We start from the raw sequence: 144,179 nt of genomic DNA, 5'->3' as shown, positions 1-144,179 counted from the left end.
GTATTTAATGGAAACCCTGCAGCTGCCACAGACGTACGTATGAGAAAATGCCAACCACTGTTTACGTCATCTAGATATGGTCAACAAATTGGAACAATTTCATTCCAAAATGATGCAAAAGTAGAGAGTTTCTGGTCAGTTAACATTAACCCATAAAGACCCAAACAGCCACCGTCGACCAAAACCATCAACTGTTTAATACCTGTTGATCCCCTAATCCTATAAATACATGTCAATAATTGGTGTAAAATACACTTTGTCATGTTTTCATGGTCATCAGATATGACCCATTTTGATGTTCAGAGGCTCCGTAGTTACCGTGAAAACACCGTCATCTTCTACAACATTGACTCACTAGTAAAACCCATGGAGTTGGATCAATGACAGTGAATGGACACATTTGGTTTATATTCAGTTAATGATAGATTTGACTGAAAAAGTCACTTTTTCTTCAGTTTTCTCTCTTTTTGATATAATAACCCTGTGCTTTGAACTTTAACCCTTTCATGCATGAATCACGAGAACCTTAGTATAGATTTTTTTTTTTCTGGAGTGTTTTTATACCTCCTTAGGCATAAAAAAAAAAGTTGCGATTGAGTTTTTTTTTTTTTTTTTTTCATGGAGTTACAAAAATGTCCATGCATTTAATTTTTTAAGTAAAGAAATATGTAGTAAAACCCAATATCAGAAAGTAAAATGAAAACAATGAAATAAAACATTTTAAGGCTGCTAACTTGAGGTTTTCTCACATTTTAACATACTCTAATGCTAGTTATGACCTCATATAATATGCAAAAAACAACTCTTTTTGTCAAACAAATAACAACTGATTTACACTTAAACATGTTACTGTAGATCAGGTTTATCAAGAATAGCAAAGTTATAGTAATGGTATGAATTGCAGTGTATTATGGGATGCTGCATAAGTGTTGGATCATATGGAACTAAAACAACAAAACCTATGAATATACAAGAGAACAGCTGGAGAAGGACTGTCCACTGTAGTGACCACAATGCATGAAAGGGTTAATGAACATCTTACATGATCATGTAAATTAAATGTAGGAAAATATATGATTTTCACTGAAAAAACACAACATACAGAGGATAATATTACAATAAATGGTAATAAATCACTCAAGGAAGGTTAAATATCAAGAAAATTCATTTGGGAACTGACACAAAAGTAACACTGGGTCCTTACAGGTTAATAAAATGCCCTCACTCACAGACTAAGCCTCCAGAAAAATGAGAAAACAAGAGCAAAACCTGTTATAGTTTGATTGTAACTCACCTAGATTTTATAAAAAGGTGACAAAATTGTAATTCTACCTCATGAGGTCAATATGATTGATGATGGTTTGCCAGATCACCCAGCATTAAGTATTATGTTAAAAAAAACTGTACTACGTTATTGTACAACATTTATGGTCTGTAATGATTAAATTTACTGTATCAATTTATGCTGCTTATTAAGTTGTCTTTTTAGGAATTTCTCTATAATTATTTCAGCATTGAATAAAAAGCGTTATTATTGTCTGTATACATTATCATAGTTAATTACAGCTCTTTCGCCTGAGTCTAACTATGGTTCCTGTTGTGAGTTTATGGTTGGACAGATATTTTAGTGTAACATGTGCTGCTAAGACAAAAATGTGCAGTGTAGTGTCCTGTCATGTTAGTGCTTAATAATGAAGATAAACTGTAGCTGCAGTCACCCCCAGCCCACAGAGACTGAATAACACTACCCACCCAGAAGAAATCAGGGTCATAACTGGAAATATCAGAACCAGTCTGTTCCTGTTCAGATGTATTTCACTGACTCAAACTGCACAGGGTGAGGTTGGAGGGGGAGAAAGAAATCAGTCACGCTGCGTATTGGATGAGTATCACCCCCGCAAAAATGAACCGTTTCCACACATAGCATGTTATTTTAGGAATTAAATCCTGGCTGTTGGTTTCATTCATGTCTGTTGTTGACTGACTTATCAGTTGTGGTTACCAGGTCTGAATGTGGGTGAATGGTGACAGCTACAATGAGTGTGTATGTATGCTGACATATGTGTGTAGTACTGTGCAAAAGTCCTAACTCAACATTAGGTGTGTTGGTTTCGTAAAGTTCTAATGACTACACATTAGAAGCAGTGGTTTCTTCCTACTCCCTTTCAGGCACATTTTCTTTTTTTTTTCGCCTATGTTCTGTATTACATTTGTATCTCAATCTCTGTATTAAGATCCAATATGAATAGATGTGAAGTATGTGCAATAGTAAAAAAAACCAAAACAGCTTCTATAAACCAACGTCATAGTATTTAGTGTAACCTCACTTTGCACTTAACATGCCTTTAACGTTTTTCTTCAAACATGACATTTATTGCGTTAATTTTCTGATGTTTTATACCAATTTTCATTCAGCACATGTCAGACGTTTCTAACTATTTGTGCTGCTTATTGTCATGGGGTCAGGGGTCACACTAAATAGTGGATTTCACCTTTAAAACCCATTTAGTTCAGTTTTTGTGTGTCTTTTGAGGCTGTGCACATATTTCCTGTTTTTCTTGTATGAGAAGAAAAGAGAATGAGAAATAAGTACGTAAGTTCTTAATAATTTCAACCCCGTGAAAACAACAAAGCTAAAGACAGCCTCAGACTTCCTCACAGTCCTCTATATTACATATAATCCAGTGGCAGCTGCTGGTCTTTAAAACAGGGGAAGCTCATCTTACAGCTTTATCATAAAACTTGTTGTATTATAGCAAAGCAATTAAAAACAAGAGTGTGTGGTGATGTCAGCATATCAATTGCCTCTATATACAGTATGTGTCATGTGTTGACGTAAATTGAAACACAATTGACGTTTTTTTTAATCGGCATTTGAAATTTTGCCCATTATAAGAAAATGGGAGGAAAAAAAAGATTTAAAAAATTAATTAAAAATTTGAACTTTGACCTACTTTTCCCAAAATGTACTGACATCTGTTCTGGGTCACTGGCAATCTATAAACCCAATTTGGTATGAATTCAACCAATAGTTTTGCTGCAACAGACATTTCAAATTTTGACGATTATAAGTAAATGAGAAAAAAAAGACTGTAAAAATTCATAAAAAATTTGAACTTTGACCCACTTGTCCCCAAGATATAATGACATCTATTCTGGGTCACTGGCAATGTATAAACCCAATTTGGTATGAATTCAACCAAACGTTTTACTGCTAGAGCGTTAACAAACAAAGAAACAAACAAACCGAACCAAAAACAATACCCCTTGCCTCCCCTTTGGGGGGGCGGGCTACTAAAAGAAATGCTTAATTGAAGCTGTTATGCTTCATCTATACCATAAACCCACAGCAACACACACTTGCAGGTGTATGACTTGACCCTTTCTCTCTTCAGCTGATGTATTCACAGCACTTTGGCAAACGACCTCTCTTCCACTGATGTCCACATGGGACTGAGCTCCAACGTGCTCCGATGCCAGAATGTTTCAACATCACCGTCAGTCAAACAGGTTCAGCCTTTCAGACCAATATCTACTCTTTCGAACAGTTCATCCAATCCAATGTCAAAAGTCCAGTGTCCTGGCCCGCCTACTGACCCATTCACCCCTAGAGATGTCTGTAGGAGGGTTTTGGGTGGGATAATTTTATGCATTTAGCCAATGACCACCATACCACTCAACATAAATAGTGTAGGCTACTGGTACAAGAATGTATCAGCGAATTCGTAACGGAAAGTAAACAATAAACAGCTGACCAGAACAACATTGCCATAAAATTAAGTGCATGCTCGTGCAATTTCAATGTAAATGCAATTCCTATCCTTATTGCAAATTCAACAGTGCAATTCTGCCCATTCATATCTTGAAATGTTAAAGGAAGTTCAGCTTCCCTTGCTGTCTCAAAGCAATCAACTCTGATATAATCATTGTAACATGGTCATTTTTTATGTTCTCTACAAAATAGTAATGAGTATTTCAATATCCTTGATCGACCACCCTGTCTGACCAAAACCTTGTCAAAACGTTCCATCAAAGTAGAATTTCAACAGTATGAAAATAGATCCAAGAAGAAGTACAAAGTGTGTCTTGTTTAATTTCAGATCACTTGAACTTCAATCTGCTGAACAGTAATTATAGAACTTTGCTCACTGATGCCAAGCCTTGAAGTTCATCATCAAAGTATTAAAAAATACAAGCTGACTTACCATTTCTGAAATTAACAAAACATCATCCAGACTTCAAAAATATTACAGTCTATTAACCCATAAAGACCCAAACAAGCAAAGGCGATCAAATCCCTCTACTGATCTAAACTGTTTAACACCTGTTGGTCTACTAATCCTATCAATACAGGGTGGGGAAGCAAAATTTACAATGAACATTTAGTTGTTTTTTCTCAGCAGGCACTACGTCAATTGTTTTGAAACCAAACATATATATTGATGTCATAATCATACCTAACACTATTATCCATACCTTTTCAGAAACTTTTGCCCATATGAGTTATCAGGAAAGCAAACGTCAAAGAGTGTGTGATTTGCTGAATGCACTCGTCACACCAAAGGAGATTTCAAAAATAGTTGGAGTGTTCATAAAGACTGTTTATAATGTAAAGAAGAGAATGACTATGAGCAAAACTATTACGAGAAAGTCTGGGAGATACTATTAAAGAAGAATGGGAGAAGTTGTCACCCGAATATTTGAGGAACACTTGCGCAAGTTTCAGGAAGCATGTGAAGGCAGTTATTGAGAAAGAAGGAGGACACATAGAATAAAAACATTTTCTATTATGTAAATTTTCTTGTGGCAAATAAATTCTCATGACTTTCAAAAAACTAACTGGTCATACACTGTCTTTCAATCCCTGCCTCAAAATATTGCAAATTTTGCTTCCCCACCCTGTACATGTAAATAATTGGTGTAAAATACAGTTTGTCATCTTTTCATGGTCATCAGATATGACCCATTTGGACGTTCAGAGGCTCCATAGTTACCGTGGAAACACCGCCATCTTCCACAACATTGAGTCACCAGTAAAACCCATGGAGTTGGATCAAAGACAGTGGATGGAGACACTTGGTTTATGTTCAGTTAATGACATATTTTACAGAAAAAGTGACTTTTTCTTCACTTTTCTCAGTCTTTTTATATAATAACCCTCAACTTTAATCTGAGCTTTCATTAACATTACATGATCAGTAAATTCAATATAAGAAAATACATGATTTTTACTTTGCAAATGCAAAATATAGAGCATAATATTAGAATGAATGGTGATAAATCACTTAAGAAAGATTAAGAATAGAGAACAATTCATTTGGGAACTGCCACAAAAGTAGCCCTGGGTCTTTATGGGTTAAGTTCTGGGTGTTGTAAAACTAAGAATGCTGCAAAAACCTTGATGTGGACGTCATATATATTTTCTTCTGACCTTAAACATGCGGCCTACTGAAACACAAGGCTGAAGTCACTCTTACGTGCCACAAATTGCTAACCAGGAAAAAACTGTCTCTGACCTTTAGTTTTAAAGCCATTTCAGAGAAAACAATCTTCTGGGAAATAAAGTGCTCTGAGGGTACGAACTATTCAGCTAAACCAATTAGTGTGAGTGTTGGGAAACTGCTGAAGCCCCCTCGGCCTCTGGGGTTAACATACAGTATTCTCTCTACAATTTGAGTACATAGTGATTAACCCTTAACCTCTCTGCACATTATCCCATTTTAGAAATGACCGCACCTTCGAAGACAGTCTCTTTGAAATCAATGGGTTGTATATCATTTCTCTGACAATGTTTTTCTTTTTTAATCAATTGCAAAACAGTTATTTTTCACAAAACAGATGAACTTGGCTTCATTTTGCACACATAGCAGTGATCTTAATCTTGTGCAAATGTGCCATATTCAAAATTTATCAAAGTGTTGCGCCACAAATATCCTACAGAAAACTGCTTCAGAGACCCTGTGATAAAATTTGTTCTGGGCAAAAAATCTATGACCAGGAGTGATTTTGCAATTAATTTTGTTTCCTCTGTGTATTCATTCTGCCTCTTTCCCCATTGAGAAAATGTTTTAGGTCCATATTAATGATTAAATATGATTTTGCTGTTTCATCCATCCTGCAATTCTTACAAATTACATGTATGACGTCCTTCTTCCTGTGTGTTTTCCATTACCTTTTTCCTGTTATACTTCCCCTACAGTTTTGTGTAAGTAAGACCTAACCATTTTAGTTTTAGCATGACACAATATGACCATATCATCACTACATATTGTATTTTTTGTCATCTTACTAATGACTACACAGCCTATGTTATAAGCAATCAATAACTTTTGTTGCTAAAATATAAAAAAGACTTAAATATTGTGTCTGTGTAGGTTCTCATTTGCCCAGGTCATCATTCTTCTCGGTAGTTCTCAGTTCAACTGGACTGGTTTAGTTCTTTTTGAAAATGTTTCATCTCTCATCCAAGAGACTTCTTCAGTTCTGAAGTTCTGAATACTCTGCATATTCACAAGTGCAAGTGTTCAGTTCTGAAGTTCTGAAGAAGTTTCTTGGATGAGAGACGAAACATTTTTAAAAAGAGCTAAACCAGTCCAGCTGAACCGAGAACTACCAAGAAAAACTTAAAAATTGTGAAAAACAGCCAAAAACATGAAGACAAGTGCTCCTTTTTTGTTTCAACACTAAGTTTGCAGTATTTTGCTTGAAAATGATGCATGTGAGTGATGACCCCAACACTTGAATATGTCATGGTGCACTCCTGCATTGCCACTGACCCCTCCCTCAGACCTATAAGGACTATCACCTGCTGGCACCGCACGTGGAGCAGATCTCCATCAGGGCCCCATATAAGGGGCTCCTCTGCTCCATTGTGGTCCCAGATCACTGCTGCTACTGCTCCACAGAACACCACAGTCATCCATAGACTCACCCAGACTCTGATTTCACTCCTTGCTGTCATAACCCAGACATTGTCATCATCACCCTGATTCCTGCCACAGCACTGCGGACTGCCATTTTCAATCCCAGGTTTTCTGTTTCCCTCGTCACGTTTATTTTCTATTTAACCCATAAAGACCCAAACAGCCACTGGCGACCAAAACTGATCTAAAATGCTTAATACCTGTTGATCCACTAATCCTATCAATATGTAAATAACTGTTGTAAAATGCAACTTGTAACCTTTTCATGGTCATCAGATATGACACATTTAGACGTTCAGAGGCTCCGTAGTGAATGTGAAAATACTGTCATCTTCCAGAACATTGATTCACCAGTAAAACCCATGGAGTTTGATAAATGACAGGTGATGGACACACTTGGTTTATGGTCAGTTAATGATATATTTGCTGAAAAGTCACTTTTACTTAAGTTACCTGTTTTGAAACAAAAACTTTTACATTTAATCTGAGCTTTTATGAACATCTACATGATCTGTGATTGATATGATTTTCACTCAAAAAGCAGTGGATAATACAACAATAAATGGTGATAAATCACTTGGGAAAGGTTAAACAGAGAGAAAAAAAAACATTTGAGAACTCCAATGAAAGTCGCACTGGGTCTTTCTGGATTATTAAACACCTTTACTCCTTTCAGCGCAGTGCGTTTGAGTCAGTCCAGTCTCTCAGATCTAAATAGATAAAATTCATGGCTTCGTTTTGCACACAATAAACAGAAGAGTTGCAGCCAATGCAATAATTTGACTACATTTTCCAACTGAATTCTTTGCTTTAATCATAAAATCTCATCATACGTCTTTCTAAATTATCTACGTCTTTTAATATTGCACTTCTATGTCTGTAACTGTAGTAGTTACTTTAATATTCTCATTTTAAATCAGTCAAGACTTATAAGTGCATTGATTAGAAGATCAAAATGCATGACCGACATCTCCACTACAGGGGAATCTTGTGTCCATTCTTTGTTCTTCTTTTGGGTAATTAGTTAGTTTCAGTGCGGTGGAGAACAGATGAATAATAAAATACAGACTTTAATGTTCCTTAAATGCTTCACCAGGAACTGTCTTAGTCCGAACCACTGCATATTCACAAGTGAAAGTGTCTTGTTAAAGTATGAAAGTAGAACACTTGTATTTTAAAACTGCTATTTTTTACCCGAACAATGAATATTAATGACGTCTCTGAGACAGCAACGGGACTCCAAAGTGCAACCGTTAAAGCAAAAATCTGTCAAGGGCGACAAAACTTCTTCAGTGGTCACATCGGTGAGCCTGATATTTCACAGCTCGGTCTCTGTGAGTAGGTGAGGTTTTTTTACCTGCTCATTTTGACCTTGATATTCTTCACTGCTGAATCTGAATAGAGGAAGTAAGAAAGTAAACCATGTACAACACCTTGACCTCCTCTATCACAACCTTAAAGGGGTAATATTTTCCTAAACCCACTTTTATTAGTCTTAGACACATTTATTTGTGTATTTGGACCCTAATTGTTCAAAAATTTTGAATTTGAACCCTCCAGGTGCTGCAAAGCTATCTTTATATTCATTTTGGCAAAAATCGAGTGGATTTCTACAACCTGTTTTACTTCCTGCTTAATTTGTTATGTTTTATAACTAGTTACATCAGGACATTTGCAGATATAAGGTCGAGACTTCCACCGAACATTTCTCCGAGTACGACATAACTGTTTGTCAGCAGCAGCGGTTGTAGTCCATACTGAAAATATGTCCGAACTTCCAGCTGATTACCTAAAATGTTCAGTTGTTGGTTGTATTAACGAACACAAGTCACTGAACGGTACAGAGCAGCACAGCCAACAACCTGAAGGGGGTGGGGTCATGTGCATTTAAAGGGCCAGCGCTCCAAATGACTTTTCTGGTGTCATTACTCAGAAATAGGGTTGAAAATGAGGGCCTGTGGAGTTGAATTAATGAAGAATTCAGACCCAAGCATAGCATTTACACTGTATGTAGACCACAGGGAAATGTTTTAAAATGCATAATTCCATTTTTAAAAAAAAGCAAAATATTACTCCTTTAAAAGAATACTGATTTCCAATGAACAGAACTGAGACGCCTAATCCTGATACATCATGATCAGAGAGACTGCCTAAAATGACTCTGATCCAAGGCCGAGTGCATACAAGAAGGCAAACTGCATTTCACAAAGAACGGCCTCTCCCATTTCTGTGGCTTAACGGTGATAAAACGGTCAACATTATGTACCACATTTACTTCAAAGAGCGCAGCTAAAGTATGGCTGGGAGAAAAGCTTCTGCTGTAACAACATCCACTTGTTGGTTTGACATGTTAAAAAAATAGGATGTTTTCAATAGAGCTGCAACCTGAAAGAATCTAATAGTGTGTCAACAGAAACATCTCACTATTTGATTTTGTTTGGGGTTTTTTTGTGCATTACATTAGTGTTTCCCGCTACAACCCAATTCATATATATATATATATATATATATATATATATATATATATATATATATATATATATATATATATATATATATATATATATATCATGACAAGAAGCAAATTTGTGCGTAAATGATATTTAATACCTGCCATTTCACAATATTACAAGGCTTATAATGTGTCATTTAGAAGATACACACTGGCCGGCAAAAAAAAAACACGAAAATGTCACACACGATATTTTGTTGATATGCCTTTATCTTTGCTTACCAGACCCTCTCAGACTGAGAGCATCATCAGTACCTTAAATGGCCATTTTTAAAAAATTTCAATCATTTTTGAGATACTTATTTACTCATGTTTTAAAAAAGTAAAATAAAGAAAAGCTGTGTTCCTCAGCTTTACAGTGATATTGTGTAGCTCTTATTTGGACATATAGAGCATATGTGCTTAGATCCTAACATTGTGCATCACTGATTCATCATAATTTCTGATGAATGGCACCAATTTGCTTCAGAAAGGTAGCAAATTAGAGCAGGAAGTAATTTACTTGGAAGTCTAAAACATCAACATTCAATTTTCTAAATAAGACAAAGAAACTTGCAATAGGTTAGATTTCATCTGAGTTACTTGAGTTTGTTAAGGAAAAACAGACATTTTAACATTATTATTAATTTTAATGAAAAGTGGGACTTAAAATAAACAGGATGGAATAAAAGTAATCCTTATTCACCTGGATCTGATAGATACTATAGAAAGACTTTAGAAAAACAAGCCCAGGTCACGGACCACTACAACTTGACTATATTCTCATAAAATTACGGGTTTTATCCTAATATTTTACAACTTTATTCTCATAGTGACAGGTGTTTTTATTTTCTTATGTGGCCCTAATACACCGTTGTAACACAGAGAATTATAACTAGTCATAAACGTGTGTGGAACATGGCAAATTGTCGATATGTGGTGGTGTTAACTGATGAAAGAAGCTGAAATGTTAAAATAAATGACTATTTATCATCCTGCGCAGTGAGGCAAGAGATGAGCCCCAAGCAGGTGTCAAATGGTCTTGCAGATGTCCTACACTGAGCTCAAAGCGGGCAGAAACTTCCTGTCAAGCTGAACGCCTCCGAGTCCAAACCCATGTAATGAAAAGGTAGCACCCGCAGACTCTAATTGGCCCCTGATAGCCCACTGTGACTGTCTGTTTGGGTTCAGTACTGCAACTCTAAATCTTTACTCTAAACTCTAAAGAAAGTGAGACTGATCTAATTGTTTGCCTTTGTTGATTAATGTAATGTTTGTCCCTCCAGACAAAACACATAAGAATACCCAGCTTTGATTAATAATAATTTTTGTGTGACATAGTTTTTACCATAAAAAATTCAGTGAGCTCAGGAACAACAAAGAAGCTGCACAGTCTCTTATTTGTACTTTGAATGGAAATACTATGTTAAGGGGACTGATCTGTTACATGTTTCTTCCATTTTATCTTGAAGAAAATAGTATATATAAAAAAAGATATAGGCCATCTAAATCTGAAATATGAAGAAATTCCTGAATACAATCATCCCACTGTGGCTACTATTGCTATGGCACATATTCTCTTGCCTGAATCACTTGTGTTATGTCTCACCAGTTTCAGAATAAATTCGACATTTTATTTTAGTGGTAAGATGATACTGAATAAAGTTTATGACTTCACCTTTTCCGTCTGAAATGTAGCATATTTGATGTCTGAGCTTTGCTGGTAAAGGTGCCATGGTTACTGGGCTTATCAGGTTGGAGCAGGTTTCTTAGAAGCAGCTGTGTTCGCCAGATCAATTTAGAGGACCAACCAACCTCTGGGCTGGAAATAGAAATGAGTAAATTCCCCTCTCTCTCTCTCAAATACTCCCTCTATACATCCTAATATATGTAACTATATACATGACTGCCTGCTGCCATTTTGCTGACAAAGACACAGAGGAGCGGCTAATGAAACACTTCATGTGTTTGGGTACATGGTGGGCTCATTTAATTCCAGTAAATGTAAATATTATTACAAAAGCAATTTTTCACAAGGGTACTCGAGAGCAGCCACAAAACTGATGATTCAAATGGCTTTGACACCCAATTACTGTGCAAGAAAACTGTCCGTTTTATATTTGTCTATTAGACAGATTTTTATGTGTGTACAGAACTATTGCTGATGAACATGGATGAGGTTGTCCGTTTATATTTTTCATTGTTCCTGTATTTTAATATATTGTTTTAATACATCTGCTTACCCTTCACAGTGTAATGGGTGGGCTGCTGCAGTCAGGAGAATAATCTGCTTAAGACAGGCCATACCGAAGGGCCGAAAGGGTACTGTTTATCCTGTTATCCATTTGTAAGCATCCACTAATTAGTTTATCATTATTAATATTCTTAATGTAGTCAATCCACCCATGAGCAATAACCAAAACTTTACAAGAAACACAGATTTTTTTTTAGTTTTTTTGCTTCTGAAACATAGGCCCATTATACTTCTTATATATTCACCTTAGCAGAGGTATTTGCATAATGTTGCATAATCTAACACAAATAATTGTGTACACATCATTTTCCACCGTATGAGATATATTGGTATGTTACACTATGAGTGACATCATCCTTCATAGCAATGCATTCAACTTCTACTGGTTCCTAAAGATGAACAATTGAAATGCTATTGAAATGTCATCATGTGCATGTACTTAACTGCAAAAGGCTGCAATTAAAAGACTGAGATTGAAAGACTTAGGACGAATATTTACAACTAGCACGTTGACCCCTGGGGAACCATGGGTCATATTAATACAGATATTTAGGGAAAAAAGTTAGTAAATGCGTTGTTCCTGTTTTTAACTTCATTTCCCGTCATGCAGCGTGGTACTGTGCTTCTGGTCAACCGAGCTATGTGACTGTAAGGCTATTATATTTCCAAAATGACTAATATCTTCCAAAATATTGGTCCTATCAACTGGCCGAGATATTTAATGTGGAGATGGGACTATTTCTCAACTGTAAGTACCAAATTGGCCAGTTAAAAATGTCTCAATTTGTCAGAACCGTGCACATACACACACACACACACACACACACACACACACACACACACACACACACACACACACACTCTGAGACCTTCCAGTATTATGATATAGATTGTTTGTGTGCAATCTGCTCAATATCTAATAAGGAAATAGCCAGTCAGCTTCTGTTTGATGTTGAACTTATGTATTGTATGGTCACATGACTATCCAGATTGTAGATCAGGCGACCTGGCCAGCAATGAACAACTTCTGCTATTTGCTGATATTTTGGTTTCACTGACACTGACAATTTATTAAATTATTTATGTAAAATGATCTGTGTGAAGTTTTATGTAAATAAAGTTTATATGTGTGTAAGACCTAGCAACTGTTAGACTTACACTATACAAGTGTCATCAAATGAACAGGAATAAGCCATTAATATTATCATTATTTTATTATTACTCAAGGCGAGTAATTACTATTTTATGCCACTTTAAACCAATCATAACTTATTGATCTTATAACCTTTGCAACCTGAAGATGTTATAAAAAGTGGAAAATAACGACTGTTTTACATACATGTCACATACAACAGTTATAAATTAACAAACATATTCTTCAGTTATAAATATAATATTGTTCACTGCATATTTACAATATATGCTCAGGTACAAAGTCTGTGAAGTCAGTGATTCAATATGTGCCAAAAAGAACAGACTGTTACGTGACCCATAAACGAATCATTACACTAAACCAATGTCAAATAATTCCAAATGGCAAACACACTTATGACTGCTGAATAAATATTTAGAAAGTGGATTGAAGTATAGTTCCTCCAGATGGACTGGTGTCAAAACATCTACAAGTGCAGAGCAAATAGCAAACAGCAGAGGCACATAATTCTGCACACAATACTGCAGTAACGCTGGAGAAATTATTGACACAGCTGCTCCGGAAGGTTAGAAATTAAAATATTGGCTCAAGGAACAAGTAAAATAACACTTTTTAGCCTGCTGACACTGGTTTCACCCAGATGGCTTCAATGTTAAAAACACTAACAGAATGTTAACAGGAGTAAAGGAGGAGTTTGTACATTTTAGGCCTGATTAAATAACTATATTTTACTGAAACTCACATTATGTGCAACCTTCTGTACTTACAGTTTTGGCCCATCACAACTATGCATGAGTATATTTATTATTCTATTAAACCGATATATGTAGAATAGTCGATTAATGCTGAGATCATCATTAACATATACCCTACATCTAACCAAAATAACAATAATAACAACATTTGAAATAGAATTCACTTAAAATATGCAAGAAAGCACCATAAACAATTGTTCTATGTCTCTATAAAGTACAATACCCACCCCAAATAAACATGAGTCGACTCTCAAAAAAAAAAAAAAGAAGTCCACTATTCTCACAGTTTGGACTAATTATTTGTGCACATCTTTACTCACAATAATTACAGAACAGTACATACTGTACAGAAATCTTGTTTTTGTAGGGATGTAATGAGGATACATATTTATTTCTCATTTTCCTTTCTTTTCTTCACATATGACAAGAAGATACAAGGCATATGTGCACAGCGTTAAAAGACACAGAAAAGACTGAACTAAATGGGTTCTAAAGGTTAATGTCAGTAGTAAGTTTGACCCCTGACCCCATGACAAGAAGCAGCACAGTCAGAAAAATCTGACATGTGTTGAATGAAACCTGGTATAAAACATCAGGAAATTAATGTTGTAAATCTCATATTGTCTGAACAAAAGGGTTAATGCTGTACATTCGTCCCATATTTCCACATTATATCTTAATACAGAGACAATGCATGTGTGTGATCATTAGAACGTTACTAAACCAACAAACCTAATGTTGGTCTAAAACTTTCGCACTAGTGTAATTGAATGTATTTGCATACTTGTATGGTATGATAACGGATGAAACCAGCTGGATCAAAGTAATAGGAATGTCATATTTTATCAGTTATAACAAAATATCAGCATCAGCAGAAATGAGAGCCACAGTCCTGCCCCGTCCTGCTGTGCCCAATGGGACCTGATTTCAGAAAAAATAAAGATTGCGTTGCAGTCAATGACAAAAGACAAATGCTATCCTTACCACATGTAATGTTAGTCAATTTAAAAGATAATTTTGTGGTAAAATTGTTAAACTATCAGAATCTGAATGAAAACACACCAATGTAAAGGCTACAAACCAGAAAGTTGCAGAGATGTGAGATGTTTCTGCAGCTTTAACATGACCAGACCGTAGTGATTTTCATCGGTTTTACTACTTTTTCCCCCTGATATGCTAAGCCATTTTGGTATCACATACGATGAGAGATACAGTCTATTGAGCTAAAAGTTACATGTTTGTTCAAGATCTTTACCACAAATTATGACATTCCTGGCTCATAAAATTATCTTTTGAATATTAGAAAAACATATGCGTAAATGGTGAGGGACAAATTTTTATTTTGTTAGTTTTAAAATTTGGACCACTGTCCATATTTTCTCTAGAGTTTGGTTCCATGGGCCACGTAAGGGGTGGGATCTCAGCTCTCTGGCTCAAATGGTGTCAAATAGCTGAAATCTGCTGATATTACTGACACTGTAGAACAATAAGGGCTGGAAAAAAAAAAACAACAAAAAAAAAAACAAATAAATGCAGAATTTCCTAGATGTTTTTATTGGTAGTTTAATTAAATGTAGTTTAATTGGAGTTTGATGTTTGGTTATTCATTTTCTAAAATAACTGTCCATATTTTTTTCATAATATTGTCTGATTAATTGACTCTCTGCTTTTTCTACTCCCAATATTACCATATTAGCCTTTAAAAATCCACTCAGTCACTTCTAGTCACTACTTCCAAATTTAGGATTTAACTAACACATCATCTCATTGCACCCCCTTCAGCCTCAGTTGTTTTAACTTCTATTGATGCCTGTCATTATCATCAATCAATTAGTGTGTTTCAGTAATAGCCTTTGTATATTTGGTGGAAGTTAATTACGTCAAATCTGTCTTGCGCGAGGCAAACTGGGATATAAACTCTAAGGCTTATACTGCACTAGTGGCAAAAAATGTTCACAAAATGACAGATCATTAATACAATTACTGCAGACAATTATATTTTGATAATATTTACAACCCTATAGCAGGGCGGCAATACATTACTGTTGTCATGTAACATTTGACCCTCCTGAATGGCCAGGCATTTTGAGCAAAAAGGGGTAACATAAGTGATGATGCCGAGGAAAAAAATGCCCTTATCAAACCTCCCCAGTCACATTAATGGCATCTGGAGAGGCTTATGTGCACGGGTGTCACTTCTAGTGATGGTTGGGTCATTACTCTGCTTGGCTTCAATTCTCAGTCATCCCAAAGAGCCAATTATTCCCAGGTTTGACAGATCACTGAGATTGTAAAATACTACGCTGCCTCTTATTCTGCTTGGTAGGGTATTTCTATTTTGAGCGTCAACACCCTCAGGTATTAATTCTAATGGCAATGGCCTGAACACCAGGGGGAACAAAGTCACTGAAAATTTGATCCACAAACTAAATTGATGTTGCAGCTTGGATAACCCCTTGGAGGGCTGGTGGACTAAATGGTAGTGTTTTATGGAAACAATAAAGGCCACTTAAAGGAGATTTATGATAACACACACAGTCGACAGCAGAGAAGATATAATATAAAGTTTAAATGGTAGGAAAATAAAAACAACAGGCTATTCTTGAAAAGTGCCATACAAGTGCTAACGCTAATGCAGTTTTAATCTGTAAGGAGGAACGGCTGCAGCCTGTGAGGATGATGTGCCACACCGCCGTAGGATTGACCTGAGGGACCTTCTTTAGCCTCACATAACCACGCCTGAAGGCTGCGAGGCCAGGTTACACCTCAAACCAGATGACAACATTAATCTGGCCACAACAAACCCTCCCCTCCATCTGGCAGGATAGTCGAGCAACAGGAGAAAGGAGCGAGGATGCCTCTCACTCCTCAATGAATACTAATCTCTCATCGCTGCCCTGATAAAATCCTGCTGCCACACAGACACACAGATACTGTCCCTTCACGACCACCGCGCTTTTTCATCATCAGCCATTTTAGAAGTAAGTGATCACCAGTAGAGCTTGGCTGCAAACCAATCCAAACCTTTGACACCACAGGAAAAAAATCCTATTTCCTTAAAAAAAAAAAAAAAAAAAAAAAAAAAGAAAGGAAAAAACAGGACTATAATTTTCTACAGCCTTAGTGCAAAACTCATCCGCTGCCACCACACAGCCCATTTCCTACCTGCACTACAAAGTCAAAAGAATAAAGGTTTTACAGACCAGCGGTTTTCATGCATTTTACCCTTGAAAATCAATCTTCCTCTTAGGATAAAAGCAGTTAAAATGCTGATGACTGATGTTTTTTATCCTTATACAGCTTGAAACAAAAGTGTGCTTGCATTTACAATTTGACACCACTTTTCAGTTTTCAACTGTGATGAATTGCAGAAATGCTCTAAACATTAATTTCAGTACGTTACGAATTGTTTCCCAGGGGCTGAACAGTAAGATTAATAGGATTTCTTTGTCTGAAACCTTGGTATGAAGGTGTTTTTTAGTGACTCAAATGCCACTGGAGACCTCAAGTCTTACAAAGGTGGCGGTGTTTATCTTTGTAGGCCCCATCTCTGAAGTTCACTGACTGGTGTCAACCAGAGCAAAGGTTCATTTAAAGAAGGAATGTACCTCATTACAGTGTGCCATTTTCCCAGTGTGCACCTGGTCTAAATCATCACGACCCTCGCCTACGCCTAGGGCACACTCCTCTGAGATGCATCATTTATGGGCTACAATCATCGAGGAAACCTGCGGCTTGTACGGATGCATCTGCCTCATTTGGATGTCCTTCCTATGCAGAAGCTCTGTAAGGTAGTGGATGCGTAACATAACACTGAGGTTAAACCAAAGAGTGAAGTGACAATCTAATTGGCAGAGTGGGAAGACTGAGAAGACAACAGCAAAAGTCCAGATTGTCTCATCTTTCCGGTGGCTGTGGACTGGTTACTAGTGGCCACATCATTAGCAGCATGAAGATGGAGTCTGAATGCAGCGGTGATGGAGATGCTACTTGGCAGGAGGGGCTGTGGCTTTACCGCTCAGTAAATCAGCAGTTCTTCGTGATGATTCAGTGCTCTGAGTCATTCGGTTTCAATACGTTAAATTGCATCCGGGCCCGTCACAATCAGTACATTACATCACAGCATTGCACTTATTTCAGGTTAACCTAAATAATTCTGCATTATTGTTATAATCATCTACATTTACCTGTAAAAACAGCTACATGAAACTAACACAAGCCTTAAGCCCATAACTACCCATAACTGGCAGTCCTTTAATGACTCAACACACCCTGTTCTTCAAGTTAAAGCACTTAACTATCAGTAACGTCATCATCTATATTATTGTCATTGCTCCGTATATTCATTCACTCATGTTTTCTATGAAACCTGTGCTGTGCAACCTGGCCTTTGGGACACTGTTTTTGGTTGCAGTTTAACTGGAATTAAGTATAAGCCCTGTCCACACTCATTTTTCTCTTCATTTGGGGCTCTTGTCCACATGTAAATGGTCACAAAAAATGCGTTCCAGACTGAGTATTTTTAAAATGTCTGGTTTGTGTGTATCTGTGTGGAGGGAAAATGGAGAGGTTTGAAAACAAAGGCGTCACACCCCATTTTATAATATGTATTCTTGTTTTGTGTATGACCCTGCACCTGAAACATCGAATCCAGGTGAATAAATCAGTGTGTGACCTGCAGTAGATCAGCACAGATACCTCTGGGAGACTGGCTTTATGGTTGAAACCATGTAAATGTAAAGACCCCAAGTCAACACTTGCAGTAACTTGAGTTTATAACTTGACTTGTTGCGGTTCACTTTCATGATAGATTAAAGCCTCTGCATCTGTTATGTCCAGTATCATCCACAGTGTTAAGTCCAACAGAAACAATGGTTTGTTCAGTTAACAGTCCTTTTTGTGGCGTGGGTAGTCAGAGACATCTTGTTAAACAAAAGAAGAAAATATCTGTTCAGAAAAATATCTGTGGGCATTAGTGATTCAAGATGAATTCAGTATATCTGATTCTCTATTTTAAAACAGCATATGACTTTCATCACAATTTTTTTTTCAAATTTGTAAAACCCCAGTGATAGCCTAATTATCACTAATCCATTAGTCTTTCCGTGATTACACTCCCGAATCACCTGGAAGATGACTCCATCATAAACGCAGTCCGCTTGTTTATATAACAAACCGAAACATCATCTGGGCCTTTTCAGAAATTTTGTCGCAAAGTGCAGTGGAATGGCGACCGAGCGAAAGCGGTCTCTCACGGATTCAGCAAAAAAAGGAGCCAGATCACTACAACGTAAAATTATACAGTCCACCAGGGTTGTTTTAAAGAATGATTAAAGTTGGTGGATAGAGGTAAAGGCCACATTTGGGTTCAGCACTAACAAAGAGACACCAAAATTGCTGCTGTGTGGAATTCCCATTCCCATAATGCACTTCGCGACAAAATTTCCGAAAAGGCCATTTCAGTTTGTTATGTAAACAAGCGGACTGTGTTTATGATGGCGTCATCTTCGAGGTTGTTCACTGTGAGGGAAGTGATTCAGGTGCGTAAGCACGGAAAGACTAATGGATTAGTGATAATAAGGATATCACTGGGGTTTTACAAATTAAAAAAAAAAAATGCGATGAAAGTCATACGCTGCTTTAAATTCACCCTGTGGGATAAAACGCTCTTAAATATTTCTGATTGACATTCTTAATTACTCAATCAAACTGATTTACTGAGCCTCTAAAAGACATACTTTCACTGCTGGGACTTAAATCACCCAAGGTTTACTCTAAGTTTCATTTTCTGCAGCTACATTCAATCATCTGCATCTTTTAAGTTTTAAAAGTAGTTCAGTTAAATAACTCCCTTCTTGACAATCACAATCGTGCCAATCATCGACACCTACCACGCTGTATTTTCCACTTGTCACATCTGTCACTATATTTGAAGAGAAGAGCTCATTTTAAGCATTTCATATTTGTACAGGTTATTAACAACCTATCATTAAGCATCTGATTACCACTGCATAAAACATGAATATCTGATCAGATAAGAAGAATTCATCCTCAAGGGGTTTGTTGAAGAGCTTCACATAAGGACAAGTTTTTGTTTTTTTTAAATAGATGATTGGCAGGCCTAGTTTCAGTTTTGCTTCTGGTCTTTTTTACAGATCAGTACCCACACCAGCTGAAGTTTGCTACAGATAAGGCATACAGTTAACGGCACTGTACTTTTAAGTTTGCTCTAAGAGAAAAAAACATGCTGGCAGCTGCATGGTTGTGGAGGGTCACTGCTGCTGCAAGAAGGATGAAAAACCAGCCCCTGTATGTCTGTGATGATTAAGGAATCTGGACTCTGGTTCATTTTTATTTTCATGTCAGATGTATACATGTTGAATCCTGGGAGAATAAAAACAGTACATCTATCTACAGTGGAATGGGTTGAAATTTGGTCGACATGACATTCTACAAATTATCTACTATAGTCACACATATAATTATGAAGAGTAATATAATTGTCTATTCTTGTTACCTTTAAGCCTCGACTCTAGTACAAGTCTAATAAAAAGTTCAATTACACACATATACCTAATGAGGAGAAGACATTAACTGACAGAGAATTGTGAAACATATAAAATTAATTATATATACATTTTTTTTCATTTTCTTAATGAAAACTGAACATGACCGATATTAAATGACTTAAACCCCATCAGTGAAATATTCAGCCTCTGAAACCACAAGGCCAGAACCACACCCTGAACTACCAGCCCCTGACTTCATAAAACCAGAACCAGACCCTGAACCGGCAGCCTCTGAAACCACAAGACCAGAACCAGATGCACTGTGTTTACAGAAGTAAATATGGAGGCATCTCATCTCAGCATGTTGTTACTGTCACCTGGAGGCATTGTGACCACTTTGCTTTGTGTGTTTGCGTGCGTGCGTGTTTGTTTGTTTGTTAGCAAGATAACTCAAAAAGTTATGGATGGATTTTCATGAAATTTTCAGGAAATGTTGATACTGGCACAAGGGAGAAACGATTAAATTTTGGTGGTGATCGGGGGTGGTGGTGGTGGTGGCAGATCTGTCTTGGCGGAGGTCTGCGCTCTCCAAGTGCTTTTCTTGTTGTTGTTGTTTTTCCCACCACTCCTCCTCCTGGGATGCAGAATTGTGACGTTTGTTACATTTAAATGACATAAAGGTCGAATAAATGCAACCTGGCCATTCAGACTGATATCTCACTGCAAAATATCAGACACGTATTGGATTTAGGACCACATATGAAAGTGGCCTAGGTTGGATTTTTAAAAAATCTGATTTGTGCTGTTTAAACTGTCTTCAACAGATTGGATACAGGTCACATATGGGCAAAAAAATCAGATTTGGGCCACATGTGCCTGCAGTCTGAACATAACCTTAATTACCCTGGTAATGAAGACACTGTGTCTGTCTGATACTGTAGAAAATCATGAATACGTCAATAGTAAAATTAAGTAATTTGACATTTTAATACAAACAACAGGTTGCAAACATGCTCTGGTCTCTCATCTAGTCTTATAAGTTAATTTTGGTTCAATTTGTAAAAAAAAATTATTAAGGACATGTTAAAATAAAAGGGAAAAATCCGATGGTGACCCATGCACCATGCACTATGGATACAGTACAACTCATTATGCTAAATATACTTGTGCATGCATTTATGCGAATTGCAAATTAGCATAATTAAAAGCCCAGTACACAATATAAGGCTACATGTCCTGCCCCATGTGTCAGGAAGTAAAAAGAAGTTCACTTTGCTGGTCTTTAAGTCATGAAATCCAAAATCAGCAAATGACAAAGTAAAAAATGAAGCAGTGTCACTTAGTGTTATATGACCTGAAGCGATCAGAAAATATGAATATAAGGTTACAGCGTCAGTGACATGACATCAGAGCGGCGCTGACGTGACAGAAGTCAAGAGGAAGCAGTCATAAAAAAAGATCCGACTGAAACAAAAAGCTTTGTGACCAACATGAAGGGGGTTAAAGAAACATGAGAGCAATGAATATTAGCCTATAGCTTACAGTACGTGATGGAAGTGATCCTAGATACCTCTATTTGACCTCTATTTATTCCTATGAGTAAGCTGAAATATGCCTGTAAAGATGATTAAAATCTCAAAGTACAGGGATCATCATAGTCAGTACCTAAGCAATTCCTAATACCTATGTTCTTCTTGAGCAACAGCTTTGAAATTGATGATCAGTTTAAGTCCAAATTCTCTTAATCAAGCTTTTTTATATATGAATATTTTCTGAATAAACAGATTACCTTCAGCTTGTGGATAAAACAAGACATTTGAAGGCATCATGTTGGGTTTTGAAAATACAACAATTGACATTTTTCATTATTTTAAAGAGCAAACAATTAAAAGATTAATTGATAAATCAATAAATGATGCTTCTCTGGTTTACATGAACTGTTTTAGTTCCATTGTACTCAGAGAGGCTTTACTCACTTGAAAAACACAACAAAACTGTGGCACCTGAAATGACCTGAAATAATAAAACAACCTTCAGATTCCCTAATTTTTTTATGATACCCTAATGTCCCCCTGTGTAAAGTAACGTTGCAGGTTCTTCTTTGACCAAATGTGTGTTTCCAAGGATGTAATATGAATCTCATCCAAGAACAAGGGCGTGTTCTCTGCCCTGCGCAGCCCTGTATTATTTAGTGTTTACTATTGTTTCTTATAACATGTACAATTCATGTTGCGATCCTACAGACAAGTGCACAACATCAGCTCCACACAAAATCCACCCCTAAAAATAAAGAGGAGGGTTGTAATGGTGCCTTCATGAAGCTGTAGAAATGAGTTTTGGTCTTTGTTTCTGATGCATTTCAATTAAACTGCTGTAATAATGAACCAAAACCGAGGCTAATACAGTCAAGGTGGCTGTTTGTGAGTTCTAAGAGCTACAATAAATGAATAAAGGTAAAAGAAATGGATATGTCAGACTGTGAGTTTTCTGCTTTAATGGTGAAATCGTTCCTCACTCCTAAAAACACTCATGGTTGAGGAAGATTAAAGCGAAGTATGTGCTGTTGATGCAGATCATTAAAGCAGGGAAGCAAACATCAAAGTGATCCGTTCAGAAAGCAAAATGCTAATAGGTATGTGAACATATTAGACACAGTATTTTTAACATTGCTTTCTTCTAAGATGAGGAAACTTTCAGTGGTCAGCAGAACACTAACTACTGTAACACCCATCCATTAACCAATTTGATGACTGAAAAAAAACCAAACTATTTCATGCAACAATGCAAGTTTTTGTGAGTTGCGTCTCTGCAAATGTTAAGGTTTGATGTTTTGTTTTTTCAGTGAACTAAATATAGGGTTTTAGATTGCTCTTGTGTCAGAAAGACAATTTGGGCTGAAGGACTGGGTCAATCTGACCACAAGATCAGATCTAAGGACTATGAATGTAAATTAGCATTTTCACTATCACAAAATCTGATGTTATTCAATACAGACGTTCATTAATGTGCACTGTCCCTACCAAATAAACTGATAAATAAATTGTATAGTCTTAATCTGTATGATTGCTTTTTGCTGCTTTGGTTTCACTAGAGCTCCAACAGCACGCTGACTGGAATCATTTTAAACTGAACTTCACATTATTATTATTTTTAAGAATAACCTTTATTATTTGTCAGTATGTATTGTACATGCAACATACACTGAAACTGACCCTCTGCCTTTAGCCCATCACTAGCTGAACATGCAGGAACCCACCGCACACTGGGGACTAGGAACAGTGCGCTACCATGTCAGGCAACTGGGGAGCAAGTGTTAAGTGACTTGCTCAAGGGCACATCAACCAACAATTTCTCTGTGGTATTGAACCGGCGACCCTTCTGTCACAAGCCACTTCTCCACCCTTCTAGGCCACAGCTGCCCTCAAAAAACAGGGCATGTCATAAAATGAATAACCCACTTTTTCTTGTTCTATTGTACTTTCTTGTAAATCAGTCTGTACTTTGTACTGCTGTGACTGTGTATGCATTTTGTACCATTTGCATGTTCTCTTTTATGTATTTTAAAAGCCCCACAAATTAGCCTTGTAAATCAATTCTTTGGTCTGTGGCAATACTATATACTGCATACAGTAGTTCTCCCTATGCAAATACACAAAATAAATACAATATAAACCAAAATCTATTCATGCAGAAAACAATTTATGCACAATTTTGGATAAACATTATTGTAATACTGATAATATATACATTAAGTACCAGTCAGCATGTTCCCATACATGCATCTGCCTCAGTGTTTCCACTAATTACCTCGACTAACTCATTTTTCTCAGTGGAGTTTTCTAAAGAATCAAGTTTTCACTGTAACTTCAACCTAAAACATCTTTGTAAATTCAGCTCAATTCAACTCGGACCCACAGCTGACAGACTTATGAAAATTCCTCATCATTATTTCCTCGAGAGCAGCAAAACATCACGTTATCCAAACTCTGCAAGTTAATGCAAACTATACCCTAACACTTCAGAGCAGAGCGACGATAAAGTGTCTTTACAAATGGACAGAAATACACTCATTAGCCAAGTAACCTGTGCTAGTGACAGTACCAGTGTGGTAGTGTGACATCTATGTACACCATTCTCTATAAAATACCATAATTATACTGATAAACAGGCCAATTAAAAATGAATATCAGCTGAAAAGGAAAGTTTTGGCAGCACTGATCCTTTTTTTCTGACACAATCTATTCGTTCCCTCTGAAAAGTAGATCACGATCAAAAACATTGATATCACCTAGACTTATGTCAGCATTTTATCAAACACCCCTTAACCCCTTATTTTGTTGGAGGTGAATTCAACATCGGATATGAGATGAGGGGAAAAAAGAAAAAAAGAAAAAACTGCATATCATGTTCATGTTTCTATGAATGTGACTATAACAGCCTTAATGTTAAATTAACCTCAAAGAACACGATGAAAATATCATCATGGTAATCTTATCCCCATTCAAATGACTTAAAATACTGAATGATATTGACAGAATACAGTGTTCGATGGTTTTAAATAATGAACAAACTCCATTTTCAATAAAAAACTGCATTATTTGCATTTTATGCAATCAGATTTTAGGTCAAATTAAATATGGTATTGCATTACACACATACAAAACCTAAACATTGACAGAATACAGTGTTTGATGAATTTAAATAATGAAAAAACTTTATTTTTCATTAAAAATTGCATTAGTTGCATTTTATGCGGTCAGATTTTAGGTATAATTATATATGATATTGCATTATACAAATCCAAAACCTAAACATTGACAGAATACACTGTTTGATGGCTGTGAATAATGAACAAACTGTGTTTCAATAAAAATTTGCAGTATTTGCACTTCATGCAGTCAGATTTTAGATCAAATTACACATGATATTGCATTATACACATACAGAACCTAAAAAAAACAGCTTCCTTTTTAACTAAAATATAACTTAGGGATTAACCGACCATCTATTGATCTCAGAGATGCTTAGATCTATGGTTCAAAGCAGTGACAAAATAAATAACCTTAAGTTACAGCTTCACTCATCTGACTTAAACATGACGGTTTTTGCTCTACAACAGCAACAGAGAGAGACTTTAATAAACATGTACTGTGACTGAGTGTGAAAATATGTGCTGTGTCACTGTTAATGCAATCTCACATCCATCAAACTCAATACGCTGTGATGGATTTGATCACCTGCCTCAGAGTCACATTAGCTCAATGAGTCGGCACGCAGCGCTCCGATCAACACCTGTCAGCCTCAACTACTGTAAATGTCACTGAAAATCAGCACGAGCAAACACTGACGACTTGATGTGCCGATACACCGCTTTCAGTCTCAAGTCAAACACACAGCAGCTGCGAGTAGGAACATAAAAAATACGCTGTCTCCTTTATTGTGTAGCCAATTAATTTGACCTAGTTCTGTATGAGAGAAACCTTTCGTTAACACTGGCTCGCTCTGCCTCCAATCAGCGTCTCTACCCTCCACGGGGGTCTTCTGTATGCTCGGTCCACGCAGAATAGGCTGTGGTCAATTAGGCTCCCTCATCCAACGCCCACACCAAGGTATGTGTCAGCCTAACAAACGCAATTGAGCATGAAACTGGTGACAGTTCACCAGTTTGAGCCAGCCGAGACAAAGAAAGCTCAATGAAGGGAAGACACATAGCGGCTTGTTTTCTCAGCAGTTGTTGTTGCTGGTGACAGGAAAGAATGATGGCTAACATACATTTTGACTGATTTTTACCTAATTAGAAGAAAGAGAAGCTCAGTCATTTGGGGAAAAGACTGCAGTAGACAATGTACGTTTTTTAAGATGCCAGCTTTGAGAACACAAATGCTGCACACTATTGAGACTGAAGTGTCCTAATATTGTACAGTAAACTATGCAATTGTACTTTTCATTAATGCAGAAAAAAGAAAACTAGCTACTGAGGAAAACCAGATAATTGCAGACCCAAGAGGTAAGCTGAAGACGCACAGTATCTGTATTCATTCATTACCGTCAGAGAGGAGAAGTTGCAGAAGTAACCACTGGTTTCTTGTATAAATAATTAGATTTCAATGTGTGCTTTGCAAAACCACAAAGTCATTAAAAAAAGATACCTGTGTTATAAGAATACTTTTCCAGACTGAGATGAAAAATATTCTGTCTGGTCATTTCAACATGCCACCTATTTCCCTGTTACTTTCTCTTGATTTGTCTTGGTTACGACCTGCTGGCAGCGTAACCACAATGTAATCCCTATTCATATTTATATGTTATATAAAACAGAAATGCATCATAAAGGTGTGGCATTCCTATTGCAAGCTGAGTGACCTATGTGATCATACTGTAATTAGATAGATTTAACTTTAATGTTTAACTTTAATGTCAACTTGTAACAAGATCTTATATCATGCTGGATTTATTTGATTTATTTTTCACAGGGATCCTTCAAATTGGGTTAGTAAAAAGTAACAATAGTCCTCACCTAACATTTGCCTTATGCTTTACGTTATGGGTTTGTAATATGGATGTCACTACCACAGGTCACCAGGTACTAGGGATGGGAATTGAGAACCAGTTCTTTTTGAGAACTGGTTCCCAGTAGCTCAGTTCCTTGGAATCGTTTTCCTGCCTGCTTGATGATTCTGCTTATCGATTCTGCCTTCGTTGCCACAGGTACGCTGCATTGTTTTGGTTTAGAACGTAGCCAACCTGGCGTCAAGGCAGAAATGCTCCTAAGTACGGCTATATTTCACGTGAAAAGATGACACCAGGGCCACTTGTAACACTTGCAAAGCTTCCATTTCTACAAAGGGGGGGAAACACCTCCAATATGCTCAAACATTTGTCCATACAGCATGTAATTCATTTGCAGGAATGTCACGTGTTTGATGTGGTATTTAGTGATGCTTGTGAATCTAGCAGCAGAGCAAACACCAGGGCATCATCTGGGCCCGGTTCTAGGAGGAGGCAACAAACGTCCTGCCCCCTCAAATAAAAGTTTCCAAAGTTATGGAAAAGGAAAATGAGGTGCACAATAGCGGGAGACACAGAGAAATTAGCAAAGCATCTTAAGTTTCACTTTCACTTTGTATGGTCATATTCTGTGACACCCCCCCCCCCCCAAACCATGCTGCCGCCATCTGTTGTTATTATTTGTGTATACTGTATATGTTATATTTTCTGAGCTAAGATGGAAATATAAAAGACACTTAATGCAAATAATCCCCTCACCCAATGAGAATTGATAAGAGAACTGATAAGGAATCGGATCAAGAAGCAAAATCAATAATGGAATCGGAATTGTTAAATTCTCATCAGTTTGCATCCCTACCAGGTACTGAGTTTATTTCAGTCCATTTGTAGTCATACTTTAGGTAATGTCTAGACTTTTGTATTCAAGTGTAGTTTGCAGACCCACTCTAACATGTTGTTTTGCTGCTGAAGAAGAAATAATGATGAAGAATAACCTTAAGTCCAGTGGGTCTGAATTATGCCACTGTGACAACAAGCTCTTCTTAAAATGTACTTTCACCAGAGGGCATCAACATTTTTTATTCATTATGAATCTCCAACGGTACAAATTAGGCTTCCACAAGCTACACAATTAATGCAAACACTACAGACATATTGTATTAACATAAAATTGTTGACTAGTGTTTACTTTATCAGGATTTGTCAGGATATTATAATAATGTTGGTCCAAAATCATGTAAAAATGCAGAGTTTCTAGTCCAATAACAACAAAAAGCCATCACACAAAATAAGCCTCTAGACACCAGAAGAAACTCATTTGATTATTCTGTACCTGTATTTTAAGAGGTGAGAAATCTGTGATTCAGATTGAGTATCATGATTCTCCTTCAAAAGACCTATACAGGATCTTTTGACCAGATTCCTGTGTCTTAAATGTGACTTTACATGTTAAACCAACCTTAGAAAAGTTACATTCAGACACTACTGGATAATCAAGTTTACTTCTCTATATAACTCTAAAAGAGCTGGCGAACATCATCTAAACATATTTAATAACTTTTGAATGATTAATCCTATTAATACATGTAAATAATTCAGGTAAAATGCAGTTTCTCAGCTTGTCATTGTCATCAGATATGATCCATTTGGACGTTCAGAGGCTCCGTAGTGAATATGGAAACACTGTCATCTTCTGAAACATTGATTTACCAGTAAAACCCATGTAGTTTGACAGATGACAGTGGTTGTAGACACTTGTTTTTATGTTCAATTAATGATATATTTCGCTGAAAAAGTCATTTTTTTCTTGAGTTTCATCTGTTTTGATATAGTAACTTTTGAATTTACTTAAAGCTTTTATGAATATCTACATGATCAGTTGATTAAATATAGGAAAATATCAGATTTTTACAGAAAAATACAATGATATTATGATGACAAATCACTTAGGAAAGTTTAAATGTAGAGAAACATTCATTTGGAATGTCTAAACAGGTTAAACAGTAAGCAGTATTCTGGCAGTATGCTTTGTTTACTCATCATGTACAGTGGTATTCTTGTCTCTGACTTTGAGTACTACTTGATATCTTCCAGATCTCTGGATAACTGAGACTCTTTATTGCCACACGTTGGTAGCTGCCGAGACCAGCCGAAGGGAAGCTTTTACGCTGATGGTTAATTCTCATGCAGCACCCTGCCGGGAACGCCGTTTGTTCCAATGCCTGACCACGACCGTCTAATTTCTTGTTTAGTTAATCATGCGATACATAATCAGAATTACCCTAAGCTCTGTGAGTTATTCTGTGAAAAGGGATATAGCTGGCTCACAAACATCAGCTTACACCAGCGCCAAGTGGCTCCCGTCTCATTACAAACCAGCCATCAGTGAACACAATCGGCTGAGGACATGACAATATTTTAATAGCCTGGCCAAACAGAAAGGCATTTTACAAGAGGGGCTGTCACTGACACGCTAACCTTAGCCAAGTCACCTTGTCACTGTCCTCAGGCCTATTTGAGTAATCACACTGCAATCAGCTGCCAGTGTGTGTTTTAGCATGGGAATACTGGGAAGTAATAAAACCATGCTAGTTTCAGCTGTCAAACTATTCTTGAAAATGTCCGGCTTCTACAATAAATCATCTTGTGTCAAATCATGAAATGACGCCTGCAGGCAGCAGATTTATTTTACCATTTAGTGGCCAATTAGTTACATGTCTTTTCATGTAGAGCCAACACGGCACCCTGTTTCCTCAATAACAACTGCTGAGTCTGTTTTGCTCATTTGAAGGCACGTAAGACAGACAGACGATGGTTTAGCGGCGCTGTTTCCTGATTCACTAATTCTTGAGTTGTTGACAGGCATGAATGGTTTTTGACAGGCTTGGCTGCTGTCAGAAATGTAAAGAGAAAATCCATTGAGATACTGACAAATACGTCTGATCATCAACAAGGCTTGTTTGTTGTTGATGTGCAAACTGAATACATGCATTTGTCTAATGTAGATGAACAGACAGTCAAACCAAAGTGAGTAACGACTAGAAATCTATACAAAAAAAATGTTTTTTTTGTTACGTGTTCTCGCCATACAACTCCTAAGTAACTTTCACAGATAGGTTTGTAGATGAATCTAATGTTCCTTTTTTGTGTTCCTCTTCAGCGAATCCTCAGTTTGAACCAAATAAATCTTGACATAAAGACACAAGCTGTAACAATCTCTGATTTCCACACCGGAGGAAAGCCAACATCTGGTAAGGAATGATGCAGCAGCACAGTTGACAGTTACAAGATTGGCCAAGTCCAACAAGCCTTAAGGGATTTCTAAGAGTGGAGTCACAGAGGTACCAAACACAGTGCATGTTGATAAAAACAAAGAAAATTAATAGTATTGAATGCTTGTGTCAGTATTTCTATATACCTCTTTTTTGTAGGACTCATACATTGACAAAAACCTTATAGCATTCAGTGAAATATTTAAGACGTGCACTTTTATTTAAAACATCCTGCTGTCAGCTGAGTATATAATTCATTTTTTGTCACCATGTTTGACCCCTATAACCATCCAGGAGCAGGATAGTTATGATTAAACTTCCTACTTGACCCTTGTCCTAAATATGACAGCTGGGATTTCCTGGGCAGAATGTTAAAACCAAAGCCCGCTCTTTCAGGTAGACAAGAGCTTTTACGTTATTTTTAACCTCACAGGGGACAATAACCTTCAAAAAGAAAGCAAAAAGCAACAACATTTGACTTCCTTGAAAATCATTTCAGAGCATTCAACCATGCAACAACATTATGCCCTCTTAAGATGAGAGGAGTGCTCAGTGCTTAAAAGGGGACCTCTGGTTAAAACACAAGCAGCAGCCACAGTGGAGTTCACAGCAATAAAAATTACATATTCCATGTCAGTATGTTTGTTTCAATTGTTTGTTTGTTTTTTCACCCTGAGAACTGCTTTTCTGAGTCCATAAGCTAAATTTTGGCATATGAATTTCAAACAAGCATCTTAAGACTGCTTATAACTATTTAAGTCCATGTTTTTAACGCATTTACTGATTAAAAGTGGATCAAAATGCATCTTATGTTAAAGGTCATACATTTACAGTCAATAGTTCTTGATAGTTCAATTCTGAATTCGCTCTATGACACTTTAAAAAGGAATATTAGAATTAACACTCAAAAGTGGAGTTTAATAACGTTGAATGCAGCCTTATCAATGAAAAAGATCATACTAATTAAACTAAAAACAAATGCATGGTTGTCATTTACTAGAGCTCCATGTAAACACCTGCACTCTGAGTAGCGCGCGGCTTAATCCCGCAGAGTAGATTAATTATCTTACCTTGAATAATCCATATTAACATCAGTATGGCTCGAAGTGTCTTTATCTCCATGGCGCAACATCCACCGTCTGCTCCAGCAGGATGCACCGACAGCAGCTTCAAAGTTAACACCAAACACTCCCAAACTGCTGCTGCTGCCACTTCTCCACCTGCTTAATTGTCTTCAGGTAGCAATTAACTGCGCGCGACGGAAACCACGGCTACAAACGCAGCTCTGTCTCCTCTTCCCATCCCGTGGAGAAACTGCGGCTGACATCTCAGAGTGCACCGGGCTGGCTCCGCTCCACTTTTACTTTAAACACATTTTACTGAGCATTCAAGGCGTCTTTGGTTGTTTTCTTCTGCGCACCACAACCAGCTTTCCTCGCGCTTCCCGTCTGTAGTTGACTGTGTCGCGCCTCGTCCCGCGCGCGCACGCATCTGAAGGAGCTTATTTCACCTGCCTGAGCTGCTCCGTGACGCCCCCTGGCACCGGAGCAGCTCAGCCTCCCTCTGCAACAGCAGCATCACTACACAAACACAGCTCATCAGGCAGCCCGGCCGGCGCCTCACAGACCGGCAAACCGTGTCTGCACACTTGACTTATTTTGCGCCCTTTTATCATCTGTAACACATGCATCATTGAAATAAGCAGATCTTGGTTGGTACTGAACTGGAGCATCATATGTTTTTGTCCAAATTCTCTCTGATAAGTTTTGACAACTTACCAAGACAGAATGCAACACTGGTGGTAACACAACAGACACACACACATTCACACAAAGTTATACATCATTAAAATGCCTTTGCAGCAGAGCTTGGCTACCACTTAACTGGAACAATGTGTTGTTTGTTTGTTTGTTTTCTTATAAACACATGCATCATTTAACCCTCCGGTATTCGGGTGCGCCTTTTAAGCACACTTTGCACTTCGTTTTTAAAAAACAAAACAAAACAAAAACTTAATATAATTTTTCACAATTTAAATAAGGTTAGCATTCAAAAGTTGTTCATTTTTGCATGATCTTTCAAATTCTGGTCACCAACTAAAATGTGCACATTGTAAACAAAAGAAAATTACAAGACTAGCATCTGTCCTCCAATTGGGCCTAAAATGCACTATTTCTTCCATTTGATATGTATGATTAGGGCTGACCTTGATTTACAAAAATAAAATCAAATTAGAGCAGAAAAATAAATCAATATATATATTTAATTGTTTGATTTATAGGTTTGCCTTTTTGGCACACTTGGTGACAGATGCTAGTATTTTTTAACATTTGACCTAGCGCCAAAAATAATAATGCAAATTAACCAATGTTGCTGTTAATCACTGGCATATGCCAGGCTGCAAAAATCAAATAATATGTGATCCACTTTTTATGTAGTATATTGAAAAAATAATTTTTTTGTGTTTTTTGCATCCAAAAAAATTGGTTTGTTTACATTACAAACACGGCATTTAAAGGGTTAAAAAATGTGACAATCATTGAGTATTTGGTATTTTTATTCACAGCTCAAGTTGATGAAATAGAAAAAAAGTGTAAAAGAATTAAAAACAAACTGTATGAAAATTTTTCTGACATTATTCCACAAGTGTGCCAAAAAAGCACACTTGGTGCTTAGTAAGGGACTTGCTGGATGGGATACCGGAGAGTTAAATAAATGTATTTGCAGCAGATCTAGGCTACTACTTGACTGGTCTCCAAATTTTTATTTACTAATTTTTGACTTAACTTAGAGAAATGCAAACATGAAACAAAACAAATGCAACAATTTATTTATTTTGCTTTTTTGCTAGTGTTTTTTAAGGGTGTTTTTGTATGCAACTGAGCTATTGTGACCATTTCCTTTGTAGATCAATAAAGTTTGTCTGAGTCCATAAGTCTAACTATGGTGGCAACACAGTAGTTGCACATAAATTCACCCATAGATACACATGCACCACTGAAATGGATGTATTTACAGCACACGTAAGTTGAGTAGAGTAGTATGGAGGTTTGTTTCCAAATTCTTTACTGATTTTTGATATCACGTAGAGAAATGCACATATAAAACAAAACAAGTGTTCTTTCAAGGGTGTTTTGTATGCAACTGGGCAATTGTGACCAAGTCATTTCCCTTGTAGATCAAAAAATGTTTGTCTAACTCTAACAATGGTGGCAACACAGTAGACTGGTTGCACGTAAATTCAACCCTAGAAACACATGTACCATTGAAATGGATGCATTTACAGCAGACCCAGGCAATAACTTGAGTAGAGTAGTATGAAGGTTTGTTTCCAAATTCTATTTACTGATTTTTTACATCAAATAGAGAAATGCAAATACAAAAATCAAATGCAATACTGGTTGTGACACAGTAGACTGGTTGTACATAAATTCACGGATAGAAACACATGCACCACTGAAATCTGCAGCAAATCTATGCTAATATTTGACTGAAGCAATATGCAGCCCCCCCCCCCCCCCCCCCCCAAAAAAAACAAAAAAAACTGTTTACTGATTTGTGACTCCTTAATACAAAAATGGAAAAACATGCACCAGTGGTGGTAACACAACAGGCTGGTTACACACAAATTCACCATATGCATCATTAAAATACTAGCCTTTGCAGTAGACCTTCACTGGAACATTATGAAGCTTGCTTTTTTTCTTTTTTCTTTTCCAAATTGTAATTATTAATTTTTGACAGATGGATAGAATAAAAAAAGAAGGAGCATGCAACACTGGTGGAAACACAACAGATGATCTCCACATAAATTTACTCCTAATTGCACATGCTCCATTGAAATAGATCCATTTTTCAGTAAACCTTGACTACCACTTGACTAGAGCATCAAGGAATGTTTTTTCAGGATTCTCTGTGCTGATTTTTGACATAAAAGGAAGAACTGCAAAAACAAAAAAGGAACACAAAACCGGTGGTAACACAGTAAGTGGTTATTCACCCATAGAAACACACAAACCATTAAAATAAAAACATTTGCAGCAAACCTTGGCTGCCACTACTACTTGGCTATTTAGCAGTTTGAGATTCTGCCGAATGAAAAGTGCTTTATAAATGCAGTTTATCATTATTCTTATTCTCATTCTTATTCTTATTCTTATTCTTATTCTTATTCTTATTCTTATTCTTATTCTTATTCTTATTCTTATTCTTATTCTTATTCTTATTATTACTCAACTGGAGCATTATGAAGCTTTTTTCCTAATTATGCTGAAGGATTTTTGAAATAAGGTAGAGAAATGCAAAAGCTAAAAATGGTGTTAGCACAACAGACTGGCTGTATATAAATTCCCATGCACCACTGAAATGAAAGTATTTACAGCAGACCTAGGCTACTACTCACCTGGGGTATTATGCAGCTTTTTTATATTTAATAATTTTTAATGTAAGGTAGAGAAATACAAATATAAAAGAGGATTGTAACAGTGGTGGAAACACAACCACACTTTTATATATAAAATGTCAAGAGATAACTTTTTTGTGATCTGGCGCTATATAAATAAAATTTGATTGATTGAGTGATTTAATTGGTTTTCCCCTGTAAGTCGCTTTGGAAAAAAGCGTCTGCCAAATGCGTAAACATAAACATAAACATAAACAACAGATAAGCTACACATAAACTGATTCATAATTACACATGTTCTATTGAAATAGACACATGTTTATTAACCCATAAAGACCCAAACAGCCACTGACAATCGAAACATCATCTGATCAAAACTGTTAAATACCTGTTAATCTGCTAATCCTGTCAATACATGTAAATAATTGCTGTAAAATACGTACACACATACATGCAATTCATCTTTTCATGGTCATCAGATATGACCCATTTGGACGTTCAGAGGCTCCATAGTGAACATGGAAACAGCGTCATCTTCTACAACATTGATTCACCAGTAAAACCCATGGAGTTGGATCAATGACAATGGATGGACACATTGGGTTTATGTTCAGTTATTGATAAATTTGACTGAAAAAGTCACTATTTCTTCAGTTTTCACAACTTAAATTTGAGAACATTTACGTGATCAGTAAATTAAATGGAGGAAAATAGCTGATTTTCGCTGAAAAAGAGCAAAATACAGAGTAATATATGGCAATAAATGTTAATAAATCATTTAAGAAAGGTTAAATTGATTTGGGGATAATCACAAAAATAGCACTGGGTCTTTATGGGTTAAACCTTGGCTACTAGTCAACTGGGGCATTAACAAATTTTTTTCCAGATTCTCTTTCCTGGTTTTGGTCATGAGGTAGAGAGAGAGAAAAAAAAAAATTGGAACACAATACTGGTAGTAACACAAAAAACTGTCTGTACAGAATTTCATCCATTGATATGCATTCATCATTGAAATAATACATTTGCAGCAGACCTTTATGGAGGTTTTTTTTCTCCACATTGTCTTTACTTACTTTTTAATATAATGTAGATAAATGCAGAACAGTATTTTTCTGGTGGTAGCACAAGCTACATCTTATAAGGTTTGATGCATTACACTGTGGCACATTTAGGACTTTAACAGCTTATTCTAATTTCCAAAACAGACAGACTAACCACATCCTCTGAAATAGTCCCTTCCAGTTCAACACGGTGAATCTAATTTTATTGATACACATTTTTCCACCACATTTATTTTACAGCTGCATTTACTTAGCAGATTAAAGATAGTGATTCTTTCCACTTGAAACATCTACACTTCGATTAGTAAAAGTGGGGCATAAGTTAAGAATAGATAAAAGATAAAATTACCATTACCTCATACAATTCAGACATTAAAATTCTTACATGTATTGTAGTCTCTTGATTCCTTTACCAAACACGAATACTTTAAAGAGAATTGTAAAGCCTGTTTAACTCAGATTAGAAGTGAGAGCAGCTTCAAAAGGAAATTAACAACAGCCATTATTCAGAAAGAAATCAGTTTAGGCATATAATAATGGAAAGTGATTAAATATGAACTAATATAATTGTATCAAGTATAAATTACTTATTGTGATGAAGAGAATGTTGTTAGGCTTGTGTTAATGTGATACTAAATGTATGTTGTATCAATTCAAAATAAAAATAAAAAAAAGTTCACTATCAAGTTAGTTTATTTATTATTGGTTGTTGCCAAAAATTAAATGTTTGACTGTCTTTCTTTGAACTTAATAATGTTTTTTTTTTCTTTTTTTGCGTGTGGACTGCAAGAAGAATAATTGTTACTGTGGTAATTACTGAAGGGATCATGAGAAAATAAATAAAATGCATGATGAATAAAACATTAAATCGGGACTACATAATGTATATACCTGTTTCTTTTCCCTTGGCTGCTGTACTTTGACTACAGATCTGCTAACTCTAGCCTTTTTGCAATAAAAACTACATATGCAGCATATAAAAACAGATTTTTTTTGTTGGCATAAAGTTGCAATAATTTATTTTTGGCCATATTTACATTTATAGATTGTACAAGTCAACTAGCAAACAGCTGATGATATAGGCTGTGCATAGAGCAAAATTATACATAGCATGAGTCGTCTTTCTGTCTTTTATTGATCAGGAACTTCTCTTTTGTCTCCGATTTGCAGACGTTGAGAAAAATACATATCATATCAGGTTGTTCGGCTGTTTAATGTCTCCAAATGCATTGTCTGTCTTTGGTTTGGTTTGGAGCAGGTGTTTCATGAAAAGAGTAAAAAAGTAAAATAAAATTCTGTTAATTAACTGTGCCAGTTCTTAAATTATACCAAATGGTGAACAGATGAATGGTAAACAGTCTGTTCAAGGGAACAGAGGTTGTTTATTTCCATTTATTCATTTTTTTCCCTAATGTATGTATGCCTTCAGCTCTGCCAAATTATAGTTTAAACACCTTCAATTACTGTAAAATATTATCCACCTTCTTACTCTGTTATTATGGCAAAAGGGTGAATAAACCATCCCTACTTCTACAAACAAAAACAACCAGCTGTTAACAAATAACACACTAGAAAGGCCTGTAATTGGTTATTCACTCTGGAATCTCTCTTACTGTAAAAACAAACACTTTATTCAACCCTGATATACACTTAAGTCTATATAACTGTAAAGTCAGCTCAATTATCTTTCAGTATTTGATATATTACAAAGTCTAATTCGGAGAGAATCAAGTGCACAGGTTGAAGTCTCACAGGAAAACACAACCACTTATACAAGAGAACAAGAGCTGCTCTGGGATTTTACATTGTAATGTAAGTCTGAGGTTCCGTCTCAGCTCACAATAAATGGGTCGTCAGGTGAAATATTAATGCAGGTGGGTCGATGTGTTGTATTTTTAATGAAATATAATGGATTTATTACATGATATTAAGCTTCACATGTTTTCTTGGAACATAGGCCTTACATCAGTAAGAGGTTCACAATTAAACGCATGATGCTGTGTTTCATTCAGCCGCCTCCTTTGTGATCCGAGCAGCCTGTGTATGCTGTTTGGCTTTGTTTTTTATCTGCTTCAATAGAGTTACAGTCTGACAGGCAGTTACACCACTTACTTATTTATGTTGTCCTCATATTGTGCTTCTTGCTGTCCCCTGTCTTCTTCGATTGTTGTCTGATTTAAAGGTTATATCTGGCTGCATTTCCACTGAAAGCACTGGGCCGGAGCTGCCTTTTTTCAATCATAAGCAAGAATTTGTAACAGTTTGACAATCTTTTTGACAAGAAATATGTTAAAGGTGATAAAAGTTGTCATGCTTTTTGTGTATATTTTAGTGGATGTGGCAAGAAATGAGTAAATCTCAAACATTTGTACATTAGAAAATTCAATATCAGTGCGACCAGCATGTGTGAATAATTGATTGCTTGCACCAAGTGTGAAAGAAGTGCTGATATGAAACTGCACAGCTAGCATGTTCAGGGTTTTTGACCCTGTTTCCTCCTCAATAAGTTGCATTTTCCAAAGGCAAGGTAGATTTTTAGAAATTAATTCAGCAAAAAAAATAAATAAATAAAAAAAATAAAATGTTGAAGGCCAGTTCACCACCTGCGCCTCTGTGCGGCACACACACACATGAAAAACGACCACACAAAGCACTGACAAGGACAAACTCTAATCTTCACTGGAATTTTACTTGAGATAATTCTTTTCTTTTGGTAGGTTTCCTCAGTATCTTCTTGGCTTGTGTCAGTTTCCGTGGCTATCTGTATGAATGAAAACACTCCCCAGAGGATCGTGAATATGTCTTTGTTGAAGCTGGCCAAGATGCTGTTATCTGGTCTGCAGATAGAAGATGAGTTCAGCCTTGATGGTTCACTACTAAGTTGCATGAATGGCCGTCTTTGTGTTGACCATTTCCTCCTTGTTTCACTCCTTCTACTACATTTTACAGTGACACAAAATGATGGATTACTATTATTTCCACTAATGCAAAGATTCCAGGCAGTGTCTTTTCATGCATGCTGAATCCTTTGTGCCATCTAGTGGTGTGCACCTGAAGCACTGCTCTAGAATTCAGGCTTTTACACATCCCCTTTACTGAAGCTGCTTTTTAAAATTATTATTATTATTTCAAGGGTTATAAGGGTGGGGGCTGTTGCACAAGGTGGGCAACAGCAAAACAGCATGGCTAGGTCAGCAGTCGCTTACAGTCCTAAAACAGATTGACAGACGATCATTCACACTCATGTTTGTACCTGTGGGGGTTTTTAGTGTCAGCACGTGACCTGCATGTCTTTGTAGTCAAGGAAACACCCAGAGGAGGCCCATGTGAGAACGTGGTCACAACAGACTTTCACCTCTTGGAGAAAGGAATCATCACTATCACTGTTTTGACAAATTTGAGCTTAATTCTAAAAAATAAAGTCCCTATGTGTTCCATGGGATGGGATATGTTTTGAGGCCCACGGTGGAAATTGTGATATCAGTTAAGCAAAGCAGGTGTTTATACTATTAAGGACAATGTACATGTTTTTCACTTTTGTACTCAGGAGACTGGACATGCTCATATCTGGTGAAATTATTAACGCTTCAACCATAGTTTTAACCCTTTAGGCCCTGATGTGTCTGTGGTGAGCGTTCTGAATGTATGATTTGTTTAAATATTCATAAAAAATTCAACTGTTTGCTCAATAGGAAAAAATTCATAGCGTGCTGATAGAATACACACGGTTCCTTCCATAGATATCTGAGCATGCTCAGTGCACCCCCTGCTGCCTGTGTAATGGGGGCAAAACACAGAGCAGTGAGTGAGACCAACTCACGATAAAAATTAGACCATTTGGGCTTTTTTATTTTTTAACAGCATTTTATTTGTCATTTTGTGTTTTACTGTTGATTCATTGAAAAAAAAATCTAAATCTTACAAAGTGCATTTTTCTCATTTCTGGTCAAAATATCTCATCACACTTAAAATAAGACATAATCACCTGAAGAGTAAATTTTCAGAGCAATATAAGAACTTATTTTTAGACAATAGAGCTTGAAAATCTTATTTCAAGAAATCTCACCAAGATAATTTTCACTTGTTCCATTGGCAGATTTTTTTTGTTGTTGCTTGAATTAAGCAAAAATAATCTTGAATTAAGCAGAAAATCTGCCAATGGAACAAGTGAAAATTATCTTGGTAAGATTTCTTGAAATAAGATTTTCAAGATCTAATGTCTAAAAATAAGCTCTTATATCTCACTTAAAAGTTCTTCTTTAGGTGATTATGTCTTATTTTAAGTGTGATGAGATGTTTTGACTAGAAATGAGAAAAATACACTTGGTAAGATTTTGATTTTTTTCAGTGTTAACTGTTTTTGCAGTGTTGTGGTGATTCTCCTTTATGTGTTTTACTGTGTTTTTACCGAGTTTTGACTGTGTAAGTGCTTTTTGGAGTTCAAACAGGTGCCAAAAAGCAGCTCGACTGATTTAGAAAAAAAGAGCCCAAAACCAAAACTACTGGGCCAAGTATCTGCACATTTGTGTGTATGGATGTAAATCCTGCACACAATGTGTATGCAGTAAACATGTAACTGTATGACAATGTGCTCTGATAAAAACATTTGAAAGACAAAACTACTGGGCCAAAATTCAAATACTTGTTGTTGTTCAGTGTGTTCCAGTTCACAGATAATGTTCAACATCCTAAATCTCTTACTGATGTACATTCTGAGTGTCTAATTTAGTAAAAACCTGTCAAACTTCAATTCCTCTCTTTGGCTTTTTCTGTTATTCCACCCTGTTCTGACCCTAAAACACACAGTAAATCAAAACCACTGAAGAGAAGGAACACAAACACACACTCACAGCAGCACGTTTATCTGAAATAATGTCTTAGGGGTTAAAGGGGTAAACCTGCCTGGCCTCAACAGTGTCTCAATAAACAAATATTGAGCACGCAAACAGCTGAGACATACATTGGACATATTTTTTGCTTCATTTCGATACGGATAGAGAAAGGGGATGACATGCTGTGGAGGATCAAGACCAGATTCAACCCTTACCGTTACGGCACGGACTCAAAACCTTAAACGTGGCATGTGGTCTACAGGATGAAAAACATATTGCAGATATTTCCAAATATGTCAGGTTGACTCTCATGCAATTCTGTGTGAAATGTCGCACAAAACCAGCATAACATTTCAGTCTGATGTTACAGCACAGCTTCAGCATAAATACATTTCTGCAATTGTATAGCAAACATCTGAGGGATGAAGGAAGCAAACACAGAACATGAAAAGTTTTCCATGATCACAAATACATTTAAAGGTTTTTTTTTTTTAAAGGAAAGTAAAGAAAAATGAGTGCTACTATAAAATTGGGTCCATTTTGGTACCTGGCACTTTGCCAGCTTTTTTAAACCCAATAATAAAAGAGAAATTTAGACCCCCCCCCCCCCCCCCCTGATGTACCTAGTGATGACCTCAAATAAATGCAAAAAATTATACTCTTGCTCTGAGCCATCCCAAAATTAATTAACTTTTAACAAAACATTGGGGCCAAAAATAGCATCAAAATTGGGGCATGAAAAGCTACCAAGGTGTCAGTGCATTTGATCTGGAAAACAAGGCTGTAAATGGTCTTATATAGTGCTATAACTAAAGACACTATGTTCAATTTGATGATCCTAGTGGTTTTTCTAATCCAGACATGTAGGTTGTTCCATGAATCTCGGTCTCATTCCAGGTTTTGTATGTAACCCATCGTGTCCACTTGCGTTACATGCAGAACCTGCCCATTTAAACACATATATATTGTGAATGATTTTGCAACAGCGCTCATTTTTGTGAAACACTCTACCTTACATAATTAGTTCAATTTGCAAATTGTACCTGTGAGAGAATAAAAACATATTTTAAAAAATATAGTAGCGCGTAATTTTCGTGTCCTTTTGACTGTGTTACATGCAGATTTTTGTTTTAAATATAATGTAAAATTATATAAAATGTGTTTTATCTGAAAAAGAGTTTCTCTTTTATCTCAGTAAGTATTTATCTTTAAAATAGACCCAAAGTGCTTCCAAACTTGCTTCATAACATTAGTCTAGATCTGGTTTGAATTTTTAGCCCATCTGTCCTGTTTTTGGGACCAGTTTCATAGAAGAACCCAAATATAAATAAAATAAAATAAAATAAAATAAAATAAAATGAAATAAAAGCAACACTTAGGAGCTAAATTAAACTAATAATCACATAAACAAGTGCTGTCATTGTTGCTATCTTCAGTACATTTTAAGCTTCACAACAATAAAACAACATCACAGCAAATATATCATGGAAAGAGATGTCAGCAGCCACACAAAATCAAATTACAGCTTACAGTCACTGATAAACGATTGCGTCTTCTTTCACCATCTGTGTTGCTGACTTGGTCTGTTGTGCTCTGGCATGTACAGTATGTTTCTATGCTTAGTTAGTTTGTTGATATGAACAGTTGCTGATAAGGAAGCTGGTGTTCACTGATAAGTGCTTTTCTGACAAACAATCCTGGCATTTTTAAAAGCACAGAAAGATAATGGAAATACGTGTTTGAATGATGACATTTGAGGAAATGGCATTAAAATCCACCTACACTGTGTCTCAGCAGTATTGCGTTGGTGACCTCTTCAGTAAAACACACACACTAAGCCTGTCCTTCACTAAAATAGAAGTGACACTTTGAGTTTATCTGCCATGTGAAAACTTTGACGCCTACTCACATAAAAATAAGAGGCATAAAAGTAACAGGAAAATTGGCAAGATTAGGAGCTAACAGACATTTGCAAACAACATCCCTGTTTGTATTTTCCAAATGCCAAACAAATAAGAGGTTGAATCATTTTTATCCTCAGTGAAGAACACTGGAATGGTTTCAAATGGAGCTGGTATTGTGTTGCTCTGATTCATTCTGTAAAAGCCTTTTTTCTTGTGCACAGGAACATTGGTACTTATGGATGACAGCAGTTTGAAGAATTCTCCCCATGAAATCAGAGCTATTCGTTTGCTCTGGACATTGACTGCTTCCTTCCTACATTTCCATTAAAAATTTAGGAGTCACACTGACACGCTCATATTGTGCAGGAGGGACAACAGCAGCGCGGTGACAGTCGGGCCAGTGAATAATCTTAGAGGCGGTGTGTGAGACTGGATGCCTGCCACATGTTTGGTGATATGAGCCCTCTGTGTAATGGGCCTTCTGTCATTTATCACTCTTTACCGTCATTACAGAGGAGATTAGATTTGGACGAGCATAAGGAATATGAGAATGACCTTGTCTGGGTTCGAGCATCAAAGATTTTTTATTTCAGGAAGAGATAATGTAATTGTGCTTGTACTGCAGAATAACACATATACTCTATTACAATGTAAGTTTAAATCTTGGCGTGGTGACATTACAAAAACTAAACCAACACACTGTAATGTGACTCAGCAAGACCATGTTGTGAATGTGCATCATCTGCATTATGCGTCTCTCCAAAAGTGGAAAACAGTAGTAATTCTGATTTACTCTTAATTGCCAATTTGCTTCACACTAGCATTGCATCTGTCTTACACAGTGCCAGTGGTATTGGACTAGACCGCTATATTTGAGCTCAGCATGATACAGAGCCTGAAACACAACCTTTTTTTTTTTTTTTTTTTTTTGTAAATGTCTATTTTCATTCATCTGAGACTCACGGTTGGGAAGTGGAGTCGAAGCCGTTAAAGGAACAAAATGTTTCCTTCTAGAGAGACTTGAACCAAATTAGGGTTTAGAATTGGAAAGGCGGCGAAAAGAAGCACGAATAGCAACTCAAAAGACGGCGAATTTCAACTGAGCCTTGTAAGTACCATTGTATATCTCAACAAGGCTGTTCCTCCTTTTCTTTTCTAACTGAAAACAGCATGAGGGGGGTATTCAGACTTGCTCTCTTTTGATGGATTTCGTTCAAAAGACGGTGACATCAAGCTGGGAGAGAAAATGCATATTTGTCCATAAACACATTGCATGTTCACGCTTATTTATTACACCGCACAGAACAAAGATATTTCTCCAGTAACTCTTTTTTTTTTAACCTGAGCTGTATTTATGTGGATTTTTTCCCTCTTTTGATAGCTACACATGACACACAAAAATGAACGTTACTGCAAAAGCTGTGCAAAACTGATTGTGTTTATGACTAAAAAATGCAAACAGCCTCAAACAATACTTATACATATGTAAATAGTGCTGATGTTACACCAGCATATACGTCTCCCTGGCTTTGTTATTAAGATATATGGCCAAAAAAAGAGACATTTTAATCATTTGGTGACACATTAAGTAATTTTTTAAAGAAATGAAAATGTCAAAAAAGTCTCTGAGCCCAGCTTGTGAGTGCAGTGGCCAACTCACCAACCAAAGAGCAATTTAAAGTCTGTATTAGTGCTGACATTTCTGCTGACTTGTGCAGTGCTGATCTCTTCATGGCGAGATGCGCAGTTATGATTATAAACCAGCAGAGGACTCCCCTGAGCTTCTGCTGGTGTCAGCCACTGCTCTGACCGAGGTGTTCAATCTAAGATGATTTATTTTCACTCCGTCATTCATTTTGCTGTCCTGGCCTATTTTTTACCCTTATCTCCAAGAATTATTGATCTGTAGAAATGCTTACCTGCATGTGGTAAATCAGGTGGTGTTTAACCTCTTCACATCTGCATCTAAGTACATAAATTCTCACTTCATTTAATGCACAACATGACTGGTATTTCCATCAGGCAACGATGAACCAGAAGCAAAGCTGGAGGCCTATGAGGTAATGCTGCAGAATAGATAAATGGGCTCTCAAGCATAAGAGGCAATTACAAGTGATATTTGTAGTGAGCGATCAGTTGCCCAATCTGTGGAGACTGAGACGTCCATTTTTGATTTCTCCAAACAGAGATTGGAGATCAAATACTGTTTACCACCAAAATAGAGAATTAAACAACAAACCACATACATTACATATTTCATATACATTAAAAACTGAACATACAGCTGCTTTTTGAACATTTTCATTGTGGAAATTACACAGTGACTCACCAATGGTTTGACAATGACAGATACTATTACAACTGTTACATGACGGAAATGAGTGACTGCTTGATGAATGACTTTAGTCATTAAAAATTCTGTGTATGCATGCGTAAATGGCTTAAATGATAATTTACCAAGTCAGATTTGACTTCAGCTCCATCTGCATGTGGCAGCTTCTCCAGAATCAGGGGGGAAAGAGAACACTTTTGAGTAACAGCACTGTCACATCATTTCAGAGAGAATGTTTTATTTATTACACACTGTGTGTACTGTAAGCTGCTGAACACAAGCTCATTTTATCAGTTTATTAGCTGCAGCAGGAGTAAGGGCTCCTCCAGGGCTCTTCTGGCTCTGCAGTAGCCTACAAACAACTGTTCGACGACATGTCACTGCCATTTAAGACCATGATAAAGAGGGGCCACACGGCTATATGTTACTCCCCCTGCTGGTGAGATTAGAATTAAAAGTATCTACATCTAGCTATGATATTAGCTGCCTACCTTTGCAATGTAAATGAGTTGCTGTTGGCTAAAGTGCTGCTGTGACACTCAGGCTATAAATAAACTCTAGAGCCCTCGTGGCTATCTCAAGGTCCTATGCACTTGTTGTCTCTCACACATGCAAACACATACACTGCAGGGAAACAAAAGCTCTAATCCTGTGACCAATGAAATGTGCTGACGAGGTGTCTTTGCAGGTCAACAGCTAAGACCCTAAACCATGTAAAAAGATATAACAGGAGCTCAGCTGAGGCAATTAGTGACAGCAGACAAGGATCCAAGTGCATTATTATGCATGTACGAGGAAGAGTGTCAGCTTTTATCAGTGCCCTGGTTGCTGGTTTGCAGATTTGTGGCAGTTTGTGTCTTGCAATTATTACCCCTGTACGGTGAAAGTGAAACAATATGGAGTTTGTCATAATGAGTCGGTGACAGACGATGATCAGAGACACATAAGGTCAGAGCTGAGGGGGGCAACAGCTGAAGCTCACATTCTTCACCGCAGTCAGACAGGCTGCCACATCCCACCATCTGTACCTCCCAGTTCTCTGAACACACACAGACACACACAGTAAACAGAAAAAGACTAGCCCCATAGTGTCATCTTAAATCCTGTTTAATCAGACACATATAAACAAAACGAGAATAAAGAAAGAAATGAATAATTCAGCCGCAGTGTGTACTTGGAGCTGCAGAGGAGTTCATAATTCCAAGATGCTTTACAAATTATGATCAGTGAATGCATCTGGAGACTGGACAAACACACAAAAAGTCACAAAACTATGACAATGTTAGCTCCTATGGTAGAAAAAGTAACATATTTGACTTTCTGGAAGGAAGATTGACTATCACAATGCTCTATTGATTGAAATGATTTCCTTATTGATACTTTATCAGTTTTTGTAACATTATAAATACATTCACAAACATAACTGATGTTTTCCACCACACAAAATCCAATGAGACTGATGACTCCTTTGAACTTTAAATCAGTCCACTTCTCTCAGATATAAGACTGCAGCCGCTTTATCTGTTGAGATGCCTCTATTTTATGCCTATTTAGCCTTTGTGGCCCTTAATAAGGTCCACACTTCCACGAAAGCTGAGATTGAAGCCATTATGGGCCCCCTCTTTGTCCTCCACCCTACAACAGACATCTGGACTTCTCTTCTGTCGCCCAATTTCCAGTCCCATTGAGCGGGGACAAAGGAGAGCAGGCGTCCGACCGTCTAAAAGTCACTCTCCATCATGTTGGCTTCTCACAGCCTGACATGGAGACAATGGGCTGGAGTAAGAAGAAGCAACGGCACTGAGGAACCGGTCTGGTCACTACTGGAGGAGGGGAATGAGCAGAACAGAGCTCCAACCCCCGAGGGAGCTGTGTGTGTCCACAGCTCTCCAAGTGGAGGCCGGGTCAGGCACCGGAGGCTCCAGCAAGGCCAGATTGTGGAGCTTTGAGAAGGGAAGTGGGTGCGAAACAACAGCTGCTTAATAAATCAACACACAATCAGAGAAAGAGTGGAGGCTCAACAGCAGGAAAGCAATGATACGGAGTGCTGAGGCGTAGGACGACTGTTGTCACCCTCCGCTAGTGACAGCAGCGATGATGACGATGATGGCGATGAAACTTATAAAATGATTGTGGCTATGGTTGGAGTGTCATCGATTTTCTGCAGTGCAATAACATAAACAGTGTGTCTATCAGTGTCACATCAACTGTTTTTAAATCATCAAGACTAGCAATATTGTCTCAGAGGGTTTTGTTCAACAATGATTTCCATATTAATAAGAAATACCTCAATAAATTATAAAAAATCCACACCTTTCTGTGTTTCAGTGTTTGGTGATGTATTTCTACCTTAATGATTTGATTGTGTTATACTTGATTTCCTTAATTTTGAGATAGTCAGATGTTTTTAGTTGCTTTTTAATACATTGTTGCTCATAAAGTTGGAGTAGTTTTGTTTTCAGACATATTTCTCTTTTTAATTTCTACTCATAAAGATTAATATTCACCTTTGTCCAAATGCAATCATCACATTTTGAGTTTCAGTTACATTTTATCTAACAAGAATAAGTAACATTATCACAGTCATTCCATTAGAAGAGGTAAAATATCTTCCCTCATCCAATGTTCTGGGAAACAATGTACTTATTGAAAACTGAATGAAATGATTCCATTTTCAATAAGTACAATTAACTCCAAATAAACGTTGTCTCAGAAGACTGTGTTCAACAAATTCTTCTATAAACATAAGAAATACCTCAATAAATTGTAAAAAATCCACACCTTTCTGTGTTTTAGTGTTTAGTGATGTATTTCTACCTTAATGATTTGATTGTGTTATACTTGATTTCCTTAATTTTGTGATAGTGAGATGTTTTTAGTTGCTTTTTAATACATTGTTGTTCATAAAGTTGGAGTAGTTTTGTTTTCAGACACATTCTTCTTTTTAATTTCTACTTATACACATTAATATTCACCTTTGTCCATGTGCAGTGATCACATTTTGAGTTTCAGTTACATTTTATCTATCAAGAATAAGTAACATTATCAGTCATTCCATTAGAAGAGGTAAAATATCTTCCCTCATCCAATGTTCTGGGGAAAAATGTACTTACTGAAAATGGAATGAAATGATTCCATTTTCAATAAGTACAACAAACTCCAAATAAATGTTGTCTCAGAGGACTGTGTTCAACAAATTCTTCTATAAACATAAGAAATACCTCAATGAATTGTGTAAAAATGCACATCTTTCTGTGTTTTAGTGTTTAGTGCTGCATTACTTCCTTAATGATTTGATTGTGTTATACTTAATTTCCTTAATTTAGCAAGAGTAAGTGGTTTTTCAGTTTCTATTTAATGCACTGTTGTTCATAAAGTTGGAATAGTTTTATTTTCAGACACATTCCTCTCTTTAATTTCTATTTATACATATTAATATTTACCTTTGACTAAGTGCAATGATCACATTTTGAGTTCAAGGTATGTTTTATCTGTCAAGAATAACTAACATCACAATCATTTCAGTAGAAGAGGTAAAAATATCTTTCCATATCCAACTATGGGAAACAATGTACTTATTGAAAATGGGCTGAAAAGAAAAAGAAAAAGAAAAAGAAAAAGAAAAAGAAAAAGAAAAAGAAAAAGGACTGAAATTATTCTATTTTCAAAAAGTACAATTATCCCATAAAGACCCAAACCCTGGCGACCAAAATCATCTACCAATATAAAATGTTTAATAACTTCTGATCCAATAAACCTTTCCATACATGTAAATAACAGGTGTAAAATTCAGTTTGTCATCTTTTCATGGTCATCAGATATGACCCATTTGGACGTTCAGAGGCTCCGTAGTGAATGCGGAAACACAGTCATCTTCTACAACATTGACTCACCAGTAAAACCCATGGAGTTTGATAAATGACAGTGGATGGACACACTTGGTTTATGTTCAATTAATGATATATGTTGTAGAAAAAGTCCCATTTCTTCATTTTTCTCTGTTTCTGATATTATGAAAATTTACTTCAATCTGAGTTTGTATGAACATCTACACGATCAGTAAATCAAATACGGGAAAATACCACATTTTTACTGAAGAAATGCAAAATACAGAGTATAGTATTATAATAAATAATGATAAATCACTTAAGAAAGGTTAAATAGAGAGAAAAATTCATTTTGGAACTACCACAAAGGAGCACAGTGTCTTTATGGGTTAACCCCAAATAAATGTCTGAGGACTGTGTTCAACAAATTCCTCTATAAACATAACAAAAGCTCAAAAAATTGAAGGGGAAAAAAATCACACCTTTCTGTGTTGTAGTGGTTGCTTTAAGATATGAGTTGTGGTAAATATGATAAAACCCCACATTCACAACAACTCAAAACAAGAGGGAGCCAACGTCTTGTTTGGCACTGAAACACTCTCAAGAAAGCCCGGATTAACCATATGGGCAACTGGGTAATTGCCCAGGGGCCCGCGACCTCTGAAGGGCCCTGGGTAGCTCGGGCATAACGAAAATATCTGGTTATCTTTTGCTTATAAATGAAACTGTCCGCTGCCCGGAGCCATTGCACTGCACAGAAACCCTGCTCCTGCTGTCTGTGACCGTGAGCTGAGACCCTCTCCTCATTGGTCAGTCCAAAAAGCGAATCAGCGGTGACGCAAATCAATGTGCGTGCACTGAGCGGGATGTGAGACGTCAAGAACTACGCGACATACGCGACCTACGCGAATCAAAACATTGCAAACATGGAGAAGCAGCTAAGTGGGAGCGCCAAACAAAAATTAAAAAAGGAGAGGGACATTAAAGAAGCTGAAAATGTAAAGAACATGAACAAGTATGGGGTATATTTACATATATTCCTGGAACTTATTCTGTATTTTGCCAGATTATAGGGATCCTGGGGTTGTGATGATGGGGCCCTTGAATATTGTTGCCCAGGGTACAATGAAGTGTTAATCTGGCCCTGCTCTCAAGTCAAAAGTGGACCCATAGATTTTTCATTATCTGACAATTTCAAGTTTATCCACAGACTGAAATAAATAAGGCTGCATCAGCCTTTCCATCTGTATACAAGCCATTAAAGTTGAAGTCCAAAGAATTTACACATGTAAATGTATTTGCAGTTTCATAAATTAATCAGTTCCCAAGTTAAAGGTAGAATCAAATCACAGTAGTAGTAGCTGCAACACTTTCATTTCTTACGCATTCTGCAGGACTGTCTGACTCCATCTAGTTGAATAATTTGAGGTTTTTAATAATACATCCCTTATTGACTGTATTGGTTTTGCAGCAGCACCTAAACCAGATTTATTTAGGATCTTAACTTTAATCTGCAGTCTTGAAACAACAAAACCTTAAACCTTAATGCAGTCACACTTCCTGTTCATACTGAAGCATGTTGGTATTTACATTACCTGTGAGAAGTTTTATTCTTACTCACTTGTTTGCTGTGAATGATATCAGTCTATGAAAGGTCACATTTGAGGATCCTTATATATCTTAACTGAGACTGTGATGGATTAAGACTTAAATAGAAACAATATTTACTGACCAAAATAGACTAAGAAAACCAGCACGCCCAAATTCAGAGAGTTAATTTCAACACTCCTGAATGTTCTATATTGGTTCTTGTAGAGAAATGATATCTTAACACTAATACAAAATTCCAGTGTTAGTCAGACTTTTCAGTTCTAACCAGTGTCAGCTGTTTTCAGCATTAGTGTGTAGTGTCACACATGCACTCTCCCATAGTTCTCATGACTCTACAGGGGTGTTTTTCTATAGTAACACTGTGGATCAAGGCTGAATATAGTGAATACGGGCAAGTAAACCTGTGAAAATGCTAAAAACAAAAAGAAAGACAAGACACTGTTCATTTGCTTCAGTGGAAATGGTATTAATAATATACACCAGAATAATGTATCAGACTAAAACAGAAGCATTAATATAGACGTTCAACATATTCAGATTTGAAACTCAACCTATTTCTGTAGAACAATCTAATTATATGATAATGTGTAATGAAGATGTAAGATTTTGTAATTATCTTATTAATTTTAAAGTGACCGTTTCCTAAGATTTCACATTTCTTGCTTGATTTTTTGACTGTTTTATACTTGATTTTCTTAATTTAGTAATAGTAAGTTGTTTTTAGGTGCCTTTTGATATACTGTTGTCCATAAAGTTGGAATAATTTTGTTTTCAGACACACTCATCTTTTTTATTCCTATTTACAGGAATCACAGTAATCACCTTTGACCAGGTACAATGATCAAGAATAAATCCCATTTTACAATCATTTCATGAGATGAAGTAAAGATATGTTTACCATCTTCATGGGAAACTGCACTTCATTAAGAAGTCACAATTATTGAAGTAACTTCAACTAATTTAAAGCTGCGTATGACTTTCGTCACCAATTTTTCATCAAATCTGTAGCCTAAGTACCACAAATCCAGCAGTCTTTCTGTGATTATGCACCTGAATCACTTCCCTCATGGTGAACAACTTCAAAGTGTACTCCATCATAAACAGTCCATTGTTTACATACCAAACAGAAACAGAAACAGAAACCAAACCATCACTTGGGCCTTTTCAGAATTCCACTCACCCGCAGCCGCAAGAAGCAATGAAGTCGTTTCTGTATTTGTTGCTGCTGCCATACTGCGGCTGCGTGGAATTCCCATTTCTACAATGCACTTTGTGACAAATTTCTGAACATGTCTGAGTGACCTACCGGCTTAGTATGTAAACAAAAGAACTGTTTCTGATGGAGTCAACTTCGAAATTGTTAACCATGAGAGAAGAGATTCCGGTGTATAATCATGGAAAGACTTACAGATTCATGATACTTAGGCTACGACTGGGTTTTTACAGATTTGATGAAAAACTGGTGACAAAACTCATACGCAGGTTTAAAACTAGAGACTTAGTAAAGATAGAAATAACCAGTAAGTTAGTAAATCCAACAATTTTTGACAGCAATTTAATTCACTATTTGATTAAGGAAAGTTTTAATTCTTTTTAAAATGTTAAATTGGCTCAGTAATAACTGTTTAAATAATCCTTTAAAGTAACCAGTGATTGCATGTGACAGTGTAATGGTAGATCCAACTGCCCCCTTAACTGTTGTGTTCTTTAGACTATACAGTAAAAACAAAGCATTGCAATGTCCACAAGCTTCTCAACACATGTAATAAATTGGCCAAAAGTGATAAATAAAAAAGCTTTTATTCTTCTGCTCCACTACATCTTAAAGGCAATTGCTGCAATTTAATTTGAAGCATAAATTGCAGTTGTATTGGAATATTTTCATTTTGCTATAAATACTTTTTAAGAGTTGCACACTTTTGTTGGAGCTCAGGTCTTGGTTTGCATCAGTAACTCTTGGGTTGAGTATATGATTAAATACTTTTGTGGATCTCATGTTGAATCCATTTACATTTGTTCTATCTTGTGAAAACCTCTTGGTACCTGATGTAAAACTGCCTAGATCAGTCACTGACTTCACCCCAGAATAACAAAATAAAGCAGATGCATGCCTCTCCATAAGTTTGTGTCTTGTGTAAATTGGTCACGGTGGTGTAGGTTTCCTTCAGAGCCGTCCACGCACGCACCCGGGGAGAGCGCAGATGTCCCTGTCTCTTTAAAAACACTGACTCCTGGAGGTTGGCGAGGATTTGTTGCGGATAGCTGGGGGTGCGCAGCTCGGCATGTGCAGCGCTTCATATTCGCTCAAACTGACGCCGCAACCTGCAACTGCCCGAACCAGAGCAGAGAGAGCGGAGGGGAAGGAATTCTTTTATTTATGACCGGGCTAAATATAGTTAAACCTCCTTCTTTTTTTGTTTTCAGCAGCAGTAAAGGCGTTTCAGAAAAATAAGTGTGTCTATGTGAGAGAGAGAGAGAGAGAGAGAGGGACCATGAGGGGACCAAGTGATGCTGAGTTTAGTTCTTAGGTTTCTCCGGGGCGGTGCTGCTGCTGCTGCTGCTGCTGCTGCTGCTGCTGAGGATACTGCTGATGCTGACATGGGTTTCTGGGAGTGACAAAGTTTTCCAGGGTCATTTTTTGCGCTTGAACTAATCCAGCTGATGCTCTGTCTATCAACTGCATCAGAGTACCTGGTTTTGGTTCCATCCGCGCACCTTCCAGGACTGGAGGATCGGTAAAGCCTGGTGGATGATCCCACTCTAAGTGGACTGTCAGAGGCTGCAGACTCCAGACGAGAGTGTGGAGATGTACTTTGGAAATTTTCTACTTGTGACTGCCTCATTCGTCGTCATTGCATCAGGTAAATAATTCGCAGAAACGTGCGTAAAACACAGGTCAAGGTGCGTCTTCGCCCTCATCTCTTTCTTCCACTCGCGCGCGCTGATTCACACGCATCAACCCCCCCCCCCCCCCCCCCCCCCCCCCATATGGCGTGACTGCCTCATAGTATATTCCACTTGTCTTATCGTGTTTTCAGTCCCTCCAGATGGATGTAAATGTAGTGTTTAGACGGATTTCAAACGCGCCTCCCTGACAGCTGTAGGAGCTGAACGCATCCGCCCAAACAAAATGAATTAGAAGGAGAAATGTCACACATGCATTCATTTGTAAATACCACTATGAATGCCAAGGAGATGCACGGCTTCTCCCAGCACTGAGGGAGAGAGAGGCTATTAGTCAGCAGCAGAGGTCAGAGCAGTCCGTACTGGAGCAAAAGTGACACCATTTAACTCTCACTTTTAGTTCAGTGGTGAAACTCTAAAGGGACAGTGTCTGACACACAGACTTCACCTGAAATGAAGCTCAAAAAAGGGTCTGAGGATGCACACATCAATAAAAAACACCTTTAAAAGCACTTTTGGGATTGCACTAAAGCAAACACACTGTAAGAAATGTCCTGTAGAATTGACAATGAATACAAGGCAAAAAAGTTTTTTTTTTAATTACTGTAAAAAATTACAATATTGTTCACAGGTTTTTGTGGTTCATAAATTACAGCAATGTATTGTTGTTTTATATTAGAAACAACCATTAATTGTATTTTTTATTTATTTTTTTTGTATTTTGTATTTTTTTTGTTTTAACTGCTCATGTTTAACTGTAGCCGTGCTAATGGCGCTAATGCACACAGCTAGCATTAGCTTAACTTGTTTAACCCTGACCATATTTTCAGGGGAAAAACGACTAAAAAGACATACCCAAAGTAAATGAAGAATTACTCCACAATAATAAGGTTCTTATGGATGTTCTTGGTGTCTATGGACATTTAGAGACCTCACAGAATCTATTCCCATTGTCTAAAATATTGTATCTATTACTATGCCTGAGTAAACTGTAACAAACTAAAAGAGAAATTAGAATTTTTTATCCTTGCCTGCTTTTTCCGGCTGGATTGACGATGATATGCATAAATTAATTGTTCGTGTCGGAGATTTTTAATAGCATATATTTCACCCCACAAAGATTAAAAATCATGTTTGAACATTAAAGTTTGCACTAAAATTCACTTTTGATGTACTTTTATTAACATTAGGGTCTAAACTTTGAGCAAAAGCTGAAAAAAACATCCATTGTCCTGATTTATTATATTTTTATAGCAGATGAATATTAATATAATTTTTTCAGCCTGCGGGCGGGCTGATCAGGCTAATTAACTCAGGGGTGTCAAACTCATGTTAGTTGAGGGACCACATTCAGCTAAATTTGATCTGAAGTGGGCCGGACCAGTAAAATAATAACATAATAATATGTAAATAATGTCAACTCCAAACTTTTCTCTATGTTTTAGAGCGAAAAAAGTAATTTTACATTATGAAAAGGTTTACATCTACAAACTATCCTTTCAAAGGATGTGAATAACATGAACAAATTGAAAAAATAAGTGTAATTTTAACAATATTACGCCTCAGTTTATCATTTCCATATGTACATTATAACTTACAGATCACAGTGGATCTACAAATACACAAAACATTGAGTAACAGGCAGAATATTGTTAAAATTACACTTATTTCTCATAAGAAATTTCAGGTCGTTCATATTTGTTCAGGTTATTCACATTTTTTGCTAAATTATACTTTATTTTAGTGTAAATACATGAAAATATTTACATTTACAGAGAGAAAAATTTGGAGTTGTGAGTATTTATATGTTATTATGATATTTTACTGGTCTTGCCCATTGGAGATTGAATTGGTCTGAATGTGGAACCTGAACTAAAAGGATTGTTAATATTTTAGTGTAATTTTTGCATTTCACAAAGTCATCCCAAGGGCCGGACTGGACCCTTTGGAGGGCCAGATTTGGCCCCTGGGCCGCATGTTTAACACCTGTGGCTTAACTTAACCAGTTTTTCGCTACCTAACATTCGTAAAAATGGTGCATTCTGAGTCCCACACCCCCATATTCCGCATGAAACACAACTAAGATAAATAAAATAATTTGAAATACAGTCACTCGCACAAAGAAAGAAACGTTATTCTTACTAAAATGCTGGTTTTGACATGTCTACATTACACGTTGACTTAAAATAGATGTCTACACGATTATATTGCATGAAGTTACTACTTGAATCTCATTTTAATTTTGTGGGCTAATAATGTCTTATACTTTATTGAGTGGATGGATGTTGGATTTGCTCCCCCGTGTCTGCCTTCATGTCCTCTTTTGCGCTTTCTAATATTAACTGTGTGTAATTGTAATTTGTATGGTTTACAGTCAGGACCAAATGAAAACACAACCATCCTGTACTTTTACGATGTAATACTATGAACAAATGCTTGAAGTTACTGTAAATATTTTTTTTTTTACCCATTATGCATTGCAATATACAGTTACACCTTGTAAATTGTTAGATAAAGAAGCTACAGTAATTTTTCACTGTAGAAATTACAGAATTTTTTTTACACTGTAGATTTTACCAGCTTTAATGTAACCTTTAACACTGCATCAATGAGATGGTATATTTCACTTTTCCTTTAATGTGCACATTTTTTTCCTATCATATCATATAGGTCTGAAGTAATGGATGAGATGTTTACTTGCCCTTTAGAGTAGATGTGACATGTATCAAAGCAAACAATTTAGAAATAGTCACTTTTACAGCCACTAATACAGTGGAAACAACATGTAAATATATATGAATATAAGACTGAATTGTTCTTTCCAGTTGATGTATTGAGCTGCAGACTTGGACATCCTCATGATTAACATGTAAAGACCCAAACAGCCACTGGTGACCAAAATCGTCTACTGATCTAAAAGGTTTAACACCTATTGATCCACTAATCCAATCAATACATGTAAATAAATGGTGTAAAATGCAGTTTGTCATCTCTTCATGGTTGTCAGATATGACCCATTTGGACGTTCAGAGGCTCCGTAGTGAACGTGGAAACACCATCATCTTCTACAACATTGATTCACCAGTAAAACCCATGGAGTTGGATCAATGACAGTGTATTGTTTTACGTTCAGTTATTGATATATTTACTGAAAAAGTCACTTTTTCTTCAGTTTTCTCTGTTTCTGATATAATAACCCTCAACTTTGATCTAAGCTTTTATGGGTATCTAGATGATCAGTGCATTAAATATAGGAAAATACATTATTATGTTGAAAAAATGCAAAACAAGCAGGATAATATTACAATCAATGATGATAAATCACTTAAGAAAGGTTAAATATAGAGAAAGATTCTTTTGGGAACTGCCACAAAAGTGGCACTGGGTCTGTCCACTTGATGATTGTTAAATATTTATTCCCAAGAGATATATCAACATGTTTGTTCACCAGGTGATGAGCATAAGCTTTTTTTTTTTTTTTTTTTTTTTTTTAAATACAAAAATCTGGTTGCTTTGGTGCAGTAATATACACAAGTGCAGTGAAAGTTTCAGACTTTAAAAGTAAAACAATGACTAAATAACACTTTAAAGGTCTGTACACAGCAGGGATGTGATGAATAAACAACAAGCCAAAACTTCCAATGCTCGCCTGTGAATATTTCGCAAGTATTCATACATGCAGGGATGCAAATTTGTGACAGTTGCACAATTTGTTCGGTAAAAGGTCCAAATAGATTCATGCCAGCTAACTCTTCAGCATGACTATGAAGTTGTCCTCCTCTTCTTCACTTGACAAAAGAAGATGAGCCTTGGCCAAATCCACTATGACACCGTTGTTTTCCTGTCAGCTTTATCAGTATCAAACACAAAAGTGAACCGGGCCCATTACTCTGTTGATAGCCTGGTTGTTTTGTGATGCTACTCAGCTCTTTATCATTTTTAATTTATCATTGTAATACAGGGAGGCAAGAGCCAAACCATAAACAGGTCTGCCATTGTTGTTGTGATGTGATGTCAGTCTCACACACTGTGATTGGTACATGATTCTATTCACAGTGTGAAGGACAACAAAAATCAACCTCAATTTGAAAAAGGGATTAAGTTGTTTTTTAGCTGCGTAGTGTTGGTATTACCTGTGAAATTACCCATGACAAAATCAGCAAAGAACAAGTAACATTTTATATATATGGTTTGTTCCTTTGTTTGAATGTTTATTTATCTGACAACCAGTAGAAATAAATGATTTTCAGTGTTTTCATTTGCCAAATTAATAGTATTTTCTTAAAAAAATATGAAGAAATTCAGAAATTGGTGACTTCAATACACTCAGTAAAACTTGGGATATTGTTTTTTACTATTGTGTTACATCCACATTTCTTTTTAGAAGGCTTTAATGGGAAATTGGGAACCATGGACATTAACTGTTATACTTTTGTAAGTGGATTCTTTGTCCATTCGTGCTGTTTACACAACTTGAGCTGCCCAGCTGCCTCTGGTCCACTATCTGATTCCCACTGTACATTTCCAATAAGAGATAGATGTGGATTTCAGACAGGACATTCAAGGACACACGCTGTTGGAACTCATGTAGAATGAGGCCTGGCTTTGTCCTGCTGAAATTACTGTATTTCAGTGAAAAGATGTCAACTTGATGGCAGCAAAAATCCCAATATCTGCCTCCACATGTACAGGTCTGTAGTCTAGATGGTCTTTTTCATCTCTTGGCATTTAGAACCCAATGTCTGATTTTACCAAAAAGAGGTTGAAAAACATGGACTTGACAACAGTACATGGCTCCGCTATCTTTAAGTCCATCTGAGGTGAGGTGGAGTCCAGATAGAAGGTAGAAAAGAGGACTTTTTGTTTAAAAAATCAGCACTTTTTGGGTAAAACTTTCCAAAATTCCACAGGAACCTTTCATCATATTGTAATTCAAGTGGAGTGAGAGGAAACTAGACTTCGGTGCTCTTTCTTGACTGTATTTTCAGAATGTAGAAAAATTAGATCATGACAAGATTTTGGCCAATCATCTTCCATTTGATTGACAGCTGTCACGGCCAATCACAGTTAAGACTATGTTCTACATCTCTACTGCTCAGAATCTGTGGTTTGTCTTAGAAGAAAAATGGTAGCCATGATATTTCTGCTTCACTTTTCCTTTGTGCCATGAACCTGTCAAACAACTTTATACATTTTTTGTGAAAGCTATAGGAGGACGGTGTATAAATTGTTTCCTTTTTCTCCTGATTTAATAAAGATTTAGACAATATTTGTTTCAGGTGTCAATGGGAGCTAGTTCTGTCACATATAAATATTTCATTTTCATTTTAAAAATATTGATGAATGCAGAATTAATTTTGGAACATCTGTACTGAGCAGGGCTATGCAGTAATATCACTTTTGAAAAATTTCTTCCCAATAATATTAAGATTTCAGCATTAAACTAATATCTTTCTGATATACAGACCTGGTAAAACTCATCATTCTACTTATATTTTACAATTTCATGAATGATGCACTTGATTTAATTTTGAATCCTGAGCTCTGTGACATTACAATTCCTTTCTCCGCATGCTGTGCTTCATTTTTATAAATGAGCGCCACCTTTCAATGTTAAAGGCATGTTTCAACACCCACGCCATCTGCCTACATTCATTAAATTGAAGTGGGTCTTTCCACTCATTCCCACCTCTATTACTGCCAATTCCCATAGGGTTATGTGAATTTTCACAACTTTTAACTGGCTTCGTGACCTCTCGGCAACATATTTGGAGATGTTATTTTGCTGTTTTTTTTTTTTTTTTTTATAAATGAAACAGAAATACAACAGCCTGTTGTGTTTAAAGTAAGATATGTTTTGTTTGTGTCGATGTACCAGTCAATACCTTCTCCTCAGCTGGTTCAGAGATACGTGGTGGGGGTTTGGTTTGTGTTTTCTCAAACCTCTGTGTGATTATGAGAGGGGAAAACAACAACAGTGTCAACTCCTGATTGCATTCAATTCATTTCAAACGCAGCGTCTTGCAGACACACACAAATAGCAAACCAAATCCTAATCAATATGCCATAACGTAGCCCCTAATATGCCTCATTGAAATTTCAGTTATCTGTAAGCCGTGTTCAGACTCAGCTGTCGGCGTGATCAGTGTGGAACCAATCGATGCTAAACAACCCTTAGCTGGTGATTTGTGTCCATGCTGTCCTTCCTCTCATTACTTAGTGATGAATATGGCTGTAGGCTGACTAAAGCCTCACACTGTGCCTCTTGATGAAATGACCATGGATGATGAAACCACTGTAGGAGCCGACTAGTCGTCTAATACGCCACATGAGCTGGCAGCCGCTTGAGTCATGTATTCTGGATGCGGATGTCCCACTTCTGGTACAGTTGGTGATGACATCACATACGAGATTAGATGACCGACGAGGACGGATGCCAAACAAAGGCTCAAAAGACCCACAGTAATGCCAGAAGAAAATGAAAACCTGACTTCTGTGCTTGAAATGTAGTCATCTGTGGCACGTTATCACCCTCCCACAGAGATTTCTTGGCAATGTCACAAAAACTCCTCGTATATTTTGGCCTTTTTAAACATGTAAATGAAGTTAAATTGAAAACAGGAGACAGCAACTAGCCCTACAAACAAGCTGCCAGCCTTCTGCTTCGGTGCTGTTTCTAACCTTTTTCCTGCATGTAAACTTAGTCTCAGAGAGCCCGCTGTCTAACAGGTAGACAGTTGCACTTATCAGTAGTTATCAAGCTGTGACTAGAGACAAGTCCAGGTTTGTGTAAATGTCTCACCTCGAGCCTGTCAGTTGCAAAAAAGGCCAAAGATCTGAAGCTTAACAGGCCATTTCCTCTGCTACTCTGTTGTTTTCACACATTAGCGTGATGGCAGTAGACTTCTGCCCCCGGGGAGGATGCAGGGTTAATATTTGTAAATACTAATTAATGAAAGCAGCCTCCTGTTATGTAATGCAACAACTAGGAGCCAAGAAACTCCAAATATAGCCTGAATCAACGGGCTTTTCAAGACATGATCGCCCCTTCAGCTCTTACTCCACTAACTCTGTGTGTTACATGAGGCAGAAATACAGGAGACGCCCTAAGCAAACATGTGGGCGTGTGTCAGACCTTGCAATTAGAACCAATGTGATAACTTGTCTATCAGAGCAGTATGCGATGTAATTGACTTTCATTCAATGGTGCTTGTAAGTGGATTTTTCATTTGCTCTGTGAATATATGGGGGATGTACTTGCAGGTTAGATATAATCCAATCCGTGTTTATAACCCAATCCATACAAGCACACACAATGAGCTCATAATATCCTAAATCTCACTTTATTAATGCTACTGATAAATAGACTAGAATGTAAGTCTAATTTAGCAGATAAGAAATATAAAGGCTGTTATATTAGGTTCACTGTATTTATGCTTGAAAAGCCCCTCAGCCTCTGTATGGACACGTTCATTTGTACACAGACCGGCCTTGGGAGTGTACTAGAGAGTGATAAACTTGTGTGAAGCATCCACACTTTTCTTCCAAAAGTCATCATCATATTGGACGACAGCTCAAGGTTGACTGCCTTTCACTCATATGGATTATCGTGGTTGTCTTTGTTCTCTTTTGCCCTGGCGCTGAGGGTTTGGGAGGTTGGTCGAAGTTTAGATGTGTTCAAAAGGCTTTCATTGATTTATCCTCCCTGATTCAGCTACAGCACAAAAATGACACATGTTTTGTAACTATGATGGGTTTACCAGTGGCTTGCTTTATATTTTAACATTTGTTACAAAGCTCTTGAATCAATACATGTTAAATTAAACTTTGTACCTCCTGTTTAGTTCTATAACACTGCAGCGCTGGGATTGTTAAGTTGATAGGCTCTTGATGGGTTTTATAAAACAGCATGTTAAAAAAATCACTCCTTTTGTGTTTCATATGCTGGCAGGAAAGCACTTAAAACAGTCCAAATTAACCACACTCTGATTCTTAAACCTCCAAATAATACCCTTGTGAAACTCAATACACAGTAAAATGTAGCTATACATCTCATTTTTTGCTGTGAAACAACATACTGTAGATCTCCTCCTGTTTACGACATTTTTTTCTCTAAAACTTCTGTACATGAGTAGTCTGTGTCCTTGTCTACTTGTTCATCCCTTGTAAATGCAAAAGTCATTTCACACCAGAGTGATCCAGATTAATATTTTTCCACAAATCAAGTCACTCTCTAAATTCCCACATGCACTCAGATATCATTGAAGACCAACTACTGGCTCTAATGGGCCGTGTTTATGATCTGACTAAAAACTTTGCTGAAGTCCCCATTATTGCCTGTGATGTTTATGTTTCGATGTCATAAACCAACCTGACAGAGTTTCTCCTGATGAAAGGTGCTTTCAGCCACTGCACCACAATCTTCCTGTCATGAAACAAGCATTACCGTGAAAATATTTTTTTTTCACAAAGAAAATGTGTTGCTGTCTTGCTCAAAGTGGTGGAGACTTTGCACTGATTGCACACTTGTCACAGGAGTGGGTTGTTGCTTGTCACTTTGGCCACCTGAAGCTGTTTTGCTTTCTCCTTTTGACAAAAGCCTTTTCGCTGTAATACATCAGCCCCATTTGGCACTGATTCTGTTATATTACAGCAATAGTTGGAGTAAGTGCCTATTAACCCTCATTAATAATCACCATTTATGAATGAAATAGTCTTGACTGCATCTGAGTAGGTGGAGGTATTTTAATTTTTTTTTAATCATCCATATTATTCAAAGACACACTCCCAAGATAAAACCAGTACACAGGAATTTGCCATGCTGACATACATGCCATTTTTATCCAAATGGATGTGACCAAGATGTCACAATATGTGCTGACACAACAAGGACAAGGACAGCTGGAACTCAAGCACTGGAAAAGGAGTATTATAAACTGAAAGCTTCAACAACAGCAGCAGCTAAAAGTAAGGCTGGATTAAAATAGGCCATGGTTAATGGCATGGGTTTATTGTGTGACTGAAATTATTAAGCGGTTCTCATATTCCTGAGAGTGAAAATGTCTTCTCGCAAAATTACATCAATCAAAAGCAGTCTTGAACATTAAGTCCATACTAATATTTAATACATGTAATTATAAAATGATTAAATACAAACATTATGATTATTATTTCATTTACTGGGAGTAGGAGGTTGTGTCTTTGTAAGGTTATTTTTTATTAAACTGTTTTTGTAACATATTAAAGTTGAGAGTTCAGCTGTCTGCCAGTATTTGTTTTAGTCATAAAATCCAGTTAGGATAGAAGAGGAGTAGAGTTCAGGGTGATATAACTGTATTACATGAGTTGGGAATTGGAGTTGTAGTGCTTTAAAAAGAGGGTTCACCACCAGGACAAGACTGCACTGTAGGGACTTTTTTTTTTTTTAAATGAAAATAGAAAAAACAGTTTTCTTGTGAACAGACCATAGACCATCTAGTTTGTCTCCTTGTGGTGTTGCACCACCTAAAGATGGGATTAAATATAACCTAACAGAAAGTGTACTATTATATGTTTAAGGATTGGACTACAGGGCTATAACATGCAACATTTTGCTCTTCTTCTCCTTTTATGAACAAAAAAATGTGGTGAATTTGGGACTCATTGAAGGTGCTACGGTACATTTTAATAGCTCGATTAGTATTCATCCTCATTCTGCTTTAGTGTTCCGAGCCGTTCTGGTCTGTGACCTTAGGGTGTTCGCTGAGTGCTCACTGATCGCTGTTTAGATGTTTACCTCAGGTTTATAGCATGATAGCAACTCTTTGCTCATGTGGATCAAATCAGTTCATGAAAAGACATAAATCTGCTTACAGCTGAGAGTGAGGATTTATCCCGATAACACAGATTTAAGTATAATGTAACAGCGGCATGTGCAACAACATGTGTGTCATTAGGTGAGTCCTGACTGCTCCTCTTCTCCTCTTTTCAATCATAATGGAGGATTTTCATGTAGTCTAGATTATGTGCTGAAAATAATGCCTCAGACAGACCGGCACAATAATCAGTGGCACAGTGACCATTTCATTTTCTTTCTGTCTTTTTTTTTTGTGTGTGTGTGTGTGACAGGGAGATACCATCTGTTCCGTAGAATCAAACTAAAAGCAGCAGCATTTGAATTATTCATTTTTCTAAATGTAACACATTGTTGGAGACATTTGGTCTTGCTCTAAAAGCTTACTGTAGGTCTTGAAGCAGTGTGCCTTTCCCTCACAGCCAAGGAGAGATAGTAATGGATCCCCAGAGAGAGAACAGGAGAGTTATCTATATCTCTCATCTTTTTTCATTCGCTCAACTTAGGTCTTTCTCCCTTTCAACGTATGTGTCTGCCCGGCTTATACTCAGCTTGAAATCAACAATCGTCCCTGGGAGTTTGATTGACACGACGATTAGCATTTACCATATCATCCAGTCCACACCCAATGGAAAATATTGCAGTACACACCATACGTAGCAAGAGGGATGGTGTTTGTAAAATTTAATCAATATACAGAAAATGACGTGGTCCAAGAGCTTCGCTGTTTCTGTAATTTGTGATGTTTCACCTTGGATTCAGACAGAACCGTGAAAAAGAGATTATTTACTGCATCATATACAGTCAGTATCTACTCCAGGGGCGTCCGACTTATTTTAATTCAGGGGCCACATACGGCCCAATTTCATCTCAAGCTTAACCCATAAAAACCCAAACATTCACCAGTGACCACAACCATCTACTGATGTAAACTGTTTAATACCTAATGATCCACTAATCCTATCAAAACATATACATAATTGGTGTAAAATGCAGTTTGTCATCTTTTCGTGGTCATCAGATATGACCCATTTGGACGTTCAGAGGTTCTGTAGTGAATGTGGAAACACCATCATCTTCTATAATATTGATTCACCAGTAAAATCCATGGAGTTGGATCAGTGACAGTGGATGGAGACACTTGGTTTATGTTCAGTTACTGATATATTTGCTGAAGAAGTCCCTTTTTCTTTAGCTTTCTCTGTTTCTGTAACAATAGCCTTCAGTTTAATCTGAACTTTTATGAACATCTATGTGATCAGTAAAGTATATAAAGGAATATACATGATTTTCACTGAAAAAATTCAAAGTAATGAGGGTAATATTACAATAAATGGTGATAAATCACAGAAGAAAGGCTAAATATGAAGAAAAATTCATTTGGGAACTGCCAAAAAAGTAGTTCTGAGTTAAAAATGGGTTAAAATAATAGCATAATAACCAGTAAATAATGACTGCAAATTTTTCTCTTTGTTTTAGTGCAATAAATAAATAAAATTATGATGGAAATGTTTACATTCACAAATTACTAAAAAAAAGTGAATAACCTGAACATCCACTGACAAACATTTCTTTTGAAAAATGTGTGCAATTTTGATAGTGTTATGCCTCAGGTTTTCATTTTCACATGTGCATTACAACTAATAGATTTTAGTGCGTCTAAGGCACAAAACATTTAGTAACAGGCGTCTGGAACTGAAATATATAGCATTTAACTTCATGATCAATTCAACTGGTCAAGGCTCAGTGTCATGCTTAACTGTAAATATGTTGTTTGTATTGTCGTAAATCCTCCTGTGGGCCACATTTAACCCCTTGGAGGGCTGTGTATGTTTTGTTTTGTTTTTTTTTAAAATACATATCTCTTTTAAATTTTTAACATATTACATATCTTTTCTGACATGAATTGGTAACATTGTGTGGGCCTCCCCTGAGCATAAACCCCCAAAACCATAAGCACGCCCCCCCAGCAATGAAAGTAAATTACAAAAAAATAATTGACAGACAATATAACTAATAGTGACTTGAGTACTTGTCAACATCTATTTTCATATGTCTGATACATAATCAAACATCATTTAAAAAAAAAAGGGGGGGGGGGGGGTATGGTCTCACTTTGTAAGTTATGATGATGATATATTATGTTCACATTTTCAAATACAGTGATACAAGGTTCCACATTTTATACAGGTGTCTGGGATATTAGGGTTGAATTTGTTGAGTTCTATAAGTTCTCATAAGACAGTTATATTGAATCAATTTAAATTTGCTATTAATGGATGTTGTTTGTGCCTGGGAACAAGCTTTCTTCCATTTCTGCTCTGTAATAACTGTTTGGAGGTCTTCTATCTATGTTAATCTTTTATGATTTGAGGACTCTGTAGTCATTTTTACCAATGGCTGTGTATGTTTGATACACCTGATCTACTCTTATACGTACATTCTTTCCTCTGACATGGATTTGCTGCTGTCTGTTCCATCAAAAGCAATTATATGTTGAACGGTAGTTGGTCAGCTAGATGGATAACATCAGTCTTCATCTCCACTTCACAGGATCCCGAGCACGGTTTGAAGACAGTGCACCTCGGATTGTGGAAGACCCGTCTGACTTGATTGTTTCCAAGGGGGAACCTGCCACCCTCAACTGCAAGGCGGAGGGTCGACCCACTCCCACTATAGAGTGGTACAAGGATGGGGAGCGTGTGGAAACCGACAAAGATGACCCCCGGTCTCACCGCATGCTCCTGCCCAGCGGCTCCCTCTTCTTCTTACGCATCGTTCACGGACGACGGAGCAAACCAGATGAGGGCGTCTACACCTGTGTGGCCCGCAACTACTTGGGAGAGGCCATTAGTCGGAATGCTTCACTAGAAGTTGCCAGTAAGGCGCAATGTTATTGATCACAGTGTGTGTCTGAATGTGTGTGTGCCTGCACGATAAGCGTGCAAATGTACAGTACAGTAGATGCTTCACAGTTGTGTCCCAGATCTTTTTGCAGCTGTCTGGCAGCTTTTTGGAGGACCACTGGAGAGTTGGCTGTGCTTAAAAATAATGATATGAAACAACCAGACTCTAGAAACCAACCCTAAATAGATGGTGTTGTGGGTAGAGATAAATTCTGTGATAAGTTACGGCCCGGATTTGGCCCTAAATTTAAACTGTGGTGACAATAAAGTTTGTTTTCCAGCATTAGGTCTTTAATTGCAGCTGAAGAGAGAACATAAACACTTCTGTGGTATTTTTAGATAGATAAGTATTCATTTAACCAATATGTCATATCATTTACAAATATAAATGTGAGAGTTACATAGGTAACAGATACATAATGATGTTGAGCTATATTTCGGTCAATTATTGTGAGGTTTTGGCTGGCATGGTAACATTTTAATTAAGCTCTAAAATAATATTCTCCTGATATTAGAGGCTAGGTGAGATTTATTCAGACGTTAAGGACAAATTCTGTCCGTTGTAGCTGTGGATCCTCATTATGCTTTATGTTATATACTGTCACTTATACTGACCTTATTAATTGGATTAAATATTGTCCATGGCATGAAGGACTCACATTAGTCATCTTAGTTATTGTCATTAATGTCTCCCTGCAGTCAGTTACAATAAATTAGTCACAACAAGCTTCTTAGTGCCATTTATTTTATCAACACTATAAAATGTAATTTGGCCCATTTGTTATGCTAAAATATAATTCTGTGTTACAACAACCGATTACTTGACTTGTTGTGATAAAACAAAAATATGAGTTCATGAAATTTTTAATTCAGCTACTGTAAATTTTTAAATTCAAATAACTGCCCTATGAGTTTGACAGATTAACTAATCTGTGTATGAAAAATAAAGACAGAGATACACATAACAAGGGATATTTCATTGAGACAACATGATGTATGTTAACAGAATGGGTTGTGTCTTTTCACTTGATGTAAAACTTCAAGGCAGCCCTTTCACTAATATTTTTAAGTTGAAACAATTTGTCATACTTTACAGTGAATGAATCGTCTTGTACATCAAGTCTTCAAAAAAAAAAAAAAAAATCATTGTAGCTCAAATCAACACCAAACATTCATTTCCATGTCCTACTTTATATGAGAAAGATCAGAAATAGTGCTGTCAAACGCTTAACATTTTTAATCAGATTAATCACAGGGTTGCTGTGGATTAATTTTGATTAATCATGATTAAATATCATTCATTTTTAATCTATATTAATTGCCTTTCATTTTGCATGAGGAAACAGACTCAAGAAAGAAGGGAATATATATGCGCTTAACGTGTTTATCGCAAACTGGGCGACGTGTTAGCTGAAGTGCTAGCAGAATCCTTGACTAACGTATGATTTGTGTTAATGTGATATTTTAAACTAGAAGTGCTTTGGTGAAAAGAAAACTCCTTCCTGCAGACTGTGCATAATACTTTATGTCGGTCGACTGTTCCGTCTTGTTTTTTTTTTTGTTGTTGTCAAATTTCCCATCCAGAGGGCCAACATGCTGTTTATTGTCTTCCATCTTTATGGGTCGGTTCTGCTGCCTGTCACTACTGGATCAGCTTCCCATTGACACATGAACAACGGTAACTTGGACAAACTGCCTGTGCTGCAGATTGAAATTTTTAATCAGATTAATCATGATGATGGATTAATCTGTGTTAATGCATTAATTTTGACAGCTCTAATCACAAGCAAGTTTATACATTTAAAGGATGAAACAGTGAGTTTTGAGTGGTATTGTTTAACCAGCTCCACAGGAAAAAAATACAGCCAATCATCAACTTGTAAGGACCATGCTGAATGTTTTCAAAGCGAGCGCTGTTGTTGTTGGTGACCTTTGCAAGACCTCTCAGTATAAGCCAGAACACCATCGTGTGTGAGCAGACATGTATTGTATGTGTAGTTTCTTTGTACATTTTGTCTACAGCTGGAGAGTGCAGCATGGAAGTGTGAGCTTTCTCATATCTTGGTAAAAGTGCACTGAAGTAAAAAGCTCCCAGTGGGCACCATGTCTATTATTTTTCCTCTCCGGTTCAGGACACGTGCCATTGTCTTCCTTGCTTTCTAATTGTGCCAATGTGGCTCGGCCCTGGGCTGAACTGCGGCTCTCATTGGCATGTGAAAATGGATTAGTCATTGGGTTGATTAGCGGAAAGAGCATAACAGATTAGCAAGGTCGAATTGTCCTCGTTAAAAAAAACACAAAACAGCAATTTGAGCAGACTCTTATCTCCTACCATATTGAGGCTTCCTTACTGGCAGCATGTACGAGTGCTCATGGCTGGCTGACCTCATCTGTAGCTCATATCCAAAAATAGGGGCAGCTTCCTCAGATATACAGTATATGGGGAACCTTAACGGATAATGCAAATATCCGAGCTGGGAAAAGATATGACGTGTATACTGACATGTTGCCTCTTTTAAAATGTTGATAGTGAAATTTAGCTTTGTATGCAGCTGGAGATTACAGTATAGTCATATCAGTGCAGGGATGATTCACCTGCAGGCACAGAGTGACTAACAGTACTAATAAGTGCCTGTTTTGTTCTAATCTCACTGCCGCCGGCTATTTGGGGCATATGCTAAGACAGCATGGTAGTGGTCTTAGATTCCCCCCTCCCTTCTGCGTGAGGTTGTGCTGACTGTGGGGTAAATAGTGACCCAATTAGCTCTGGCAGAAAGGGAGGGGGTGCAGTGTTAATGAGGGGCCAGTTTTAAGCTGGTGGTCTTGCACAAGTGTGTGTGTGTTCTGTGTTGGTGGCGGCTGTGTGTGAGGCAGGAGTCTGAGGGACAACAGGTGGGAGGGGGAAGTGCCTTAAACTCCCACTGAGCAGTAATTAATACCGATACATCTGTCGGACTGTGGAATAGGGAGCAGGATTGCTGACACCAACTTGATTTTAAACCACATTAATTACACATTTATTGCCTGTGCATGATGCATAATGCATTGTGTATGACTAAGCCATTTTTCTGCAGTGTACTTAAAGATTTACACTTGGCACACTGTGTGTGGATTAGTATCTTAAAGATCATTCAGTGATGACAAATGTCTGGCCTCCAGTGTTGCGTGAATTACTTCCCAAATGCAATATATTACAGATTACTTGCTACTGTTATTTAAAAGTAATACCTTACCTTACAATATTACTGTCTCAGAATTGTAATGTGTTATGTGACTCCTAGACTCTTGGCATAAACAGTGTGTGCGCAGTAGAAACCCCACCCCCCCCAAGGCAAGCTATAATATGAAAAACAACTTGGCTACCATATATTTTTTTTAGAATTTGCACAGATGACAAGATATGTTTTCATGAAATTGTATAGGAACATAATTATGCCAGAAGTTCTGATAAAATAACTAGCTTACTCGTGAAACAATTAAATAATTTGATTGCCAGTATTGGCAATCAAAATATAATTATTTATTTAATGTTCTACTTGTTTTTAACTCGGAATGTTGTGCTTCATACCCGATATGTCGTCTTTGTACTGCTATCATGTTGTGGTTTAGGGCACACAGGGCACATCTGATTACATGAAGTTATCGAGCAGTATGCCTTCGCCGATGCAGAATGACATGTAAAACACTAACAAACTGGCTCCAAATGAGCTGTTCTTGACAATTAACATTATTTTCTTAAATTTGTGTCTGTAAAAATAGAATACATATTTCGAAAATGATAACTGCATCTCCATGTTTGTTTTCATCAACACCCGTTGTCTCTTATTCACCCTGCCCCTGACTTCTCTGTCCAATGGCAGCGCAGTTCGTCACATACATGCTTCTGTTTACAAATTTTGGTTCACTAGCAGAAAGTGCAATGGGAATGCGATCCCACCCAAACATAAAAAAATAAAGTCCGCATTCGATCCAAACTAAATAAACGGACTAAAGGACACCCATAGAAACATTAGCTTACCTTGTCATTGCTGATCACATGCTAACTAGCTTCTTGAAAACAGGGTCAGTGTTGGTAATGAGCATGCGTCCATGTCATCAGTGTACTGTCTTCTGCCATCTTCACTGTGAACAGGAAATAGAACTTTCCTCCTGCATTTCTGATTCCTTAAGGTCTCACAGTCTTGCTGTTTTTTTTTGTTTTTTTTTTCATTTGAGCAGTTAAATTATGGGCGACAAGTGTGTTGTAACGCAAGTGCTATTGAACATGTACCGAGTAAAATATTACTGAAAACTGATTAATAATGCCTTACACTACAGTGTTACAGCAAAAAGTAATCCATTACTGTAATCCATTACTTTTGTAACATGTTACTTCTAACACTGATGGCCTCTCCTCTGAATGTCTGCTATTTGAGTCTACAAATGTACAAACTTCGACGTACAGTTGTTCAGTCCAGTCAGTCTCTATTTGATTAAAATTTGCAATTGAAAAAATGTTTTTTATGCTCAAATGCATTTTGTCACCCCAAGGTTCACAAGTTCTGATTTTTGCGTAGCCGCTGTCGCGCTTCCTTGTAGAGTGCCCCGTAGTAAATAACTTGCTTTGCTCCAAAATGCCAGCAGCAGTCATTATTCTGTTCTCTGCTTTCCTCCTCTTTTACTGGAGCTGCCAGTAACCGGCTGACTTGCCTGCCGTGTTGAAAAACTAGAATAATGAGACAGTGGGAGTGGACTGAAATCTATTCCTTCGTTCTTACAAAGTGTCATTTTTTCAGTGTTGAGAGAGAGAATAACAGTAGTAGTATCTGTTTCAAAGTAATGAATGTGAATGTCAGCCGATCTCAGTGAGGAGACAGTCACATGGTGTGGCAGGATTAGAATAAAGTAGGACAAATAAAAAATAAAACTTGCTTAAAAGGCTTTAGAGCCAGATGTTCGTCTAACTCCTGATGAAGGATTATGAAGGAATCAAAGTTGTAGTTGCAGCTTGTTTCTTGGCTTCCTCCACTCCATGTTCTCTTTTCAGATATACATTATCATCCCAGATGAGTGTGGTTTATACTTGTAGTTTAGCTTTTATCTCTACTAAGAAGCAAATTTGACTCACATCGCTGCAGCTAAGCTTTATTTGAGCTGTCAAGCTTTACTGATAATACCAAATGTGTTGTGATAATACAGTGTCTGTTTTGTAATTGAAATATCATTACATATTCTAAAAATACAGTCATTTATAGCCGAGAGTTTTTCATAAATTCTTTTGTGTCATGAGTCCCTTCTCATTCTCCATCAACAAACTCAGACAATGGATGGATTAAAAGAATCAGTCTTCTCTGGAGAAAAAGCCTCCATTAGTTGTGACAGGGCAGAATCATGGCAATGGGATTAGACCACCTCCCTAACGGGTTTATTGCTCTCTGAAATAAAGGAACAATGCAAACCCATGGGTCGTCTCCAGATCTGAAAACGTGTTCTTCTTCGGTCCTTTAACCTCACTGCATTCCCCTTCTGTCAGTCTTACATACACAAAGGCTGGTAGCTATTCACACATCTGTCTGGCCCACGCTGTCTGCTTCCCACTTTCACTGTCACCTCCTGTTAAACAGAAAAGCTGTCTTTTTTCTCTGTCCTGTCTATCACACTAACCCACCATGTTTCTTTCAACTTGGAAGATATGAAAATGCTCCATGAACTATTAAGTAAGATGCCCCAAGGATGCTTGAATTTGAACCAAGTCATAGTCAATTAACAGAAGAGCAACATCAATGTTACACGTTCATCACTCCGTTACATGCAATGCAAACTGGGAATGCAGTATTCTTGTGATTAATCTCTTTTCCTGTCTGTGTTCATTTTTCCAAAAACATTAACAGATGGCCTTTCTGCAGTCCTAAAGCTGTGCTCTGCTAAACACAATATTATAGAGATAAATTTCACTTAAAAATCAAGTGATGAATATTCTCTGAGAGATTAAATCTCCTAATCTGTATATCCCTGAAATATTAAAGTTATGAAAATGAATGGATGCTCTCGCAATTGTGCCCCCCCCCCAGAAATAATGATGAAAGCGCTTGAAGTCATTTAGCCCTGCTTTGCCATTATTTAAGCTTACAGGAAGTGCCTTAGGGAATAGAAGGATTTGTCTCTGGAGAAGCAGGGTCAGACCTCAGCCGCCCTGCAGTAACCACACTCCCTGTCTGAGCCCAGCACAGATAGCCAGGGCTGGTTAGAAGGGATTATTTGGCAGTGTTATGACGGATAAGTTAGGGACAGTTAGAGCCCCGTCTCTGTGTTTCTAATGAGGCTGGTCGACTCAGTGGTGGGAGCATTGTAACTCACAAACATCCATGAGAATCACAGTTTAGCATGGCAGGCTTTAAAGTCAGAGCAAGGAAGGATCATATTAACTCAAACACAGCTTCAAAGAAGATTTTGGAGCTCATGTTGCACAGTATTTGGGGGTAGTGATGTCAGGAATATCTTCTGCTCTCTGGCATGTGTTTCAACCCTCAAAATGTCCCACTTTCTGAAACTCGGTGCCAGGGGACTGGGTTGCATTGCTAAAGGTGTGTATGTGCATTTCTATTATTGTGTATGTGAGTGTGGGTGTGTGTTCATGTCGTTTAAGGATTAGTTCTCTTCCCACAACTTTTTCACTTCAGTCACCATGGCAGTGAAACAAAGGCCTCCGTCTAACCAGGCCTTACAGTCGGAGCTCTAAAAATAATGCATTGCTTTCAATTAGCCCTTCAGCTCGGTTGGCATTTGAAACAGGCAGCCAAGTGAACAGGGTCAGGGTTATTTGACGAATAGACCTTTGGGAGAAGTGTGAGTGCCTTCACTAGTTGCAGTCCACAAAATTCAGTACTAAAATCCTTCTAGGTTTCTTAATCGTCTTGTTTTAATGAAGATTTTAAGGATATTTAAGGTGTGTAGAAACAGATTTCCAGCTCCCCTCATGCCTGTGAGTGTAGCTTTTCCTCTGCTACATCATTACCTCCAGTGAGATGTATTACAATATTTGACTGTGAATAATAATTAAAATATCGCTGAAGTTTAATGAGAAATTTAATAATTGTTAAAGAGTGAAGATGAATCACACTTTCCTCGATTAAATGTCACGCCTTTAAAAAAAAAAAACGGAGGAATTTGAGCAAGTAAACTTCCACTTCAATTCAGCAAGGCTCTGTTAAAGCAGGCAGGTGCATGATTGATTTCCTTAAATAGCAGAGTAATTTGACGATAAGGGCGGATGAAGTATGGATCGATTCATGTCCTTTTCAGACCTGGGGGAAAACTGTTTGTCACTTCACCAGCTTTTGGAATAATCCACAAATTTTCACAAGGCAATTAATGTAACATTGAACAAGGAATGACATTGACTAGAGGAAATAGCAGTGATAAAGTCATTCATGTGTGGTTTTATTCAGGCCCAGTGGTTCTGAATATTGATGCTTCATTAAAGGCCAGGGCTGCCATGTTGACACAGACATGTCAGACAAACTGGTGGATAATTAATGTGGCATAGATTTAGTTATGTACTCAGAGTAATTGGCTTAGAATGAACTAACTGCTTAGATAAGTCGATTTAAGGTGGATTATCATATTGTCATTAATGACAATATGAGATTACATCAATTGATGAGCACAATGAAAGATGGTTTATTGTTGACTGTAGACTGACACAAAAACAGATGGTCTTTCATTGCTATTGTGTCTGTGAAAGATCACTAAAATATTCATGAAAGTGTAAAAAGAGATTGTATCGATTGATTATTGTGGAATAATACACTTTGGCTGAGAAAACCCTTTAGGCCGTAGCTGCAGGATGTGGTCCGAGATGACAAGCAAAGGCTTTTGTGTGTGTGTGTTCTCGAAAATGTGAGCCTCTCAGTATCTGAGCATGACGTTTCCATCGTACGGGAGGTCTCGTGAGATGGCTCCGGTTCGCAGTTCACACTGAGGCTTTCATCTGTCGATCTCAGCAGAAGATTGGAAGATATAAAAGGTCGCTGCGCCAAACCTCTAATCCTGTCGTCATCTGTGAGGTGACGGCGGTGCAAACTTCAGGGGTGACACAGTTCTTTCTCACTCAGTGTTGTTTTTATTTGAGTTGGAAGTGTACTGCTGGGCTGTACGATGGCGTTTGGAATCAGAGACACAATCCTTTCATTAATGCAGAGGACATTTTCTCTCTCTCACACATAGGTTAAATTATGAATGCGCTTTTATTTGTTTACTCCATGTTGGACTGAGAGATGTGCATTATTCATCTGCTCTGACAGGAGAGACAGCAGAGTAGGACACAGTCTAACAAGGACGTTGTCAGGGATTTGAGCAGTGAAGCACATGCAAAAATAATAATCGACTTTCACTCAATAAGCTTGTTTTCATCCAACCTTTGGCTTAAAAATGGTTCACTCAGGAAAACAACTCTAAACGATCGCAGACAAATTGGTGCTTCTTTTGATTATACAAGTCGTGTGTCTGTGCTGCTGCTCACTCTGTGGTTTCCATTTCCAGACTTTGTTTTAAATGCATCAGAGAGACAGGGCTTCTGAACCTAATTAGATTTCTTTGTGTTTTCTTCTTAGTCCTGAGAGATGATTTCCGGCAGGCCCCGAGTGATGTGGTGGTGGCTGCTGGTGAGCCTGCTGTCCTGGAGTGTGTGCCTCCACGTGGTCACCCTGAACCCACTGTGTCCTGGAAACGCAACAACGTCCGAGTCAGCACTAAGGATGAACGCATCTCTGTGAGTCTGGCTGTAAAAGGGCCAAACAAGTCCAGCTCTGATTTCAACATAAAGAGGTCAAATGCAGCTATTTTAGAATGAAGTTACCATATTTGGTTCCTTGCCCGTAAGTGGCAAAAAAAGTATATATAGAAAATACAAGAAAACTACATGTAAGGTGAAAGGAACATGTATTTTAGAACATTAGAACAACATAAGTGCTGATCCAGACACCTGTCAACATACACATTATTCCTTTGAACATCATTACTACACTCACTGTTCATGCAGAGGTGGACCGTGCAGACCCTGTAGACCAGGGGTCACCAGTCCTGGTCCTCGAGAGCTACTATCCTGCATGTTTTAGATGTATCCCTCTGCCAGCATACCTGAATCAAATGATAAGTCTATCATCAAGCTCTGCAGAGGCCTGATAATGACCCTCAGGTGTGCTGGAAGAGGGAAACATCTAAAACATGCAGGATACCAGCCCTCGAGGACCAGCATTGGTGACCCCTGCTGTAGACCCCATTTAACCTGAGATTGTTGTCTCACTGTCCTCACTGTAACTATTACTATCACTGTTTTGTAACGTATGCAGAAATTACCAAAAATGGTCACTTGCCCGATTAAGGGTTAATTTTGGGGAAATTGTGTGGTAAGTGATGCACAGCTCAAACTCAGTGTTTGCACTTGATATAATTATGCAGGTAAAAGGAAAAAAATGCTTTTACATTTTGCTTAATTTAAAAGCAGAGTTAAATCTATTTTGTAATTTAAAGATAGAGAATGAGGGTACGTTTGTTTTCCTCTCTCCCTTTTCTCATGTGAATAAATGGCTAAAAAGGGTTTGCAATTGGGCAACATTTCTTGTTAATTATTCTTTTCACAACAGGGACTGTAATTTGAAAATGCAATAGTCAGATTCAGTGCTTTTTGTTCAGGATTTATTAATGCACCACTTATTAGAGCAGGAATTTTCACAGGCAACAAGAGGCAGCGATACTCATTTATAATGACAGTACTTTCAGTAATGTGGACCATAATTCAATGCAGGAACCCTGTTTTTATGGATCAGATAGAGTCACTAATTCAGCTGTCATTTTGTCATCCTCTCCACTCATGTGTGTAACTAACAGCTGGACATTGGCATTTCAGTAACAGCTCAGAACAGAAACAAACCACAATAACTATCTATGAGGTGTTGAAAGATTAATTATTCAAAAGGCCAGAACTATTGAAGTGTGTATATATGTATTTTTTTTTTCCTTTGATGACTGGGATGAGAGTCCTCAATAGTATCTGTGTGATGTTTTTATTCAGGTCTAATCTCTGGAGCTGTCACTATGTTGTTTTTCAGATGCGTGGGGGAAAACTGATGATCTCTCATACCAGGAAAAGCGACGCTGGCATGTACGTTTGTGTGGGCACTAATATGGTTGGCGAGAGGGACAGCGATCCTGCAGAGCTCGTGGTGTACGGTGAGTCCCAGAGATCCAAGCAGAAAATGTTTACGCAGCAGCTTCTTGTCCTTTACACTTGAAACTTTATCTCCAATTGCAGAGCGGCCTGTGTTGGTGCGAAGGCCCGTGAACCAGGTCGTCATGGAGGAGGAGACCGTGGACTTCCTGTGTGAGGTCCATGGAGATCCTGCTCCCACTGTGCGATGGAGGCGAGAGGAAGGAGAGCTTCCCCGCGGGAGGTGAGACTAACACAAAACCAACTTGTGATGTGGATGTAGTGTTTTGAAAAGCTGAACTACAGCCATACAAGTCATACAATGGATTATTAACACATGTGACCCAGAAAACATATGGAGAATGATTATTCATTATTTAATGCCTGTCGATCAGTTTATGTGTGTATAAATTAATTAATAGCAAAGTAGATTTATTTGTGGGAAAAATCCCTTTGCATTCATGTCTCTCGCATTTTCAATCAGTACTGAGCACAATGTATATTTAGCTAAGCCTATTAAATAATTCGTTTTCACTTCTAATATTCATAAAAATGAAAAATACATCATTACCATAAATCCTGTCTCCTATATTGTGAAACCATGATTGATATCATATGCAGTATGTAGGCCAGGTTTAGAAGTGCTGTCTGACACTTTACATACATATTATTATTATTATTATTATTATTATTATTATTATTATTATTATTATTATAGATTCAGCTACAGTGACTATAGTAACTATGGTTTATTTATTGATTTTAAACACATTGTAGGTTCTATTCTTTCTGCAGAGCTGCTATTATGTTGCCATTGTATGCTCTCCCATTATTGTGCTGACATTGACACATAGAAAAATAACCTAAATCTTGAGATGATGGAAATATTTTAAGTAACAAAGTAGTGAAAATGATTTTATAGAACAGCAAACACCAAGGTCATTATAACAGATGATAGAGATGCTGTCAGTGCTGGTAGATTATACAGTGTGTCATGGTGAAGGTTTAGTTTCATTTTTGTTGAAAATATAACCTTGTAACAACCAGCACAAACGTACGCAAGAACCCACACTCCAAATGTCTGTGTGAGGATGTCAAGTTTCGTCCCCGAAGTGTTACCGTATATGGTGCACTCTCATACAAGGCAGTGATAAGAAATCTTAAGTGTAAATGTCAGCGCTGAACTGACTGCATTACTGTCTCTTACTGAAACATGCTCAGCAGCACTACAGACTCACCATGAGTTTATTTGTTGAGTTTGAGAACACATAATTGAATGTGATGATGACAATTTCATGCAAATGCTATTTTTTCATGCTTCCAAGAAGGTGTATTATATTCTGTCTTTCATCTCTTTCGATTCCATCTTTTGTGTTTCATTGCTTTTATCTTTTTTTTTTTTTCTCCTGCACAGAAGTCCATTAAGTAAAACAGACTGATTTGCTGTAGGGCTCAAATAGGGAAACAGTATTGTGTTTGTTTTCTGTTCTAAAGTTGTATTTAGTAAAATAGGTCCTTCTTAACTACTTATTCAAACTGCTGTTAAAAGATGAAATGCTGCTTTTTCTGAAAGAAAAAAAAATCAGCAGAACAATCCTCAGCTGGACTTATATGATCTCATGTTTCCAATCGATTCTCTACTGTTTCAAGACTTTTCCTGAAGCGATTCACTGTATTTGAGGAAGATAAGGCACATTGTTCCACTTGTTTCAAGATAATGTCACTTGATTGGAAAAAAAAATTCCTTGCAACAGGCTGACTGACAGGGAGAGAAATTACATTATCTTGTGCCACTGGTAGATTTTCTTTGGCCTGTGTAGATTAGCATGGTTTTTTATGGTTTGGCTCTCCGTTAGATCTTTCATTATCTCTCGTTTTCTCATTTCCAGGTTTGAGATCCGCAACGGCAACAGCCTCCGTTTGTTCCGCGTGAAAGAGCAGGATGAAGGGACATATACCTGCACATCTGAAAACAGCGTGGGCAAGACAGAGGCTTCAGCCATGTTGCAGGTCCACGGTAAGAAACACATCATACATATTGCATTTCAGCTTTTGAGAAATTCAGTGCATGCACAGACACATACTTAGGCATGCATACAAAAAGCTCTGGTACTTAGGACCATGTTCATGCATAAGGTAACATGGCATCACGTGGCAGCAGTTTGCCCCCATTTCCTGCCCAAAAGCTGTGTTTTTATATCAGTGTATCTGTGTGAGTCCTTTCCAGCGGTGCTGCCAGGAGCTTATGCTAAACCGTATGGATTACGCCATTTGACAGATGTTTGGTAGATGTGTGCTTTAACTCACTGCCAGGGAGCAGTCCCAGTATTAATAAGACATGACTCTTTCCCTCTCTCTTCCTGTGTTTTTATCCCCCCCCCCCTTGCTTCGCTGCCTCCTCTTTTTCCTCCCAGTGTGTTTTGTTTAAATAGTCAGAGCAGTCAGATACGACTTCATTCCCAAATGCTTTTATTAGTGTAAATGAGTGTTTTTCATTCATTTTTCCCATGTCATCACCAGTTTTGTTTTGTCGCTCAGCGTTTCATCCATCTCATTAATTTTCCATCTCTTTCCATCATGTTTCAAACCTTATCATCATTCCAGTCGGGCCACGCTGTAAGTTCACTTCCCATGTAATTTTTTTTTTTCCATAAAAAATAAAAGCTATTTGTGTTATTGCTCATTTAGTCTGAAAAAAACCAATGTGCTGTTTTCTCTATGGTCTTCTTAATGGTTTTTAAATCAGTAATCACTGCCTAATGGTGTAGAGAAGCTCTTCCATTAGGTAGAGAGATGTCGACTGCATGACTGTTGCTGCAGTCAGGCATTAAGTAAACCTCAGACACACTGACTTAATGTACGCTAGATTACATTAAGTCTGGTGTCATACCAAACACACATCTGCTATATTGAGGGGAGTGTGTCAGGATAAAGTGAACTAAATCCTTCCTCATTTGTAATCTTAGTAGTTAAAATACAGCTGTAAGACTTTAATTAGAACTACTGTACATGGATGTACTGGTTTTTAGGTAAGAGTATAAACCATGTTACATTAATGACCGTTTTACTTCCATATCATTATCACTTTACTATTAATGCTGCCTATTGTTTTGATGTATTTATTGATTGATTTATTAATGTATTTTGCACATACATAACATTGATCAAAGTCATAATAAAACAGTAAAGCTGCAGGGAGAGGTGGAAAGCCTAAAATGGTTTGTTTTAAAACCTCCATCTTATAAATACATTAACATTCTAGAAGTTATGAGACTTCCATTGTCCATACACATTCAGAATTCATTAAAAATGACAGATAATATATATATATATATATATATATATATATATATATATATATATATATAATATATATATATATATATATATATGTATATGTGTGTGTGTGTGTGTGTGTGTGTGTGTATGTGTGTGTGTATGTATGTGTGTGTGTGTTAATGCAATATCATAATTGATTTCCTTAAATATTTCTTAAAGGATATCTCTGAAGTGCTATTTCCAAGTACATGTGAAAATTGGCTCCACAATTTACACCCTCTATACCTAATACAAAATTGAGCTCTTGATGTGACACATTTAGGCAAATGAAAATGTTGATTTTGACAATGTTTTTAACACTGATGTCAGTTGTTTTAAATCACATGTGTTGTTCCTGTCTTATTATTGCAATTACATGATCCTGGAGAACCTCTAAGAAATATATGAACAAATAGTATTCATTCCAGCTATGTGCTAAGCTAAAAAAAACCCACTTGATATTATTATTCTTACTATGCGAAGCACAGGTTGAGTATTTCAACATATTGAGTTTACAGCAGGATTTCTCATGTTAGTCTGCAGTCTCACACCAAGCCAAGACAGCCCAGGTGAAATTGTTTTTAGATATTTTTTTTAGTCTTCATGTTTTACATTTGTTTTTTACAGGCTGAATTGCACTCTACATTGCTTGTAGACTTACCTTTATGTGGAAAATGTGTTGGAATATCCTAGACAGAAATACAACCCCAGTTCCAAAAAAAAAAAAAAAAAAATGTAGGGAAACTGAAAATTCTAAATAAAAATAGACTGAATGGAATGATTTGTATTTTATTCACAGTAGAACACAGAAAACATAGCAATTGACTGAACTGAGAACATGTACCAACTTATAATGCCAAACGTATCATATTTGATGCATGAGTTTTGAAGCCCTCTACATGATCAGTGTGATATTTTATTTCTTGAAAAACCTGATGTATACAATTAGATACATACAATACACAGATAATCCACCAGGGGGGAAGAATTCATTCATCAGAGGCCTTTCCAGTGACACTATTAGACTGTCATTAATGAGATAGGAGGCAGAACTTTGGCTATTTTGAAAAGAAATTACCAATTTATTAGATATGTTTGTGTTATATTATGTTTTTGTTTGTTGAAAAATAATAACATTTGAGCGCTGAGACCCGATGTATCAAATATGACACAAAACTGAAACTCATACATAGAAATTGATATTTGAAATTATCATTTTTTGGTTGCTCAGAAGGACCAATAGAAGCTCCAGTTTCAAAGAACTGCAATTTTGTGTCAATGATTTTTGGGGGCGGCTGTGGCTCAGGTGGTAGAGCGGGTCGTCCAATAACCGAAGGGTTGGCGGTTTGAATCCCGCTCTGTCCTAGTCAGTCCGTTGTGTCCTTGGGCAAGACACTTCACCCTCCTTGCCTCCAGTGCCACTCACACTGGTGTATAAATGTTTGGTGGTGGTCGAAGGGGCCGTAGGTGCAAAATGGCAGCCACACTTCTGTCAGTCTGTCCCAGGGCAGCTGTGGCTACAAATGTAGTTTACCACCACCAGAGTGTGAATGTGAGAGCGAATGAATAATGGGTCAATAATGTAAAGCGCTTTGGGTGTCTAGAAAGGCGCTATATAAATCCAGTCCATTATTATTATTTGAAATTATTATTTTTTGGTTGCTCAGAAGGACCAATAGAAGCTCCAGTTTCAAAGAACTGCAATTTTGTGTCAATGATTTAATGGTTCAGGCTTTACGGGGTTAAGAAAAGCTAAGGGAATTTGAATTTGATGGAGAAAAAAAAAATGTGACAGGGCCATGTTTACCACTGTGTTGCATTACTTATTCTTTTAACAACAATCTGTAAATGTCTGGAGGCGAGAAGACCAGTTCCTGGAGTTTTGGGAGAGGAATGTTTTTTCCTTTCTTGTTAGATATGGGATACAGTGGGGCCTCTGGATCATGTTCACATATGGCTTCTTCTTTGTATGATAGAGCTTTAACCTGCATTTGTGGAAGATATGGTGAACTTTGTACACAGACAGTCATTTCTGGAAGTGTTCCTGAGCCTGTGCAGTGATTTCCATTTTAGAACCACATTTTAATGCAGTACTACCTGAACACCTGATAGGGATTTATAGCCTTGTCCCCTATGTGCAGGGATTTCTCCAGCCTCTGAGACTCTATTGATTATATTACATACCGTAGGTGATGAGATATCCAAAGTCTTCATAACTTAACGTTGAGGAACATTATTCTGAAATTTTTCCGCAATCTGTACATGCAGTTTGTTGCAGGTGCGTGAACCTATTTTTTTTCTGAGAGACTCCACCTCTCTGAGATGCTCTTTTTTATATAGTAAATCATGTTACTGACCTGTTGTCAGTTAACCTAGGTAGCTGCAAAATGTTCTTCCATATCCTTCCTTTTGGTATCATTTACTTGTATCATTTAATTTTTTGAAGTCTGTTGACGCTTTAAAGCAGCACATTTCACTTCAGACATCTTATGTTTTCTCTGTTCCATTGTGAATAAAATATAGGTTTATGAAATTTGCTAATTATTCCATTATGTGTTTATTTACTTTTTACACAGCTTAACCACTTCTCTAGAGCTGGGATTTATTTTAGTCATAGTATTAGAAGTAGGTTTTCAAATACTAGTATTCCTTGTGTTTATGCTGAAAATTTCTTCCAACCCTCAGGTAATTAACTGAAATAAAATCATACCTTTCAAGAGCATTGTATGAAGATCAGCAGTAAAAATAAAAGTGTATCATTGTGTTGACATCTTGGAGGTTGTTGCTTGGTACCAATTAAGTCTCCACACATAGACTTAAAAATAGCTTCTATGAGACATTTCTCATGACTTTTTTTTACTACTCATTAGACAACATTAAACCCAAGAACAGGTTGCAAGATCACAATAATGCATCCTATTTACATTCTCTTGAGAAAATGATTCCCAAGGAGATCATCAATTATGTAAAACATGGAGAATAAACAGGACTGGTTTGGGATGAACACATCACAAAACCTCAAGAACAAATGCAGCTGTTTCACATAGAAATCATCAAAACATGATGGGAAAAACTGTGAGACATCTTCTGTTTTTGGGAACATAATCTTAGTGAGAACATCATGACATGACACAGATGAGTCAGTCCTCTTGTGCATTGAGCCAAATTTGTGTATGTGTGCAGTGGTCTGTGTGTGTGTGCCTGTGCATATGCAGCACAGGGATGGTTGGAGGGGGGGGGGGGGTTAATCCAGGCAGCAAAAAATTTGGACTCTCCGGAAGTGTGAGCCAATTAGTTCGACTGAGGAGGAAAGCATTGGTCAGTGTAAATTTACAGACAATGTGATGATGTGGCTAATGTAACAATCTGACCCAAGCTGCAAATTGGCAGCTCAGCCTAGACCTTTCCTAAAAATAACCGAGTAAATGTCATCCGAATGGCACTGCCTTGGACTGCCATGATTGTTTTTTTTTTTTTCCAGAGGACACAGAGGTGATGTCTCTCATTAAAGATGAGAGGGAGGCTTGATGAGATATACAGTGTAGTGATAGATCAAAAAGCTCAGAAGGTTAAAGATACAACTCTCACATCCACCTTATTAACCACCATAATTACTGCATTACCGGTCCAGTTACATAAAGGAGCAGATATTAATCACACTGTAACATGAAAAACCCTGTGTTTGACCAGTTTTTGTGGAGAAGTAAGAAATGTAATGGATAGTTTTGTTCCTTTTTCCTCTCAGTACCACCTCAGATTGCCACAAAGCCCCGAGACCAGATTGCTACCCAAGGGAGGAGCATCACCTTCCAATGCGGCACCACAGGAAACCCTCCACCTGCCATCTTCTGGCAGAAAGAGGGCAGCCAGGTAAGAGGCTGGAGCAGAGAACAAAAGATCCTCTTATCCTGAATATTTCAGCAGCAGAAACAACACTGCACTAAATTCCTGTTTATGAAGCCTCTGATCTGTGCACATGAATACATTTGCTCTTCAGAAAGCCATGGGTTATCAGTGGGTTTATTTTAAGAAAAAGGAAGGGGTCTTTCTGTCCAAATCTCCCCTATATTGTATTGTTTATCATATCAATGAAAATTTCGCTCCTTCTTTGTTTCTAAAGTGAGAATAACTCACTGTAGCACAAACAGGTTTTTCAATCATACTTTTCTTGACACTTTTTTTTTTTTGGTTTGCCCACACTCTACGAGACACATTTTCTAAGTGAAATAGGCGAGAGGCGAACAAGTAAGTGCAGCACATTTGCATTTGGCTCAGAGATATGAGTGAAGACAAAGTGTTGGAAGGCATTGCTGTATTGCGTTGGCGAGAAATGTATCTCCTGCTCGCGACCGCAGTGTAAGGGAACAGTGATGGAGGGTGAGATGAGTGAGAGAAAAAGAATCAGAAGAAAAGGAGGGAGAGTTTGAGTCACAGGAAGTACACCAGGTGTGGAAACTGCTTCTTCAGGGCAAACCCGAAGAAAAACACTGCCCTCCTTCCACATTGTACCCAACTATAAATACCCTGTTGCTCAACAGCAGCTGGGATCACTGACTTGAAGATGCAACTAGAGATGTTGTAGAAGCTCATCTGAGCGCAAACAGGAAGTTTGGCCACAGATTTTTTGAATAAGCATCAGTCGGCTGGATGGTTAAGGCATAGTTTTGCTGTTTGTAGAGCTTTTTGCTGTATTTGGGGGATTATCTGTAGCCTTATAACCTTGGTCCCTCCACGGAAGTCTAAGCCTCTTAGAGGAATGAAATGAATGGCTGAATGGGTGTATATGCATCCCTTCCCCCTTGTTCAGATCCGTCTCACTTACAGAAACAGAATTGGAGAACTATGAAACGTCTGTTTGTGGGCATTGTCACAAAAACAACAAAACACTACGCTTCGTCTACATTTGGCCCATTTCATTGGATTTCTACATAAAGTGTTACAGAGTTCAAAGAATTTATCAGCTAACTGATGTCCCTGAAATGGATTATTTTATTGAGCATGAATGCTGAAAATTCCCTGCTTCCAGCTTCTCATATTAAATCATTTGATGTTTGTGTCTGTTTTATATAATAGTAAATTCAACACATTTAAACTGTTAGATAAGCTGTTGGTACCAGTGTGTGTAATGGAATTTTGCCTATTCCATTATTTTCCAGTTACTTATAACAAATAAAAAAGCAAAGAAAATAATTGATAACATACCAGTCATTGTCCGCCATCTGTCTTTGTGTGGTCAGATGTTACTGTTCCCAGGTCAGCCGCCATCACAGTCAGGCCGTTACTCTGTTTCCATGGACGGAGAGCTGACCATCACTGATGTCCACCCTGAGGACTCTGGCTTCTACATCTGCCAGGCCATCAGTGTTGCAGGAAGTGTCCTGACTAAGGCACTGCTGGAGGTGGAGGGAGGTGAGAGTCTCAGACTTCAGTCCATTATGGGGGAGCATTTTTTCCTTTATCCTGTGGCATGAGCTAATGAGCATAAAACATATTAATTACTTAGTAGGTGCGCAACAGTATGGTTCATAAAGACCAATAAAGAATGCAGTTAGAGACCCCATGCTGGATGAGAAATGAGTTTTACACTTAATGTTCTTCCTCAGGCAGCATGTAAGCACCAGATTTAAGCCTTTTCTCTTGTAATGCAGCCTATTGTTTTCTGCCTACTAAGCATCCTCAGTTTTTGCACTTTATGCACCATAAAGGCTGGATTTTCTGTAGGCCCTCATCATATGTTTTCTTTTTCTTCTCTGTAATTAGAAGATGGATGACATCCTTAACATAACTCTCTGCCTCCCCTCCCTCTGTAGGCCCTTCAGGCCGTGTCCCACCGATCATTCGCCAAGGCCCAGCCAATCAGACGGTATCTCAAGGTTCGACAGCACAGCTACACTGCCGTGTAATCGGCGGGCCCTCTGTCAAAATTTCATGGGAGAAGGATGGAGAGACACTTCAGGGAAATAAACCTCGACTGACCTTGATGGAAAATGGCACATTGCAAATAACAGACATAAAGGTGTGTGTGTGTGTTTGTGTGTGTGTCAGCCTTAGGTAAAAGTCATTTATTGCAAAGGGCTTCAAATGATGACTTTTAAAAGGTATTAGCTGTAAGTAGAGAGGAAAAAAACATGCATTTAAAATTACTCAGGCTGCACAGAATACTGTAGACATACCTGTCTGACCTTCTTTTACTTTGTCTGTTGCTCACACTGCAAAGATTTTTTTTTTCTGTTCCATTATAAATTCCATCTTTGTTTATAAAATTAAGGTGAGACTCCGTTTTAAAGACCAATCTCTCTGAGATCTCTCCAGTGCAATTATGTGCTCATGCGGTGTGTAATTGTAATGTTAATGAAGGTTCTTGTTTATAAATGCTAATGTGTTCGGCTTTGATGGAAGAGCAGTCAGGAGCTCCTTTGTGCTATAACCCCACCTGGAGGTCAGCAAGTGCAGCGGGGACGTAGCAGAAGCACCATCGTTTTGGCGATAGATGATTTATCATCTAACTGGATTTTAATTAAATCTCCTGCCAGGACGATGCTTATTTGCCTCCTCTCCCTTCCTCTTTCTCTGGCTGTGCCACACTCAGCAGTGGTGCTCAGCAAACTTGGAGCATTAGGGTTTGGTCCAGTGCACCAGTGAGGCGAGGGAAATCTGCCATGCCAATGTGCTCAATGGAACAGAAGAGATGCATTAGTGTGACATCAAGGGGATGACAAGGGAAAAAAAAGGGGAAATGGAGATGACGAGTGAGGGACTAAAAATATTTACCCTGCCGTTGCCCCTACCCGCTATCAATATTTCAGCAGTAGTTGGAGTCATCTGAAGAAGTTCACCTGCCCACACGCTGCGCTGTCTGTCAGCCAGAGGTCAAAACTGCGGTGGATGATCTCATATGGTCTGATGATAGTTCCAGCAGACTGACTCTCTGCCAGGACAAGACCGGAGTTAACACCCAGACTGCCAGTGAAGTGTGCAGGCATATGCAGTTTATAATGTAAACAGCAGGGCAGGTAGAGTGGTGCAGCGCCTGGTGGTTTGAAGCAATGAGGATCCTGCAGCAGTGTGGCCCAAGGTTATTATTCAGAGTATTTAAATGCATGTATATGTGGGGCTTTTAATAAACAAAGGGGTCAGAGAGCAGATATTACGGTTCTTTATATTAAGCTCACAGCTCGTAGTATTTTATTTCATTGAAAGTGTTTGTCAAATGAGTCACTTGTACTTAATTACCATTTCCTGAATCTGCAATTACTCCAACCTCTATGTAGTGTTGTAGTGTCTTTCAGGTCATGTCTAACTGCTGCAATATTAATGTTCCCGTATGCTCTCGCTGCTCTCATCAACCTTGTTTCAAATGCAGCAAGTTAAAGCCTGGATGAACCCACTGTGCATTTCACACACAGCTGAAAACAGCAGCTGAACATTTGTAAATGGGAATATTTAACATCCAGATGTTATCTTGAGGAAAACAATGAGCTAAAAAGACAGTGAATGTTAGAGTTATGCAAATGTTAAACGCCTTCCTCTGTGGACATTCCTACTTATAACACCATCAGAATCAAATCACAGAAAATTATCAGAAAACAGCACCTGAATATGATACCATATATATGTCCAAAGTCAAAAATACTCATGGGATTTTCCGGTCAAGTGTTCATTTAGCAGAATTTGCCCATTTTTTTCTTAGTATGACACATTAATCTTAATCCTTTGGCAGTTTTTGGATTTTATGCCTCTTAACCCTACTATGATCTACCTGATATGTGTCATTACATCTAGGAAATAATGAATTATGTTTAATCAGATAAGGGAAGAACATCAGATTAATTAAAACCTATCAAATGTGGCAGAGATGGAGTGGAATAATGAACTCATGTATCTCAGCGTATGTAGGACGAATATGCTCTGTAAATTTCAGTCTGTGAATTTTAATCTTCAGTCCTTTGTGCATTAAATATGGCTAGAAGCATCTGTCCTGTTTATTTTCTGGGATGTATTTTAAATGTTGCCTGCTGTTTCTCAGGACTCAGACTCTGGGATGTACACATGCATGGTATCCAGCGCCACAGGGGAGTCGAGTTGGAGTGGGATGTTGACTGTCAGAGGTACTCACGCCAAAAGTCTCCGCACTCTGTCTCTCTGTTACACTTCACACTTTGTCACTCTCATGCTACACCTCAGAACACAACGCCTTTTCAGCTGCAGCCAAATTATTCAGCATTGATTACATTTATGCTCCGGTTGTTTTTGTTTACAGAGGAAGGCATTTCTTCAGTGTCCAGAGTTTCGGAGTTCATCCAGCTTCCAGGGCCGCCGCAGAAACCAGTGGTGACGGAAGTGACCAAAAATACTGTCACTCTCACCTGGCAATCAAACCCCCATGAGGGCGGAGCCGCTGTCACCTCCTACATCATCGAGGCCTTCAGGTAAGCAATAGAAATACATGACAATTAATGACATAGTACATACAATATAGTCAGATTATCTATCTATCTATCTATCTATCTATCTATCTATCTATCTATCTATCTATCTATCTATCTATCTATCTATCTATCTATCTATCTATCTATCTATCTATCTATCTATCTATCTATCTATCTATCTATCTATCTATCTATCTATCTATCTATCTATCTTAGTTTATGCAAATACCATTAATCAACCAACTCATAAATGTCACAGACTAATCCAAATACCAGCATCAATAACATCCATTCATTTGGGTACTTATCTACACTCTGGACATGGCATGGCTTGCATTTACATACACTGTAAAAATAATCCTGTTGTTTTTATGGAAAAAAACTGGCAGCTGTGGTTACCAGAACAATACTGTAAAAAACACATCCAATGGAGTAACATGTAGATTTAACATTTTAAACATGTATATTTAACATTGGATTTAAATGGTAAATGGACTGCACTTATTTAGCACATTTTCTACACCTTCATGGTGTAGCAATTTAGGGTTCAGTGTCTTCCATGGACACTTTAACATATGGACAGCTGGAGCCAGGATTCGAACCACCAACCCTTTGGCTATTGGACTCTACCAACTCTACCAACCCATTAATTTACAAGTTTAAAATGTTACATTGTTAAATGTTTACTTTTTTTTTTTTTTTTAATAACTTTTTTATTTTAAAAAAAAAAAAAAAAAAATCTGGTTTTGTTCACATACTCTTCCTGTAAGAACTACAGCTATATTTGATTTAATCGTTAACTCAAAAATCTTTTCAAACAAACAACTTTGCATTGTATTATCACTTACAGTTTTTTTATGTTGCAATTTTCCAACTTTTTGGTGTTAATTCTACAGTCATTTTTTACAGTGTACATTTACATACATTATATAATTAATTCTCACATTCACTCTAAGATTCACCAATTGGCTTATTATGGTGCATATCTATGGACAATGGGACTTGAGAGGTGCTAACCACAGCACCATTGCACCACCATCAAAATAACATTAGAAAGAAAAATAAAATACATGCAGCTTACACAGATAAGAGCTTCTTAACCCATAAAGACCCAGTATTACTTTCGTGGCAGTTCCAAAATATTTTTATCGCCATTTATTATGATATTATCTATCTTTATTTTGCGTTTTTTTCAGTGAACATCAGGTATTTTCCTATTTAATTTACTGACCATGTAGATGTTCATAAAAGCTCAGATTGAAGATGATGGTTATTACGTCAAAAAGAGAGAAAACTGAAGAAAAAGTGAAAAATACATCATTAACTAAACATAAACCAAGTGTGTCCATCCACTGTCACTGATCCAACCTCATGGGTTTTTGCTGGTGAATCAATGTCACTGAAGATGACGGTGTTTCCATGGTAACTATGAAGCCTCTGAACGTCCAAGTGGGTCATATTTGATGACCATGAAAAGATGACAAACTGCATTTTACACCAATTATTTACATGGCTTGATAGGATTAGTGGATCAACAGATAATAAACATTTTAGATCAGTAGATGGTTTTGGTCATTGGTGGCTGTTTGGGTCTTTATGGGTTAAGCCCAAATGTTGAGGTAAAATATAAGGAAAATAAATGAGACCCTATAAATGTTCAGTAATAGCTCCATAGAGATGGTCCTCGATATTTCAATGAATATTAATGAGCAGATGTGTAACTGTACGGAAGGTGAAAGTCCTTAAACTGTCTTGTGGAATAATTGTGAATGTTGCGAAATTCTGCAGAACATTATGTGTTAAATGAACGTATTTATACATGAACACACAGGTCATATGGTAAATATTCACAGTAAAAACTGATGGAAGTTTGTATTTTCTGAAGAGAGGAACAGGTGGATCATGTTTCTTAGCTAATCATTCCTCCATTTCTTTTCCATTCATTCATTCATTAGAAAACTCTTATTGAGATAAGTGGGACAAATAGCAGGAGATGGTTTTACAATAGATAATATGAGTGTAAATCAAGCTGTAAATTAAAATTCAATCTGCAGGAATGATCAATCAGTGAATGAGTTCTATTTCAGATACCAATTGACTTCACGCGCTTCTTACAAACAAGTTCAATATGATATTTCTAAGTTAATATAATTTACTGCAAGAGACTTATTTTGCTACTTTTATTGATACACTTGATTTTTGTGTTAAGAGTGCATTTAATATAAATTTAAATGTATATATGTGGTAGATTTTTCAAGGCTAAATAACTCTAATACAGTTGTCTAGTACCCAATAATGTAAGCATATATGTTGCTGCTGTAGCTCATGAAGTTTCGACTTGTTGTGCATTCAAATGCTCTTGTGAAAACCTCAGTTGTAAGCAGTGGTTATCTGAGTTACTGTTGCCTCGAACACTTCTGTCCATTCTCCTCTGACCTCTGGCAACAACAGGGAATTTCTGCTCAGTGAATTACCGCTCACTGTATATTTTCTCTTTTCAGACCATTCTCTGTAAAATCTGATGGTGGTTGCGCATGAAAATTCCAGTACATGACTAGTTTCTGAAATACTCACAACACCCCATCTAGCACTAACAATCACAAACACCATGTTCACAGTCACTTAAATCACATTTCTTTCCAGTTCTGATGCTTTGTTTAAGCTTCAGGAGATTGTCTCGCATGCATACATGTATTTAGTTTCTGCCATTAGATATTTGCATTACTGTGCAGTTGTACCTAATAAAGTGGCCAGTGAGTGTGTTTTGGTGATTTTAAGCTGGCAGATAGATTCTAGGTCAAATATTGTTGCATAATCTAACCAGGACGGAAATATTGAGTTTCCCTCTGTGATATGAAAAACTCTTTGTGATGGTAGCAGTTTATTGAGATCAGACACAAAAGTGCTGTCCATCATAATGCAATGAAAAATTGACAAATGAGAAAAAAAAACACACTCAGTATGCATGCAAAAACCAAAAATATACACACTTCTTGACCACTTCTTGGCTTCTTTCCCTATAGACACCCACATCTTTCAAACTCCACACTCCTTACAGTCTTTTCATTGGAACTGGCAGCTACAGCACAAGTCCAAACACTGTAATGATGAAATCTCTCAAGTAATTTTCTCTGACCTGACAAAATTCCAAAGCCAGACATTAAATTTCACTTTTCTACTCATAAAATTGGTGGAAAATCCCTTTAACATTTGGCCGACACTTGTCTTGTCACCTTGCTAGCCCTGGTAGAAACTGACACAGCAACAAAAATAAAGCTTTTTTTTGTAATTTTGTGTGTAGCTTACCGTCTAGTTTCCCTTCCAGCTGGGTTAGGGTTGAACAAAGTCCGCCTCTGCTTGAGTAATATTTATTGGTGCACTTTTCACCGTGGATAAATGTCACACTTTACTAACTTAAGCTATTTTAACTGCACCCGTTCTCTCTGTTACTGTTTTTGTCTGTTGGTATTCCTAAATAATGAATGGCTTCTTCATTTAGAGTCATTATATTTTTGGAGATGACTCATTTCTGCCCAAGGGTGAGACAGTTCCATTAAGTAGACTCCTGAAATGAAACTGTGACACTGCACTCACTGCATCAGTATTTAGACATGGCATCCCGAAGAGAGCCATAACGGTGCTAACAACCAACCAGAGGCTTACATAAGTGAGACAGACAGTGAGTGAGAAAGAGGACAATTATTGCAGTGGTCAGCTGGACAGTTCTGTCTTGTCCTGGGGCAAAGGAAGGGGGGAAAGGGGAGGGGGGGGATGCTGCCACGGTTTGAGAGTCCATTCATTATACAAGTAAGAGAGGGAGTGCAGACCAAGTTAACAGACACACAACACACAAATACACAAAGTCCAGTTGGCTCGATGTAGAAGTGGTAAATTTGCACGCAAGAATGACGATGGAGACATGACTGAAAAACTTACACACGGCTTTGAAAGATTCATTTTCTGTACTGAACACGTAAGAGAAGATTAAATAAAAAACCTGCATTTTTATTTTTTTCCGTTTTCTCGAGTGTAGTGCGTGTAATGCATTTCTTTTTTTGTGTGTAAATAGAGATATCTTCCTCAGAGATTCATGTAAATGAGCAGCTGAAGGTTCACCCAGAAAGACATTTAAAGATGCAGGTTAAAAAAAAAATGAAAAAGAAAACAAAAAAACCACAGGATGACTCAATTTTAAATGGCAGAACTGTATCGCTCATGAACATTTGACGAGAAAAGTGGTGGAGGAGAAAACATTGGTGATAGAAGAACGCTGTTGTCTGCTTGTTGTAATTGCTTTGCCATTTTCTACTCCATGGACTTGAGGAAAATGTTAAATTGTGCTCATACTCTTTCTTAGTTATTGTCCTTGCTGTATTAGCCTGTGTGATTCTCACTGGATCCTTTACAGACCTGTTGCAGTGAAAAGAAAGTGTAGAACTTGTAATTTTTTGGTCGTAAATATAGAACTCATAGATTTTAGTAGCGTAATAGGCCTAATTTTAATGTTTTATTCATATTTACTCATTCATAATTAGCTGTTGAGAGTATGTTGACTGATTTCATTACGTTTTTTGTGTTTTTGACACTGCTTTGACAGTTTTAACTATTGTTTCTGGATATCTGCTTGCTTTCTTGCCAAGAGTTTGGTCATGTTTGCTGCAGTTGGTGTTCCAGCAGCAGCTACTGTGGCTTAGCCTGACACTCAGGATGGAAGCTAACCTGCCAAACACCTCTAAAACTCACTGATTACCACACAATATTAAATTTGTTCTTAAAATAAATGGCTTGTAAAATGTCATTTGTAGATTTTACAGGGGGGTTACAGTACTTGGCCAGAAGCTGAGAGTCTCTGCAGTTGCCTGGCAACAGCAAGACTCAACAGTACCCCCTCCACCACCCACCACTCAACCCCCCAACATACATACACCATCCCCATAAATATTTGTCTGCATTTTGGACAGGCAACAAAATGATATGCATCGTCACCGCTGATATATGCGCTGAAACTGGACGTTATAGTGTCCTCATAAAGAGGATGTTGGCCAACCTCCATTTGACACTGGGACATGTGCCATCCCCAAAACCATTTACTCCAGATGAAATGATCATTCCCATTTGTCTTTAGTTTATGATGGGTGCAGTTAACACACAAATTTATGGAAAAGACACATCATCAGTGTTGGAGACCAAGAGAATATGTATATTAATCCTTAAAGACCTAGAATTGTCTCTAAATGTAGCCTTCCTTAAGTGATTTATCACCATGTGTTACAATATTATCCTCTACTTTTTGCATTAAAATTAAAGTTAAAATTAGGTATTCTTATATTAAATTTACTGATTATGTAGATGTGCATAAAAGCTCAAATAAAACTGAGAAAACTGAAGAAAAAGTGACTTTTTCCGCAAAACATATCATAAACTGAACATTAAAACAAGCACCTACAACCACTGTCTTTTGTCCAATTACGTGGGTTTTATTAGCAAATCAATGCCACAGATCATCATCATATCTGATGCTGCTAAAAAAGTGTGATTTTACCCAAATTATTCCATGTATTGATGGAATAAGTGGTTCAAAAGTTATTATTTTAGATCAGTAGATGCTTTAGGTTAACAGAAGAGGATCATCTTTATTTGCCAAGCATGCAAACACATACAAAGAATTCTTTGCCCGTTGATGTTGGCTCTTTAGTACATGATACATGCAAGATATAATTAAAAAAAAGTAAAATAATAATAAGTAAGTAAAAAATGTGACTTACTGTGGCAGTTATAGTTTAGATGTCAGAACTTAAGTACTTTCTTAAAATCAATAGACATCTTAAGTGTAAATGTTTAGGTAAAATATAAGGAAAATAAATGAGACCCTATAGATGTTCAGTAATAGTTCTGTAGAGATGGTCCTCGATATTTCAGTGAATATAGATGAACAGATGTGTAACTGTATGGAAGGTGAAAGTCCTTAAAGTGTCTTGTGGAATAATTGTGAATGTTCTGAAATTCTGCAGAACATTATGTGTTAAATGAAAAAAAGCTCTGATTAAAGTTAAGGGTTATTATATCAAAAACAGAGAAACCTGAAGAAAAAGTGACTTTATCAGGAAATGTATCATTAACTGAACATAAACCAAGTGTCTCCATCCACTGTCACTTCATGGGTTTTACTGACGAATCAATGTTGTAGAAGATGACGTGTTTCCACGGTAACTATGGCGCCTCTGAACGTCCAAATGGGTCATATCTGATGACCATGAAAAGATGACAAACTGCATTTTACACCAATTATTTACATGGATTGATAGGATTAGTGGATCAACAGGTATTAAACAGTGTACATCCATAGATGCTTTCAGTCGATGGTGGATGTTTGGGTCTTTATGGGTTAAAATGTTTAGATTTTTTTTAGCTCTGTATATTGAATCTAATGTCCCTGATTTAATATCCTCCTGAGACCCAGATATGCTGTTCTGTCCTCTGTAGGGGACAAAAGTTTGACAGTTTACTTAAAAATGCTGTCCACAGCAAAGGGCATTCCATTAAATAAATAATAAATATAAATAATTTAAAAAATGTATCTGCTGCATTATGTAGTTTCTAAACAAGACAATTGTTTAATGTGAAAAAAGCTCAGACTTTCACTTTCCTGGGTCTCAGGAGGATATGAACAGTTTACCAATCCACATATGACAAAGAAGATGGAGCTGTTTGATATCAATGTAAATCTGCATTAATGTCATTAATGTTACATCTTCATCACCCATTTCATGCAAACTAGAAAAGTGTAAAAACTATCCACATTACATTTTAAAAGTAATCCTCAAATAAATGCTTATCATTTCAGATAATGACTTCATTATCTTGCAGTCTTCATGTTCCACAGTTTATGTTATGGTTTCCTCTCTGCAGTCAGTCAGTGGGTAGTACCTGGCAAACAGTAGCAGACCATGTGAAGCAGGAGAGGCACACCGTGGTCGGACTGTTCCCCAACACAGTTTATCTGTTCATCGTCAGAGCAGTCAACTCCTACGGCCTCAGTGACCCCAGTCCAATCTCTGAGCCTGTCAGGACACAGGGTGGGTTACATAACCACAAACCGACACTTTTTGTTATTCATTTCACAACGTGCTGGGACTTGTAATCTTGATTTTAATTTCTTATTTTAGAAAAGCAGATATCAAGTGTACTGCTGAAACACAGATAATGTGCTCCATAATTTAGAAAAACTTGCTTTGCATGTGCAGTCTCAAAACTAATTGCTTTCTCAGTGTGATGCTCTTCTGCCCTGAGCAATGTTAAATTTCATCAAAGAGTTTTTTTCCCTGTTTTTGCTGAATAGCTGCTATTCAGCTGTTTTAAATTAAATTCTTTGTTGTTTCAGATGGGAGTCCTACAGAACAGGGTGTGGACCACAGACAGGTGCAGAGGGAATTGGGAGAGGTGTCTGTCTACCTGCAGAAGCCAGTGGTTCTGTCTCCTAGCAGTGCCAGGATTTCTTGGAGTGTGAGTTAAACACTTGGCTGATGAAAACGTCTCCTTTTCAGAGCTGGCTTTCCGTGTGTGGACACACTAATCTCCGAACATTAACTTCAAATACTCCTCCAAAGCTTACGTGTCACAAACAGATTAGTTTGAAATACAAACACAGCTGGTTCCATCCGTAATTACTGACGTTGATGTGAAACTCTGTATAACTGCTTTTCATTTTTTCCCACTGTTTTTGCAGGTCGCCCGTCAGTCCCGGTATGTTCAGGGCTACCGCATATTTTACCGCACCATCGGCAGCTCCTGGTTGGTCCAGGATGTGGAGGCTACCTCTGACCATAGCACCATCTTAGTAGATCTGCACCCCAACAAAGAGTATGAAGTCAAAATACGGCCATACTTCAATGAGTTACAAGGTCATGACAGCCTCATGGTTTTGCTGCGTACACCTGAGGAGGGTAAGAAGTGCTTCCTAATAAACTATCAATATGGCAGAGTGAGTAATGAAATAAATATTTATGCCACACTTATTACATAAATAGCAAAACTAAATTAAAAATACACGAGATAAATATCAGCAAATTACATAAGTAAGCAAGTGACTGAGATTTAATAAAGTATTAGATTAATGTGATCAACAGAAAAGTAATCAGTCACAGGGAATTGAAAACAACAGAGGTTTTCATAAACGAACAGAGATAATGACATTAGTTGATGAGAGCTGATACATCTTTGTTTTTATAACTGTCTCCAGTTTTAAGTGCAGCTCCACAGGCTGTGTCGGTGGTGCAGCTCGCCAACAGCTCCAGCATCAGTGTGTCTTGGGAGCCTCCGCCGCATAACATCCACAACGACATCATTGGAGAGTACAAGGTGACTCTGCAGCTGTCTGTACACCAAAACACCTGAGTCAAATGAATGTCTGTCAAATCTCCCTGAGAGGCAATTTATGCTTTTTATACTCAGCTAGTCATTAGCGCCAGATTTTTATACAACCATTACTCTTTTTTTTTTTTTTTTTTTTTTTTTTTTACAAATTTCTTGTTTAGATGACACTGGTTTTAATTAACAATTAGTAATTGCCTATTTGTTGCCAGTACATGTGCTGCTGCCAAAAGAGACTCAGTTTTTTCGTCAGATTCTCAGCTGAAGGCTGACTGTCCTTGTCATCTGCTTGTGTTTGTGAAAAAAAAGTGAGAGTTCTGATTGTCTTTCTCTTAGCATAACACTGATTACTAATCATCGAGCAGCTATTCCAGGGAGAAAAAACATCAAAATGGAACATGCAGTTCTATTGTTTTAATTTGTCTTCCCATCTGCGTCTTACATACAGAAAGTAATGAGAACGCTGCACAAGTCTGATCATGCCTGGCAAAATCAAGGATCTCACTTCATCCACTTAAACATCCAATTTACTCAAAACTACACACAATGATTTGTAAAACAATCCAATAGATTACATGAGAAAAGATTCAGCATCAAGTCCATAAAGTGGTTTTAGAGGACCCACGTAAGTTCATTGTAACTCTGAGAGCATTAACTTAGCACAAACATTCAGTGTCAGAAATGAAATGTTAATATATTATAGAAAATACAAGTTATTCGGGAGGTGACTTGAATACTGCTCTTTACTTTTGTCATCAAATTTTACTTTTATGTGTCTCATACAGTTACACAGAATAATGTGTAGATACTGTAATTGCCTCGGGAACCTGCACAGCTCAGTTTTAGTAAATGATTAAAAAACAGTATGTTTTTGAGGGGGATGAGGGTAAAACAATACTTTCAGTCGTACAGTATAATGTGCTTTCTTTTAGATCTTGTAGACATCATTCTCATATAAATTCTTGTTAATATCACTTAGTGTTTTTATAGATTACTGGAATGTTACTGATCATCAAATGCTAAAACACAGAGTTATATAACAAGATATGATATATATACTTTTTTGTGCCTCTTGGAAAACATTTGGGCTCGGTTGTGCTGCACACATACAGTACATTTATTACCATTTGTAAGGCTTCAATAATCAAGTAGAAGCAACAATCAGTACATAAAAACTGACAGTCTATAAATAAAAACGTACAAAGAATGTGTAGCCATCAATAAATCAAACTTACTCTAATTCATAATGCACAAGTACCATGTTACTCAGATATATATCAAATATATATCAAAATAAGATTTCTTTAGTTTTAATACACTTTGATATTTTGTGCTTACAGTGTGATGAATTGAGGTTAATTAGATCTTGATTTATAATGACATATTTCAAAGAAGTGGTAATAATAACACAGATGATAAATGCATCACATGTATGATCCTCCACGGCTCGATACATAGTCTTAAAATAAACGGTAATGGTTAAAGGCACATTACATGCTGTATAATCTTCTCCCTCCTTACATCCAGGAGATGTTTGAATGTAGGAAAAGCCAGTACAGCCTCAGAGGAACTGGCTTTTTTTTAAAAAAAGCTTAAGGCAAGAACAAATAAGAAAAAGGCAGATGTATTTCCGTTAGAGGGGTTAATCTTTGGAATGGCCTGGAAGATCAATTAAAACTGTCGAAAACAATTAAAACGTTTAAAAAGATGTACAAATTAACTATTATTCAAAAATATCGAGCTCAGGATTGACTAAGAAAATACTTGTTTAAAAGACTAGGATCAATATTGGTAGTTGAGATAAGGACATGATTTACCTGAATTAAATTAAATATGTATTCTCTTCTGTTGTATATTTAGCAATGATTACATTGAAAATTTTTTCGTTTGTTTTCATGTGGAAACATTGTGTTAATTGTAAATAGGGTTAGGCAAAATAAGTTTTAACTTCAGCCTAAACCCTTTTGGTCGCATTGTATATAGAACAATGGATATGTTTTGTTTGTTGTTTAAAGTAATTAACGACCGAATAAACCACTACTACTACTACTACGATATGTGATATCTGACTTAAAACTGTCATCACTCACATCTTTGTCTCTTTCATCTCTGCTGCATTTTTATTTGCTGTCATCTACTATTACATAAAGTCTCAGTTCTGAAGAATGATCTTATCTCAGCGTCTATCATTCAACCGCTAACCCTTGTGACGTCCACCAGGTGTGGTGTTTGAGCAGCAGTGTGGATCAGGATGTCCAGATCAACCGGACTGTGGACGGAGCTGTTCTCTCCATCTTGTTGACAGGCCTGTTGCCCGACGTTCACTACACTGTTGTGGTGGCTGCTGTCACCGGCCTGGGTGTGGGTGCTCAAAGCCCACCTGTCAGTCTGCTTCTCAGTGAGTAACTCACACTTGCAGCTACTACAGATAAAGAAGTGCGCTCCCGGCTGAGTTTACCATAAGCAGTTTTTCTGAATGCGAAATGTAGATTGTGCCATGTGAGTGACTTTACTCCGAGGCATCATCAGCACTTATGTTTTGCATGTGACACCAGAGAAGATTATTAGAATGGATGTGAATGCACTTAGCAGAAGAAGTCATAAATAACTTTTTTGGCTGCAGCTGAGGAGGATAGTATGAGGGGAAATGTCTGATTCAGTACATTTCTCTGCTTTTATGACTTCAAAGTACCATCTTGTCAGTTGCGTTGCCAGTTATCTAGACAGGTTGTAGCCCAGAGGAGGTGTGTTGCTTTTTTTTTTTTTTTCCAGATTTGTCTTTTGTCTACTTTACTTTTTACTGCAATCTAAGTGTTTCTATGCTGTTGCACAATCTAAAAAAGTAGATAGAACAGAAACATTTAACAGATTATTACAGCTCTTCATTCTGTCTTTGGTCTATCTCTCATTTCTCGTCCTCTCAGCTTCGCCAGTGGACAAATCTGTGAAGAAAGGTGGCAATTTTAGTTTATCAGAGCAGATCACAAATGTTGTTTGCCAACCAGCCTTCATGGCAGGACTGGGCGTTGCTGCGTGGCTGGTGCTAATGGGCTTTAGTAGCTGGTTGTATTGTCGCCACCACAGAAGGAAGCAGCTGGGACATTATACCACCTCCTTTGCATACACACCAGCAGGTACGTATCGAAGTATTCACTGTAATAAGCTGTACAATGTATACTTAACGCCATTAAAAACCAAACATGTGGTGTAATTTCCAGAAAATGATTTGCTCAGGTGCTTATTTTGTATATGTTGCTCATGAGATGAGTAACATAGTTAATATAACATGTATTTTTTTCATTCCTGATGCACACGACGTCTGCGTTTGGACTAATCCCTTAATGTCAGACATTGAGTCGAATCTCTTGTACAGAGTCACACATGACTGGTGACTTTAGGTGTGGTCAATAGCTTATATAAAGGCTACAAAGATACAACAGAGAGAAAGGGCCATTGGCATGTTATGAGCAGGTCTGAGTAGTGGTGAAGTCGTTCGCTCTCTGCGCTGTCATTGCAGTACAATCAGTCATCTGAGTACCAGATTGGTGCCAGATCAGATTGACTCAGGACAGGATCACAAAACTTGTCAGTTCCACGCGTCGTCGCTGCACTGCTTGTTTGGAACCCAGAGGTGGACACACCCAATACTGAATGATGACACTTTCAATTTCAGAGTACCTGTATTCAGTGACTGAATAAACGTGTTAAGTTGATCACAATTTGTTCACAATTCATTCCCTAATGACCAATGCTTCCCTCTTTAATATGAAGGTAACCACAAACCGATTAACCCTGAAAAGACTGAACTATTAAATCAGTGACAGAAAATTCCAGTTCTTTGAAACTGGAGTCTTTTTTGGTCCTTCTGAACAACCCCAGTTTTTTTTTTCAAATATCAGTTTGCATGTTTGAGTTTCAATTTTGTGCCATATTTGATACATCTGGTCTCAATGCTTAAATATTATTATTTTTGAGCAAACAAAAATGTAATATAACACAAACGTAATTGGTAATTCCTTTTCAAAATTGGCAAAGTTCTGCCTCCTTCCTCATTGGCGACACTTGTAGTGTCACTGGAAAGGCTCTGGTGAACAAATTCCTCCCCCTGGTGGATCATCTGTGTATTGCAGGTATCTAATTGTATACATCAGGTTTTTCAAGAAAAAAATATCACATTGATCATGTAGAGGGCTTCAAAACCCATCTGTCAAATATGATACATTTGGCGTTATAGGGTTAATTTAATATATCTCCAAATATACATATTATTCTGACCTGTGTGTTTTTAATGGCACTAAGTACATAATAAGTACCAAAATAATTTAAATTTTTTAGTTTCTTGTGCATTTTGTTACATCTCTTGCCCTTTAGCTGTGCAGGAACGATGGAGCAAAGCATCCGATTTTTTCAACAAGTGACACTGACAAACTTCTTAATAGACTATTGGGAATATTGTGAGAAGTGATGAATGTTTTTAATTTCAGTTTGGATTTTGCAAAGCGATGAATACACTTTCATTGCGTATTCAGTTAATTAAAATGTATCTATCCCCACTGGGCAGCTCTCATGTCAGGAAAAAAATAAAGATCCTCAGAAGACGCAGTGTAGTATCCTGCATGTAAAGAGTAACCGCTGCATTTATTTCTGAACATGCCCTTTGGCATACAAGCACATAAACACATCAGTTGTTTTCTGACTTTGAGAGATGTTTACGCATATTCATAAATACGCAGAGGACAGCCTCAGGTCAGGATAGACATAGGCAATTTGACTGGCCTATAAATATTTCACTGTGACTATCACTGCTATAGTAATTACTAATCACTACAGATGGCATTATTTCATAGTTCACTACATGGGCTCTGTTAATATCCTGTTATGTATAAATGGCGTAAGCTCGACACACTTCATCTACTGATCGAATTACATCTGCATCGGCTTGTACGTACTGCAGGATGACTTGTGCAGGTCTCTTGTGTGCACTCAATGTATATAGGTCAACAGCGTGTCTTCATAAAGTATCAATTAAAATCTGCACCCCAAACCCCCAAAAGAGGTCACTTAGAACGGAGTTTGTTTCGCTGCAAAATCTTAAACAGCTTTACTCAGTCTGTCTTCAAACAGTCTAAAGACAAATGCATCATCTGTTCTAATTAAACAAGATTTATGACAAAGCAGTAAGCACTTTTTCCTTCTCCAGTTGGCTTTGCTCACAGCGAGGGATCTGGAATCATCAATGGAGGGTAAACTGCAGATTTGATTTCATTAGCATAATTTCCACTATATATATACATATATATATATATATATATATATATATATATATATATATATATATACATATATATATATATGTATATATATATATATATATATATATATATGTATATATATATATATATATATATAAAATAAGTTTTATGTCACAGAACATGAGACCAAAAAAAAAAAATATATATATATATGTATATATATATATATATATATATATATATATATATATATATATATATATATATATATATACACATACATATATATATATATATATATATTTATTTATTTATTTTTGGTCTCATGTTCTGTGACATAAAACTTATTTTTCTCACTTCTGTCTCCAGTCCTGGCATGTTAGGATCAAATATGGGGAACTACCCATGGCTGGCTGACTCCTGGCCTACTCCTAACCTCACCCACAGCAAAGAGTCTGTCAACTGCTGCTCTGGAAAACTGGACTCAGATAGATATTATAACAGTAAGAGCTCACACCATGAAATGACGCAGTTGTAGGTCTCTGGTAATATGGCTGCTATTGTTTATTTAAAATTGTCCTTTGCCCTGGCAGCTGTCGGTATTACAAACTACCCAAACCAGTCAGAGAAGCACAGCATGGCCTCCAACGACAGTCCCATCTACAGCACCATTAACACGGCTGCTGAAGACGACCTGCTGGCGTACTACGACACCTACTCCAGTGCATCCTACACTCAGGGTCCGGACCCCTACAGCAGTAACCCAGTGTTGTCAAACAACGGGCTGGTGGGTTTGGAGCAGGACCTGGACCAGTGGACCATCCGCTCTGGTCAGTCTGGGTCTGAGTACGCAAAGCTCCAGTACACCAAGAAAAGCAACGGTGAGGCTTTACACTCACTGAAATTTGTATTACACATACAGTTGTGCTCATAAGTTTACATACCCTGACAGAATGCGCATGGGACAGTCTTGAATGTTCCAACATGACAATGACCCAAAACACAAGGCCAGGTCGACCTGTCATCGGCTACAGCTGAAAAAAGGGAAGGTGAAGGAGTGGCCATCTCGGTCCACTGACCTTAATATCATTGAGGTACTTTAGGGAGGTCTCAAACATACAGTTCATGCAAGAAAACCCAAAATCTTAAAGGCACTGAAGGTGTTTTGCCAAGAAGAATTGGCAGCTTTACCATCTGAGAAAATAAAGAGCCTCATCTACAACTACCACAAAAGACTTCAAGCTGTCATTGATGTTAAAGGGGTCAATATAGAGGATTAAGAACTAGGGTTTGTAAACTTTGGATCAGGGTCATTTGGATAGTTTCTGTTATTAGTATGATTTAAAAAGAGCAAACACATTTGTTTGATAATAAATGGCTTCACTCAACCACTAACTGTGAGTGAAAGAAAAGTTTTTAATTTTAGGTCATTTAAATATCTGACTTTTTCAGCAAAATATAACATTAACTTAACATGAAACAAGTGTGTCCATCTACTGTCATTTATCAAACTCCATAGGTTTTACTGGTGAATCAATGTTGTACAAGATGATGGTGTTTCCACGATAACTATGGAGTCTCTAAACGTCCAAATGGGTCATATCTGATGAAAATGAAAAGATGACAAATTGCATTTTACACCAGTTATTTACAATTATTAACAAGACTAGTCGACAGGTATTAAACACTTCAGATCAGTAGATGGTTTTGGTCGATGGTGGATGTTTGGGTCTGTATGGGTTAATTAGTACAGTTAAGGCACAATGTGTTACGACATACTGTATATGCTTTCAATGATCATTTTTCTTTACTCATGAAGCTCCAAAATCTACCTCTTCCAACTTGAAATGCAGGATTTTTCTTTAACTTTTTTCATCTGTTTTTTTTTTTTTTTTATGAAAGTTGCATTTTTTATTTGATTTGAGTTTAGTGATTTATTCCAAACATGCAATGAAGTTTTACATAAATAAACAAGCCAACATAAATAATAATACAAATATCAACTAACTCATGTAACTCATTTAATCCCACCCCCTCTCCATAAAATATCATTAATGATATATATATATTCCTCTTCCTTCCTTTTTCCTCTACACTCACTCACTCACTCACACACTCATTCATCCATATACACATGTATCCATACATACGTTTATACATATACCCACAACATACAAGTACACATACACGCATACAAATACACACATAATCTTTACCTATCTTTTTCTTAATTGTGCTGGTGAATAAATAAATAATAAATAACTCAACGAATGAAATATATACACAAAAAACAGTTAACATATGATGACAATTAATAACCCTCATCCCTATATCTTGTGAAAAACATTCTCTTATAAGTTTTATATAGTTTTTATCTTGTGTAAGAGGTTTCAGTAAGCACACATTATGCATTTACATAAAATAAGACAAACTGTTTAATGCATGTTAATGGATATTATATGGTCAAACATTTGATGGTAAAGTTCTGAAGTCAATGCATTAATCTCATGTAAAATATACATTGAGAAATTTTTGGACCAGCATTTTCATTAATGTTTTTTTTAATCAATGCAAATTTCATCCACCCAGTTGATTTTATGTACGTCTTGAAAATCTATAAAACTGATATGAACTGCCGCAAGTTTGTTTAATTAAAAAAAAGCCTAAATAATGCATCATATTGATCATGTGAAATTTAGATAAAGCCAGTGGAAATAGATCTTTAAATAAACAGCCTTGTTGCATCAGTCAGTTCAGTTCAGTTTTATTCTTTGTCTCAAACGGGTAATTTGTTTGCAATTTATTACACAATAGGCACAACATGATACAGACAGACAGGCAGATCTGCACAAGAAGCATAATAAATAGTTCAGTTGTATTCAATAAATATTGGCAGTGCATTAAAAACTGAGTCAGTTCAAATCAAGGTGCAGTTTCAATTAATATAAGATAGATATAAAAAGAGGTAGTGGAATGAGGTGGGGGGTCACTAAATGGACAAGGCTGTCTTCTGATGTGTGCATGTGTCACTGATTGCCTCTGCTCAGACAGATGAGACAGATTTATTTATTAAAATTACATTAAATGCATTCATGTGCTTTCCTTTACACTATAAATCAGAGTGGATCACACTTTGGATATAAAACTGGGTAGAAACTGCAGTAATGATGAACATATGGGGAAGCAGGCCCTGCATGTTAAAGTGCTCATCATGTAGTAATTCTAAGGATCCTTAAAAGGGCTCTTGAAGATGAATCATCAGGTCCTTCAGACATTCACATATATGAGTAAAAGGGGGGGTTCTGAGCCATGCAGATCATTTAAAGTGCAGATAAAAGACTGTGTCCTGTGTCCTTACAGATAAACTGGTTAAGCAGAGGTCCACTGGCTCCTCATCCAAGTCATCTCCTCTCACCTGGGTGGATGTTCTTTCTCTGCCTCTTCCTGCCAATAAAGACAGAGGTCTTACGAGGACAGACCAAGATGAGGAGAAACACAGGTGAGGCTCATTATGGCAACTCTCAGTATTTTTCCAATTACACATCAAAGCTTTTCCTTCCTCCTGCAATTGCGTTGTTTGCTGTCAAATCTTCATTTAGTGAGTTTATTATTAGCAATAATGCCTCTGACTTCACCTAAACGACAGGGAGCGTTAAGCCTGATGCATATCAAACCTGCCCTGTAACTCTGCCAAGGCTGTCAAACAAAACTTGGGTGAAGTTCGGAGTCTGGGGAGTTTTTGAATTAACAACAGTTATGTCTGCAGGCAGTGAATAGATTGAGCTTTGGGGTTACGGAGGGGGCATCTCTTCTAACTAGTACTGACAGATTAGACTGCGGACATAACGGGGTGGGATCTGAGGGCTGTTCTGACTGTGCCGTGTCTTTTGTAATGACATTAGCCACCATCTGACAGTTTGGATTAGTACTTTCCATTTTCAGTGACACGTCCATCATTAAATTAGCTCTGACGGCACTGGAGTGACAACAGAAATCGTGGAGGTGGTTCCTTGAGTTGTTTTTCATCCAGTTCTGAGTTTCCAGGGCATAACTGGAAAGACAGTTGACATTTTTTTCACTGAACTTGACTCAGTTTCTCTGTTTTGTGTTGGATTGGTACATTTTGCATTTTAGCAACATGTGAACTGCAAAAGGTTGCTAGAATTAACACACACATCCTATACAAAAAAAAGAACACAAGATCGGATTACAAGATGGCGGTTTGTGGACGTTAGCAAAAAGGCCGTTAGAGTTGTTGTGTTCTCTGTGGATTTTATTGGTTAATATTTGGCCTCCTGTTGAATTGTTTTACGTCTGAAACGTAATGGCTTTATGAAATAGGCTTTAAAATATTTCATCAGCTTCGTGAAATTTACTCAGATGTGCATGTTTTAATAACATGCGGGTGGAAACAAAGTTAACAGGTCGAGGGTAGGAAAACACTAGACAGGGTGAGGTGATAGCTTCTTAGCAGCCAGCTAGCCTGCTAGCTGCGACTCGGTTAACCATGTCGGACACTCGGCGGCGAGTGAAAGTATATACGCTAAATGAAGACCGTTAGTGGGACAATAGGGGTACCGGACATGTTTCGTCTACATTTGTTGAAAGACTTAAGGGAATATCGCTATTAGTTCGGGCCGAATCGGATGGATCCCTATTATTGGAGTCGAAGATAAGCCCAAATACTGCTTATCAGAAACAGCAAGACACACTGATTGTTTGGTCTGAAGCAGATAATTATGACCTGGCTCTTAGCTTCCAGGAGAAGGCTGGTTGTGATGAAATCTGGGAGAAAATTTGTCAGATGCAAGGGAAGGACCCTGCTGTTGATATAACACAGGACCCAATTGATGAATCTGAGGAGGAACGCTTTGAAGAAATCCCTGAGACAAGCCACCTGGTGGAGCTTCCTCCTTGTGAGCTGAGCCGACTGGAGGAGATTGCTGACTTGGTCACTTCTGTTCTGTCATCACCCACCCGGAGGGAAAAACTTGCCCTTGCCTTGATGAGTGAGGGTTACATCAAGAAGCTTCTGGGTCTTTTCAGAGTATGTGAGGACCTGGATAACAGAGAAGGTCTGCATCATCTCTATGAGATTGTCCGAGGTGTTTTGTTCCTCAATAAGGCAGCTCTGTTTGAGGTGATGTTCTCTGATGACTGTGTCATGGATGTGGTGGGCTTCCTTGAGTATGACCCAGCACTTGTTCAGCCTAAACGCCACAGGGAGTTCTTGACCAAAACGGCAAAGTTTAAGGAGGTGATCCCTATCACGGACTCCTGCTGGAGCTGCGGCAGAAGATACACCAGACCTACCGGGTACAGTACATCCAGGACATCATCCTACCCACACTGTCTGTCTTTGAAGAGAACTTTCTCTCCACGCTGACTTCCTTCATCTTTTTTTAACAAGGTGGAGATTGTCAGTATGTTGCAGGAGGATGAAAAGTTCCTAACTGAAGTCTTTGCACTTCTCACAGATGAAGCTACAGAGGATAGTAAAAGAAGAGAGCTTGTGAATTTTGTGAAGGAGTTCTGTGCTTTCTCACAAACATTGCAGCCACAAAACCGAGATGCTTTCTTTAAAACTCTTGCAAACCTTGGCATCTTACCTGCTCTGGAAATAGTCATGGGAATGGATGATCTGCAGGTGAGAGCAGCAGCAACAGACATCTTCTCTTACCTTGTGGAACTCAGTCCCTCCATGGTGAGGGAGTTTGTCAAGCAAGAGCCACAGCAGACAGATGATGATGTTCTGCTCATAAATGTGGTGATCAAGCAGATGATTTGTGACTCTGACCCAGAATTGGGAGGTGCTGTCCAGTTGATGGGTCTGCTCAGGACACTCATTGACCCTGAAAACATGCTGGCTTCCACCAATAAAACTGAGAAGACTGAATTCCTAAGTTTCTTCAAGTACTGCATGCATGTTCTTACTGCTCCACTGCTGGCCAACACAGCACAGGACAAAACCTCAAAAGATCTGCAGGAAGGATCAGCAAAGATCAACCCAGTCTGTCCAGATAACTGTCCAGATACTCAACCGTATGTTGAACACTGAAATGCATTATCTCCATATATATTTAGGTCACGTACAAGTACAACTGTAAATTTTCCACAAAATATTTTTTAAACTGGTCTGGAATTTTTATTTTTTTTTTTAAAATAAAGCAACAAACATAATGTTAAATGATTCTTTGCAATGTTTTAACCTACAGTCATCAGAACATTTTGTTTGAACAGGAGACTAACCTGTTTTCATCCTCAGTATTGTGCTTGTTTTTAGGCAGAGCTGAAAATTATAGATTTTTTTTTTTTCTTCTGTGTTCTAGCTGCTTTTACTCTGAAATAGTACATTTGATAATGATTCTGGCACTTCTACATCAGTGTCACAGGTGCTACCTTTCTTTTGAACCCAAATTTATTGAGAAACAGTGTGTTTATGAAATATATTCCTTTTATTTTAAAAAAAAGTTGTCAGCTGGTAGGCTGAGAAATGGGTTCAGAGCTGAACAGTTTAAATGACTGCAGTGTTTGGTTAAAACATTCTAACTGAGCCAGACGACCTCCTCCATTAGAGTTTATACATTTGTCAAGTATGACTCACTGATTAAGTGTACATTTGGTGTGAATACAGTTCTGTGATGCACTGCATACAGCCTATTTTAACACATAAAGACAGAGAACTGTTTTTGTTACTTTCCAATTAATTTTTCTCTGCATTAAAGTTCTAATATCCTCCTGAAACCCAGGGAAGTAAAAGTTTTGACTTTTTTTTTTACATTAAAGAATACCTTGATTGGAAACAGCATTGTACTATTTCAGATATTTTTTTTTTATTTTTTTTTTTTACTTTTTCTATGGAATGTCCTTTGCAGTAGAAATAATTTTTCTGGAAAAATATCCAGCAATGTATCAACTGTACTTAAGAAGCAACTTGACTCCTCTCTTGTCAGTCAGTGAAGTAAGTGAAACTAAACTAACTTCAGTAATAAGCAGCACGGTTTCACTCCATGGGGTTTGGGGGATACGTCGTCCACTCATGGCTGTTGTTGCAGGTGAAGTTGCATATTTCTTCACTCATGTTTTCTTTCTGTCATCTTCTATGATGTATTAAAGTCCCATCAATGAGCAAAAGAGAGACATTTTGTTTTGCAAATCCACATATTTTCTGTAAAAACAAGAATGTAGGGAGGACTTGTTTTCCTTAAAAGCTCATCTGCTCTGACAGGCCACCTCCCACTGTGGAGGAATGACACATTAAACCCAGCGAAGACCCATAACTACTGTTAGCTCATGGGTCCTTTGCACTGGCTGGTAATTGGCAGAATCTGGAAAAGAATTTCATAAATATTCAAGAAGGCATTTAATTGCATGCAAACATAGTACTCAGGATGCAAAATGTAATGCAAATTTATTTATACAGCACCACTCAGCAATGCATGTTGTGTTACACTGGCACAGAAATACATAAAATGACTAAATGACAAAATTAAAACTAGCAGCCAAAAACAACATAACAAAAACGTAGAAATTAAAAGTGTAATAAATGAAAGAATTAAAACAGCAGCAAATAATCAGTCACAGAATCCACAGGACTTGTGGGGTCTGGATGGTTTGTAATATACAAACAGCTCAGAGATGCATTGTGGTGCAAAGCATTTTAATGTTCTATCAGCCAATGATAAAGATTTGAAATATATCCTTTGACTCACAAGGACACAGTGGAGTGACTGGAGTACCAATGTAAGGTTCAGTTTACTTTGTTTTGGTGAAGACTGAGGCAGTTTTCTGCACACGCTGCAACTATCTTACTGACTCTGCTGAGATGTGTAAAAATACTGTTACAATAATCTCATCTACTAAAAATAAAGCTATGAGTTTATTTTTCTCTGTTTGTTTGTCTTGTAGAGTAGGAATACCTACAAGATGACTTGTAGGTATTCTTACTCTGTGTCAGATACTGGCCCCAGGCTATAGTGATGTGTAGTCCAAGACAAATCACAGAAACTAAAAAGAACACTCAAGCTGCTGTTGTTTACATCTTTAGTTCTGAGGATGACGATGAGGACTGGTGTCCTCCGCTGCCTGCCAGGACCTACCTGATGGATGCCTCCAGGGAGGAACTCTCCAGCGTGCCCTCCAAACAAGATGAGCTGTCCTACACACCAGCCCTGGTGCCTTCTCCTCAGAGAGACCAGCACAAGGCCAGTGACAGTTCACGGCTTCAGCACTTTGACCTCTTGGCCCGTCACCGCTCCAGCTCCCACGTCTCCCAGTCCAACCCAGATCTGTTTGTCAACACCAAAGCCCGGGATGCCAGTGAGGTGTACCACACCAGCCAGTGGGCAGACAATTTTAATGGGGATAGCCTCAGCAAAGGTCAGTTTGAGCCACACAGTCTCTTCAGTGTAATGCTTTACATCTTTGGAAGTGACTCCCCAAGAGGCAGACCAAGCCACACAGTGTCATTGTTAATTTAGTTTATGATGTTACTTAACAGCAAGTATTTGTGCATGAAAATCATGTTGCATTTATTCAAAGTGCAGCTCAGTATTCCTCAGTTTCCTGAGGATGACATCAGTGTGCTTTCTTGTCAGAACAATCTCCTGTTCCAGCTGCCGAGTTGAGCCCTGCAGTCCAGGCACACAGATCCAGGAGTAAGAAGAAAACCCCTAAGGAAGGGCAGCTCAGGAGAGAGCTCCACGGCCATGCAGGTATGATGCAGCAAATCTTACACAAAGGAACTTCTGTTAAACTTTGAAGGTCTAAAGTGATTTGGGGGATTTAATTGCAAAAGTGGAATATAGTAAGTATATTAATGCTTTAGGGCTATAATGACACAAATGAGCTGTTATGAAAGAAGCGTTCATATGTACACCCATCTTTCTGCAGTAGTTCAGAGTGGACGTCTTCTTGATCTTTATGTTTTATGATAGGTGACATCTAACATTAAGGTGCATTGCTGTTGCCTTTTATGTTAGAGTGTATACTGGATAATTCCATCTCTTCGACTCAAAAAACACAGAAAACCAAAGACCAGCTGTAACGGTATTTTTGCATTTCTCACAGCCACCGTAGGAAGGATGAGGCGAAGTGTATGCAATCTACAACTTCCCTGTTAGATACTGCTAAATACTATCCACTGAACCTTTAATGGGGAAGAGTAAAGCTATTTTTAGCATTGTCTTGAAAAAGTGTGCATTATTTCTGCTCTAATAATATGAAGCAGCATGTGTTTTTGCATTCATTTGTCAAACTAGTAGTGCAGTATTTTTCTGTGTAGTTTGTTAATCAGTAACAATAAATCATGTGCAGAACTCCCCGCTCCACCAGCCCCTCCTCCTGCCGTAGATTCCCTGCAGCTCTTAGCGGACGTTCTAGGCCACAGCCGAACAGAGGGTGACAGGAAAGATGGGAGCGACTCACCCACTCTTCAGAGGAGGGGAGATCATCTTTCACCCCCGAGGAGAGCGCCTCCAAAGTGGTCATCGCAGGGTACGTAGCACGTCCACATCCACATGTCCAGTCTTTTTATGTGTCAGTGAATGGAAAATAGATGATATGTGATTAAAAATGACAACAGCTGGAATTCAAGAGGATATGTATTAATATTGTAATGCTTCATACAAATCCCTTTGAGCTTAGGAAGAACTGCCAGTCAACAGTGCATGCACCCACATATTTTCTTGTTTTAATAATGCGTGCTTTTAGAGGCCGGGGGTCTGTTTTTAGCCTGCCCAATCACTGAGGATATAAATATTAGTTGTAACTTGAAGTGATTTGTTTGTCATCTGCAGATGAGAATGTAATCTCATATGGACAGTCGAGCTTCCTGCCCAAAGTCCAGATGTCAGGCTACGGGTCCCTGGGTGGGGGGGTCTTTGGCCGATCCTCCACCACTGGCCGAAGGAGAGATGAGGTACGCCTAGATGTTCAGTAGATACTACTAGAGTGCTCTCAGAAGATGTTTTGTCAAATTCATTTCGGTAGTTAGCAGAACAGTGTGAGCTGTGTGTCAGCGTGCTTCACACAGTAAATAGCAGATGTTTCCTTTGGGTTTGAAGTAGAAGACAAACAACAAAAAAGTGTCTTCTGACTTGCATCCTCTCAAAAAACACTGTCAGTTTGTGTAATTACTTATTAAAAGCTGTGCCCAAACTCTGCTGTAAACATCCTGTAGGTGTTACGTCTACATGAATAAAAGTCAGGTTAGAAAAAGTGAACAAGCTTTAATAGACTGAGATTTAAATCATTAAAGAGTAGACCTGTTTTCGTCATGAAACACACTTCCTGCAGGCTTAAAAGGCGTCTGTAATGAGTTTGTAGTTTGTTTTATCACAGAGAGTGCAAGCCATAATCAGCTTGAAATCAGGCTGGGTTTTCACAGCAGATAAATAACTGCAAAAGCCACAACTGCAGCATGAACCTCTTTTCTTTTTCTGTTCGTTCTTCATTAGCACTTTGAAGGCTTGTGTTGAAGTGAATATCTGACATCATTATTGCACCAAGTTACAAATGACTTCCTTTGTTAGTACATGTTTCCTGTGCATCATTTAATTTGACAGTAAACTTAGGTGTTGCCTTCAAGGATGTATGAATGTATGTATTTTATTTATTTATTTTACTTTTTTGGTATGTCAATATAGGTGTGTATGTATGCATATGTGAAGATGATAAGTGAGGTTAACTGATCAAAGGGACTTGATTTTTCATATATTCTGCTGATAGGAAGCTAAACGATAGACTGTTGTGTGGAGAAGGGGTGACATTAAAAAAGTTATACTTCCTCCCACTCCTTTTTCGAAAGTGCAAATGAAGTCATACTTTGTTTTCATGTATATGTACAGGTTTTGTTTTTTTGTTTGTTGTTTTTTGTTTTCTTATAATCTGTGTCATTTATAAGGACTATGTCAGATTACTTTGTTTTGTTGCATATTTGAAATAAACTAAAATGCAGTTTTATTCAATGAAAGGTCTATGATCTAAGCTCTGTTACATAATCGTTTCCTTCTTTGAATTTGACCTATATATCCACATGGCCAGTTTTTATTACATTTTTTTCATATATACTGGCTAACGCTCAACAAGAAAACCAGACAGACATGCCAAGAGATATGTTTTGGATCATTCTGTACGATTACATAACCTGCATGTCATGAGTTTGTTTTTAAACTGAAAAATGAGTCAGCACACATACTATTACACAAGATGCATACTGTGTGATAAGAAGTATATCAGCTTAAGAAATGACTCCCCGCTGCTTGTAAAGTCATTTACACCTGTCCCATTGCTCACTGTGTTTGTTTGCTTTCAGAACCTCATGTAGAAGAAGCAGATTACGTGACATGACATCCTCCTCTTTCCTCTTTGCAAACCATCAGTCTGTTTCCATGGCATCTTATGAAAATCTGAAGACTAAAGGGAAGACATCAAGGCTTGCCATCTGCCTTTTCACAAACTACTGCTATTTGTATTGATTTTTTTATTTTAAGTATTTAATCTTTATTTTTGTGTGATTTTGTTTGCCCACCCCTCCATGTATATAGACATATTTGCAATTTTTTTAAAGATGTGATCAGATATATTGCTAAAAACGATTTGGGGGGGATAAAAGTATTGTATTTTTCGGCATAACTATTACATATTGTACAGCAGATTACTGAATGTATCTTCTGTTTAACCTTGACCATGAAGTCATGATGATGTGTTTGAATGACTGCGAAGGACACAAGGCAGGAGCTGTGTTATCAAACCATCAAGTGTGTGTGTGCGTGTGTGTGTGTGTGTGTGTCAGTGCATGTGTAGTGTAGTTTTTATCTTTTATCTGTGTGCGGCTGTGTACTGTGGTATCCCTGTAGATCACCAGTGTGTTAGTTCTGTCAAGATTTTTAAACTGACCAATAAAACAATAAAGTATTTGTTACAAAATGCTTGACTCTGTGTGTGTGTGTGTGTGTTATAGATTGTATAACTACTGTTTTTATAGCCAATATGATTTTCATCTGGAAAATGCATACACAACCTTTTTAGCTCTAGAGATGAAAGCATTTCCTGTACAGCATGAAATGAACTTAATCTGTATTCATGTAATTAAAACGCCTAACCATCTGCTGACACATATATAGCTATTATGTATAATTTGCTGATACTTATACAAAGATATTCCGATTCCAGTATGTTTTCAGAATAATTGTTAAATGGCTTAATAATAGGCGCTGGTCTGAATCTCTCTAATATCTGACAGTATTGAGGTATAAAAGGCTTTCTTCATATTCATTTGCTGCCTGTGTTTGTGTATTGCTGGATGAGCAGCTTTCAGTAGAAGTACTACAGTATTTTGGCAGGGAAGTGGTCTGAAAATACAGAAAGTGAGTTGGACTCAGCTGCTGTTGGCAAATACCCCATGGGTCCCACCAGGCTGGGAGGATAATGGTAATCCGATGCAATTTGAGGGGGTTATGCAATTTAGAAGGGTTCTACAATTTTATGCTTTTAGGTCTGAATCATGGATTAGGGCTCTGTGGTTTATACCCCCCCCACCCTACCCCCAATGCATACAAACAGCTCAGCACAACCAGTCAGTTTGCTGCCACTTCACGTGTCCGTAAATGTACTCCACTGAAACCACTGAATGATCCTCTTTCTACTCTCAACTGCCACCCGTGTTACTTAACATCCACATAATATGATGGTAAAATCATGCGTACGTGTTTCTACTGTACACCAGATGTTGAAATGACCATGTGGTTCAACAGCGGGATGCGAACTGAGGCTCATTACTCTGCCAGGTATCCTTGAGTAGGTAGTATCAGATGACATTGAAACAGCCAGAATGTGCCAAAAAAGAAAAGCTACAACTATTATGAAACTAATTTTAACATGAGTGAACTCACATTTAGAGATGCATTTAATCCTTCATGTTTCATCTGATATTAACAGATAATGAATGACTATAATGTCAAACACACTTGTACTAACATGCTTTAATATGTATTTTCATAGGACAGATTATGATTGCTGACAAATGCTGGGTAATGATATTATAATACAATATAAGATGAGAGAGTTGTGGATGAACTAATTATTATTAAAAAAAAAAAAAAAAGTAAAGTATTTGTCTAGAAAACAGTAATTTCAGGGAAGAAAGATGAACAGATAAACCTCCATTAAAACTTTCCAAAGGGATTTATTACCATTACTATGATATTTTCCCTTGAGTTCTGTGTGATTATCATATCTGAACAGAGAAAGCTAAAGAAAAAGTGACCTTTTCAGCAAAATACATCATTAACTGAACATAAAAAACAAACATCCACACCAATATTGGTCAAACGAAGTGGATTTTATTGATGAGTTAGTGTTACAGAACATGACTGTGTCCTCTGAACATTTAATTAAGACATGTTTAATGCCAGTGAAAAGCTGAAAAACTGTGTTTTACCTGACTTGTTGAAATATATTGATAGGATCAGTGGTTGAAAAGTTATTAATCATTTTCAGTAGATGCTTTTAAAAGCCCATTTAAGAATTCCCCACAGTAAATATTATGACTCTTCTGACACTGAAACAGATGACATTGAAACAGCCAGAATGTGCCAAAAAAGAAAAGCTTCAACTATTATGAAAAAAATGTAATATAATTGAACTCACATGCAATATTTTAAGGAGATATCCATATTTATTGATGCATTTAATCCCCCATGTTTCATCTGATATTAACAGATAATGAATGACTATAATGTCAAACACACTTGTACTAACATGCTTTAATATGTATTTTCATAGGACAGATTATGATTGCTGACAAGTGCTGGGTAATGATATTATAATACATTATAAGATGAGGGAGCTGTGGATGAACTAATTATTAAAAAAAGTAAAGTATTTGTCTAGAAAACACAAATTTCAGGGAAGAAAGATGAACAGATAAACCTCCATTAAAACTTTCCAAAGTGATTTATCATCATTATTATGATATTTTCCTTTGAGTTCTGTGTTTTTATTATATCAGAACAGAGAAAGCTAAAGAAAAAGTGACCTTTTCAGCAAAATACATCATTAACTGAACATAAAAACAAACATCCACACCACTATTGGTCAAACGAAGTGGATTTTATTGATGAGTTAGTGTTACAGAACATGACTGTGTCCTCTGAACATTTAATTAAGACATGTTTAATGCCAGTGAAAAGCTGAAAAACTGTGTTTTACCTGAATTGTTGAAATATATTGATAGGATCAGTGGTTGAAAAGTTATTAATCATTTTCAGTAGATGCTTTTAAAAGCCCATTTAAGAATTCCCCACAGTAAATATTATGACTCTTCTGACACTGAAACAGATGAAACTGAAACAGCCAGAATGTGTCAAAAAAGAAAAGCTTCAACTATTATGAAAAAAAATGTAATATAATTGAACTCACATGCAATATTTTAAGTAGATATCCATATTTATTGATGCATTTAATCCCCCATGTTTCATCTGATATTAACAGATAATGAATGACTATAATGTCAAACACACTTGTACTAACATGCTTTAATATGTATTTTCATAGGACAGATTATGATTGCTGACAAGTGCTGGGTAATGATATTATAATACATTATAAGATGAGGGAGCTGTGGATGAACTAATTATTTTAAAAAACTAAAGTATTTGTCTAGAAAACAGTAATTTCAGGGAAGAAAGATGAACAGATAAACCTCCATTAAAACTTTCCAAAGGGATTTATTACCATTACTATGATATTTTCCCTTGAGTTCTGTGTTTTTATTATATCTGAACAGAGAAAGCTAAAGAAAAAGTGACCTTTTCAGCAAAATACATCATTAACTGAACATGAAAAGAAACATCTACACCTCTATTGGTCAAACTTAGTGGATTTTACTGATGAGTTAGTGTTACAGAACATGACTGTGTCCTCTGAACATTTAATTAAGACATGTTTAATGCCAGTGAAAAGCTGAAAAACTGTGTTTTACCTGAATTGTTGAAATATATTGATAGGATCAGTGGTTGAAAAGTTATTAATCATTTTCAGTGATGCTTTTAAAAGCCCATTTAAGAATTCCGAACAGTAAATATTATGACTCTTCTGACACTGAAACAGATGACATTGAAACAGCCAGACTGTGCCAAAAAAGAAAAGCTTCAACTATTATGAAAACAATTTTAATATAAGAGAACTCACATGCAATATTACAAGTAGATATCCATATTTATTGATGCATTTAATCCCCCATGTTTCATCTGATATTAACAGATAATGAATGACTATAATGTCAAACACACTTGTACTAACATGCTTTAATATGTATTTTCATAGGACAGATTATGATTGCTGACAAGTGCTGGGTAATGATATTATAATACATTATAAGATGAGGGAGTTGTGGATGAACTAATTATTAAAAAAAGTAAAGTATTTATCTAGAAAACACAAATTTCAGGGAAGAAAGCTGAACAGATAAACCTCCATTAAAACTTTCCAAAGTGATTTATCATCATTATTATGATATTTTCCTTTGAGTTCTGTGTTTTTATTATATCAGAACAGAGAAAGCTAAAGAAAAAGTGACCTTTTCAGCAAAATACATCATTAAATGAACATAAAAACAAACATCCACACCACTATTGGTCAAACGAAGTGGATTTTATTGATGAATTAGTGTTGCAGAACTCTGAACATTTCATAAAGACATGTCTGATACCAATGAAAAGCTGAAAACTGTATTTTAACTTGTAATTGTTGGAATGTATTGATAGGATTAGTGGTTGAAAAGTTATTAATCATTTTCAGTAGATGCTTTTAAAAGCCTGTTTAAGAATTCCCACAGTAAATATTACGACTCTTCTGACACTGAAACAAATCCAACAGTACAATCAAGTGACTTGGTTTTTTACTGCAAGACCTAATAAAAGGCGCCATCTAGTGGTAAGAATCCAGCCATGAATCCAGACAATTAACTGTCGCCCACTGGGCCAGAGCTGGCCGGCTGTATTTTGTAGGTCATTATTAATAGTAGAAGAACCCAAAGCTGCAGCGCTCAATTTATTTTACTCAAATGTGACATAATAGTAGAATTAACACAAACAGATGCTTATTTGAAGCTTTCAGTTTTATTTAAAAGTCATTTAATACTCAGTGTGTCAGCTGATTGCTTCACATTGCTATAATTAGGCTGTGATTTCACTGGAAAATAAAACATAATACGCTCTATAAAAACATAAATCACACAGTCAAAGTTAATTTGAAAGCAGAACTTATTATTGGCCTGTCACAGTATCGGCCTGTTTGATAAATGTGGGCACACGGTTGGCTTCAAACAGTGAATACAGCTTTTTTTTTTCAGTAAGATTAACTCCACTGTTAGATATAAAACCTATAGAGTATGACTTTATAACCTCTTCTACTTATGAGCCTGATCATGTGATTATTCTAAAATCTCCACTCCACTTCCACTGTTTCACACACGCCGTAGAAGGTGCAAAAAGGCGTATTTTTCTCCACTTCAACTCCTACTCTCTCCACAAGATGCTACAATACAGATAAATCACTTCTGCTGCAGCCTCTCCACCCAAACTGTACAAAAACCTACAACTCTATTAACCACCCACGTGCCAGCTCATCACGCTCCGCTCTGCCAAGTTTACCATATGCATCTTGTTCTGTAAATTCAGTCTTACATGTGTGTTAGTTCAGAAGTGTGAGTCATTTTTCATCTGCAATTAAATTAACTCACCCAGGCTGGCTGCGTGCTGATAACATGACGAGAAAATGAGACTAAGTGTAATAATAGTGAATTAAAACAACAATTTGTCCTTTTACAGATATTATTAAGGATGAAGATAAATTAAAAGCAGTCTATAGCAGAGGACATCATTATCATTTCAATACATTTCTGGAAAAAAGAGAAATGATTTTATGTAAATTAGCACCTTGAACAACTAGAATTTGTGCACCCAAGCTGATGTAGGTAATTGTGTTTGAGTATTGAAATAACCTGGGATTCATACAAAATAGTGTTGCCAGATGACATATTTATTAAAAAAAAAAAAATCTGAAAAATTATTAATAAAAAAAAAAGTTTACTTGATTTTTTTTTTTTTTTTAATTTGTTGCATGAACTATTTTTCCAGCAATACTATGGGTTTTGCAGGCTGTGAGTGCTCTGTGTGGTTGTGCGGCATTGTGAATTAAAAGCCCTGTGTCATCAGTATTACCGAGATGTGCGCAGCGCTTTAACAGTTTTGTATTTTCAGCAGATTCCCTAAAACACAAAACTCATCCTCTGTGATTGGTTGTGGCTCAGCATGCTCCATTGTTCCATCAGCCCGTTTGTTCGCTTGGTTTCCTACGCACAAACAAAACTTTCCTGCCACTCTGGGCAATATTGGGCTCCTCTGTGCTTTGACAACCCAAATTATTGGAATCTCTGACTTTTTCTGAGGAACAAAAAAGATTAAGGTAAGTCATCAATCACAGAAATGAATAGCTATGTGTAAATATTTGCAAATGTTTGTATTTTATTTGACAAAAAGCATTTTTATCTTGTCCATTTGGTACAAATTTCTTGACTGACCCTTAACCCATAAAGACCCAGTGCTACTTTTGTGGCAGTTCTAACATATTCAACTTTTCTAAAACAAGTGATCACCATTTCTTATAATATTATCCTCTGTATTTTGCATTTTTTCAGTGAAAATCAGCTATTTTCCTATATTTCATTTACTGATCATATAGATTTTTAGAAAAATTCCATGTAAATTCAAAGGTTATTATATCAGAAACAAAGAAAACTGAAGAAAAAGTGACTTTTTCAGCAAAGATATTATTACCTGAACATAAACCAAGTGTCTCCATCCACTGTCACTGATCAAACTCCATGGGTTTTACTGGTGAATGAATGTTGTAGATGATGACAGTGTTTCCACGTTCACGTCCAAATGGGTCATATCTGATGACCATGAAAAGATGACAAACTGCATTTTACACCAGTTATTTACATGGATTGATCAGATGAATGGATCAGCAGGTTTTAAACAGTTTACATCAGTAGGTGGTTTTAGTTGCCAGTGCCTGTTTTGGGTCTTTATGGGTTAAAATCGCTGAGTAAAATTTGGAGGAAACTTTCAATCCAAGGATGTGTTTTTATAAAAGAAGAAATACTTTGATATATTTTTCTAAATGTGCCCATGATATTCTTGGTGTCTTTGAAAAAAAAAATCTCTTGGTGTTTGGTGTTTCAATGTCAACACAACATGTGTTTGTTATAATGGACTCAACCAGTCAGTCTGGCAGCGTTAGAGGGTAATGACCTGTCACACTGAACTGGCTACTTGTCCATCTTGTCTGTTCTCTCTCACTGTTTTGCATAATCACTGATATCCCAACCGTTTCATTTATTTTACTCACATCTGCTGTTGCTCCACACTTTGTCACACTGAGCACTGTTTGTGTTGTAATTGGTAAAGTACAGGCCAGATGTGTTGATACTCTGATTTTGATGTTTTCTCTGTGTCAGTCAGGATGTACAGCTTCATGGGAGGTGGGTTGTTCTGTGCCGGAGTGGGGAACATTCTCCTCATTGTCTCCACGGCAACTGACTACTGGATGCAGTACCGTCACTCGAGCAATTACATGCACCAGGGCCTGTGGCGGTACTGTGTGCCTGGGAAATGCATGACACACACAGACAGCATTGGTAAGAGGACATGATTCACTGTCTTTGGTGTCTTCTGTTACATGCACCGTCTATGGCAGGCAGATGCTCTTTTATTAATATTTATTAGGTTGCAAACAGTCAGCCAGTGATCTCAACAAAACACCTGAGCAACACTCGGATCACTTTCCTTTAGGGGTTTTTTGGTGTTTGGCAAAAAACAACAAATTATAAACCATATTTCACTGCAAAAATCAAAATCTTACCAAGTGTATTTTTCTCATTTCTAGTCAAAATATCTCATCACATTTAAAATAAGACATAATCACCCAAAGAGTAACTTTTCAGGGAGATATAAGAACTTATTTTTAGACAAACTTATTTTTAGAAATCTTACCAAAATAATTTTCACTTGTTCCATTGGCAGATTTTTTTTTGCTTAACTCAAGATTTTTTTTGCTTAATTTAAGCAAAAAAAAAATCCGAGAATGGAATAATTTTCACCTGTTCCATTGGCAGATTTTTTTTTTTTTTTGCTTAATTCAAGATTTTTTTGCTTAATTCAAGCAAAAAAAAATCTGCCAATGGAATAATTTTCACTTGTTCCATTGGCAGATTTTTTTTTGCTTAATTCAAGATTTTCTTTTTGCTTAATTCAAGCAAAAAAAAAAATCTGCCAATGAAACAAGTGAAAATCATCGTGGTAAGATTTCTTGAAATAAGATTTTCAAGATCTATTGTCTAAAAATAAGTTCTTTACATCTCACTGAAAACTTACTCTTTAGGTGATTATGTCGTATTTTAAGCGTGATGAGATATTTTGACTAGAAATGAGAAAAATACACTCGGTAAGATTTTGATTTTTTGCAGTATGTTCATTCTTGAGGAAGTAATTTGTGATTCTGTGTTGAAAATCCATTCCTGAATCTGGCGTAGAAGCTGTTGTCTGAATGAAGAGAACATACCTAGACAGTGCATGACATTATTACAAAAGTGACTCGTCTCCTCTCACCCAAAGCATACTGGGATGCCACCCGGGCCTTCATGATTCTTTCCCTGCTGGCTTGTTTTATCGGCATCGTGATTGGCGTCATGGCCTTTATTCACTACTCCTCCTTCGACGGATTTGACAAGACGTTTGCAGCTGGCATCCTCTTCTTCATTTCCTGTAAGCTTCTCACACACGAGCTTTCCTGATGCATGCGTTATACAGCAGAACACGCTGACAGTATTTGGTGTGTACAGGCTTCTTCGTGTTGCTGGCAATGGCTGTCTACACTGGAGTGACAGTGAACTACTATGGTAAACGCTATGGCAGCTGGCGGTTCTCCTGGTCCTATATAATGGGCTGGGTAGCAGTGGTGCTCACATTCTTCTCAGGTAGGTATTGGAGCTGCAAAACAAGATTTTTATTCCATGTTTTTGTAAAATAATAAAATGCTTATAACTTGTACATTTCCTCTAGGTATCTTCTACATGTGTGCCTACCGAATGCATGAATGCCCAAGAAACTCTAACTCTCGCTGACCTGCCAACCTCTTCAACACACACAAATACAAGCCCTGGTCCATATCACATGGCCTGGAGAAACCAATAACCTTATGAACCTTCCAACCACTTCCTGTTAACCCAAGTATTCCTGAATGAGCAAAATAAATCAGATAAAAAACTATACTTTCTGCCTATATTGTCTTCTTATACTGAAAAAGCTTTACAAAGTTATTATTGCATTGTTACTCTCATAATTAAGAGGCTACTTTAAACCAACGCTGATAAATGTAGTGACAACCATCTAACACAGGGGTCTCAAACATGTGGCCCGGGGGCCAAATGCGGCCTGCCAAAGGTTCCAATCCGGCCTGTAGGATGAATTTGCAAAGTGCAAAAATTCCACAGTCAAGGCTGTCGAAGTCATTTCAGTTCAGGTTCTACATACAGACCAATATGATCTCAAGTAAAATAATACCATAATAACCTACAAAAAATAATGACTCCATATTTTCTTCTCAGTTTGATGTAAAAAAAAAAAAAAAAATTACTCTATGCCTATAAATAATGACAACTTCAATTTTTTGTCTGTTTTAGTGCAAAAAAACCCCATTAAATTATGAAAATATTTACATTTACAAACTATCCTGTGACAATAAAATGTGAATAACCTGAACAAATATGAACAACCTGAAATGTCTAAAGAAAATTAAGCTCAGTTTTAACAATTTTCTGCCTGGTTACTAAGTGTTCAGTGTCTTTGTAGATCCGATCCATAATGCACATGTATGAATGAGAAGTTGAGGCATAATATTGTTAAAATTGCACTTATTTTTCTTAAGAAGTTTCAATTTTTTCAGGTTATTCACATCTTTTTTTGTTTGGATAGTTTAGAAAAGTAAATATTTTCATAATTTTACGGTGGTTTTTGCACTAAAACATAGATAAAAATGCTTTTATTGGTCCAGCCCACTTGAGATCAAATCGGGCTGAATGTGGCCCCTGAAAGATGAATTTGACACCACTGATCTAACACATCACACCACCTGTCACCTCATTACATCAGTTTATAGTTTTTACATGGTTTCTGTAGGTACCAGCAAGTCGAACTGAATGCTTTTTAATGCCACTTGAAACCAATTTAGTGCCCTTGTCCAACTGCAGATACAGTTTTATAAGTAGTTTTATGACCGTTTACCATCAACAGGCTTTAACCAGGCTCTGAATAGTTCCTCCTCTAATCACTTGTTAGCATGTTCTTTTGTTGGAAGCTCCAAGAATAAGTCTGGATTCATCTCGGTCTGATTTTTATAAATTTAATTTGACTTGATCTGATCACAAAGCATTACTTAGTACTAAGGATCCAAACCAAGGAGGAAATGGATACAGACATTCCAACGCACATCACTTTGATAATCCTTGTAAACTGATCTTCAAGCTATGGGCTGATCCTATGGGCTAGGTGGGTTGGGTCAAACAGATGTGATACCTTAGCTCTATTTAACCCTATACTGACAGTGTGTTTACATCTTAACTCCTGTGATTATCAATCCTCTGTGGGAATGTGTATTTAAGCGTGCCTAAGGTAAAACTTAAGTCCTGTGTTGACCAAGATGTGACCCATATTATCCAAAGAACTTTCGCACTAACTAGTGAAACAAAGGAGTCCTATCTTAAAACATTAACTACTAATATATGATTAAACTTAAGATTTCAGCTGCCTAAATTAAAATGAATAAAAATACTTTTCTTCCATCAAGTGTATTTAATCTTTTAATGCCTCTGGACATTTAATGTAATGCTTTTTAATGACAGTTAAGGCCTTAATTTTCATAAAATCTATTTAATGACTTTTAATGCTTTTTAATGACCCGCAGAAACCCTGTTTTACTATAAGCAATAAAAAGAACTGGTAAAAACACTGCTCCAAAATCTCAAACTTTTTATTTTGGCACATTTTGCAAAGAACTGAATAGCAACCATTCCATACTCAGGCTATCTTGAAAATTACATTGTGGTAGAGTAAACATTTAGTTGTTTAAGTCAATGTAGATACCTGGAAAAACCACCACCACCAACAACAAAAAAAGCCATAGTGCAAGCACTGCCTTAAGCCTGGTATATAAAAATTATGCATACAACCCAAAAGTGATGTGTGTGATAAAGTCTGCAAACAATGAATATATTATGATTTCGATCACCCCTCACATCAACCTCAGAAGTAGAAACAAAAACAAGTAGATATAAATGCAAGCGCTGCTGACGTCAAATTTAGTCAACCTCCTCGATTGTGGGTCCAGAGGAGCCTCCTCCTCCTGGGGCAGCACCAGCTCCTGGGAAGCCGCCTGGCATCCCCCCAGGCACCCCCCCTGCACTCTGGTACAGTTTGGAAATGATGGGGTTACACACCTTCTCCAGCTCCTTCTGCTGATGCTCAAACTCATCCTTATCTGCAGACTGAGAAAAGAAATATGGCAAAGTAAAAACTGGCAAGAGGTTAAAATACACTTGCATTTGCCACCAGGCCAGTCCATGCTTTTACTTCATACCTGGTTTCTGTCCAGCCAGCTGATGACTTCATTACACTTGTCGAGGATCTTCTGTTTGTCCTCATCGCTGATCTTGTCTTTCAGCTTCTCGTCCTCCACAGTGGCCTTAATATTGAAGGCATAAGACTCCAGGCTGTTCTTGGTAGCCACCTTTTCTCTCTGTACGTCATCCTCAGCCTTGTACTTCTCTGCTTCCTGGACCATGCGCTCAATGTCCTCCTTGCTCAAGCGCCCTACCAAGAGGAATTACATTTAATTTAATTGGAAAACACAGCTTATCACATACAAATACATGGTATTTGGCAACTCACACAACTGCACAGGTTACCTTTGTCATTTGTGATTGTAATCTTGTTCTCCTTCCCGGTGCTCTTGTCAACAGCTGACACATTCATGATGCCATTGGCATCAATATCAAAGGTCACCTCGATTTGAGGAACACCTCTGGGGGCAGGGGGAATTCCAACAAGCTCGAATTTCCCCAAAAGGTTATTGTCTTTGGTCATGGCCCTTTCTCCCTCATACACCTGTGAAAAAAAAATACCATGTCACCCCACTGATATAAATATTTATAAATTGAGAAATAATTTAATATAGGGTTAAATGTTTTTGTAATTAAAAACAGATCAAAGACAGTAGTCACACCTGAATGAGCACGCCAGGCTGGTTATCAGAGTAGGTGGTGAAGGTCTGGGTCTGCTTAGTGGGGATGGTTGTATTTCTTTTAATGAGAACAGTCATGACTCCTCCAGCGGTTTCGATGCCCAAAGACAAGGGGGTCACGTCGAGCAGCAGCAGGTCCTGCACATTCTCAGATTTGTCACCTGAGAGAATGGCTGCCTGCACAGCTGCAAGACAAACAGGGGGATTTTGAGTGAAAATGAAATGCATATTTACCTTAAATGTCCTTGTCAGTAACTTTTATTACAGAGCTGTATATTACCCTGCTTATTTCACAGGTACTGACTAAATGTATCGATGATTCCACAAATATCTTGTTTTAAAAATAATTGTATTACTTTTGCTAAAAATAGTCAATTCACATATACAGTTATACATTTAATGATATTAGTCTGTTATTCATGGCCATCAGATATCCAATGGTAATAATTCTTATAATGACATCATACCTGCACCATAGGCCACTGCTTCATCAGGGTTAATACTCTTATTGAGGTCTTTTCCATTGAAGAAGTCCTGCAGCAGCTTCTGTATCTTCGGAATGCGAGTGGACCCTCCCACCAAGACGATATCATGGATCTGTCCCTTGTCCATCTTGGCATCACGAAGAGACTTTTCCACAGGCTCCAGGGTTCCACGGAACAGGTCTGCGTTCAGCTCTTCAAACCGGGCCCTTGTGATTGAGGTGTAGAAATCCACGCCCTCATACAAAGAATCGATTTCGATACTTGCCTGAGTGCTGGAAGACAAGGTGCGCTTGGCCCGTTCACAAGCTGTACGCAGACGACGCACTGCCCTCTTGTTGTCACTGATGTCTTTCTTGTACTTGCGCTTGAACTCTGCGATAAAATGGTTGACCATGCGGTTGTCGAAGTCCTCACCACCCAAGTGTGTATCTCCTGCTGTGGACTTCACCTCAAAGATGCCATCTTCAATAGTCAAGATGGAGACATCAAATGTGCCACCGCCCAGATCAAAGATGAGGACGTTTCTTTCAGAGCCAACCTAAGGTTATAAATTAATGTAATAGGTATTTAAGTTAACAACAATATAGGAAAGACACATTAAGTGCACAATCACAAATGTAGCATTTCACATTCAGGACCTGAAAAAAGCATGTTTTAAAAGTCTGGCTATTACTGGGGAGAAAAATACAGAAAACTCTAACAGTTTGGACAAAACTGTAGTCCTATATTATTTTACCTTTTTGTCCAGACCATAAGCTATAGCAGCAGCAGTTGGTTCATTGATGATACGAAGAACATTAAGGCCAGAAATGGTCCCTGCATCTTTAGTGGCCTGGCGCTGGGAGTCATTAAAGTAGGCAGGCACGGTCACAACAGCGTTTGTCACAGTCTGCAAACAGGAAATGATGTTCAGTTGATAACATGTCATTCACTGCATTTCTAAATCATTTCTATAATATCCTTTTAGCATATGAAGTTTCACTAAAGATGACATATTTCTATTTTACTTGATCAATCTGTGCACATCGATATTACGGAATATAAACACTAGTGATATGAAGATCTGTATTTTAAGCACAACAAAAACATTGTATTTCGTATAAATTTAGCATACAGACAGACCTTGCCGAGGTATGCCTCTGCGACCTCCTTCATTTTAAGCAGCACCATAGAGGAGATCTCTTCTGGGTAGAAGGTTTTGGTCTCTCCCTTGTACTCCACTTTCACTTTGGGACGTGAGGCATCATTAATGACTGTAAACGGCCAGTGTTTCATATCTGACTGCACAACACTGTCATCGAACCGCCGCCCAATAAGGCGCTTTGCATCTGAAAAGGAACGAAAGATTAAAAGTAAGCGAAAACATGACAGTTCAGATGTGATTGTACTTTGTCCAGGTGAAGGTTTCATACCAAATACGGTGTTGTTTGGGTTTAGGGCCACCTGATTCTTGGCTGCATCCCCAATCAGTCTCTCAGTGTCAGTGAAGGCAACATAACTGGGTGTGGTCCTGTTTCCCTGATCGTTGGCAATGATCTCAACTTTGCCATGTTGAAACACTCCGACGCAGGAGTAAGTAGTGCCCAGGTCAATGCCAACTGCTGGTGCTTTTGACATGGTTCCTATTACCAGGAAAAGGACAAGTGTAAGTTAATAAATCATAACACACTTAACTGGAAATCTGGGTGTATGACAGAAAAGTTACTTAAATACTCTCTAAGCACTTTAGGTGACTGCTGTCATAAAGGGTAATGAGGCTATTATCAGGCTGCTGAAACAGAAGTAGAAGCAAATGTCTCAGTGAAGTAAAGTCTGCAGCACCTGTTTTTAAGCCTCCCCACTTCCAACAGCTTGGCAACGGCTGCCTCTATTATGGCAACGACAGACAACAGGCCTGCACCCTACGGTACTTCGATAATACTGGGCTACATTTTTTTTTTCTCTTTTTTTTTTTTTAGAATGTATCTACCTCAGATTCTAAAGGCCATAAATATACATACTTCAAAACAAATATCAAAAGTGCTGGTTAGCTGATATTTGCAATGTATATGATAAACTCTTATTACACATGTATATTAGTTTATGTACATTCATACAACAAATTTAGAAATCTTTCCCTAGAAAGACCCTGAAAAGTGAATGTATTATAATGTGCAGACAGTGCTCTGAAGTACAACTTGAAGCTCTGAGACAAACATTTCTTTTGAATAAAACTCATTCTTTCATTTATTTTACATTTTTGCCCCAAGACAGTATCATAGCAACTACAGCCAACCAGCATGTTTGAGTTAATTTATCTTTATTGGTGACTCATACTTGATAAAGTCTCATTACTTTCATTCTGGGGGCAATTTACTTGAAATCCAAGTGTATCTGCCATCTAAACTAAAATGCCATTTAATTTCACGTTAATCTTTTTTTTTTTTTTTTTTTTAACTACTGAACAGCAGTTTTTTTACTGATTAGTCTAAATAAGCGGTTTCAGGTGTTTTTAGATAAAAATGCTGGTTTTCAAAAAATCTAATGAAGTCTAAACTTTAGCATTTATTTGCTATCATATGGCGGCAAGAATTAGCTGCAGAGTCAAAGTAGGCATAAACAACCTTATACTCTGTAAGTGCTCCTACTATTTTGTGCACCAAAGATAAAGAAATAACTTTCAGGTTATTGTCTGATGAAAATAGTGTTTACTCTGAGATTTGATAGGTGTTTCAGAGGTCTAGAAGGAGGCTACATGTCCTTAAGCCAAACATAAAGAGTGTTTTTTTAATTGTAGTTAAAGCAGAGGTGTCAAACATGTTAGTTCAGGTGTCATATGACTAATATGATCTCGAGTGGGTCAGACCAGTAAAATAATAACATAATAAACAATAAATAATATCACCCCCAAACTTTTTATTATGTTTTGGAGTGAAGAAAACAAAATTACATTCCAAAAATATTTACATCTACAAAATATCCTTTAAAAAAACATGAACAACTTAAAATTTCTTTTGAATATTATGCCTCAGCTCATCATTTACACATGTACATTACAACTTACAGATCACAGTGGGTTTACAAAGGCACAAAACATTTAGTAACTGGCAGAATATTATTAAAATTATTTCTCAAGGGATACCAGGTTGTACATATTCAGGTTATTCACATTTATTTGTGAGATGATAGTTTGTTAATGTACATATTTTCATGTAATTTTACTTTTATACTCTAAAACTCTAAAAAAATAGTTTTTTTATGATAGTATTTTACTAGTCTGACCCACTTGAGCTTGAAGTGGACTGTATGTTGCATTTGATGTATGTATGTGGCTGTATGTGGCTAGTTAAAAACCAGACTTAACCCCACAGTTTAGTCTAAGCTGCCCTAGGAGCAATAATGCTGGGGGAAGTACAGTGCACTGAGTCCTATCATCTGTTCCACTACTAGTTAATAATCTACAATACTTAGTTTACTTAGTCTGTTCACCACAATTCACCGTGTCCCTTTTCCCCACTGCCCTCTGGGGGAGTGGCTACTGTTTCAGATGTGGTCACTTAAGGCCCAATGACAACGGGACCTGAGGTGACCCATCTGTGCCCTGTCCTGACGCGTGACCCTGGACCTCCTCCCTTACCCTCACCTATCTGGATGGACCCCCTCACCCCCACCCCACTGCATCCGTACAGACTGGAGTTACATCAGCAAATGGATGTCCGTCAGTCCTGGTCTCATCCACAGACTGTCCATCCTTGGGAGTGGATCTCTCCTTCACTATTTATTACCTCCGCCAAGTGAAACGGTGGAGGTTATGTTTTCATCGGACTTTGTCTGTCTGTTAGCAAGATAACTCAAAAAGTTATGGACAGACTTTCATGAAATTTTCAGGAAATATTGATACTGGAACAAGGAATAAATGGTTAAATTTTGGCCGTCATGGGGGGGGGGTCTGCCTTGGCGGAGATCGGCGCTCTCTGAATGCTTTTCTAGTTTATTTATTTATTTATTTTTAATCAGGGACAGTACATATTAATGAACATCTCCAACAGCTGCAGCTGTAAATATGCCAGATTATAGCAACAGTGCTAATTTCCATCTGTAGTCCTTTAGGCAGGTGACAAGAAAGACTATTGACAAAGGAGGACAACACAACGTTTTTCTCCCCGAGGTTCCTCTTTTTCCCACTGTTTTTTTTTTTTTTTTTAGTTTTTCCTTGCAGAGAAGGAGGGTCTAAGAATGGGGGATACCTGAGACATCGATCCATTTGCTTCACCGACTGTTTACTAACTGATTACTTGACTGTTTGTTTATTTTAATTTAGTTGTGTTTTATTTTGTTTTTAAATTTTTTTTTTTAGCAATTCAACCATTTCTGTAAAGCCCTGAGAGGGGACTTTGCTGCTATATTGGGCTCTATAAATAAAACTGAACTGAACTAAAATAATTTGGACACCCTTGCCTGTTAATATCTTCATTGTCATTTGTGCATGTCTCAGATGTATCATGGGTCATCTTCGGCCCGCAGACCGTATGTTTGACAGCCCTCAGAGTGGCCAGGCCTCCACATATTTGTGCTGCATCATTAGCTTAGCCTTCAGCAGCTCCAGCAGGAGGGCGTGTCCCCTCAGACTTTTGGGCGGCTGAACTTTCTAGAAACATTGCCTTCATTTCCTCGTAACCAGCTTATCGTGAATTTATTTGCATTACGTGACGTTGGTGAATGCTAGCTAACAACTTTAGACACACAGAAGGCTTAACGTTACAGTTCATGATGGACTGTGATGTATTTGCATCTTTAATTCAAACCTGTTGTTCGTCAAAATGTTCTGGCAAATCTTCTAAAGTTGCGAAATTAAACTAGAAGTCAATAAAACCTCAGGCAGTACCAGCCATGTAAAAAAGTCAGGGCCAATGGAGCAATAATAGCAAGTAACATAACTACATTTAGCTTCTTATTGTTATGCTAGTCGATGGAGCAACAGTTAGCTACTCCTCAGAACTAAGTTAGAAGTACTTACCCAGCTGTGTTGACCCTGTGTCTGCGGGACTGTCCGTGGATGTGTGTTTGTCAGGCTGCACTCTGGCGGATTTGACGGCTCTGTGATGCGGCTGTCAGTCACGGAGTGAGTGGGAGCGGCTCCGGCTCTTCCCACCGACCAACATTCCCACTCAGAACTCTCTAGAACACAAGGAGGAGCGACACGCGCCAATGCTGCTGCCCACATACCACCGCTTATCAAAACCATCCAATTGAAAATTCTGTTTGCAGGTTTCCACAGCAGTTGCTACCAAGAAAAGGCAGGAAATGCAATGTGACATGAGAACAAGGAGAGGGATTTAAGTCAGTGGTACAAAAATGGACTCTTCATGTAAATTGAATTTTCAACACATTTTATTTGGCCTATCACAAATTGATAAAATAATTCCAGAAAAAAAAAAGGTTTATTATCAACCTTTTGATTATTTTTGCCAAATTTCACATTCATTGCTCCAAATTTGCACATCAACGTCCAAACATTACTGTTTTCAAAGCCCCCTTTTTTTTTTTTTTTTTTTTTACAATTATGTAGACAATTTGAGGAACAGCATAAATTCTAAAGCAAAAAAAAAAAAAAAAAAAAAAAAAAAGTCAAGTGTATAATCTTTTTTAATTTGTATAATTTCTATTTGTACCTCGAGCAATTTTTATTTTTATTATTTATTTTTTTATTTTTATTTGTTTATTTTCCCCCCTAATGTTTTTACTAACATGTATTTCTATACAGGGTGAAGAAGCAAAATTTACAATGAACATTTAGTTGTTTTTTCTCAGCAGGCACTACGTCAATTGTTTTGAAACCAAACATATATTGATGTCATAATCATACCTAACACTGTTATCCATACCTTTTCAGAAACTTTTGCCCATATGAGTAATCAGGAAAGCAAACGTCAAAGAGTGTGTGATTTGCTGAATGTACTCGTCACACCAAAGGAGATTTCAAAAATAGTTGGAGTGTCCATAAAGACTGTTTATAATGTAAAGAAGAGAATGACTATGAGCAAAACTATTACGAGAAAGTCTGGAAGATACTGTTAAAGAAGAATGGGAGAAGTTGTCACCCAAATATTTGAGGAACACTTGCGCAAGTTTCAGGAAGCGTGTGAAGACAGTTACTGAGAAAGAAGGAGGACACATAGAATAAAAACATTTTCTATTATGTCAATTTTCTTGTGGCAAATAAATTCTCATGACTTTCAATAAACTAATTGGTCATACACTGTCTTTCAATCCCTGCCTCAAAATATTGTAAATTTTGCTTCCCCACCCTGTATATTTGTATATATAGAAAATATTCTGTGAATTATGAAATTTTCTACCCTTGTTTGATGTGTACTATTATGTATATATACTGCTCAATGTTCATTGTTCAAATAAAAAAAAAAAAAAAAGATTTAAGTCAGTGGTGTCGAATTCAGTATAGTTCAGGGGTCACATTCAGCCCAGTTTGATCTGAAGTGGGTCGGACCTATAAAATAATAGTATAATAACCTATAAATATATAAATAACCAATAAACCTATAAATTGAAGAAGCTCTTGTAGACCCAGCTCTTCAGATAACACATCCTGTACTAACACTTTCAAACATTCCATTTTTGAATGTATTATTTTTATTCTGTTGTTTTATTTAGTATTGGTTTATTTATTTATTTTTTTTTCATATCTATATTGTCATTTATTTTTTATTGAGTTGAATTATACAGCTGTTTTGTGTATTTTTAATCTATTCTTGTATTTAATTTTTCCTTATTTTGCTTTCTTATTCTTCTGTATGGCACTGTTTTTAATTGTACAGCTGTTTTATGTCTTTTTAACCTATTCTTGTATTTTATTCTTGTATGTTGTCTTTTTATTCTTCTGTATGTCACTGTTTTTAATTGTACAGGTGTTTTATGTTTTTAATCTATTGTATTTTATTCTTTTATTTTACTTGTACAGCACTTGGTCCACTGTAGTTGTTTCAAAGGGCTTTACAAATAAAGGAGAGAGAGAGAGAGAGAGAGAGAGAGAGAGAGAGAGAGAGAGAGAGAGAGAGAGAGAGAGAGAGAGAGAGAGAGAGAGAGAGAGAGAGCTTAATTGTTAATCTTCCCCCTGTAAGTTGTTTTGGAAAAAAGCATCTGCCAAATGCATAAATGTAAATGTAAATAACAAAACTCCAAATTTTTCTGTTTTTGGTGCATAAAAGTAAAAGTGCAAAAATCTCAGTTTGTTCATGGTTGCTTACATTATTCACATTATTTTGTACATGCAAATATTCTTATCATACAATTAACCTTTTTTTTTTTTATCATATTAACAAAACAAAAATAAAAAAAAAACATTGGACTGGTCATCATTTATAAGTTACACTATTATTTTACTTTTCCACTTCAGATCTCATCAGGCTGTATGTGGCTGGTATGACTTTGACTTGATTTTTGCACTTCCAAATTCATCCTGTGGGCCAGACTGGACCCTTTAGGGGCCAGTTTTGGCCCATGGGCCGCATGTTTGACAGCCTGTAATCTAAACATTGCATTTAATTGACAATATTGTAACTGTGACAATATTTTCATCAACTTATCAGCACGAGTTGCAACTAATTCCAACTGACTTGTCTTTAACATGTCAGAAATCTGTGTGTAAAATAATGAAGTGGGAGGCAATTTCCATCTCTTTCACATCTTACTTCATCAAACAATATTCAAAAACTGAAACATCTGTACATGAGATGCAAATATTCAGTGTTTTTGCTTTGGCACTTTTGACACCCTTAACTGTTAATATCTTCAGTGTAATTTTTGCACCTTACAATTTCTTCCTGTGGGTAGGATTGGACCCTTTGGTGGGCTTTGATTTAAGTGATTGCACTGTAATGTAGTTCCACACTCACAAATACAACCAAAGAAAATCTCTACTTCATGCTGTTTAATCAGCACTTGCTTGTAACACAGTATTTCAGACTGTGCTTTGATACTTTCACTTGTGTAAAGGATCTGAATCCTTTAAAAGTGAATCCAAATCTGTGCAGCCCATGAAAGGAGTCTAGGCTATATTGCAGCCTCTGGGAGAAAGGAAATGCATACTTAACCACACCTAAAAGAAACAACTTAAAACCTGTGAGTTATTTTAGAAGCATCAAGGATACTAAATGTAGGCTAATACCTCTAAAATGCGTGATCTGAGAAATGCCAAATATTCATGTCGTACTATTCAGCGTAGAGTGGATTGGTAAAAAAACAAATGGGTCACAGATCATCAAATTTATCGCTAGGATTGCTTTTCAGCACAAGAGACAGTTTTGCAAGAGGCATATCCTTATATGACCTTAAAAAATGACTCCTCCTATGTTAGTGCCACAACATGTTATATTACTCCTCAGGCGTGGCATGTGCATTTCAAGTCTGAGTCACTGCACAGGATGGTCCGATTACAGTCAATACCTGGTGCTGAAAAGAACCTGTTGTATGGTAAAACTTAACAATTTAATACTTTCAGGGACCTGTATAGGTGTAATAAAAAAAGGAAGGAAGAGATAAGGTCAGATTAAGGTCTAGAGATGTAATTACAGAATGTAAATATCATAGAAATACAGACTGTATATGTAAAAGACAAATGACACGCACCAGTCTGGTGTAGCAGTAATAGTAAACAAAGGCCCCACTCTAATGTATTTTGTTTCTCTGCCTTTAATGTTTAATTTCTCTTTATAGAGGTCTATTTAGAGCCAATGTATTGTGAGTATAAAAGTGCATGAAGGGACAAATCGTAATGAAGGGGTTGAACACTGTGATTTAGGCAACTGTTTGAACCGTCTGTGACTGTCGATTAGGGGCTGGATCTACTAAAAGTTTGCGTGTATAAACATGTAAAATGTACAAACTGATTTTCAAACAGTGCGCACTAAAGGTTGCATCTTTCAAAGGTGCAAAACAGCACATCTGCATCCAGTTAGTACATTTACTGCAATGAATATGTAATATGGGGCGTTTACACACAATGTGCGGGTGCTGGGAAGAGAAAATGTAAATATATTAATTTAGCACACGCAAAATGATATATCAAACCCGAAAGTAATTTTGCTCATAAAAACTGCATCAAAGGGAGGTGCAAATGGTTTGTATACGTAACTGCGCACACATGGCTGTGGTTATTGTCACAAGGAGACATCGAAACGATGAAACAAGACACAGATAAGGCATTTTTCACCCTCGTGTGAACATTTTTGGAATGAATGAGGAAACAGTGATTAAAACATATGGCCTATCCAGCCTTGTCATTTTGGAGGAAGTCAGAGCAGATTTGGAGTCAGTCAGCTGTACCTGCTCCTCAGTGCTGGTCAGAGGCATCTCCTCCACTCTGCCCCCACCTGTTTAATTTGTTGACGTTATATTATACACCAGTTTTTCTTTTGTTCTTCCTCTGATGTCTCTATATCTCCTTTTCACTTCATCCACTGTTTGCATCCTTTTACCAACAGCATTTACTTTTTCACAGACTTTCTCCCATATAGCGTTCCTTTGTGTGATTGTCAGATTTCTTTGCTGTAGATCATTTAAGTGTTTATTTACTTCTTCTACCAACACCTCTAATTCTATAGGGTGGAATCTGGCTTTGTAATTTTGCCTCTCCAAACTCACCACGCTTTAAACCACCAAAAACACACAAACCCTCATTTAAATAGACGTGTCTCCAACACGTTTGCATCTGTTGTCATTTACGTAATCACTCTTAGTAAATCACCCATAAAACGCGGTTCATCCCCACACACAAAATTCTAGATTGCACAGGCAAATTAGTACACACAAATATGAATCTTAGTAGATCCATTCCTTAGAGTAGAAATACAAACGTGAATGAAAACAGTGAATTTCATAAACATTTTCCTATTCACTGTATCCCTAGTTATATAATTTCATTTTCAGTGCACTCCCCAGAGCCTCCTTTATGGATAGTCTACACTTAATAGTGTATGTTATTTAGGTCATCCTACAGAGACACGGCATTTGTTTTGTCACCTAGGAGTTTACTTTTGTGTAAACATCCAAACCTTTTGTTCCTATATAGTCAACATATAGTGACTCACGTTTCCACGGGTCACATTTATACACATGAGAGTGTGATGTATAGTGGTCTGGTATTGTTGTGAAATGTATGGGAAGCAGAGAAAGAAAACACCAAGACAACCATGTGGGTGAAGTGGAAAATATGGAAGAAGTTTTATACTTAGACATATGCAGACCCTCCAAGATCCCTACATTTTACAATGCATGTTCAGGGAAAAATAAATATAATGGACATTAAGCTCTCTGAGTATATCAATGGGGAGATATTTCATTTAAAATGACATTTACAGTGGTTTATGAGTGTACACACACTGTTGTGGATTTAAGTGGGTGCAAAAGTTCAGTCTTTAGCACTGGGAAAAGTATATGAAACACATATAAGCTAAGGCCAACATCAGATTATTAGCTTTCAAAGTTGTTATCAGCATCTCATAGTCTTTCTCTCTTAAAGATGAAAACTTGCATGTTCAATGCTTAAAAACAGCAATGAAACCCACCCTCTTATACATTCACCAGTTTTCATGTGAGTCAAGTATCATATGTATGTACCTGTAAGTAAGTAAGTAAGTAAGTAAGTAAGTAAGTAAGTAAGTAAGTAAGTATACACGTGAGAAAACTGAAAAAACTAAGAGTCAAGTGGTCCTCTGACTTTGGATTTAGTTACATGCTGCCAGTACCTTAATGCTTAAGTCCACTTTGTTTCAAATTCCTCAAGTTTTCAGTGAACCATTCTGAGTTGAATAAACTGATACAAGACCAGTCTGTGATTTAGTTATACTTTCACTGCAAACTTTCGGATCTTTCAGTCAGTTGGTATTTATTGATTATTTGTTGTTGATTATTTAAATGCATTGATTCATAGTTGCTTCCAATGATCTTGTATTTGTATACTGATTTATTTATGTGTGTCACATTGCACTTTGGATGTGGGCTGATGTCTATGGTAAGCTGAAAATGAATTTCCCGCATGGGATAAATAAAGTTTTCTGAATCTGAATCTGAGTCAGTTTGTTGTAGAATCAAGTAGCATTTGATCAAAACTGAATTTCTAAATCTGTGCCAGTAGTTGGTAAACAAACTGTACCATGGTGATACTGTTATTAAATGACATTAGACATACTGTATCTGCATCATGACAGCTCCATTGTGTTCTTTGTCAACGCTACGTACTCTGATACTGATATATCTGTGATAAGAAGAGACCCGACACTTACACTTTTGATGCATTTACGCCAAGCTCACATCATAAATTAATTTACTGACAACACTTTTTTTTCCTCTATTTTCCGGGAACGTTATTATGTAAGTATCAAAACTAGTCCAGTCCCCATATGAACACTAAAACTTGCTCTTATAATTCCTTATGCTCACACAGGCCATGTAAATATTCCTTTATAACTTTGGAAATGAGGGACAAAATCCTGTTTCTGAGCAAAAAAGGTGATATTTTCATCTGATAACATCCGTAAAATTAGACTTCAGAGGTCTAAGTCAAATCAAGAGGATAGTCTACCAATAGTTTAGTAAATTTCCTCTTTGGCTTGCACAGCTGAGTTGTTAGGAAGACATAATAACACGAAACAGGAAACCTGAAAAAAAAAAAAAGACTCATGTCAACTTGATTTATCCACTAAAGCGTCATTGAAGTTTTAAATAGTTTTCAATTCAACACGAGTAAAGTAGAAGGGTACTGGGAGAGCGGAGACCTATGCCAAGGCAAAAAGTCGATAAATTCAACTATGATCTTTTCTCACTTCTAGGTTTCCTGTTGCTATGGTAGCAAAGGTCTCATTACTGGCTGGTTTGTGATTTTCAAAGAACTTATATCTGTAAGAACTGAGAGCTAATATATCATTCCGCTACAACACACACATGCATTAACTTCACACCATTTTAGGCTGAAAACTGCTCATAAAATGTACCATAGGTTTGTCCCTCTTTTCCTGTCTTCATTTTTTAGCCATTGACTTAGGTCAGACTTAAGTCACAATTGTAAGGACTTGAGACTTACTTGATGGTAGACTTAACTTGATTTAGACTTGACAGATAACTTGACAAGTTGTAAAGGAATACTATATCCTGAAGACTTGCACAATCAACACATCTGGACATATGTGGTTTTAAAGTTGAAATGGAGTAAAAATTGTAATATTTGTCTCTGAGATGTAGTGGAGGAGGAGTATAAAGCTCCAAAAAAAAAGAAAATATTTGGGTAAAGTATAAAGCTCTCAAATTAGTGTTCAAATACAGTAAAGCAGTAAAATGACCACTGTCACTATAAATGTTTTAGGCAACACAATCAGTTTATTTTATGTATTACATGTGTTTGGTGCTTACCAGTGTCATGGGATAGGTTTATAATAAGGGTTCACCTTTTCACTGAACATATCTAAGACATGACTCATCCCTTGCTCAACCTGAGCAATGTCTTGAGTTGACTTGTCAGACCTGGCATTTAGCAGACACTCACCTTGATTCTATCTATCTATCTATCTATCTATCTATCTATCTATCTATCTATCTATCTATCTATCTATCTATCTATCTATCTATCTATCTATCTATCTATCTATCTATCTATCTATCTATCTATCTATCTATCTATCTATCTATCTATCTATCTATCTATCTATCTATCCATCCATCCATCCATCCATCCATCCATCCATCCATCCATCCATCTGTCCATCTGTCTATCTGTCTATCTGGTCATAAAGGGTCTCATCCACCAACTTTCATGAAAATCAGTGTGCCACATAAACCTCCTCATTTCAGATAGAAAGATTACATGAACCAAAACCTGCTTCAATGTACACGTCATCCAACGACTGTTTTGCTCAGGACGTTCAACTCTTTGAAGACACATGCTGGACATTAAGCTGTTTTCGAGGCATACTTGGCACATTGTGAATGCATCCTATAATTCCTTCTTTGTTTCCTTATCAGGTGTTCAGGTACAAATTGAGTTCAACTTCATATTCCATTATTGTGAAACCAGAATTCAACAGGTCCACATCCATGTCAAGACACCAGAAATGGAGACTTCAAAGACCAACACTTGTTTGACCTTTTCTTTTTGAAAGACTCAAAATGAACTTGAGCCTTGCTTTGTTTTTTTGAGTGGTGTATCTGTGTTTTTGGTGATAGGTCCTGACCCAAATCTGCCACAGGGCTGTACTCAGTTAGTTTTAGTAATTTCCCAAGGGTGACCACATCGACTGCTTTCGGGTCCAAGTTTTGATGAAATGTGCCTTCAGTAACACTGATGGCATAGCTCGCAGACAAATGCTTATTTAGTGAACAAAGGAGATTAAAACTGGCATTTGACATCTGATACACCTACAGTAATCTATCAGGCACCTTTTTTCAGGCTGTATCCTCCTGGTGTATTGTGGTTCTGTTCTTCTGGGACCTAAGTTACTCAGGAGATCCTTTCGTGTCATGATGCTTTACAAAAGACTCTGGATTTCTCTCAGATAGGTGTGTCTTTTATTCATGGACTGTACAAAACAACACAGTTTTTTTTTTTCTTTTTTTTTTTCTTTTTTTTTTTTACAGTTTATAGCCCAAGGCCATAACAAAAACCAAACCATTATAAAACTTGCATCAGAAGGACAATAATGAGACTAGTCACAAAAAAAAGTTCTCAAATTAGAAACACTGTGATCAGATCACTGATCCACCTCTTTTAATGTAAAATAAAAAAAATCCTTGTTTGTGTGTACATCATGGTCACCAAAGCCATATTGTCCCTGCCCATCTACCAGAACAGGAGGCAATATTGTTCCATTGTGTATGAATTTAGCCAGGCTTTTAAACAATATCTTCCAGAAGTTCTAGATTTAAATTATATCTTACATCAAATAAGTCAGATCAAATGCATAACAGGACATTAAAATCTGTATGTCACTAATAATAAATAGTAATGAAATGAGTGCACACATTTCCAATAAAATGGCCCAAAGTGGCTGAATGAAATGGTGGATTAAAAAAACAAAAGGTCAACAATAGTCAGTTGACGTGGGACTGTGCAAAAAACCTTTTGTCTTTGATAAGTTGTTATTTAAGTCAGAAATGTGTGTGCAATATTAAGGAAAATGTTGATTTCAAAAGGCTCAGGTCATGTTACTCTATTGTATGTGAGACTCTGGCTCACGCCCCTTTAGGGAAAACACATAAATGGAGAGATCTGGTGACCGATAGCAAAAAACAAGATGAAGACAAGTAGGTGAGTCTGTTATCATACATGCTTAAACTTTTAAACTTTTTTTCTTGTAATCCTTAATTTGAGTCAATGTATGTTAAAGGCAGATTGCATATGATTGTTTTGAAAATATTTTAAGCTTTCTTGAAGCCTATTTTTAAAGAAAAGAATGCTACAGAGAGATAATGTTCTTAAACAGGGTATTTCATGCATAGAGCCCTAATTTATCTGCAGACTTTATTACATGATTGACTGTTGAGAAATCCTATATAGTTACAGTCCATCTGTTTCTGAACAAACTCATAATCACACTAATTTTAAAATCAAAATTTCACAAGTAAAACTATCAGTCACGTTCTCTTGACAAAGAAATGTACAATATGCAGTGATAATGAATAGAATAGAATAGAATAGAATAGAATGGTAGAATAGAAGGTCAGCAGCTTTTATTTGTTTAGCAGCAGATTGTTAAAATGCAAAAAGACAGACTGTATATAAAACTATCAGATAAAAACTTTACTGAAAAAAATATATTGAAACATTCTGACAATATACAAAGTAGAAAGAAATACTGAAATATACAACTTTGTACCACAGATAGAAGACAAATAAATAACATATAAAGGATACATACAATGATATATATAATTAATATAATGGTACACATAATGAAGATATACAGTTGTGTTCAAGTCTACTTCTTTTGCCATGGACTTTTTGAAAAGATGCTACTTTGTTTAACGATATCACCTAGAATCATGACAAGGTAGAAACATGATTTTCTTTGTACAGCAGCTCAGTTTGTTGCACAATGGCCGTAAATAACTGTATTGAGCCTAACACCTTTGTGGGATGCTAATTTCTTGATATGCCATCTTTGACGTCAGAGTCTTGGCCATTTTTGAAAAGTCTGCCCTCAAAGGCTTCCATTTGAAAGAACATGTTGAATGCTTTGGATCCCATTGTCCTGCTGTTTCCTTCTAGTTCGACACTCAGAACAATGTGGCTGGTCGTCCTTCTGTATCAGCTTGGCCTAATTGTGAGGATTAAGGCCCAAGCACCAGAATCTTGCACCTCTAGTGTTACAAACAGACCTCCAGGTTTGTCATTGTCTTTAATGTTTCATTTAGTAAATTTTGAGTAATTTATTGCAGTTGAATTTACATTTTACTTTGTTATTTCTCACAGAAAATTCGGACATAACTGTGAGCTGCGGGACTGATCATATGGCCCTGAGCATCTTACTTTGTCCTATATACCAAGCCCTTTACAACGAATCTCTGATGGTCCTCAATAATAAGTACACCAAACCTGAGTGTTTTGGAACTGCTAACTTCAGCGCTGACCCACCAGTATTAAACTTCAGATTTCCCATAAATGAAACTTCTCTTAAGAATTGTGGGACTAGCTTCAAGGTATTGTTACAATGACACTTTAAAGTGGCACAGTGATCTAATTTAATAGTAAAGTATGTTTTGTGACTGCTGAGAAGATAATATGAACACAAAAGTAAAAAGATTTAAAGATTAGGAAGTTTTAAAAATCATATCATTTCTTAATCAAGAGTGATTGAAGTGGTTGGTCATTTTCAACAGATCATAACTGGGATAGGGACTGGACAGTTTGCGGACTTCTCAAATGTCCAGGATGTCAACATTTCGGGCACCGTTACCTCCTCAGACCCCTCTGCGGGTATGATAACCTATCGTCCACAAATTCTGTACAAGTTCTCCTGCCTCTACCCTATGCAGTATCTTCTCAACAACACTCAACTGGGCGTGTGAGTATGTCACCAATACATCTGCAAGCATGATATAATCAGAGTCAGATTAATAATAGTTGAATAAATGTGATAAAAATAAGAATAATAACTAAATATGTTTTTTATTTATTTTCAATAGATCTGGTGTGACTCTAGCCATAAATGACAACAATGGTAGTTTCATCAGTACACTGAGGTTGCTGCTCTACCGAGTAAGACCTGATCTAAATTGGGAATTTGGAAGAAAAATCAACCTGTTCTTAACTCTACTGTTTGTCTTTGTTTCTCTATCTCTTTTAAACAGGATGCAGACTATGACGAAATGCTTCTAGTCCCTGAAAACGGACTTGACTTGAAGACCAAGATTTATGTTGCTGTGGTGGCTACCAATCTAACAAACAAGTAAATAGTTCTGAAAGTTTTCTCTCTTTTGTTGTTTATAACAATAGGCCCTGACCCAAATCTACCCCAGGCCTGTACCTGGCTAATTTTGGTTCAGGTACAAATTTGGTTCAACTTCATATTCCATTATTGTGAAATTGAAATTCAATAGGTCAACATCCACGTCAAGCTACCAGATATACAGACTTCAAAGATCAATACTTGACCTTTTCTTTTTGAAAGACCAAAAATGAACTTGATTCTCGCTTTAATTTTTAAAGGATGCATCTACATTTTTGATGATGGGTTCTGACCCACATCTACCACAGGCCTGTACCCAGGTAATTTTAGTATTTTCCCGAGGGTGACCACATTGACTACTTTCAGGTCCAAGTTTTGAAGAAATGTGCCTTCAGTAACACTGATGGCATGGCTCACAGACAAATGCTTATTTAGCGAACAAAAGGGATTAAAACTGGAGTTTGACATCTGATACACCTACAGTAATCTAAAAGACACCTACCTCAGTTTGGATCTTCCTGGTGTATTGTGGTTATGTTCTTCTGGGACCTCAGTTTCTCGGAAGTTTCTTTTCACTATTGTATTTTATATAAGAAAAACCAAATCTAATTCTATCTTTTTATCCTTGTAGGTTCAATGTGCTGCTGGACAGGTGCTATGCTTCAAAGAGGCCACATCCTGACCTAAACACCTATTATGACCTTTTTGTTGGGTGAGTCCTGTATATAAAGTGTTGTAGTGTTCACTTACACTGACACTCAACTCCTTGCTTTGTTTTCTCTTTCACATATAGTTACATGACCCATGTCTTTCTCTTACAAGGTGTACACGTGACGCCCAGACAAAAGTGGAAATTAACGGGGAATCTCAGATCGCTCGGTTCTCATTTGAAGCCTTCAGATTTGTAGAAGACCAGAATTTGACAGTCTCCACTTTCTACCTGCACTGTGTCACCAGACTCTGTGAAGTCAACACATGTAGCAGTCTGAAGCCTGTAAGTCACACCTGAACTGACTTTGGCCGAGAAGTGCAAGCATCAGAGGGATTCTAAATATCCACCTGGTTTCCTGTTGATACCTAATGCTTGTTTACTTCTCATTTATCCTGAACAGAACTGCGACAACACAAACAGGAGACGGAGAGAGGCCCAGACTGTTTCAGCCAATGCTACAGTCTCCTCACCTGCCATTAATGTTAACAAGCAAGGTGAGAAAAGCCACACAGTACCTGGTGAATAATGACACTAGAATCCTAATTTTGAAATAATATACTGGTATGCTAACATGCTACTGTTAAACATGGCTGTAAACAATATAGGTGTTGCAATGTGCAAATTTGAGTATAACTGAAACTGTTTTTTTATGCAAGATTGACATATAAAGTAATGATATCCTCCTGAAACTCAGAAAAGCAAAAGTTTCGGGATTTTTACTTGACATAATTGTTGTGATTAGAAATAGTGTAATGCAACAGTTTTTTCAGATACATTCATTATTTTCTTATGGATTTTTTTTCTTTTACCCATAAAGACCCACACATCCACTGACGACTAAAACCATCTACTGATTTAAACTCTGTAATACTATTGATCCACTAAACCTATCAATACATGTAAATAATTGGTGTAAAATGCAGTTTTTCATCTTTTCATGGTCATCAGATATGACCCATTTGGATGTTCAGAGGCTCCGTAGTGAACGTGGAAACACTGTCATCTTCTATAACACTGATTCACTAGTAAAACCCATGGGGTCTGACAAATGACAGTGGATGGAGACACTTGGTTTATGTTCAGTTAACAGGCTAATGTCTTTGCTGAAATATTCACTTTTTCTTAAGTTTTCTCTATTTCTGATTTAATGACCCTCAACTTTAATCTGAACTTTTATGAACATCTACATGATCAGTAAATACAATGGGGGAAAATACCTGATTTTCACTGAAAAAATGCAAAATTCAGATGATAATATTAGAATAAATGGTGATAAATCACTTAAGAAAGGTTAAATAAAGAGAAAAAAATCAATTGGGAACTGCGACAAATCTAGCAGTGGGTCTTTATGGATTAAGTAAGCCATGAAATTCTTGCTGGGTCTCAAGAAGATACATTGATATTTTTTATTATTGGTGCTACTGCGATGTGATGTTTTTCTTTACTCTTTTGGTCTGATTTTTTCAGAAGCTTTTCTGGCCTCTTCTAGTAATGGTAAGACTCTGCATTAATGTTTCATCTGTGTGTCTTGATCAATGACTGGCAGCAGATTTACCTTTATGAACTTTAAGATTGGTCAGTAGATACACTGTACCCACAAGACGTGTTCTAATCTCTAATCTCTGTTATTCTCTGATAGCAAAGGGACCAGAGGACAACTACAGCAAACCTGTGGTGGCTATTATCATCTGCATCAGCATCCTCGCTGTCCTCCTCATCGGCATGTCTGCTTACTTTTTCTTTTTCATCAGACCAAGAAAACCACTAATTAAGTAACAATCGCCTGACTGAGAGTGGAGACTTTCAGCTCTCTCCCAGACTGCCTGTGCAGTACTTCATCATCTACAAAGCTACAGAAATACAAACCAGCCTTGAGAAGCAAGAGTCATAAGCATCCTACTGTCATTCACACTGTTCTGTTGTTTTCAGTTTCACAAATGTAGCTTCATAACAAGGTGATTTAGATGTGCAACTTAATAATCGGAATCAGTCACATAGTTTATTACTGTGGAGATGAGGATGCACAGCCTGTACAATAATTGTGTATTATAATCAAATGATAGTTTTATTACTGTCGGAATCAAAATGAAGTATTGTATTAATAATGGCATTCTGTGTAATCTTTTAGAAACTGTATGCTTTTTCCTTCAACAAT

The 144,179-nt window shown here is 37.2% G+C and overlaps 6 protein-coding genes across 10 annotated transcripts in view; 4 read left to right on the top strand and 2 right to left on the bottom strand.

The window, feature by feature from the left end:
- Positions 1–31,380, bottom strand: part of esamb (endothelial cell adhesion molecule b) — a 68,404-nt gene extending 37,024 nt beyond the window's left edge. Inside the window, exon 1 of one of the 2 annotated variants that reach the window (XM_030152021.1) lies at positions 30,935–31,380. In XM_030152021.1, coding sequence (XP_030007881.1) covers positions 30,935–30,986 — 52 coding nt within the window. In that variant the 5' untranslated portion in view covers positions 30,987–31,380. The remainder of the gene's footprint in view (positions 1–30,934) is intronic. The other variant, XM_030152022.1, reaches the window with a different exon arrangement.
- A 20,704-nt stretch (positions 31,381–52,084) lies between these two features.
- Positions 52,085–112,958, top strand: LOC115431413 (roundabout homolog 2). Of its 3 annotated transcripts, none has more exons than XM_030151741.1 (27): positions 52,085–52,694; positions 65,123–65,449; positions 74,067–74,224; positions 75,564–75,684; positions 75,767–75,905; positions 77,551–77,678; positions 78,266–78,277; positions 82,725–82,849; positions 84,217–84,388; positions 84,790–84,995; positions 87,006–87,087; positions 87,240–87,408; positions 94,318–94,484; positions 94,790–94,911; positions 95,135–95,351; positions 95,648–95,766; positions 97,999–98,176; positions 98,703–98,912; positions 100,979–101,021; positions 101,400–101,533; positions 101,624–101,911; positions 104,391–104,529; positions 109,078–109,409; positions 109,628–109,744; positions 110,364–110,525; positions 110,828–110,949; positions 112,345–112,958. In XM_030151741.1, exons 1-27 carry the CDS (start codon positions 52,640–52,642, stop codon positions 112,354–112,356), a joined length of 4,056 nt encoding a protein of 1,351 aa, XP_030007601.1. In that variant the 5' UTR covers positions 52,085–52,639; the 3' UTR covers positions 112,357–112,958. The 3 variants fall into 3 exon arrangements, with proteins under 3 accessions (XP_030007601.1, XP_030007598.1, XP_030007599.1); XM_030151738.1 differs by having other exon boundaries at positions 52,086–52,694; positions 110,346–110,525; XM_030151739.1 differs by lacking the exon at positions 78,266–78,277 and having other exon boundaries at positions 52,086–52,694; positions 110,346–110,525.
- On the top strand, positions 105,255–107,088 carry LOC115431375 (serine/threonine-protein phosphatase 4 regulatory subunit 3-like). Its single transcript, XM_030151692.1, is given in 3 exon segments — positions 105,255–106,311; positions 106,314–106,427; positions 106,429–107,088. Coding segments are annotated over 3 exon segments (1,548 nt in total). The 5' UTR covers positions 105,255–105,537.
- A 5,248-nt stretch (positions 112,959–118,206) lies between the features above and the next one.
- lim2.3 (lens intrinsic membrane protein 2.3) lies at positions 118,207–121,252 on the top strand. The gene is made up of 5 exons (XM_030152338.1): positions 118,207–118,499; positions 119,557–119,736; positions 120,713–120,862; positions 120,940–121,074; positions 121,160–121,252. Exons 2-5 carry the CDS (start codon positions 119,562–119,564, stop codon positions 121,219–121,221), a joined length of 522 nt encoding a protein of 173 aa, XP_030008198.1. The 5' UTR covers positions 118,207–118,499; positions 119,557–119,561; the 3' UTR covers positions 121,222–121,252.
- Positions 121,253–123,103: 1,851 nt separating this feature from the next.
- On the bottom strand, positions 123,104–130,031 carry hspa8b (heat shock protein family A (Hsp70) member 8b). Of its 2 annotated transcripts, XM_030152089.1 has the most exons (9): positions 129,876–130,031; positions 126,292–126,501; positions 126,002–126,207; positions 125,616–125,768; positions 124,862–125,417; positions 124,377–124,579; positions 124,060–124,258; positions 123,732–123,964; positions 123,104–123,639 (listed from the first exon to the last, which is right to left on the bottom strand). In XM_030152089.1, the coding sequence occupies exons 2-9, from the start codon at positions 126,494–126,496 to the stop codon at positions 123,454–123,456; spliced, it is 1,941 nt and encodes a 646-aa protein (XP_030007949.1). In that variant the 5' UTR covers positions 126,497–126,501; positions 129,876–130,031; the 3' UTR covers positions 123,104–123,453. The 2 variants fall into 2 exon arrangements, with proteins under 2 accessions (XP_030007949.1, XP_030007948.1); XM_030152088.1 differs by having other exon boundaries at positions 126,002–126,501.
- Positions 130,032–140,135: 10,104 nt separating this feature from the next.
- On the top strand, positions 140,136–143,800 carry LOC115431130 (zona pellucida-like domain-containing protein 1). Its single transcript, XM_030151370.1, has 10 exons — positions 140,136–140,248; positions 140,337–140,563; positions 140,744–140,928; positions 141,050–141,122; positions 141,215–141,312; positions 141,944–142,024; positions 142,135–142,306; positions 142,425–142,518; positions 143,492–143,518; positions 143,664–143,800. The coding sequence occupies exons 1-10, from the start codon at positions 140,149–140,151 to the stop codon at positions 143,798–143,800; spliced, it is 1,194 nt and encodes a 397-aa protein (XP_030007230.1). The 5' UTR covers positions 140,136–140,148.
- The last annotated feature ends 379 nt before the right edge of the window (positions 143,801–144,179 follow it).

Source organism: Sphaeramia orbicularis, chromosome 13 (genome assembly GCF_902148855.1).
Source record: "Sphaeramia orbicularis chromosome 13, fSphaOr1.1, whole genome shotgun sequence".
NCBI lineage: Eukaryota > Metazoa > Chordata > Actinopteri > Kurtiformes > Apogonidae > Sphaeramia > Sphaeramia orbicularis.
This window is presented reverse-complemented; position numbering and strand designations above follow the sequence as displayed.

Coding starts and splice junctions, on each gene's coding strand:
- LOC115431130 (XM_030151370.1), top strand. CDS start 140,149: ATGTGGCTGGTCGTCCTTCTGTATCAGCTTGGCCTAATTGTGAGGATT. Junction 140,929..141,049: donor AACAACACTCAACTGGGCGT/GTGAGTATGTCA, acceptor TATTTTCAATAG/ATCTGGTGTGACTCTAGCCA. Junction 142,307..142,424: donor CATGTAGCAGTCTGAAGCCT/GTAAGTCACACC, acceptor TATCCTGAACAG/AACTGCGACAACACAAACAG.
- lim2.3 (XM_030152338.1), top strand. CDS start 119,562: ATGTACAGCTTCATGGGAGGTGGGTTGTTCTGTGCCGGAGTGGGGAAC. Junction 119,737..120,712: donor GACACACACAGACAGCATTG/GTAAGAGGACAT, acceptor TCTCACCCAAAG/CATACTGGGATGCCACCCGG. Junction 121,075..121,159: donor GGTGCTCACATTCTTCTCAG/GTAGGTATTGGA, acceptor CATTTCCTCTAG/GTATCTTCTACATGTGTGCC.
- LOC115431413 (XM_030151738.1), top strand. CDS start 52,640: ATGTACTTTGGAAATTTTCTACTTGTGACTGCCTCATTCGTCGTCATT. Junction 52,695..65,122: donor ATTCGTCGTCATTGCATCAG/GTAAATAATTCG, acceptor TCCACTTCACAG/GATCCCGAGCACGGTTTGAA. Junction 95,352..95,647: donor GCTGCGTACACCTGAGGAGG/GTAAGAAGTGCT, acceptor AACTGTCTCCAG/TTTTAAGTGCAGCTCCACAG.
- hspa8b (XM_030152088.1), bottom strand. CDS start 126,496: ATGTCAAAAGCACCAGCAGTTGGCATTGACCTGGGCACTACTTACTCC. Junction 124,259..124,376: donor AGCCTGGCGTGCTCATTCAG/GTGTGACTACTG, acceptor TTTTTTTCACAG/GTGTATGAGGGAGAAAGGGC. Junction 123,640..123,731: donor GCTGGCTGGACAGAAACCAG/GTATGAAGTAAA, acceptor TTCTTTTCTCAG/TCTGCAGATAAGGATGAGTT.